Raw genomic sequence first — 108742 nt, forward strand, 5'->3', positions numbered from 1 at the left:
CCAAGACACCTTAGCCAAGACACATTAGCCAAGACACATTAGCCAAGACACCTTAGCCAAGACACCTTAGCCAAGACACCTTAGCCAAGACACATTAGCCGAGACACATTAGCCAAGACACCTTAGCCAAGACACATTAGCCAAGACACCTTAGCCAAGACACATTAGCCAAGACACCTTAGCCAAGACACATTAGCCGAGACACATTAGCCAAGACACCTTAGCCGAGACACATTAGCCAAGACACCTTAGCCAAGACACCTTAGCCAAGACACATTAGCCAAGACACCTTAGCCAAGACACATTAGCCAAGACACCTTAGCCAAGACACCTTAGCCAAGACACATTAGCCGAGACACATTAGCCAAGACACCTTAGCCGAGACACATTAGCCGAGACACATTAGCCAAGACACCTTAGCCAAGACACATTAGCCAAGACACCTTAGCCAAGACACATTAGCCAAGACACCTTAGCCAAGACACCTTAGCCAAGACACCTTAGCCAAGACACCTTAGCCAAGACACATTAGCCGAGACACATTAGCCAAGACACCTTAGCCGAGACACATTAGCCAAGACACATTAGCCAAGACACATTAGCCAAGACACCTTAAACAAGACACATTAGCCAAGACACCTTAGCCAAGACACATTAGCCAAGACACCTTAGCCAAGACACCTTAGCCAAGACACATTAGCCAAGACACCTTAGCCAAGACACCTTAGCCAAGACACATTAGCCGAGACACATTAGCCAATTCACCTTAGCCAAGACACATTAGCCAAGACACCTTAGCCAAGACACCTTAGCCAAGACACATTAGCCAAGACACCTTAGCCAAGACACATTAGCCAAGACACCTTAGCCAAGACACATTAGCCGAGACACATTAGCCAAGACACCTTAGCCGAGACACATTAGCCAAGACACCTTAGCCAAGACACATTAGCCAAGACACATTAGCCAAGACACCTTAGCCAAGACACCTTAGCCAAGACACATTAGCCAAGACACCTTAGCCAAGACACCTTAGCCAAGACACCTTAGCCAAGACACATTAGCCAAGACACCTTAGCCAAGACACCTTAGCCAAGACACATTAGCCAAGACACCTTAGCCAAGACACATTAGCCAAGACACCTTAGCCAAGACACATTAGCCAAGACACCTTAGCCAAGACACATTAGCCAAGACACATTAGCCAAGACACCTTAGCCAAGACACCTTAGCCAAGACACATTAGCCGAGACACATTAGCCAAGACACATTAGCCGAGACACCTTAGCCAAGACACCTTAGCCAAGACACATTAGCCAAGACACCTTAGCCAAGACACATTAGCCAAGACACATTAGCCAAGTCACATTAGCCAAGACACCTTAGCCAAGACACGTTAGCCAAGACACCTTAGCCAAGACACATTAGCCAAGACACATTAGCCAAGACACCTTAGCCAAGACACCTTAGCCAAGACACCTTAGCCAAGACACATTAGCCGAGACACATTAGCCAAGACACCTTAGCCAAGACACATTAGCCAAGACACCTTAGCCAAGACACATTAGCCAAGACACCTTAGCCAAGACACCTTAGCCAAGACACATTAGCCAAGACACCTTAGCCAAGACACGTTAGCCAAGACACCTTAGCCAAGACACCTTAGCCAAGACACATTAGCCGAGACACATTAGCCAAGACACCTTAGCCAAGACACATTAGCCGAGACACATTAGCCAAGACACCTTAGCCAAGACACATTAGCCAAGACACCTTAGCCAAGACACATTAGCCAAGACACCTTAGCCAAGACACCTTAGCCAAGACACATTAGCCGAGACACATTAGCCAAGACACCTTAGCCAAGACACATTAGCCAAGACACCTTAGCCAAGACACCTTAGCCAAGACACCTTAGCCAAGACACATTAGCCAAGACACATTAGCCGAGACACCTTAGCCAAGACACCTTAGCCAAGACACATTAGCCAAGACACCTTAGCCAAGACACCTTAGCCAAGACACATTAGCCAAGACACCTTAGCCAAGATGTTACGGACGCGACAAAATTCACGAGCATACGCGTGAGAAAATTCAAACTATAATAAGAAAGGAAAAAGGTTCACTTTCACCAGGCAGGAGGCATGCAAGATTAATCAATAGCTGGCATTGAAAAATGTCACATAGGGTTTGGATTAGACCAAATTAGATAAGAACATTGGAAAGGTTTGTTCTACGGTAATTAAATCACGCGTTGCGTAGGTCAGGCGAAGGAGGTCTAAAACGGAAAAATAGAATAACCGACTCGAGTGCGTTCAACTCAGGGTAAGGAACGCATGTGCAGCACAATGACCTGCTTTCAATAGCATAAACATTTAATAACTAAAAAGGTTTAGGATAGAGCACCAAAACAGAACCTAGCCATGTGTTTATTTAGGATGAAACCAAAATAGGGAAAGATCAACGCGATCTAACGCCACCGCGTTGCGGTAAGCGAGCAAGTAATAAACACGTGACAAAGGACGGCTTGTTCGAGCCTTGATATTTTAAACAATCAACTACCCGAAATAGTTAGGCATAGGGCATCTCGAAATGCTAATATCAATAAGGTACCGAAACGGGTAAACAGCATCCATCTACGAACGAGAGGAAAACAAATAGCGATAAGCGCAATACGCCCGCAAGCCGTAGCATATGGCAGGCAATAATAAACTTGCACTTGATCCTTAAAACAATTCCATCGGGTAACCGCTTGCATCTGAGTAACGTACGCACAGAAGCGGCAAGGAAACACGCGCCTATGCGCTCGGTGCAATTAACTAAACAAGGCCGAATCGGATCGCATTACAGAATCCTAAACTAACATTAGGAGGTAAACTAGGAATTTACCCTTACGTTCTTGAAACTAACACACACTTACTGCGTGTAGAATAAGAACTAATACCATTACACTTTGTTAGTATACAAGCTGGATAATTTTTAATAAACCTTCACTTGTTATCCGAACTCCGAACCTACGAGTCTTTTCTGTAGGCGATTCGAGCGGCACTCCACATTAGGAATTGATATTGAGTTTTCAATACACAGCCTACTGTCAGAACTGCTCAATCGCCGATCTACGGAAAATAGCCTATCAACGGCAAAAGAAACTTGCGCAAGAAGTTTCCAGTTGACTATCCTTCGCGTAGTCAACTTAATACGGCGGACCGTAGTCCGATTTGTTCCCGTCAGTAACAAATGGTGGCTCCAGAGAGGAGTTTGCAATAGCTTGCGCGAAATTGCATTCTCTGTGATCGAATCACGAAAAAGTAAGGTGTGCTGTCGCCAAAAGAACAGCAATATAGTTCTGTGTATATTAATTGACTAGTGAAGACGGTTAAAAAGTGATTAAGCGTCGCAACAATCTAAGTCAGTACAAGAACAGAACTTTCAGTAATGCTGTTACAAGTGACGTTAAAATTGATGGTGAAAAATTGATAAGAAGTTTTCAATTATTTAGTTACTAAACGAACGAAAGAAATCGTTCATAAACACTATACTTGAACTTCTACTATCGTGAAAAGTGAGCAATATACGGGCAAAGGTGTCAAGTTCAGACTCATCATTCGCGGTTTTATCATTCACCATCACACAACGATTCCAGCCGGTGCATCAAAGGAAGGTAAAAACAATCCGATAAAAGAGGGTAAGTAAAACCATCCTTATTAATAAGCACGGCAAGGAAATCATAGATTCGTCCAAAATGCCTTACAAGTTCACAACAAATACAAACGGCAGGTGCCGACTTTGTAATGAGGTTGATACCTCTGAAGAAACAATGGTCCCATGTTCGGAGTGTGACCGATGGTTTCACATGAAATGTGTCAATTTGACGCAGAAACCATTGCCAGAGGAATGCTGGCTATGTGGCAAGTGCCAACAGATTAAGTATGAGCTTAATCGACAAAAGGGTGAGATCAAAGCTTTCGCAGAAAGCGAAGTAAATAACCCAGAAGGAAGTTTAGGGAATAAACAAAGCTTCGAAGAAATTGTATCACAATTAATAGTTAGCCAACAACAGCAAACGAAGGAGTTCGTTAAGCTACTGGCAACTAACGGTGGTGAATCCACCCAGATAGGGATCCTGATCAAGAGACAGGCCTTGATGCAATTGCCCAAATTCGATGGCAACCCTAAGCAATGGCCTAACTTCAAGAAAACGTTTGACGACACGTCCAAAGAAGGACAATTTTCTAACCTAGAAAACTTGAATCGTCTCAAACAGGTTTTACAAGGAACAGCTTATAAAAGTGTTCAACAATTGATGATGGAGGCCGAAAATGTTCCCGAGATAATAAAACGATTAAATGAGACTTTCGGGAGACCCGATTTAGTATACCTGGAGTTGCTAAACGATCTTCAAAAAATACGAAAGGAATCCAGAAACGTGGTCTCGGAAATGACGAGTGCTTTGGAGAACCTCGTCAAAATTGTACACCTGATGGAAAGACCGACATACCTAAATGACCATAGATTAGTTATGGATTTAACGGCTAAGTTACCGCATCACATTCAAGTGAAAAGAGCGGAACATATGGCGGCGGCATCGTCATCACTAGACGTGCAGAATTTAGAAGAATTATGTCGGTGGCTCAAACCCTACGCCAAGACGGCGGAAATGATGAACACGATCACGGTTCATACTCAAAAGGGGCATGTTAATTTACATGATCAGGGTACTTCGCAGAAACAAGCCTCAATTCAAAGAGGAAAGGTTGCCAAACAGACTAAAAAGATAACTAGAAGTTGTTTGATATGCAGCAAGCCACATAAGACGGTTAAATGCTTCGCACTGCTAAAGCGAATTCCATCACAGCGTGAGAAAATAGCAAATGAAAATCAGTTGTGTTTTGGATGCTTGACATCAAACAAACATACAATCAAGGATTGTAGATTCGCTAAGCCATGTGGAATCGCCGGGTGCAAGGATAAGCATCACAAGATGCTCCATGTAAAACAAGTTGTTCCAATCCAACCGGAACAGATAAATAACCACCACGAGGTGGAAGGAACATGTGAAACTTACTATCAAATATTACCGGTAAGATTGATTAATGGAAATAAATCCATTAATACTTATGCATTTTTGGACCCTGGATCATCATTGACAATGATAGATGCGAATGTCGCTCGACAATTGAATTTAACCGGGCCAAAAACACCGCTTCAGCTCACATGGGCACAAGGCATAGAAACGGTTCATGAAGCTAGCCAACAAGTCCAATTGGTCATCAAAGGTGCAACGAAAAGAGGTTTTCGTTTAAAGGACGTAAGAACAATTAGAGAATTGAAATTGCCAGTCCAATCGCTATGTTACGATGAGATGAGTGAGAAATATCGTCACTTAAAAAGGTTACCAATTGAAAGTTTTGAAAACGTTCGTCCAACAATGTTGATAGGACTGAACAATAATCATTTATTAATGGGGATTAAACATCGATATGGCAAACCTGAAGAACCAATTGGAATGAAAACAAGACTAGGTTGGTTAGTCTATGGAAAACTAGGTAGCAATGAAATGTTACAGCAAGAACATGCTATGATATTCCAAGAAAAAGATAGCATGCGTGAAACGATGCATAAAGACGGACAGATAAGATCCGTTTTTAACAGATAAGAGGTTTTCGTTTAAAGGACGTAAGAACAATTAGAGAATTGAAATTGCCAGTCCAATCGCTATGTTACGATGAGATGAGTGAGAAATATCGTCACTTAAAAAGGTTACCAATTGAAAGTTTTGAAAACGTTCGTCCAACAATGTTGATAGGACTGAACAATAATCATTTATTAATGGGGATTAAACATCGATATGGCAAACCTGAAGAACCAATTGGAATGAAAACAAGACTAGGTTGGTTAGTCTATGGAAAACTAGGTAGCAATGAAATGTTACAGCAAGAACATGCTATGATATTCCAAGAAAAAGATAGCATGCGTGAAACGATGCATAAAGACGGACAGATAAGATCCGTTCAAGTAAAAACTGCAGTAGGTACATACTGCAGACCCGCTACTGGGATAGCATTTTTGGGCGCTTATAACGAAAAAGAAGTTATAAAGCAAGAAGGCAAGGAGTCGAAAAAAGAATCGATTTCATTAGATAAAAATATCAATGGGGTCCATGCAGAAGACATTATCACAGAAAAAAGTGATCAATTGCCAATAAAGCGTAAGGTAAAGAAACGTCAAATAAAACCTTGCGCAAGGAACGCTAAGATCCTAAGGGCTAACACAAAAGATGTCACGGCAGTAAAGGAAGCAAACGAGCGTTTAAAAATATACCAATCGAATACTGCTAATCCTCGTTGGGGAAAATATAATACGTGGAACCTGGTAATAATGATGTTGCTTTTCATTTCAGCAAGAGCCTTCGGGAGTCCGGCAAACGGTCTAATTGCATATGACTGTGCAAACGATAATATCAACATAACGAGTTATTCGCTCACAAAAGTAGCTTCTTGTATGCCTCAATTCAAGAATATAACAACAGTAGAGACCAGAATACAAGTATTACAAAGAAGTCCAAAGACAGTAACTCACGTTCACCAATGTAAGGTAATAATCAAGAGAACGATTAAGCATTGCGGAGCTTGGTCTCACACATCAGAATATGAAAAAGGGTTTGCATATATTATAAAGGAATTCACCCCAGGAGAATGTAAGCATGACCAAACGTTAGGTGAGGTTTCACTCTCTCTCAATCACAAGGTTAGGGAAGTACGACGCAATCAAACTACAAGAGGGCAAACGTTAGTAATCGGAAGTGTCAAGGGCTCAGCGTGCGTCGGAGGACTCTACACGACGCCATCTGATAGATGGGAAACCGCGTTGGTGTATTACGAGTACGAGATCAGCATGTTCGACTATACGGCAACGGTTGACATCGAAGAAGACCAAATAATACTGCGAAATGGCGTTGTATGTCCGTATAGTGTTGGTTGGTGTTTGGATTCCGCGTACGGTTACCTCACCTGGGAGGTGGATCGTCAAAAACTGTGCGAGAGAACTGAGTTCGAAATCATCTACGAGGGTACGGTCAACAAGACGTTCGGCAATGACGGAATCGCTAATACGGATGCTGTGTATACCTTACTGACAAACGAGCAAATGTTTTCCATAAGGGCTCGCGATGTGAAGCAAATCTGCGGCTTTGACAGCTATAAAACGGACCATCCGAGGATATTCATACTTGAGTTAAACGGTTATCAATCGCCGTTTCAACGCAAGGCGGTAAATGGGAGAAACTTGGATCTCTTTACCTACTTCAACTCCAAAATAACTTTAGTGGAAAGTTACCTCGGGCAAAAGCTGAACGACGTCTACACAACGGTGATGACGGAATTGTGCAAAGTCGACACGGCGCTTCTAGAAACAAAACTAACGCTAGCACGTCTGAATCCTAGCGAATTCGTTTCTAATTTGATTAAACGACCTGGACACACGGCGGTAGTTGCCGCAGAAATATTGTACATCATTGAATGCAAACCGGTGTTCGTCACCTATGAGAAAAGAGATGAATGCTATCAGGAAGTTCCGGTAAAATACAACAATCGCTCGATGTTCATAGCGCCAGTAACTAGAATGTTACAACTGAAAGGCACCCAAATAGTTTGCTCGCCAATTCTTCCCGCGAAATTCAACATAGGAGGAAGATGGTATACAACAGATCAAGGGCTACGAGAGACGACGGCACCGCAAGAGTTAACGACAGACATCATAACAAGCTGGTCCTACACCCCACTACCAAGTCTGATGAAAAGTGGTGTATATGACTATGAAAGTCTACAACAAATGAAGGACATGGTGTATGAACAAAGCAATAAGAGGATCGCCTCTTCGGTCATACACAAGATGATATCTGGTCAGCATCCGAATCTTCAAGGCTTCACGTTTGATACTCTAATCCCCGAGAATATCATTCACGGCGTGTTCGATAAATATTGGTCTAAGTTCGTATCATGGTCAACGTGGCTGGGCAACGTCACGTCTACAGCAATTGGCATCTACATGTTCACTCGAGTCGTTAAATTCATCATTGACACCGTAATTCATGGAAGAATCCTGTACGACATCTATGGCATCGGTTGGCAGCTCTCAGCCGCATTTTGGGATTCGTTGACGAATCTGTTATCGCATCGAAACCATATGATGAAAAAGCGATATGAAAACGAACCACCAGAAGTCGTCACAATCAACGAGAACGACGAAGAAGAAACTCAGGTACCACGTCTTCCAAACACCAAAACCAAGCTATACCCCAACATATGCGCCATCGATAGTCCTCAATAGCAGCGTCATCCTACAAGTACGCCGCTCTTCAACTCATCAGCCAAGCATCGACACGCGTCCAATTCAGGTATCGGAGAGAGCTAAGTAGGTAATAATGTCGCGATATTTGGTAAAACTAACAGGTAGTTTTACCAGGGGTGGAATGTTACGGACGCGACAAAATTCACGAGCATACGCGTGAGAAAATTCAAACTATAATAAGAAAGGAAAAAGGTTCACTTTCACCAGGCAGGAGGCATGCAAGATTAATCAATAGCTGGCATTGAAAAATGTCACATAGGGTTTGGATTAGACCAAATTAGATAAGAACATTGGAAAGGTTTGTTCTACGGTAATTAAATCACGCGTTGCGTAGGTCAGGCGAAGGAGGTCTAAAACGGAAAAATAGAATAACCGACTCGAGTGCGTTCAACTCAGGGTAAGGAACGCATGTGCAGCACAATGACCTGCTTTCAATAGCATAAACATTTAATAACTAAAAAGGTTTAGGATAGAGCACCAAAACAGAACCTAGCCATGTGTTTATTTAGGATGAAACCAAAATAGGGAAAGATCAACGCGATCTAACGCCACCGCGTTGCGGTAAGCGAGCAAGTAATAAACACGTGACAAAGGACGGCTTGTTCGAGCCTTGATATTTTAAACAATCAACTACCCGAAATAGTTAGGCATAGGGCATCTCGAAATGCTAATATCAATAAGGTACCGAAACGGGTAAACAGCATCCATCTACGAACGAGAGGAAAACAAATAGCGATAAGCGCAATACGCCCGCAAGCCGTAGCATATGGCAGGCAATAATAAACTTGCACTTGATCCTTAAAACAATTCCATCGGGTAACCGCTTGCATCTGAGTAACGTACGCACAGAAGCGGCAAGGAAACACGCGCCTATGCGCTCGGTGCAATTAACTAAACAAGGCCGAATCGGATCGCATTACAGAATCCTAAACTAACATTAGGAGGTAAACTAGGAATTTACCCTTACGTTCTTGAAACTAACACACACTTACTGCGTGTAGAATAAGAACTAATACCATTACACTTTGTTAGTATACAAGCTGGATAATTTTTAATAAACCTTCACTTGTTATCCGAACTCCGAACCTACGAGTCTTTTCTGTAGGCGATTCGAGCGGCACTCCACATTAGGAATTGATATTGAGTTTTCAATACACAGCCTACTGTCAGAACTGCTCAATCGCCGATCTACGGAAAATAGCCTATCAACGGCAAAAGAAACTTGCGCAAGAAGTTTCCAGTTGACTATCCTTCGCGTAGTCAACTTAATACGGCGGACCGTAGTCCGATTTGTTCCCGTCAGTAACAAATGGTGGCTCCAGAGAGGAGTTTGCAATAGCTTGCGCGAAATTGCATTCTCTGTGATCGAATCACGAAAAAGTAAGGTGTGCTGTCGCCAAAAGAACAGCAATATAGTTCTGTGTATATTAATTGACTAGTGAAGACGGTTAAAAAGTGATTAAGCGTCGCAACAATCTAAGTCAGTACAAGAACAGAACTTTCAGTAATGCTGTTACAAGTGACGTTAAAATTGATGGTGAAAAATTGATAAGAAGTTTTCAATTATTTAGTTACTAAACGAACGAAAGAAATCGTTCATAAACACTATACTTGAACTTCTACTATCGTGAAAAGTGAGCAATATACGGGCAAAGGTGTCAAGTTCAGACTCAGCATTCGCGGTTTATCATTCACCATCACACAACGGTTCCAGCCGGTGCATCAAAGGAAGGTAAAAACAATCCGATAAAAGAGGGTAAGTAAAACCATCCTTATTAATAAGCACGGCAAGGAAATCATAGATTCGTCCAAAATGCCTTACAAGTTCACAACAAATACAAACGGCAGGTGCCGACTTTGTAATGAGGTTGATACCTCTGAAGAAACAATGGTCCCATGTTCGGAGTGTGACCGATGGTTTCACATGAAATGTGTCAATTTGACGCAGAAACCATTGCCAGAGGAATGCTGGCTATGTGGCAAGTGCCAACAGATTAAGTATGAGCTTAATCGACAAAAGGGTGAGATCAAAGCTTTCGCAGAAAGCGAAGTAAATAACCCAGAAGGAAGTTTAGGGAATAAACAAAGCTTCGAAGAAATTGTATCACAATTAATAGTTAGCCAACAACAGCAAACGAAGGAGTTCGTTAAGCTACTGGCAACTAACGGTGGTGAATCCACCCAGATAGGGATCCTGATCAAGAGACAGGCCTTGATGCAATTGCCCAAATTCGATGGCAACCCTAAGCAATGGCCTAACTTCAAGAAAACGTTTGACGACACGTCCAAAGAAGGACAATTTTCTAACCTAGAAAACTTGAATCGTCTCAAACAGGTTTTACAAGGAACAGCTTATAAAAGTGTTCAACAATTGATGATGGAGGCCGAAAATGTTCCCGAGATAATAAAACGATTAAATGAGACTTTCGGGAGACCCGATTTAGTATACCTGGAGTTGCTAAACGATCTTCAAAAAATACGAAAGGAATCCAGAAACGTGGTCTCGGAAATGACGAGTGCTTTGGAGAACCTCGTCAAAATTGTACACCTGATGGAAAGACCGACATACCTAAATGACCATAGATTAGTTATGGATTTAACGGCTAAGTTACCGCATCACATTCAAGTGAAAAGAGCGGAACATATGGCGGCGGCATCGTCATCACTAGACGTGCAGAATTTAGAAGAATTATGTCGGTGGCTCAAACCCTACGCCAAGACGGCGGAAATGATGAACACGATCACGGTTCATACTCAAAAGGGGCATGTTAATTTACATGATCAGGGTACTTCGCAGAAACAAGCCTCAATTCAAAGAGGAAAGGTTGCCAAACAGACTAAAAAGATAACTAGAAGTTGTTTGATATGCAGCAAGCCACATAAGACGGTTAAATGCTTCGCACTGCTAAAGCGAATTCCATCACAGCGTGAGAAAATAGCAAATGAAAATCAGTTGTGTTTTGGATGCTTGACATCAAACAAACATACAATCAAGGATTGTAGATTCGCTAAGCCATGTGGAATCGCCGGGTGCAAGGATAAGCATCACAAGATGCTCCATGTAAAACAAGTTGTTCCAATCCAACCGGAACAGATAAATAACCACCACGAGGTGGAAGGAACATGTGAAACTTACTATCAAATATTACCGGTAAGATTGATTAATGGAAATAAATCCATTAATACTTATGCATTTTTGGACCCTGGATCATCATTGACAATGATAGATGCGAATGTCGCTCGACAATTGAATTTAACCGGGCCAAAAACACCGCTTCAGCTCACATGGGCACAAGGCATAGAAACGGTTCATGAAGCTAGCCAACAAGTCCAATTGGTCATCAAAGGTGCAACGAAAAGAGGTTTTCGTTTAAAGGACGTAAGAACAATTAGAGAATTGAAATTGCCAGTCCAATCGCTATGTTACGATGAGATGAGTGAGAAATATCGTCACTTAAAAAGGTTACCAATTGAAAGTTTTGAAAACGTTCGTCCAACAATGTTGATAGGACTGAACAATAATCATTTATTAATGGGGATTAAACATCGATATGGCAAACCTGAAGAACCAATTGGAATGAAAACAAGACTAGGTTGGTTAGTCTATGGAAAACTAGGTAGCAATGAAATGTTACAGCAAGAACATGCTATGATATTCCAAGAAAAAGATAGCATGCGTGAAACGATGCATAAAGACGGACAGATAAGATCCGTTTTTAACAGATAAGAGGTTTTCGTTTAAAGGACGTAAGAACAATTAGAGAATTGAAATTGCCAGTCCAATCGCTATGTTACGATGAGATGAGTGAGAAATATCGTCACTTAAAAAGGTTACCAATTGAAAGTTTTGAAAACGTTCGTCCAACAATGTTGATAGGACTGAACAATAATCATTTATTAATGGGGATTAAACATCGATATGGCAAACCTGAAGAACCAATTGGAATGAAAACAAGACTAGGTTGGTTAGTCTATGGAAAACTAGGTAGCAATGAAATGTTACAGCAAGAACATGCTATGATATTCCAAGAAAAAGATAGCATGCGTGAAACGATGCATAAAGACGGACAGATAAGATCCGTTCAAGTAAAAACTGCAGTAGGTACATACTGCAGACCCGCTACTGGGATAGCATTTTTGGGCGCTTATAACGAAAAAGAAGTTATAAAGCAAGAAGGCAAGGAGTCGAAAAAAGAATCGATTTCATTAGATAAAAATATCAATGGGGTCCATGCAGAAGACATTATCACAGAAAAAAGTGATCAATTGCCAATAAAGCGTAAGGTAAAGAAACGTCAAATAAAACCTTGCGCAAGGAACGCTAAGATCCTAAGGGCTAACACAAAAGATGTCACGGCAGTAAAGGAAGCAAACGAGCGTTTAAAAATATACCAATCGAATACTGCTAATCCTCGTTGGGGAAAATATAATACGTGGAACCTGGTAATAATGATGTTGCTTTTCATTTCAGCAAGAGCCTTCGGGAGTCCGGCAAACGGTCTAATTGCATATGACTGTGCAAACGATAATATCAACATAACGAGTTATTCGCTCACAAAAGTAGCTTCTTGTATGCCTCAATTCAAGAATATAACAACAGTAGAGACCAGAATACAAGTATTACAAAGAAGTCCAAAGACAGTAACTCACGTTCACCAATGTAAGGTAATAATCAAGAGAACGATTAAGCATTGCGGAGCTTGGTCTCACACATCAGAATATGAAAAAGGGTTTGCATATATTATAAAGGAATTCACCCCAAGAGAATGTAAGCATGACCAAACGTTAGGTGAGGTTTCACTCTCTCTCAATCACAAGGTTAGGGAAGTACGACGCAATCAAACTACAAGAGGGCAAACGTTAGTCATCGGAAGTGTCAAGGGCTCAGCGTGCGTCGGAGGACTCTACACGACGCCATCTGATAGATGGGAAACCGCGTTGGTGTATTACGAGTACGAGATCAGCATGTTCGACTATACGGCAACGGTTGACATCGAAGAAGACCAAATAATACTGCGAAATGGCGTTGTATGTCCGTATAGTGTTGGTTGGTGTTTGGATTCCGCGTACGGTTACCTCACCTGGGAGGTGGATCGTCAAAAACTGTGCGAGAGAACTGAGTTCGAAATCATCTACGAGGGTACGGTCAACAAGACGTTCGGCAATGACGGAATCGCTAATACGGATGCTGTGTATACCTTACTGACAAACGAGCAAATGTTTTCCATAAGGGCTCGCGATGTGAAGCAAATCTGCGGCTTTGACAGCTATAAAACGGACCATCCGAGGATATTCATACTTGAGTTAAACGGTTATCAATCGCCGTTTCAACGCAAGGCGGTAAATGGGAGAAACTTGGATCTCTTTACCTACTTCAACTCCAAAATAACTTTAGTGGAAAGTTACCTCGGGCAAAAGCTGAACGACGTCTACGCAACGGTGATGACGGAATTGTGCAAAGTCGACAAGGCGCTTCTAGAAACAAAACTAACGCTAGCACGTCTGAATCCTAGCGAATTCGTTTCTAATTTGATTAAACGACCTGGACACACGGCGGTAGTTGCCGCAGAAATATTGTACATCATTGAATGCAAACCGGTGTTCGTCACCTATGAGAAAAGAGATGAATGCTATCAGGAAGTTCCGGTAAAATACAACAATCGCTCGATGTTCATAGCGCCAGTAACTAGAATGTTACAACTGAAAGGCACCCAAATAGTTTGCTCGCCAATTCTTCCCGCGAAATTCAACATAGGAGGAAGATGGTATACAACAGATCAAGGGCTACGAGAGACGACGGCACCGCAAGAGTTAACGACAGACATCATAACAAGCTGGTCCTACACCCCACTACCAAGTCTGATGAAAAGTGGTGTATATGACTATGAAAGTCTACAACAAATGAAGGACATGGTGTATGAACAAAGCAATAAGAGGATCGCCTCTTCGGTCATACACAAGATGATATCTGGTCAGCATCCGAATCTTCAAGGCTTCACGTTTGATACTCTAATCCCCGAGAATATCATTCACGGCGTGTTCGATAAATATTGGTCTAAGTTCGTATCATGGTCAACGTGGCTGGGCAACGTCACGTCTACAGCAATTGGCATCTACATGTTCACTCGAGTCGTTAAATTCATCATTGACACCGTAATTCATGGAAGAATCCTGTACGACATCTATGGCATCGGTTGGCAGCTCTCAGCCGCATTTTGGGATTCGTTGACGAATCTGTTATCGCATCGAAACCATATGATGAAAAAGCGATATGAAAACGAACCACCAGAAGTCGTCACAATCAACGAGAACGACGAAGAAGAAACTCAGGTACCACGTCTTCCAAACACCAAAACCAAGCTATACCCCAACATATGCGCCATCGATAGTCCTCAATAGCAGCGTCATCCTACAAGTACGCCGCTCTTCAACTCATCAGCCAAGCATCGACACGCGTCCAATTCAGGTATCGGAGAGAGCTAAGTAGGTAATAATGTCGCGATATTTGGTAAAACTAACAGGTAGTTTTACCAGGGGTGGAATGTTACGGACGCGACAAAATTCACGAGCATACGCGTGAGAAAATTCAAACTATAATAAGAAAGGAAAAAGGTTCACTTTCACCAGGCAGGAGGCATGCAAGATTAATCAATAGCTGGCATTGAAAAATGTCACATAGGGTTTGGATTAGACCAAATTAGATAAGAACATTGGAAAGGTTTGTTCTACGGTAATTAAATCACGCGTTGCGTAGGTCAGGCGAAGGAGGTCTAAAACGGAAAAATAGAATAACCGACTCGAGTGCGTTCAACTCAGGGTAAGGAACGCATGTGCAGCACAATGACCTGCTTTCAATAGCATAAACATTTAATAACTAAAAAGGTTTAGGATAGAGCACCAAAACAGAACCTAGCCATGTGTTTATTTAGGATGAAACCAAAATAGGGAAAGATCAACGCGATCTAACGCCACCGCGTTGCGGTAAGCGAGCAAGTAATAAACACGTGACAAAGGACGGCTTGTTCGAGCCTTGATATTTTAAACAATCAACTACCCGAAATAGTTAGGCATAGGGCATCTCGAAATGCTAATATCAATAAGGTACCGAAACGGGTAAACAGCATCCATCTACGAACGAGAGGAAAACAAATAGCGATAAGCGCAATACGCCCGCAAGCCGTAGCATATGGCAGGCAATAATAAACTTGCACTTGATCCTTAAAACAATTCCATCGGGTAACCGCTTGCATCTGAGTAACGTACGCACAGAAGCGGCAAGGAAACACGCGCCTATGCGCTCGGTGCAATTAACTAAACAAGGCCGAATCGGATCGCATTACAGAATCCTAAACTAACATTAGGAGGTAAACTAGGAATTTACCCTTACGTTCTTGAAACTAACACACACTTACTGCGTGTAGAATAAGAACTAATACCATTACACTTTGTTAGTATACAAGCTGGATAATTTTTAATAAACCTTCACTTGTTATCCGAACTCCGAACCTACGAGTCTTTTCTGTAGGCGATTCGAGCGGCACTCCACATTAGGAATTGATATTGAGTTTTCAATACACAGCCTACTGTCAGAACTGCTCAATCGCCGATCTACGGAAAATAGCATATCAACGGCAAAAGAAACTTGCGCAAGAAGTTTCCAGTTGACTATCCTTCGCGTAGTCAACTTAATACGGCGGACCGTAGTCCGATTTGTTCCCGTCAGTAATACAAGACACGTTAGCCAAGACACCTTAGCCAAGACACCTTAGCCAAGACACATTAGCCGAGACACATTAGCCAAGACACATTAGCCAAGACACCTTAGCCAAGACACCTTAGCCAAGACACCTTAGCCAAGACACCTTAGCCAAGACACATTAGCCGAGACACATTAGCCAAGACACCTTAGCCGAGACACATTAGCCAAGACACATTAGCCAAGACACATTAGCCGAGACACATTAGCCAAGACACATTAGCCAAGACACCTTAGCCAAGACACATTAGCCAAGACACCTTAGCCAAGACACCTTAGCCAAGACACCTTAGCCAAGACACCTTAGCCAAGACACATTAGCCGAGACACATTAGCCAAGACACATTAGCCGAGACACCTTAGCCAAGACACCTTAGCCAAGACACATTAGCCAAGACACCTTAGCCAAGACACATTAGCCAAGACACCTTAGCCAAGACACATTAGCCAAGACACCTTAGCCAAGACACCTTAGCCAAGACACCTTAGCCAAGACACATTAGCCGAGACACATTAGCCAAGACACCTTAGCCAAGACACATTAGCCAAGACACCTTAGCCAAGACACCTTAGCCAAGACACATTAGCCGAGACACATTAGCCAAGACACCTTAGCCAAGACACCTTAGCCAAGACACATTAGCCAAGACACCTTAGCCAAGACACATTAGCCAAGACACCTTAGCCAAGACACATTAGCCAAGACACCTTAGCCAAGACACCTTAGCCAAGACCCTTTAGCCGAGACACATTAGCCAAGACACATTAGCTAAGACACCTTAGCCAAGACACATTAGCCAAGACACCTTAGCCAAGACACATTAGCCAAGACACCTTAGCCAAGACACCTTAGCCAAGACACCTTAGCCAAGACACATTAGCCAAGACACCTTAGCCGAGACACATTAGCCAAGACACCTTAGCCAAGACACATTAGCCAAGACACATTAGCCAAGACACCTTAGCCAAGACACATTAGCCAAGACACCTTAGCCAAGACACCTTAGCCAAGACACCTTAGCCAAGACACCTTAGCCAAGACACATTAGCCAAGACACCTTAGCCAAGACACCTTAGCCAAGACACATTAGCCAAGACACCTTAGCCAAGACACATTAGCCAAGACACCTTAGCCAAGACACATTAGCCAAGACACCTTAGCCAAGACACATTAGCCAAGACACATTAGCCAAGACACCTTAGCCAAGACACCTTAGCCAAGACACCTTAGCCAAGACACCTTAGCCAAGACACCTTAGACAAGACACATTAGCCGAGACACATTAGCCAAGACACCTTAGCCAAGACACCTTAGCCAAGACACCTTAGCCAAGACACATTAGCCGAGACACATTAGCCAAGACACCTTAGCCGAGACACATTAGCCAAGACACATTAGCCAAGACACATTAGCCGAGACACATTAGCCAAGACACATTAGCCAAGACACCTTAGCCAAGACACATTAGCCAAGACACCTTAGCCAAGACACCTTAGCCAAGACACCTTAGCCAAGACACATTAGCCGAGACACATTAGCCAAGACACATTAGCCAAGACACCTTAGCCAAGACACCTTAGTCAAGACACATTAGCCAAGACACCTTAGCCAAGACACATTAGCCAAGACACCTTAGCCAAGACACATTAGCCAAGACACCTTAGCCAAGACACATTAGCCAAGACACATTAGCCAAGACACCTTAGCCAAGACACCTTAGCCAAGACACCTTAGCCAAGACACCTTAGCCAAGACACCTTAGCCAAGACACATTAGCCGAGACACATTAGCCAAGACACCTTAGCCAAGACACCTTAGCCAAGACACCTTAGCCGAGACACATTAGCCAAGACACCTTAGCCAAGACACCTTAGCCAAGACACCTTAGCCAAGACACCTTAGCCAAGACACCTTAGCCAAGACACATTAGCCAAGACACCTTAGCCAAGACACCTTAGCCAAGACACATTAGCCAAGACACCTTAGCCAAGACACATTAGCCAAGACACATTAGCCAAGACACCTTAGCCAAGACACCTTAGCCAAGACACCTTAGCCAAGACACATTAGCCGAGACACATTAGCCAAGACACCTTAGCCAAGACACATTAGCCAAGACACCTTAGCCAAGACACATTAGCCAAGACACCTTAGCCAAGACACATTAGCCAAGACACCTTAGCCAAGACACCTTAGCCAAGACACCTTAGCCAAGACACATTAGCCGAGACACATTAGCCAAGACACCTTAGCCAAGACACATTAGCCAAGACACCTTAGCCAAGACACCTTAGCCAAGACACATTAGCCGAGACACATTAGCCAAGACACATTAGCCAAGACACCTTAGCCAAGACACCTTAGCCAAAACACCTTAGCCAAGACACATTAGCCAAGACACATTAGCCGAGACACCTTAGCCAAGACACCTTAGCCAAGACACATTAGCCAAGACACCTTAGCCAAGACACCTTAGCCAAGACACATTAGCCAAGACACCTTAGCCAAGACACGTTAGCCAAGACACCTTAGCCAAGACACCTTAGCCAAGACACCTTAGCCAAGACACATTAGCCGAGACACATTAGCCAAGACACCTTAGCCGAGACACATTAGCCAAGACACATTAGCCAAGACACATTAGCCGAGACAAATTAGCCAAGACACATTAGCCAAGACACCTTAGCCAAGACACATTAGCTAAGACACCTTAGCCAAGACACCTTAGCCAAGACACCTTAGCCAAGACACATTAGCCAAGACACATTAGCCGAGACACATTAGCCAAGACACATTAGCCAAGACACATTAGCCGAGACACATTAGCCAAGACACATTAGCCAAGACACCTTAGCCAAGACACATTAGCCAAGACACCTTAGCCAAGACACCTTAGCCAAGACACCTTAGCCAAGACACCTTAGCCAAGACACATTAGCCGAGACACCTTAGCCAAGACACATTAGCCGAGACACCTTAGCCAAGACACCTTAGCCAAGACACATTAGCCAAGACACCTTAGCCAAGACACATTAGCCAAGACACCTTAGCCAAGACACATTAGCCAAGACACCTTAGCCAAGACACCTTAGCCAAGACACCTTAGCCAAGACACATTAGCCGAGACACATTAGCCAAGACACCTTAGCCAAGACACATTAGCCAAGACACCTTAGCCAAGACACCTTAGCCAAGACACATTAGCCGAGACACATTAGCCAAGACACATTAGCCAAGACACCTTAGCCAAGACACCTTAGCCAAGACACCTTAGCCAAGACACATTAACCAAGACACATTAGCCGAGACACCTTAGCCAAGACACCTTAGCCAAGACACATTAGCCAAGACACCTTAGCCAAGACACATTAGCCAAGACACCTTAGCCAAGACACCTTAGCCAAGACACCTTAGCCAAGACACATTAGCCGAGACACATTAGCCAAGACACCTTAGCCAAGACACATTAGCCAAGACACCTTAGCCAAGACACCTTAGCCAAGACACATTAGCCGAGACACATTAGCCAAGACACATTAGCCAAGACACCTTAGCCAAGACACCTTAGCCAAGACACCTTAGCCAAGACACATTAGCCAATACACATTAGCCGAGACACCTTAGCCAAGACACCTTAGCCAAGACACATTAGCCAAGACACCTTAGCCAAGACACCTTAGCCAAGACACCTTAGCCAAGACACATTAGCCGAGACACATTAGCCAAGACACATTAGCCGAGACACCTTAGCCAAGACACCTTAGCCAAGACACATTAGCCAAGACACCTTAGCCAAGACACCTTAGCCAAGACACCTTAGCCAAGACACCTTAGCCAAGACACATTAGCCGAGACACATTAGCCAAGACACATTAGCCAAGACACCTTAGCCAAGACACCTTAGCCAAGACACATTAGCCAAGACACATTAGCCAAGACACATTAGCCAAGACACCTTAGCCAAGACACCTTAGCCAAGACACCTTAGCCAAGACACATTAGCCAAGACACATTAGCCAAGACACCTTAGCCAAGACACCTTAGCCAAGACACCTTAGCCAAGACACATTAGCCGAGACACATTAGCCAAGACACCTTAGCCAAGACACCTTAGCCAAGACACCTTAGCCAAGACACATTAGCCGAGACACATTAGCCAAGACACCTTAGCCGAGACACATTAGCCAAGACACATTAGCCAAGACACATTAGCCGAGACACATTAGCCAAGACACATTAGCCAAGACACCTTAGCCAAGACACATTAGCCAAGACACCTTAGCCAAGACACCTTAGCCAAGACACCTTAGCCAAGACACCTTAGCCAAGACACATTAGCCGAGACACATTAGCCAAGACACCTTAGCCAAGACACATTAGCCAAGACACCTTAGCCAAGACACATTAGCCAAGACACCTTAGCCAAGACACATTAGCCAAGACACCTTAGCCAAGACACCTTAGCCAAGACACATTAGCCAAGACACATTAGCCGAGACACATTAGCCAAGACACATAAGCCAAGACACATTAGCCGAGACACATTAGCCAAGACACCTTAGCCGAGACACATTAGCCAAGACACATTAGCCAAGACACATTAGCCAAGACACATTAGCCAAGACACATTAGCCGAGACACATTAGCCAAGACACATTAGCCAAGACACCTTAGCCAAGACACATTAGCCAAGACACCTTAGCCAAGACACCTTAGCCAAGACACCTTAGCCAAGACACCTTAGCCAAGACACCTTAGCCAAGACACCTTAGCCAAGACACATTAGCCAAGACACATTAGCCGAGACACATTAGCCAAGACACCTTAGCCAAGACACATTAGCCAAGACACCTTAGCCAAGACACCTTAGCCAAGACACCTTAGCCAAGACACATTAGCCGAGACACATTAGCCAAGACACATTAGCCAAGACACCTTAGCCAAGACACCTTAGCCAAGACACCTTAGCCAAGACACCTTAGCCAAGACACCTTAGCCAAGACACCTTAGCCAAGACACATTAGCCGAGACACATTAGCCAAGACACCTTAGCCGAGACACATTAGCCAAGACACATTAGCCAAGACACATTAGCCGAGACACATTAGCCAAGACACATTAGCCAAGACACCTTAGCCAAGACACCTTAGCCAAGACACCTTAGCCAAGACACCTTAGCCAAGACACATTAGCCGAGACACATTAGCCAAGACACCTTAGCCAAGACACATTAGCCAAGACACCTTAGCCAAGACACATTAGCCAAGACACCTTAGCCAAGACACATTAGCCAAGACACCTTAGCCAAGACACCTTAGCCAAGACACATTAGCCGAGACACATTAGCCGAGACACATTAGCCAAGACACATAAGCCAAGACACATTAGCCGAGACACATTAGCCAAGACACCTTAGCCGAGACACATTAGCCAAGACACATTAGCCAAGACACATTAGCCAAGACACATTAGCCAAGACACATTAGCCGAGACACATTAGCCAAGACACATTAGCCAAGACACCTTAGCCAAGACACATTAGCCAAGACACCTTAGCCAAGACACCTTAGCCAAGACACCTTAGCCAAGACACCTTAGCCAAGACACCTTAGCCAAGACACCTTAGCCAAGACACATTAGCCAAGACACATTAGCCGAGACACATTAGCCAAGACACCTTAGCCAAGACACATTAGCCAAGACACCTTAGCCAAGACACCTTAGCCAAGACACCTTAGCCAAGACACATTAGCCGAGACACATTAGCCAAGACACATTAGCCAAGACACCTTAGCCAAGACACCTTAGCCAAGACACCTTAGCCAAGACACCTTAGCCAAGACACCTTAGCCAAGACACCTTAGCCAAGACACATTAGCCGAGACACATTAGCCAAGACACCTTAGCCGAGACACATTAGCCAAGACACATTAGCCAAGACACATTAGCCGAGACACATTAGCCAAGACACATTAGCCAAGACACCTTAGCCAAGACACCTTAGCCAAGACACCTTAGCCAAGACACCTTAGCCAAGACACATTAGCCGAGACACATTAGCCAAGACACATTAGCCGAGACACCTTAGCCAAGACACCTTAGCCAAGACACATTAGCCAAGACACCTTAGCCAAGACACATTAGCCAAGACACCTTAGCCAAGACACATTAGCCAAGACACCTTAGCCAAGACACCTTGGCCAAGACACCTTAGCCAAGACACATTAGCCGAGACACATTAGCCAAGACACCTTAGCCAAGACACATTAGCCAAGACACCTTAGCCAAGACACCTTAGCCAAGACACATTAGCCGAGACACATTAGCCAAGACACCTTAACCAAGACACCTTAGCCAAGACACCTTAGCCAAGACACATTAGCCGAGACACATTAGCCAAGACACCTTAGCCGAGACACATTAGCCAAGACACATTAGCCAAGACACATTAGCCGAGACACATTAGCCAAGACACATTAGCCAAGACACCTTAGCCAAGACACCTTAGCCAAGACACCTTAGCCAAGACACCTTAGCCAAGACACCTTAGCCAAGACACATTAGCCGAGACACATTAGCCAAGACACATTAGCCAAGACACCTTAGCCAAGACACCTTAGCCAAGACACATTAGCCAAGACACCTTAGCCAAGACACATTAGCCAAGACACCTTAGCCAAGACACCTTAGCCAAGACACCTTAGCCAAGACACATTAGCCAAGACACATTAGCCAAGACACATTAGCCAAGACACCTTAGCCAAGACACCTTAGCCAAGACACCTTAGCCAAGACACATTAGCCGAGACACATTAGCCAAGACACATTAGCCAAGACACCTTAGCCAAGACACCTTAGCCAAGACACCTTAGCCAAGACACATTAGCCAAGACACATTAGCCGAGACACCTTAGCCAAGACACCTTAGCCAAGACACATTAGCCAAGACACCTTAGCCAAGACACATTAGCCAAGACACCTTAGCCAAGACACATTAGCCAAGACACCTTAGCCAAGACACCTTAGCCAAGACACATTAGCCAAGACACCTTAGCCAAGACACATTAGCCAAGACACCTTAGCCAAGACACCTTAGCCAAGACACCTTAGCCAAGACACATTAGCCAAGACACATTAGCCAAGACACCTTAGCCAAGACACCTTAGCCAAGACACCTTAGCCAAGACACCTTAGCCAAGACACCTTAGCCAAGACACATTAGCCGAGACACATTAGCCAAGACACCTTAGCCAAGACACCTTAGCCAAGACACATTAGCCGAGACACATTAGCCAAGACACCTTAGCCGAGACACATTAGCCAAGACACATTAGCCAAGACACATTAGCCGAGACACATTAGCCAAGACACATTAGCCAAGACACCTTAGCCAAGACACATTAGCCAAGACACCTTAGCCAAGACACCTTAGCCAAGACACCTTAGCCAAGACACCTTAGCCAAGACACATTAGCCGAGACACATTAGCCAAGACACATTAGCCAAGACACCTTAGCCAAGACACCTTAGCCAAGACACCTTAGCCAAGACACATTAGCCAAGACACATTAGCCGAGACACCTTAGCCAAGACACCTTAGCCAAGACACATTAGCCAAGACACCTTAGCCAAGACACATTAGCCAAGACACCTTAGCCAAGACACATTAGCCAAGACACCTTAGCCAAGACACCTTAGCCAAGACACCTTAGCCAAGACACATTAGCCGAGACACATTAGCCAAGACACCTTAGCCAAGACACATTAGCCAAGACACCTTAGCCAAGACACCTTAGCCAAGACACATTAGCCGAGACACATTAGCCAAGACACATTAGCCAAGACACCTTAGCCAAGACACCTTAGCCAAGACACCTTAGCCAAGACACATTAGCCAAGACACCTTAGCCGAGACACCTTAGCCAAGACACCTTAGCCAAGACACATTAGCCAAGACACCTTAGCCAAGACACCTTAGCCAAGACACATTAGCCAAGACACCTTAGCCAAGACACGTTAGCCAAGACACCTTAGCCAAGACACCTTAGCCAAGACACCTTAGCCAAGACACATTAGCCGAGACACATTAGCCAAGACACCTTAGCCGAGACACATTAGCCAAGACACATTAGCCAAGACACATTCGCCGAGACACATTAGCCAAGACACATTAGCCAAGACACCTTAGCCAAGACACATTAGCCAAGACACCTTAGCCAAGACACCTTAGCCAAGACACCTTAGCCAAGACACATTAGCCAAGACACATTAGCCGAGACACCTTATCCAAGACACCTTAGCCAAGACACATTAGCCAAGACACCTTAGCCAAGACACCTTAGCCAAGACACATTAGCCAAGACACCTTAGCCAAGACACATTAGCCAAGACACCTTAGCCAAGACACCTTAGCCAAGACACCTTAGCCAAGACACATTAGCCGAGACACATTAGCCAAGACACCTTAGCCGAGACACATTAGCCAAGACACATTAGCCAAGACACATTAGCCGAGACACATTAGCCAAGACACCTTAGCCAAGACACCTTAGCCAAGACACATTAGCCGAGACACATTAGCCAAGACACCTTAGCCAAGACACCTTAGCCAAGACACCTTAGCCAAGACACATTAGCCGAGACACATTAGCCAAGACACCTTAGCCGAGACACATTAGCCAAGACACATTAGCCAAGACACATTAGCCGAGACACATTAGCCAAGACACATTAGCCAAGACACCTTAGCCAAGACACATTAGCCAAGACACCTTAGCCAAGACACATTAGCCAAGACAACTTAGCCAAGACACCTTAGCCAAGACACATTAGCCGAGACACATTAGCCAAGACACATTAGCCAAGACACCTTAGCCAAGACACCTTAGCCAAGACACATTAGCCAAGACACCTTAGCCAAGACACATTAGCCAAGACACCTTAGCCAAGACACCTTAGCCAAGACACCTTAGCCAAGACACATTAGCCAAGACACATTAGCCAAGACACCTTAGCCAAGACACCTTAGCCAAGACACCTTAGCCAAGACACCTTAGCCAAGACACATTAGCCGAGACACATTAGCCAAGACACCTTAGCCAAGACACCTTAGCCAAGACACCTTAGCCAAGACACATTAGCCGAGACACATTAGCCAAGACACCTTAGCCGAGACACATTAGCCAAGACACATTAGCCAAGACACATTAGCCGAGACACATTAGCCAAGACACATTAGCCAAGACACCTTAGCCAAGACACATTAGCCAAGACACCTTAGCCAAGACACCTTAGCCAAGACACCTTAGCCAAGACACCTTAGCCAAGACACATTAGCCGAGACACATTAGCCAAGACACATTAGCCAAGACACCTTAGCCAAGACACCTTAGCCAAGACACCTTAGCCAAGACACATTAGCCAAGACACATTAGCCGAGACACCTTAGCCAAGACACCTTAGCCAAGACACATTAGCCAAGACACCTTAGCCAAGACACATTAGCCAAGACACCTTAGCCAAGACACATTAGCCAAGACACCTTAGCCAAGACACATTAGCCAAGACACCTTAGCCAAGACACCTTAGCCAAGACACCTTAGCCAAGACACCTTAGCCAAGACACATTAGCCGAGACACATTAGCCAAGACACATTAGCCAAGACACCTTAGCCAAGACACCTTAGCCAAGACACCTTAGCCAAGACACATTAGCCGAGACACATTAGCCAAGACACCTTAGCCAAGACACCTTAGCCAAGACACATTAGCCAAGACACCTTAGCCAAGACACCTTAGCCAAGACACCTTAGCCAAGACACCTTAGCCAAGACACCTTAGCCAAGACACATTAGCCAAGACACATTAGCCAAGACACCTTAGCCAAGACACCTTAGCCAAGACACCTTAGCCAAGACACATTAGCCAAGACACCTTAGCCAAGACACATTAGCCAAGACACCTTAGCCAAGACACATTAGCCAAGACACCTTAGCCAAGACACCTTAGCCAAGACACCTTAGCCAAGACACCTTAGCCAAGACACATTAGCCGAGACACATTAGCCAAGACACATTAGCCAAGACACCTTAGCCAAGACACCTTAGCCAAGACACCTTAGCCAAGACACATTAGCCGAGACACATTAGCCAAGACACATTAGCCAAAACACCTTAGCCAAGACACATTAGCCAAGACACCTTAGCCAAGACACCTTAGCCAAGACACCTTAGCCAAGACACCTTAGCCAAGACACATTAGCCGAGACACATTAGCCAAGACACATTAGCCAAGACACCTTAGCCAAGACACCTTAGCCAAGACACCTTAGCCAAGACACATTAGCCAAGACACATTAGCCGAGACACCTTAGCCAAGACACCTTAGCCAAGACACATTAGCCAAGACACCTTAGCCAAGACACATTAGCCAAGACACATTAGCCAAGACACCTTAGCCAAGACACCTTAGCCAAGACACATTAGCCAAGACACCTTAGCCAAGACACATTAGCCAAGACACATTAGCCAAGACACCTTAGCCAAGACACCTTAGCCAAGACACCTTAGCCAAGACACATTAGCCGAGACACATTAGCCAAGACACATTAGCCAAGACACCTTAGCCAAGACACCTTAGCCAAGACACCTTAGCCAAGACACATTAGCCAAGACACATTAGCCGAGACACCTTAGCCAAGACACCTTAGCCAAGACACATTAGCCAAGACACCTTAGCCAAGACACATTAGCCAAGACACCTTAGCCAAGACACCTTAGCCAAGACACGTTAGCCAAGACACCTTAGCCAAGACACCTTAGCCAAGACACCTTAGCCAAGACACATTAGCCGAGACACATTAGCCAAGACACCTTAGCCGAGACACATTAGCCAAGACACATTAGCCAAGACACTTTAGCCGAGACACCTTAGCCGAGACACATTAGCCAAGACACTTTAGCCGAGACACCTTAGCCAAGACACCTTAGCCAAGACACATTAGCCAAGACACCTTAGCCAAGACACCTTAGCCAAGACACCTTAGCCAAGACACATTAGCCAAGACACCTTAGCCAAGACACCTTAGCCAAGACACCTTAGCCAAGACACATTAGCCGAGACACATTAGCCAAGACACCTTAGCCAAGACACATTAGCCAAGACACCTTAGCCAAGACACCTTAGCCAAGACACATTAGCCGAGACACATTAGCCAAGACACATTAGCCGAGACACCTTAGCCAAGACACCTTAGCCAAGACACATTAGCCAAGACACCTTAGCCAAGACACCTTAGCCAAGACACCTTAGCCAAGACACATTAGCCAAGACACCTTAGCCAAGACACCTTAGCCAAGACACCTTAGCCAAGACACATTAGCCGAGACACATTAGCCAAGACACCTTAGCCAAGACACATTAGCCAAGACACCTTAGCCAAGACACCTTAGCCAAGACACATTAGCCGAGACACATTAGCCAAGACACATTAGCCAAGACACCTTAGCCAAGACACCTTAGCCAAGACACCTTAGCCAAGACACATTAGCCAAGACACATTAGCCGAGACACCTTAGCCAAGACACCTTAGCCAAGACACATTAGCCAAGACACCTTAGCCAAGACACCTTAGCCAAGACACATTAGCCAAGACACCTTAGCCAAGACACGTTAGCCAAGACACCTTAGCCAAGACACCTTAGCCAAGACACCTTAGCCAAGACACATTAGCCGAGACACATTAGCCAAGACACCTTAGCCGAGACACATTAGCCAAGACACATTAGCCAAGACACATTAGCCGAGACACATTAGCCAAGACACATTAGCCAAGACACCTTAGCCAAGACACATTAGCCAAGACACCTTAGCCAAGACACCTTAGCCAAGACACCTTAGCCAAGACACATTAGCCAAGACACATAAGCCGAGACACCTTATCCAAGACACCTTAGCCAAGACACATTAGCCAAGACACCTTAGCCAAGACACCTTAGCCAAGACACATTAGCCAAGACACCTTAGCCAAGACACATTAGCCAAGACACCTTAGCCAAGACACCTTAGCCAAGACACCTTAGCCAAGACACATTAGCCGAGACACATTAGCCAAGACACCTTAGCCGAGACACATTAGCCAAGACACATTAGCCAAGACACATTAGCCGAGACACATTAGCCAAGACACCTTAGCCAAGACACCTTAGCCAAGACACATTAGCCGAGACACATTAGCCAAGACACATTAGCCGAGACACATTAGCCAAGACACCTTAGCCGAGACACATTAGCCAAGACACATTAGCCAAGACACATTAGCCGAGACACATTAGCCAAGACACATTAGCCAAGACACCTTAGCCAAGACACATTAGCCAAGACACCTTAGCCAAGACACCTTAGCCAAGACACCTTAGCCAAGACACCTTAGCCAAGACACATTAGCCGAGACACATTAGCCAAGACACATTAGCCAAGACACCTTAGCCAAGACACCTTAGCCAAGACACATTAGCCAAGACACCTTAGCCAAGACACATTAGCCAAGACACCTTAGCCAAGACACCTTAGCCAAGACACCTTAGCCAAGACACATTAGCCAAGACACATTAGCCAAGACACCTTAGCCAAGACACCTTAGCCAAGACACCTTAGCCAAGACACCTTAGCCAAGACACCTTAGCCAAGACACATTAGCCGAGACACATTAGCCAAGACACCTTAGCCAAGACACCTTAGCCAAGACACCTTAGCCAAGACACATTAGCCGAGACACATTAGCCAAGACACCTTAGCCGAGACACATTAGCCAAGACACATTAGCCAAGACACATTAGCCGAGACACATTAGCCAAGACACATTAGCCAAGACACCTTAGCCAAGACACATTAGCCAAGACACCTTAGCCAAGACACCTTAGCCAAGACACCTTAGCCAAGACACCTTAGCCAAGACACATTAGCCGAGACACATTAGCCAAGACACATTAGCCAAGACACCTTAGCCAAGACACCTTAGCCAAGACACCTTAGCCAAGACACATTAGCCAAGACACATTAGCCGAGACACCTTAGCCAAGACACCTTAGCCAAGACACATTAGCCAAGACACCTTAGCCAAGACACATTAGCCAAGACACCTTAGCCAAGACACATTAGCCAAGACACCTTAGCCAAGACACCTTAGCCAAGACACCTTAGCCAAGACACATTAGCCAAGACACCTTAGCCAAGACACATTAGCCAAGACACCTTAGCCAAGACACCTTAGCCAAGACACCTTAGCCAAGACACATTAGCCAAGACACCTTAGCCAAGACACCTTAGCCAAGACACCTTAGCCAAGACACATTAGCCAAGACACATTAGCCAAGACACATTAGCCAAGACACATTAGCCAAGACACCTTAGCCTAGACACCTTAGCCAAGACACATTAGCCAAGACACCTTAGCCAAGACACCTTAGCCAAGACACATTAGCCAAGACACCTTAGCCAAGACACCTTAGCCAAGACACCTTAGCCAAGACACATTAGCCGAGACACATTAGCCAAGACACCTTAGCCAAGACACATTAGCCAAGACACCTTAGCCAAGACACATTAGCCAAGACACCTTAGCCAAGACACCTTAGCCAAGACACCTTAGCCAAGACACATTAGCCGAGACACATAAGCCAAGACACCTTAGCCGAGACACATTAGCCAAGACACATTAGCCAAGACACATTAGCCGAGACACATTAGCCAAGACACCTTAGCCAAGACACCTTAGCCAAGACACATTAGCCGAGACACATTAGCCAAGACACCTTAGCCAAGACACCTTAGCCAAGACACCTTAGCCAAGACACCTTAGCCAAGACACATTAGCCAAGACACATTAGCCAAGACACCTTAGCCAAGACACCTTAGCCAAGACACCTAAGCCAAGACACCTTAGCCAAGACACCTTAGCCAAGACACATTAGCCGAGACACATTAGCCAAGACACCTTAGCCAAGACACATTAGCCAAGACACCTTAGCCAAGACACCTTAGCCAAGACACATTAGCCGAGACACATTAGCCAAGACACATTAGCCAAGACACCTTAGCCAAGACACCTTAGCCAAGACACCTTAGCCAAGACACATTAGCCAAGACACATTAGCCGAGACACCTTAGCCAAGACACCTTAGCCAAGACACATTAGCCAAGACACCTTAGCCAAGACACCTTAGCCAAGACACATTAGCCAAGACACCTTAGCCAAGACACGTTAGCCAAGACACCTTAGCCAAGACACCTTAGCCAAGACACCTTAGCCAAGACACATTAGCCGAGACACATTAGCCAAGACACCTTAGCCGAGACACATTAGCCAAGACACATTAGCCAAGACACATTAGCCGAGACACCTTAGCCAAGACACCTTAGCCAAGACACATTAGCCAAGACACATTAGCCAAGACACCTTAGCCAAGACACCTTAGCCAAGACACCTTAGCCAAGACACATTAGCCAAGACACCTTAGCCAAGACACCTTAGCCAAGACACCTTAGCCAAGACACATTAGCCGAGACACATTAGCCAAGACACCTTAGCCGAGACACATTAGCCAAGACACATTAGCCAAGACACATTAGCCGAGACACATTAGCCAAGACACATTAGCCAAGACACCTTAGCCAAGACACATTAGCCAAGACACCTTAGCCAAGACACCTTAGCCAAGACACCTTAGCCAAGACACCTTAGCCAAGACACATTAGCCGAGACACATTAGCCAAGACACATTAGCCGAGACACCTTAGCCAAGACACCTTAGCCAAGACACATTAGCCAAGACACCTTAGCCAAGACACATTAGCCAAGACACCTTAGCCAAGACACATTAGCCGAGACACCTTAGCCAAGACACCTTAGCCAAGACACCTTAGCCAAGACACATTAGCCGAGACACATTAGCCAAGACACCTTAGCCAAGACACATTAGCCAAGACACCTTAGCCAAGACACCTTAGCCAAGACACATTAGCCAAGACACATTAGCCGAGACACCTTAGCCAAGACACCTTAGCCAAGACACATTAGCCAAGACACCTTAGCCAAGACACCTTAGCCAAGACACATTAGCCAAGACACCTTAGCCAAGACACGTTAGCCAAGACACCTTAGCCAAGACACCTTAGCCAAGACACATTAGCCGAGACACCTTAGCCAAGACACATTAGCCAAGACACATTAGCCAAGACACCTTAGCCAAGACACCTTAGCCAAGACACCTTAGCCAAGACACATTAGCCGAGACACATTAGCCAAGACACCTTAGCCGAGACACATTAGCCAAGACACATTAGCCAAGACACATTAGCCGAGACACATTAGCCAAGACACATTAGCCAAGACACCTTAGCCAAGACACCTTAGCCAAGACACCTTAGCCAAGACACCTTAGCCAAGACACCTTAGCCAAGACACCTTAGCCAAGACACATTAGCCGAGACACATTAGCCAAGACACATTAGCCGAGACACCTTAGCCAAGACACCTTAGCCAAGACACATTAGCCAAGACACCTTAGCCAAGACACATTAGCCAAGACACCTTAGCCAAAACACATTAGCCAAGACACCTTAGCCAAGACACCTTAGCCAAGACACCTTAGCCAAGACACATTAGCCGAGACACATTAGCCAAGACACCTTAGCCAAGACACATTAGCCAAGACACCTTAGCCAAGACACCTTAGCCAAGACACATTAGCCGAGACACATTAGCCAAGACACATTAGCCAAGACACCTTAGCCAAGACACATTAGCCAAGACACCTTAGCCAAGACACATTAGCCAAGACACCTTAGCCAAGACACATTAGCCAAGACACCTTAGCCAAGACACCTTAGCCAAGACCCTTTAGCCGAGACACATTAGCCAAGACACATTAGCCAAGACACCTTAGCCAAGACACATTAGCCAAGACACCTTAGCCAAGACACATTAGCCAAGACACCTTAGCCAAGACACCTTAGCCAAGACACCTTAGCCAAGACACATTAGCCAAGACACATTAGCCAAGACACCTTAGCCAAGACACCTTAGCCAAGACACCTTAGCCAAGACACATTAGCCGAGACACCTTAGCCAAGACACCTTAGCCAAGACACATTAGCCAAGACACCTTAGCCAAGACACCTTAGCCAAGACACATTAGCCAAGACACCTTAGCCAAGACACATTAGCCAAGACACATTAGCCAAGACACCTTAGCCAAGACACATTAGCCAAGACACCTTAGCCAAGACACCTTAGCCAAGACACATTAGCCAAGACACCTTAGCCAAGACGCCTTAGCCAAGACACATTAGCCAAGACACCTTAGCCAAGACACATTAGCCAAGACACCTAAGCCAAGACACATTAGCCAAGACACCTTAGCCAAGACACATTAGCCAAGACACATTAGCCAAGACACCTTAGCCAAGACACCTTAGCCAAGACACCTTAGCCAAGACACCTTAGCCAAGACACCTTAGCCAAGACACATTAGCCGAGACACATTAGCCAAGACACATTAGCCGAGACACCTTAGCCAAGACACCTTAGCCAAGACACATTAGCCAAGACACCTTAGCCAAGACACATTAGCCAAGACACATTAGCCAAGACACATTAGCCAAGACACCTTAGCCAAGACACATTAGCCAAGACACCTTAGCCAAGACACATTAGCCAAGACACATTAGCCAAGACACCTTAGCCAAGACACCTTAGCCAAGACACCTTAGCCAAGACACATTAGCCGAGACACATTAGCCAAGACACCTTAGCCAAGACACATTAGCCAAGACACCTTAGCCAAGACACATTAGCCAAGACACCTTAGCCAAGACACCTTAGCCAAGACACATTAGCCAAGACACCTTAGCCAAGACACGTTAGCCAAGACACCTTAGCCAAGACACCTTAGCCAAGACACATTAGCCGAGACACATTAGCCAAGACACCTTAGCCAAGACACATTAGCCGAGACACATTAGCCAAGACACCTTAGCCAAGACACATTAGCCAAGACACCTTAGCCAAGACACATTAGCCAAGACACCTTAGCCAAGACACCTTAGCCAAGACACCTTAGCCAAGACACATTAGCCAAGACACATTAGCCAAGACTCCTTAGCCAAGACACATTAGCCAAGACACCTTAGCCAAGACACCTTAGCCAAGACACATTAGCCGAGACACATTAGCCAAGACACATTAGCCAAGACACCTTAGCCAAGACACCTTAGCCAAGACACATTAGCCGAGACACATTAGCCAAGACACCTTAGCCAAGACACCTTAGCCAAGACACATTAGCCAAGACACCTTAGCCAAGACACCTTAGCCAAGACACATTAGCCAAGACACCTTAGCCAAGACACATTAGCCAAGACACATTAGCCAAGACACATTAGCCAAGACACATTAGCCAAGACACCTTAGCCAAGACACCTTAGCCAAGACACATTAGCCAAGACACCTTAGCCAAGACACATTAGCCAAGACACCTTAGCCAAGACACATTAGCCAAGACACATTAGCCGAGAAACCTTAGCCAAGACACCTTAGCCAAGACACATTAGCCAAGACACCTTAGCCAAGACACCTTAGCCAAGACACATTAGCCAAGACACATTAGCCGAGACACATTAGCCAAGACACATTACCCGAGACACATTAGCCAAGACACATTAGCCAAGACACCTTAGCCAAGACACCTTAGCCAAGACACCTTAGCCAAGACACATTAGCCAAGACACCTTAGCCAAGACACCTTAGCCAAGACACCTTAGCCAAGACACATTAGCCAAGACACCTTAGCCAAGACACATTAGCCAAGACACCTTAGCCAAGACACCTTAGCCAAGACACATTAGCCAAGACACATTAGCCAAGACACCTTAGCCAAGACACATTAGCCAAGACACCTTAGCCAAGACACATTAGCCAAGACACCTTAGCCAAGACACATTAGCCAAGACACCTTAGCCAAGACACATTAGCCAAGACACATTAGCCAAGACACCTTAGCCAAGACACCTTAGCCAAGACACCTTAGCCAAGACACATTAGCCGAGACACATTTGCCAAGACACATTAGCCAAGACACCTTAGCCAAGACACCTTAGCCGAGACACATTAGCCAAGACACCTTAGCCAAGACACTTTAGCCAAGACACATTAGCCAAGACACCTTAGCCAAGACACCTTAGCCAAGACACATTAGCCAAGACACCTTAGCCAAGACACATTAGCCAAGACACATTAGCCAAGACACATTAGCCGAGACACATTAGCCAAGACACCTTAGCCAAGACACATTAGCCAAGACACCTTAGCCAAGACACATTAGCCAAGACACCTTAGCCAAGACACCTTAGCCAAGACACATTAGCCAAGACACCTTAGCCAAGACACATTAGCCAAGACACCTTAGCCAAGACACATTAGCCAAGACACCTTAGCCAAGACACATTAGCCAAGACACCTTAGCCAAGACACATTAGCCAAGACACATTAGCCAAGACACCTTAGCCAAGACACCTTAGCCAAGACACCTTAGCCAAGACACCTTAGCCAAGACACCTTAGCCAAGACACATTAGCCGAGACACATTAGCCAAGACACATTAGCCGAGACACCTTAGCCAAGACACCTTAGCCAAGACACATTAGCCAAGACACCTTAGCCAAGACACATTAGCCAAGACACCTTAGCCAAGACACCTTAGCCAAGACACATTAGCCGAGACACATTAGCCAAGACACCTTAGCCAAGACACCTTAGCCAAGACACATTAGCCAAGACACCTTAGCCAAGACACCTTAGCCAAGACACATTAGCCAACACACATTAGCCAAGACACATTAGCCAAGACACATTAGCCGAGACACCTTAGCCAAGACACCTTAGCCAAGACACCTTAGCCAAGACACCTTAGCCAAAACACATTAGCCAAGACACATTAGCCAAGACACCTTAGCCAAGACACATTAGCCAAGACACATTAGCCAAGACACATTAGCCGAGACTCCTTAGCCAAGACACCTTAGCCAAGACACATTATCCAAGACACATTAGCCGAGACACCTTAGCCAAGACACCTTAGCCAAGACACATTAGCCGAGACACATTTGCCAAGACACATTAGCCAAGACACATTAGCCAAGACACCTTAGCCAAGACACATTAGCCAAGACACCTTAGCCAAGACACATTAGCCAAGACACCTTAGCCAAGACACCTTAGCCAAGACACCTTAGCCAAGACACCTTAGCCAAGACACATTAGCCAAGACACCTTAGCCAAGACACATTAGCCAAGACACCTTAGCCAAGACACCTTAGCCAAGACACATTAGCCAAGACACATTAGCCAAGACACCTTAGCCAAGACACATTAGCCAAGACACCTTAGCCAAGACACATTAGCCAAGACACCTTAGCCAAGACACATTAGCCAAGACACCTTAGCCAAGACACATTAGCCAAGACACATTAGCCAAGACACATTAGCCGAGACACCTTAGCCAAGACACCTTAGCCAAGACACATTAGCCGAGACACATTTGCCAAGACACATTAGCCAAGACACCTTAGCCAAGACACCTTAGCCGAGACACATTAGCCAAGACACCTTAGCCAAGACACTTTAGCCAAGACACATTAGCCAAGACACCTTAGCCAAGACACCTTAGCCAAGACACATTAGCCAAGACACCTTAGCCAAGACACATTAGCCAAGACACATTAGCCAAGACACATTAGCCGAGACACATTAGCCAAGACACCTTAGCCAAGACACATTAGCCAAGACACCTTAGCCAAGACACATTAGCCAAGACACCTTAGCCAAGACACCTTAGCCAAGACACATTAGCCAAGACACCTTAGCCAAGACACATTAGCCAAGACACCTTAGCCAAGACACATTAGCCAAGACACATTAGCCAAGACACCTTAGCCAAGACACCTTAGCCAAGACACCTTAGCCAAGACACCTTAGCCAAGACACCTTAGCCAAGACACCTTAGCCAAGACACATTAGCCGAGACACATTAGCCAAGACACATTAGCCGAGACACCTTAGCCAAGACACCTTAGCCAAGACACATTAGCCAAGACACCTTAGCCAAGACACATTAGCCAAGACACCTTAGCCAAGACACCTTAGCCAAGACACATTAGCCGAGACACATTAGCCAAGACACCTTAGCCAAGACACCTTAGCCAAGACACCTTAGCCAAGACACCTTAGCCAAGACACATTAGCCAAGACACCTTAGCCAAGACACCTTAGCCAAGACACCTTAGCCAAGACACCTTAGCCAAGACACATTAGCCAAGACACCTTAGCCAAGACACATTAGCCAAGACACCTTAGCCAAGACACATTAGCCAAGACACCTTAGCCAAGACACATTAGCCAAGACTCACTACCCGAGACACATTAGCCAAGACACATTAGCCGAGACACCTTAGCCAAGACACCTTAGCCAAGACACATTAGCCAAGACACCTTAGCCAAGACACATTAGCCAAGACACCTTAGCCAAGACACCTTAGCCAAGACACATTAGCCGAGACACATTAGCCAAGACACCTTAGCCAAGACACATTAGCCGAGACACATTAGCCAAGACACCTTAGCCAAGGCACATTAGCCAAGACACCTTAGCCAAGACACATTAGCCAAGACACCTTAGCCAAGACACCTTAGCCAAGACACATTAGCCGAGACACATTAGCCAAGACACATTAGCCGAGACACCTTAGCCAAGACACCTTAGCCAAGACACATTAGCCGAGACACATTAGCCAAGACACCTTAGCCAAGACACCTTAGCCAAGACACATTAGCCAAGACACCTTAGCCAAGACACCTTAGCCAAGACACATTAGCCAAGACACCTTAGCCAAGGCACATTAGCCAAGACACCTTAGCCAAGACACATTAGCCAAGACACCTTAGCCAAGACACCTTAGCCAAGACACATTAGCCGAGACACATTAGCCAAGACACACTAGCCGAGACACCTTAGCCAAGACACCTTAGCCAAGACACATTAGCCGAGACACATTAGCCAAGACACCTTAGCCAAGACACCTTAGCCAAGACACATTAGCCAAGACACCTTAGCCAAGACACATTAGCCAAGACACCTTAGCCAAGACACCTTAGCCAAGACACCTTAGCCAAGACACATTAGCCAAGACACATTAGCCAAGACACATTAGCTGAGACACATTAGCCAAGACACCTTAGCCAAGACACATTAGCCAAGACACCTTAGCCAAGACACATTAGCCAAGACACCTTAGCCAAGACACCTTAGCCAAGACACCTTAGCCAAGACACCTTAGCCAAGACACATTAGCCAAGACACCTTAGCCAAGACACATTAGCCAAGACACCTTAGCCAAGACACATTAGCCAAGACACCTTAGCCAAGACACCTTAGCCAAGACACATTAGCCAAGACACCTTAGCCAAGACACCTTAGCCAAGACACCTTAGCCAAGACACCTTAGCCAAGACACATTAGCCAAGACACCTTAGCCAAGACACCTTAGCCAAGACACCTTAGCCAAGACACATTAGCCAAGACACCTTAGCCAAGACACATTAGCCAAGACACATTAGCCAAGACACCTTAGCCAAGACACCTTAGCCAAGACACCTTAGCCAAGACACATTAGCCAAGACACCTTAGCCAAGACACATTAGCCAAGACACATTAGCCAAGACACCTTAGCCGAGACACCTTAGCCAAGACACATTAGCCAAGACACCTTAGCCAAGACACATTAGCCAAGACACCTTAGCCAAGACACATTAGCCAAGACACATTAGCCGAGACACATTAGCCAAGACACCTTAGCCAAGACACATTAGCCAAGACACCTTAGCCAAGACACATTAGCCAAGACACCTTAGCCAAGACACCTTAGCCAAGACACCTTAGCCAAGACACCTTAGCCAAGACACATTAGCCAAGACACCTTAGCCAAGACACATTAGCCAAGACACCTTAGCCAAGACACATTAGCCAAGACACCTTAGCCAAGACACATTAGCCAAGACACATTAGCCAAGACACCTTAGCCAAGACACCTTAGCCAAGACACATTAGCCAAGACACCTTAGCCAAGACACATTAGCCAAGACACCTTAGCCAAGACACCTTAGCCAAGACACATTAGCCAAGACACATTAGCCAAGACACCTTAGCCAAGACACCTTAGCCAAGACACATTAGCCAAGACACATTAGCCAAGACACATTAGCCAAGACACATTAGCCAAGACACCTTAGCCAAGACACCTTAGCCAAGACACCTTAGCCAAGACACATTAGCCAAGACACCTTAGCCGAGACACCTTAGCCAAGACACATTAGCCGAGACACATTAGCCAAGACACATTAGCCAAGACACATTAGCCAAGACACATTAGCCAAGACACATTAGCCAAGACACCTTAGCCAAGACACATTAGCCAAGACACCTTAGCCAAGACACATTAGCCAAGACACATTAGCCAAGACACCTTAGCCAAGACACCTTAGCCAAGACACCTTAGCCAAGACACATTAGCCAAGACACCTTAGCCGAGACACCTTAGCCAAGACACATTAGCCGAGACACATTAGCCAAGACACCTTAGCCGATACACATTAGCCGAGACACATTAGCCAAGACACCTTAGCCAAGACACATTAGCCAAGACACCTTAGCCAAGACACATTAGCCGAGACACATTAGCCAAGACACCTTAGCCAAGACACCTTAGCCAAGACACATTAGCCGAGACACATTAGCCAAGACACCTTAGCCAAGACACCTTAGCCAAGACACATTAGCCAAGACACCTTAGCCAAGACACATTAGCCAAGACACCTTAGCCAAGACACCTTAGCCAAGAGACATTAGCCAAGACACATTAGCCAAGACACATTAGCCAAGACACATTAGCCAAGACACCTTAGCCAAGACACCTTAGCCAAGACACATTAGCCAAGACACCTTAGCCAAGACACATTAGCCAAGACACCTTAGCCAAGACACCTTAGCCAAGACACCTTAGCCAAGACACATTAGCCAAGACACCTTAGCCAAGACACATTAGCCAAGACACCTTAGCCAAGACACCTTAGCCAAGACACCTTAGCCAAGACACCTTAGCCAAGACACATTAGCCAAGACACCTTAGCCAAGACACATTAGCCAAGACACCTTAGCCAAGACACCTTAGCCAAGACACATTAGCCAAGACACATTAGCCAAGACACCTTAGCCAAGACACCTTAGCCAAGACACATTAGCCAAGACACATTAGCCAAGACACATTAGCCAAGACACCTTAGCCAAGACACCTTAGCCAAGACACCTTAGCCAAGACACCTTAGCCAAGACACCTTAGCCAAGACACATTAGCCAAGACACCTTAGCCAAGACACCTTAGCCAAGACACATTAGCCAAGACACCTTAGCCAAGACACATTAGCCAAGACACCTTAGCCAAGACACATTAGCCAAGACACCTTAGCCAAGACACATTAGCCAAGACACATTAGCCAAGACACCTTAGCCAAGACACATTAGCCAAGACACATTAGCCGAGACACATTAGCCAAGACACCTTAGCCAAGACACATTAGCCAAGATACCTTAGCCAAGACACATTAGCCAAGACACCTTAGCCAAGACACCTTAGCCAAGACACCTTAGCCAAGACACCTTAGCCAAGACACATTAGCCAAGACACCTTAGCCAAGACACATTAGCCAAGACACCTTAGCCAAGACACATTAGCCAAGACACCTTAGCCAAGACACCTTAGCCGAGACACATTAGCCAAGACACATTAGCCAAGACACCTTAGCCAAGACACCTTAGCCAAGACACCTTAGCCAAGACACATTAGCCAAGACACCTTAGCCAAGACACATTAGCCAAGACACCTTAGCCAAGACACCTTAGCCAAGACACCTTAGCCAAGACACATTAGCCAAGACACCTTAGCCAAGACACCTTAGCCAAGACACCTTAGCCAAGACACCTTAGCCAAGACACATTAGCCAAGACACCTTAGCCAAGACACATTAGCCAAGACACCTTAGCCAAGACACATTAGCCAAGACACCTTAGCCAAGACACATTAGCCAAGACACATTAGCCAAGACACCTTAGCCAAGACACCTTAGCCAAGACACCTTAGCCAAGACACCTTAGCCAAGACACCTTAGCCAAGACACATTAGCCGATACACATTAGCCAAGACACATTAGCCAAGACACTTTAGCCAAGACACCTTAGCCAAGACACATTAGCCAAGACACCTTAGCCAAGACACATTAGCCAAGACACCTTAGCCAAGATACCTTAGCCAAGACACATTAGCCAAGACACCTTAGCCAAGACACATCAGCCAAGACACATTAGCCAAGACACCTTAGCCGAGACACCTTAGCCAAGACACATTAGCCGAGACACCTTAGCCAAGACACATTAGCCAAGACACATTAGCCAAGACACATTAGCCAAGACACATTAGCCAAGACACATTAGCCAAGACACATTAGCCAAGACACCTTAGCCAAGACACCTTAGCCAAGACACCTTAGCCAAGACACATTAGCCAAGACACCTTAGCCAAGACACATTAGCCAAGACACCTTAGCCAAGACACCTTAGCCAAGACACCTTAGCCAAGACACCTTAGCCAAGACACATTAGCCAAGACACCTTAGCCAAGACACATTAGCCAAGACACCTTAGCCAAGACACCTTAGCCAAGACACATTAGCCAAGACACATTAGCCAAGACACCTTAGCCGAGACACCTTAGCCAAGACACATTAGCCGAGACACATTAGCCAAGACACCTTAGCCGAGACACATTAGCCGATACACATTAGCCAAGACACCTTAGCCAAGACACCTTAGCCAAGACACATTAGCCAAGACACCTTAGCCAAGACACATTAGCCAAGACACCTTAGCCAAGACACATTAGCCAAGACACCTTAGCCAAGACACCTTAGCCAAGACACATTAGCCGAGACACATTAGCCAAGACACCTTAGCCAAGACACCTTAGCCAAGACACATTAGCCAAGACACCTTAGCCAAGACACATTAGCCAAGACACCTTAGCCAAGACACCTTAGCCAAGACACCTTAGCCAAGACACATTAGCCGAGACACATTAGCCAAGACACCTTAGCCAAGACACATTAGCCAAGACACCTTAGCCAAGACACATTAGCCAAGACACCTTAGCCAAGACACATTAGCCAAGACTCATTACCCGAGACACATTAGCCAAGACACATTAGCCGAGACACCTTAGCCAAGACACCTTACCCAAGACACATTAGCCAAGACACATTAGCCAAGACACATTAGCCAAGACACCTTAGCCGAGACACATTAGCCGAGACACCTTAGCCAAGACACATTAGCCGAGACACATTAGCCAAGACACATTAGCCAAGACACATTAGCCAAGACACCTTAGCCAAGACACATTAGCCGAGACACCTTAGCCAAGACACCTTAGCCAAGACACCTTAGCCAAGACACCTTAGCCAAGACACATTAGCCAAGACACCTTAGCCAAGACACATTAGCCAAGACACATTAGCCAAGACACCTTAGCCAAGACACCTTAGCCAAGACACATTAGCCAAGACACATTAGCCAAGACACATTAGCCAAGACACCTTAGCCAAGACACATTAGCCAAGACACCTTAGCCAAGACACCTTAGCCAAGACACATTAGCCAAGACACATTAGCCAAGACACCTTAGCCAAGACACCTTAGCCAAGACACATTAGCCAAGACACCTTAGCCAAGACACATTAGCCAAGACACATTAGCCAAGACACCTTAGCCAAGACACCTTAGCCAAGACACCTTAGCCAAGACACATTAGCCAAGACACCTTAGCCGAGACACCTTAGCCAAGACACATTAGCCGAGACACATTAGCCAAGACACCTTAGCCAAGACACATTAGCCAAGACACCTTAGCCAAGACACCTTAGCCAAGACACCTTAGCCAAGACACCTTAGCCAAGACACATTAGCCAAGACACATTAGCCAAGACACATTAGCCAAGACACATTAGCCAAGACACCTTAGCCAAGACACCTTAGCCAAGACACATTAGCCAAGACACCTTAGCCAAGACACATTAGCCAAGACACCTTAGCCAAGACACCTTAGCCAAGACACCTTAGCCAAGACACATTAGCCAAGACACCTTAGCCAAGACACATTAGCCAAGACACCTTAGCCAAGACACCTTAGCCAAGACACCTTAGCCAAGACACCTTAGCCAAGACACATTAGCCAAGACACCTTAGCCAAGACACATTAGCCAAGACACCTTAGCCAAGACACCTTAGCCAAGACACATTAGCCAAGACACATTAGCCAAGACACCTTAGCCGAGACACCTTAGCCAAGACACATTAGCCGAGACACATTAGCCAAGACACCTTAGCCGAGACACATTAGCCGAGACACATTAGCCAAGACACCTTAGCCAAGACACATTAGCCAAGACACCTTAGCCAAGACACATTAGCCAAGACACATTAGCCAAGACACCTTAGCCAAGACACCTTAGCCAAGACACATTAGCCAAGACACATTAGCCAAGACACATTAGCCAAGACACATTAGCCAAGACACCTTAGCCAAGACACCTTAGCCAAGACACATTAGCCAAGACACATTAGCCGAGACACCTTAGCCAAGACACCTTAGCCAAGACACATTAGCCAAGACACCTTAGCCAAGACACCTTAGCCAAGACACATTAGCCAAGACACCTTAGCCAAGACACGTTAGCCAAGACACCTTAGCCAAGACACCTTAGCCAAGACACATTAGCCGAGACACCTTAGCCAAGACACATTAGCCAAGACACATTAGCCAAGACACCTTAGCCAAGACACCTTAGCCAAGACACCTTAGCCAAGACACATTAGCCGAGACACATTAGCCAAGACACCTTAGCCGAGACACATTAGCCAAGACACATTAGCCAAGACACATTAGCCGAGACACATTAGCCAAGACACATTAGCCAAGACACCTTAGCCAAGACACCTTAGCCAAGACACCTTAGCCAAGACACATTAGCCAAGACACCTTAGCCAAGACACATTAGCCAAGACACCTTAGCCAAGACACCTTAGCCAAGACACCTTAGCCAAGACACATTAGCCGAGACACATTAGCCAAGACACCTTAGCCAAGACACATTAGCCAAGACACCTTAGCCAAGACACCTTAGCCAAGACACATTAGCCGAGACACATTAGCCAAGACACATTAGCCAAGACACCTTAGCCAAGACACATTAGCCAAGACACCTTAGCCAAGACACATTAGCCAAGACACCTTAGCCAAGACACATTAGCCAAGACACCTTAGCCAAGACACCTTAGCCAAGACCCTTTAGCCGAGACACATTAGCCAAGACACATTAGCCAAGACACCTTAGCCAAGACACATTAGCCAAGACACCTTAGCCAAGACACATTAGCCAAGACACCTTAGCCAAGACACGTTAGCCAAGACACCTTAGCCAAGACACCTTAGCCAAGACACATTAGCCGAGACACCTTAGCCAAGACACATTAGCCAAGACACCTTAGCCAAGACACCTTAGCCAAGACACCTTAGCCAAGACACATTAGCCGAGACACCTTAGCCAAGACACCTTAGCCAAGACACATTAGCCAAGACACATTAGCCAAGACACCTTAGCCAAGACACATTAGCCAAGACACCTTAGCCAAGACACCTTAGCCAAGACACATTAGCCAAGACACCTTAGCCAAGACGCCTTAGCCAAGACACATTAGCCAAGACACCTTAGCCAAGACACATTAGCCAAGACACCTAAGCCAAGACACATTAGCCAAGACACCTTAGCCAAGACACATTAGCCAAGACACATTAGCCAAGACACCTTAGCCAAGACACCTTAGCCAAGACACCTTAGCCAAGACACATTAGCCAAGACACCTTAGCCAAGACACCTTAGCCAAGACACCTTAGCCAAGACACCTTAGCCAAGACACCTTAGCCAAGACACCTTAGCCAAGACACCTTAGCCAAGACACATTAGCCAAGACACCTTAGCCAAGACACCTTAGCCAAGACACCTTAGCCAAGACACCTTAGCCAAGACACCTTAGCCAAGACACCTTAGCCAAGACACCTTAGCCAAGACACATTAGCCAAGACACCTTAGCCAAGACACGTTAGCCGAGACACCTTAGCCAAGACACATTAGCCAAGACACATTAGCCAAGACACCTTAGCCAAGACACCTTAGCCAAGACACCTTAGCCAAGACACGTTAGCCAAGACACCTTAGCCAAGACACCTTAGCCAAGACACATTAGCCAAGACACCTTAGCCAAGACACATTAGCCAAGACACATTAGCCGAGACACCTTAGCCAAGACACCTTACCCAAGACACATTAGCCAAGACACATTAGCCAAGACACATTAGCCAAGACACCTTAGCCGAGACACATTAGCCGAGACACCTTAGCCAAGACACATTAGCCGAGACACATTAGCCAAGACACATTAGCCAAGACACATTAGCCAAGACACCTTAGCCAAGACACATTAGCCAAGACACCTTAGCCAAGACACATTAGCCAAGACACCTTAGCCAAGACACCTTAGCCAAGACCCTTTAGCCGAGACACATTAGCCAAGACACATTAGCCAAGACACATTAGCCAAGACACCTTAGCCAAGACACCTTAGCCAAGACACATTAGCCAAGACACCTTAGCCAAGACACGTTAGCCAAGACACCTTAGCCAAGACACCTTAGCCAAGACACATTAGCCGAGACACCTTAGCCAAGACACATTAGCCAAGACACATTAGCCAAGACACCTTAGCCAAGACACCTTAGCCAAGACACCTTAGCCAAGACACATTAGCCAAGACACCTTAGCCAAGACACCTTAGCCAAGACACCTTAGCCAAGACACATTAGCCGAGACACATTAGCCAAGACACATTAGCCGAGACACCTTAGCCAAGACACCTTAGCCAAGACACATTAGCCAAGACACCTTAGCCAAGACACATTAGCCAAGACACCTTAGCCAAGACACATTAGCCAAGACACCTTAGCCAAGACACCTTAGCCAAGACACCTTAGCCAAGACACATTAGCCGAGACACATTAGCCAAGACACCTTAGCCAAGACACATTAGCCAAGACACCTTAGCCAAGACACCTTAGCCAAGACACATTAGCCGAGACACATTAGCCAAGACACATTAGCCAAGACACCTTAGCCAAGACACATTAGCCAAGACACCTTAGCCAAGACACATTAGCCAAGACACCTTAGCCAAGACACATTAGCCAAGACACCTTAGCCAAGACACCTTAGCCAAGACCCTTTAGCCGAGACACATTAGCCAAGACACATTAGCCAAGACACCTTAGCCAAGACACATTAGCCAAGACACCTTAGCCAAGACACATTAGCCAAGACACCTTAGCCAAGACACCTTAGCCAAGACACCTTAGCCAAGACACATTAGCCAAGACACATTAGCCAAGACACCTTAGCCAAGACACCTTAGCCAAGACACCTTAGCCAAGACACATTAGCCGAGACACCTTAGCCAAGACACCTTAGCCAAGACACATTAGCCAAGACACCTTAGCCAAGACACCTTAGCCAAGACACATTAGCCAAGACACCTTAGCCAAGACACATTAGCCAAGACACATTAGCCAAGACACCTTAGCCAAGACACATTAGCCAAGACACCTTAGCCAAGACACCTTAGCCAAGACACATTAGCCAAGACACCTTAGCCAAGACGCCTTAGCCAAGACACATTAGCCAAGACACCTTAGCCAAGACACATTAGCCAAGACACCTAAGCCAAGACACATTAGCCAAGACACCTTAGCCAAGACACATTAGCCAAGACACATTAGCCAAGACACCTTAGCCAAGACACCTTAGCCAAGACACCTTAGCCAAGACACATTAGCCAAGACACCTTAGCCAAGACACCTTAGCCAAGACACCTTAGCCAAGACACCTTAGCCAAGACACCTTAGCCAAGACACCTTAGCCAAGACACCTTAGCCAAGACACATTAGCCAAGACACCTTAGCCAAGACACCTTAGCCAAGACACCTTAGCCAAGACACCTTAGCCAAGACACCTTAGCCAAGACACCTTAGCCAAGACACATTAGCCAAGACACCTTAGCCAAGACACCTTAGCCAAGACACATTAGCCAAGACACTCTAGCCGAGACACATTAGCCAAGACACCTTAGCCAAGACACCTTAGCCAAGACACCTTAGCCAAGACACCTTAGCCAAGACACTTTAGCCGAGACACATTAGCCAAGACACCTTAGCCAAGACACCTTAGCCAAGACACATTAGCCAAGACACATTAGCCAAGACACATTAGCCAAAACACCTTAGCCAAGACACATTAGCCAAGACACATTAGCCAAGACACGTTAGCCAAGACACCTTAGCCAAGACACCTTAGCCAAGACACCTTAGCCAAGACACCTTAGCCAAGACACCTTAGCCAAGACACATTAGCCAAGACACATTAGCCAAGACACCTTAGCCAAGACACCTTAGCCAAGACACTCTAGCCGAGACACATTAGCCAAGACACCTTAGCCAAGACACCTTAGCCAAGACACCTTAGCCAAGACACCTTAGCCAAGACACCTTAGCCAAGACACCTTAGCCAAGACACCTTAGCCAAGACACCTTAGCCAAGACACCTTAGCCAAGACACATTAGCCAAGACACCTTAGCCAAGACACCTTAGCCAAGACACCTTAGCCAAGACACATTAGCCAAGACACCTTAGCCAAGACACCTTAGCCAAGACACATTAGCCAAGACACATTAGCCAAGACACATTAGCCAAGACACCTTAGCCAAGACACATTAGCCAAGACACATTAGCCAAGACACCTTAGCCAAGACACATAAGCCAAGACACATAAGCCGAGACACCTTAGCCAAGACACATTAGCCAAGACACCTTAGCCAAGACACCTTAGAAAAGACACATTAGCCAAGACATATTAGCCAAGACACATTAGCCAAGACACCTTAGCCAAGACACCTTAGCCAAGACACATTAGCCAAGACACATTAGCCAAGACACCTGAGCCAAGACACATTAGCCAAGACACCTTAGCCGAGACACATTAGCCGAGACACATTAGCCAAGACACATTAGCCAAGACACCTTAGCCAAGACACCTTAGCCAAGACACATTAGCCAAGACACCTTAGCCAAGACACATTAGCCAAGACACATTAGCCAAGACACATTAGCCAAGACACATTAGCCAAGACACCTTAGCCAAGACACATTAGCCAAGACACATTAGCCAAGACACCTTAGCCAAGACACCTTAGCCAAGACACATTAGCCAAGACACATTAGCCAAGACACCTTAGCCAAGACACCTTAGCCAAGACACATTAGCCAAGACACCTTAGCCAAGACACATTAGCCAAGACACCTTAGCCAAGACACCTTAGCCAAGACACTTTAGCCGAGACACATTAGCCAAGACACCTTAGCCAAGACACCTTAGCCAAGACACCTTAGCCAAGACACATTAGCCAAGACACATTAGCCAAGACACATTAGCCGAGACACCTTAGCCAAGACACCTTAGCCAAGACACCTTAGCCAAGACACATTAGCCAAGACACATTAGCCGAGATACCTTAGCCAAGACACACTAGCCAAGACACATTAGCCAAGACACGTTAGCCAAGACACCTTAGCCAAGACACATTAGCCAAGACACATAAGCCAAGACACCTTAGCCAAGACACATTAGCCAAGACACATTAGCCAAGACACATTAGCCAAGACACATTAGCCAAGACACATTAGCCAAGACACATTAGCCAAGACACCTTAGCCAAGACACCTTAGCCAAGACACTTTAGCCGAGACACATTAGCCAAGACACCTTAGCCAAGACACCTTAGCCAAGACACATTAGCCAAGACACATTAGCCAAGACACATTAGCCAAGACACCTTAGCCAAGACACATTAGCCAAGACACATTAGCCAAGACACGTTAGCCAAGACACCTTAGCCAAGACACCTTAGCCAAGACACCTTAGCCAAGACACCTTAGCCAAGACACCTTAGCCAAGACACATTAGCCAAGACACATTAGCCAAGACACATTAGCCAAGACACCTTAGCCAAGACACCTTAGCCAAGACACATTAGCCAAGACACCTTAGCCAAGACACATTAGCCAAGACACCTTAGCCAAGACACCTTAGCCAAGACACTTTAGCCGAGACACATTAGCCAAGACACCTTAGCCAAGACACCTTAGCCAAGACACCTTAGCCAAGACACTCTAGCCAAGACACCTTAGCCAAGACACATTAGCCAAGACACCTTAGCCAAGACACATTAGCCAAGACACCTTAGCCAAGACACCTTAGCCAAGACACATTAGCCAAGACACATTAGCCAAGACACCTTAGCCAAGACACCTTAGCCAAGACACATTAGCCAAGATACCTTAGCCAAGACACATTAGCCAAGACACATTAGCCAAGACACATTAGCCAAGACACATTAGCCAAGACACATTAGCCAAGACACATTAGCCAAGACACCTTAGCCAAGACACCTTAGAAAAGACACATTAGCCAAGACACATTAGCCAAGACACATTAGCCAAGACACATTAGCCAAGACACCTTAGCCAAGACACCTTAGCCAAGACACATTAGCCAAGACACATTAGCCAAGACACATTAGCCAAGACACCTTAGCCAAGACACATTAGCCAAGACACATTAGCCAAGACACCTTAGCCAAGACACCTTAGCCAAGACACTCTAGCCGAGACACATGAGCCAAGACACCTTAGCCAAGACACCTTAGCCAAGACACCTTAGCCAAGACACCTTAGCCAAGACACATTAGCCAAGACACATTAGCCAAGACACATTAGCCAAGACACATTAGCCAAGACACACTAGCCAAGACACATTAGCCAAGACACGTTAGCCAAGACACCTTAGCCAAGACACATTAGCCAAGACACATAAGCCAAGACACCTTAGCCAAGACACATTAGCCAAGACACATTAGCCAAGACACATTAGCCAAGACACATTAGCCAAGACACATTAGCCAAGACACATTAGCCAAGACACCTAAGCCAAGACACCTTAGCCAAGACACCTTAGCCGAGACACATTAGCCATGACACCTTAGCCAAGACACCTTAGCCAAGACACATTAGCCAAGACACATTAGCCAAGACACATTAGCCAAGACACCTTAGCCAAGACACATTAGCCAAGACACATTAGCCAAGACACGTTAGCCAAGACACCTTAGCCAAGACACCTTAGCCAAGACACCTTAGCCAAGACACCTTAGCCAAGACACCTTAGCCAAGACACATTAGCCAAGACACATTAGCCAAGACACCTTAGCCAAGACACCTTAGCCAAGACACATTAGTCAAGACACCTTAGCCAAGACACATTAGCCAAGACACCTTAGCCAAGACACCTTAGCCAAGACAATTTAGCCGAGACACATTAGCCAAGACACCTTAGCCAAGACACCTTAGCCAAGACACCTTAGCCAAGACACATTAGCCAAGACACATTAGCCAAGACACATTAGCCAAGACACCTTAGCCAAGACACCTTAGCCAAGACACATTAGCCAAGACACATTAGCCAAGACACATTAGCCAAGACACCTTAGCCAAGACACCTTAGCCAAGACACCTTAGCCAAGACACATTAGCCAAGACACTTTAGCCAAGACACCTTAGCCAAGGCACCTTAGCCAAGACACATTAGCCAAGACACATTAGCCAAGACACCTTAGCCAAGACACCTTAGCCAAGACACATTAGCCGAGACACATTAGCCAAGATACATTAGCCAAGACACCTTAGCCAAGACACCTTAGCCAAGACACATTAGCCAAGACACCTTAGCCAAGACACCTTAGCCAAGACACAATAGCCAAGACACCTTAGCCGAGACACATTAGCCAAGACACCTTAGCCAAGACACTTTAGCCAAGACACTTTAGCCAAGACACATTAGCCAAGACACCTTAGCCAAGACACCTTAGCCAAGACACCTTAGCCAAGACACCTTAGCCAAGACACATTAGCCAAGACACCTTAGCCAAGACACCTTAGCCAAGACACCTTAGCCAAGACACCTTAGCCAAGACACCTTAGCCAAGACACCTTAGCCAAGACACATTAGCCAAGACACCTTAGCCAAGACACCTTAGCCAAGACACCTTAGCCAAGACACCTTAGCCAAGACACCTTAGCCAAGACACCTTAGCCAAGACACCTTAGCCAAGACACATTAGCCAAGACACCTTAGCCAAGACACCTTAGCCAAGACACCTTAGCCAAGACACATTAGCCAAGACACATTAGCCAAGACACATTAGCCAAGACACATTAGCCAAGACACCTTAGCCAAGACACTCTAGCCGAGACACATTAGCCAAGACACCTTAGCCAAGACACCTTAGCCAAGACACCTTAGCCAAGACACCTTAGCCAAGACACATTAGCCAAGACACATTTGCCAAGACACATTAGCCAAGACACCTTAGCCAAGACACATTAGCCAAGACACCTTAGCCAAGACACCTTAGCCAAGACACATTAGCCAAGACACTCTAGCCGAGACACATTAGCCAAGACACCTTAGCCAAGACACCTTAGCCAAGACACCTTAGCCAAGACACCTTAGCCAAGACACTTTAGCCGAGACACATTAGCCAAGACACCTTAGCCAAGACACCTTAGCCAAGACACATTAGCCAAGACACATTAGCCAAGACACATTAGCCAAAACACCTTAGCCAAGACACATTAGCCAAGACACATTAGCCAAGACACGTTAGCCAAGACACCTTAGCCAAGACACCTTAGCCAACACACATTAGCCAAGACACATTAGCCAAGACACCTTAGCCAAGACACCTTAGCCAAGACACATTAGCCGAGACACATTAGCCAAGACACATTAGCCAAGACACCTTAGCCAAAACACATTAGCCAAGACACCTTAGCCAAGACACCTTAGCCAAGACACATTAGCCAAGACACATTAGCCGAGACACATTAGCCAAGACACCTTAGCCAAGACACCTTAGCCAAGACACCTTAGCCAAGACACATTAGCCAAGACACATTAGCCAAGACACATTAGCCAAGACACCTTAGCCAAGACACCTTAGCCAAGACACATTAGCCAAGACACCTTAGCCAAGACACATTAGCCAAGACACCTTAGCCAAGACACCTTAGCCAAGACACTTTAGCCGAGACACATTAGCCAAGACACCTTAGCCAAGACACCTTAGCCAAGACACCTTAGCCAAGACACATTAGCCAAGACACATTAGCCAAGACACATTAGCCAAGACACATTAGCCAAGACACCTAAGCCAAGACACCTTACCCAAGACACCTTAGCCAAGACACATTAGCCAAGACACCTTAGCCAAGACACCTTAGCCAAGACACATTAGCCAAGACACCTTAGCCAAGACACCTTAGCCAAGACACCTTAGCCAAGACACCTTAGCCAAGACACATTAGCCAAGACACCTTAGCCAAGACACCTTAGCCAAGACACCTGAGCCAAGACACATTAGCCAAGACACATTAGCCAAGACACATTAGCCAAGACACATTAGCCAAGACACCTTAGCCAAGACACTCTAGCCGAGACACATTAGCCAAGACACCTTAGCCAAGACACCTTAGCCAAGACACCTTAGCCAAGACACCTTAGCCAAGACACATTAGCCAAGACACATTTGCCAAGACACATTAGCCAAGACACCTTAGCCAAGACACATTAGCCAAGACACCTTAGCCAAGACACCTTAGCCAAGACACATTAGCCAAGACACTCTAGCCGAGACACATTAGCCAAGACACCTTAGCCAAGACACCTTAGCCGAGACACATTAGCCAAGACACCTTAGCCAAGACACATTAGCCAAGACACATTAGCCAAGACACCTTAGCCAAGACACATTAGCCAAGACACTTTAGCCAAGATACCTTAGCCAAGACACCTTAGCCAAGACACATTAGCCAAGACACATTAGCCAAGACACCTTAGCCAAGACACCTTAGCCAAGACACATTAGCCGAGACACATTAGCCAAGATACATTAGCCAAGACACCTTAGCCAAGACACCTTAGCCAAGACACATTAGCCAAGACACCTTAGCCAAGACACCTTAGCCAAGACACAATAGCCAAGACACCTTAGCCGAGACACATTAGCCAAGACACCTTAGCCAAGACACTTTAGCCAAGACACTTTAGCCAAGACACATTAGCCAAGACACCTTAGCCGAGACACAATAGCCAAGACACCTTAGCCAAGACACCTTAGCCAAGACACCTTAGCCAAGACACCTTAGCCAAGACACCTTAGCCAAGACACATTAGCCAAGACACCTTAGCCAAGACACCTTAGCCAAGACACCTTAGCCAAGACACATTAGCCAAGACACATTAGCCAAGACACATTAGCCAAGACACATTAGCCAAGACACATTAGCCAAGACACATTAGCCAAGACACCTTAGCCAAGACACATTAGCCAAGACACCTTAGCCAAGACACATTAGCCAAGACACCTTAGCCAAGACACCTTAGCCAAGACACTTTAGCCGAGACACATTAGCCAAGACACCTTAGCCAAGACACCTTAGCCAAGACACCTTAGCCAAGACACATTAGCCAAGACACATTAGCCAAGACACATTAGCCAAGACACCTTAGCCAAGACACCTTAGCCAAGACACCTTAGCCAAGACACATTAGCCAAGACACTTTAGCCAAGACACCTTAGCCAAGACACCTTAGCCAACACACATTAGCCAAGACACATTAGCCAAGACACCTTAGCCAAGACACCTTAGCCAAGACACATTAGCCGAGACACATTAGCCAAGACACATTAGCCAAGACACCTTAGCCAAAACACATTAGCCAAGACACCTTAGCCAAGACACCTTAGCCAAGACACATTAGCCAAGACACATTAGCCGAGACACATTAGCCAAGACACCTTAGCCAAGACACCTTAGCCAAGACACCTTAGCCAAGACACATTAGCCAAGACACATTAGCCAAGACACATTAGCCAAGACACCTTAGCCAAGACACCTTAGCCAAGACACATTAGCCAAGACACCTTAGCCAAGACACATTAGCCAAGACACCTTAGCCAAGACACCTTAGCCAAGACACTTTAGCCGAGACACATTAGCCAAGACACCTTAGCCAAGACACCTTAGCCAAGACACCTTAGCCAAGACACATTAGCCAAGACACATTAGCCAAGACACATTAGCCAAGACACCTTAGCCAAGACACCTTAGCCAAGACACCTTAGCCAAGACACATTAGCCAAGACACTTTAGCCAAGACACCTTAGCCAAGACACCTTAGCCAAGACACATTAGCCAAGACACATTAGCCAAGACACCTTAGCCAAGACACCTTAGCCAAGACACATTAGCCGAGACACATTAGCCAAGACACATTAGCCAAGACACCTTAGCCAAAACACATTAGCCAAGACACCTTAGCCAAGACACCTTAGCCAAGACACATTAGCCAAGACACATTAGCCGAGACACATTAGCCAAGACACCTTAGCCAAGACACCTTAGCCAAGACACATTAGCCAAGACACATTAGCCGAGACACATTAGCCAAGACACCTTAGCCAAGACACCTTAGCCAAGACACCTTAGCCAAGACACATTAGCCAAGACACATTAGCCAAGACACATTAGCCAAGACACCTTAGCCAAGACACCTTAGCCAAGACACATTAGCCAAGACACCTTAGCCAAGACACATTAGCCAAGACACCTTAGCCAAGACACCTTAGCCAAGACACTTTAGCCGAGACACATTAGCCAAGACACCTTAGCCAAGACACCTTAGCCAAGACACCTTAGCCAAGACACATTAGCCAAGACACATTAGCCAAGACACATTAGCCAAGACACCTTAGCCAAGACACCTTAGCCAAGACACCTTAGCCAAGACACATTAGCCAAGACACTTTAGCCAAGACACCTTAGCCAAGACACCTTAGCCACGACACATTAGCCAAGACACATTAGCCAAGACACCTTAGCCAAGACACCTTAGCCAAGACACATTAGCCGAGACACATTAGCCAAGACACATTAGCCAAGACACCTTAGCCAAAACACATTAGCCAAGACACCTTAGCCAAGACACCTTAGCCAAGACACATTAGCCAAGACACATTAGCCGAGACACATTAGCCAAGACACCTTAGCCAAGACACATTAGCCAAGACACATTAGCCAAGACACCTTAGCCAAGACACATTAGTCAAGACACCTTAGCCAAGACACATTAGCCAAGACACCTTAGCCAAGACACCTTAGCCAAGACACCTTAGCCAAGACACCTTAACCAAGACACCTTAGCCAAGACACTTTAGCCGAGACACATTAGCCAAGACACCTTAGCCGAGACACCTTAGCCAAGACACATTAGCCAAGACACCTTAGCCAAGACACCTTAGCCAAGACACATTAGCCAAGACACCTTAGCCAAGACACCTTAGCCAAGACACATTAGCCGAGACACATTAGCCAAGACACATTAGCCAAGACACCTTAGCCAAAACACATTAGCCAAGACACCTTAGCCAAGACACCTTAGCCAAGACACATTAGCCGAGACACATTAGCCAAGACACCTTAGCCGAGACACATTAGCCAAGACACTTTAGCCAAGACACCTTAGCCGAGACACATTAGCCAAGACACCTTAGCCGAGACACATTAGCCAAGACACTTTAGCCAAGACACATTAGCCAAGACACATTAGCCGAGATACATTAGCCAAGACACCTTAGCCAAGACACCTTAGCCAAGACACAATAGCCAAGACACCTTAGCCGAGACACCTTAGCCAAGACACATTAGTCAAGACACCTTAGCCAAGACACATTAGCCAAGACACCTTAGCCGAGACACATTAGCCAAGACACCTTAGCCAAGACACCTTAGCCAAGACACCTTAGCCAAGACACCTTAGCCAAGACACATTAGCCAAGACACATTAGCCAAGACACCTTAGCCAAGACACCTTAGCCAAGACACATTAGCCAAGACACCTTAGCCAAGACACCTTAGCCGAGACACATTAGCCAAGACACCTTAGCCAAGACACCTTAGCCAAGACACCTTAGCCAAGACACCTTAGCCAAGACACATTAGCCAAGACATATTAGCCAAGACACCTTAGCCAAGACACCTTAGCCAAGACACCTTAGCCAAGACACAATAGCCAAGACACCTTAGCCGAGACACATTAGCCAAGACACCTTAGCCAAGACACATTAGCCGAGACACATTAGCCAAGACACCTTAGCCGAGACACATTAGCCAAGACACTTTAGCCAAGACACCTTAGCCGAGACACATTAGCCAAGACACCTTAGCCAAAACACATTAGCCAAGACACCTTAGCCAAGACACCTTAGCCAAGACACATTAGCCAAGACACATTAGCCGAGACACATTAGCCAAGACACCTTAGCCAAGACACATTAGCCAAGACACATTAGCCAAGACACCTTAGCCAAGACACATTAGTCAAGACACCTTAGCCAAGACACATTAGCCAAGACACCTTAGCCGAGACACATTAGCCAAGACACCTTAGCCAAGACACCTTAGCCAAGACACCTTAGCCAAGACACCTTAGCCAAGACACATTAGCCAAGACACATTAGCCAAGACACCTTAGCCAAGACACCTTAGCCGAGACACATTAGCCAAGACACCTTAGCCAAGACACCTTAGCCAAGACACCTTAGCCAAGACACCTTAGCCAAGACACATTAGCCAAGAAATATTAGCCAAGACACCTTAGCCAAGACACCTTAGCCAAGACACCTTAGCCAAGACACAATAGCCAAGACACCTTAGCCGAGACACATTAGCCAAGACACCTTAGCCAAGACACTTTAGCCAAGACACCTTAGCCAAGACACCTTAGCCAAGACACAATAGCCAAGACACCTTAGCCGAGACACATTAGCCAAGACACCTTAGCCAAGACACTTTAGCCAAGACACTTTAGCCAAGACACATTAGCCAAGACACCTTAGCCGAGACACAATAGCCAAGACACCTTAGCCAAGACACCTTAGCCAAGACACCTTAGCCAAGACACCTTAGCCAAGACACCTTAGCCAAGACACATTAGCCAAGACACATTAGCCAAGACACATTAGCCGAGACACATTAGCCAAGACACCTTAGCCAAGACACCTTAGCCAAGACACCTTAGCCAAGACACCTTAGCCAAGACACATTAGCCAAGACACCTTAGCCGAGACACATTAGCCAAGACACTTTAGCCAAGACACCTTAGCCGAGACACATTAGCCAAGACACCTTAGCCGAGACACATTAGCCAAGACACTTTAGCCAAGACACATTAGCCAAGACACATTAGCCGAGATACATTAGCCAAGACACCTTAGCCAAGACACCTTAGCCAAGACACCTTAGCCAAGACACCTTAGCCAAGACACCTTAGCCAAGACACCTTAGCCAAGACACCTTAGCCAAGACACCTTAGCCAAGACACCTTAGCCAAGACACCTTAGCCAAGACACATTAGCCAAGACACATTAGCCAAGACACATTAGCCAAGACACATTAGCCGAGACACCTTAGCCGAGACACATTAGCCAAGACACCTTAGCCAAGACACCTTAGCCAAGACACCTTAGCCAAGACACCTTAGCCAAGACACAGTAGCCAAGACACATTAGCCGAGACACATTAGCCAAGACACCTTAGCCAAGACACATTAGCCAAGACACATTAGCCGAGACACCTTAGCCAAGACACATTAGCCAAGACACCTTAGCCAAGACACCTTAGCCAAGACACATTAGCCAAGACACATTAGCCGAGACACATAAGCCAAGACACCTTAGCCAAGACACCTTAGCCAAGACACCTTAGCCAAGACACATTAGCCAAGACACATTAGCCAAGACACCTTAGCCAAGACACATTAGCCAAGACACCTTAGCCGAGACACATTAGCCAAGACACCTTAGCCAAGACACCTTAGCCAAGACACCTTAGCCAAGACACCTTAGCCAAGACACCTTAGCCAAGACACATTTGCCAAGACACCTTAGCCAAGACACCTTAGCCAAGACACATTAGCCAAGACACCTTAGCCAAGACACATTAGCCAAGACACATTAGCCAAGACACATTAGCCAAGACACATTAGCCAAGACACATTAGCCAAGACACCTTAGCCAAGACACATTAGCCAAGACACATTAGCCGAGACACCTTAGCCAAGAAACATTAGCCAAGACACCTTAGCCAAGACACCTTAGCCAAGACACATTAGCCAAGACACATTAGCCGAGACACATTAGCCAAGACACCTTAGCCAAGACACCTTAGCCAAGACACATTAGCCAAGACACATTAGCCAAGACACATTAGCCAAGACACATTAGCCAAGACACATTAGCCAAGACACCTTAGCCAAGACACATTAGCCAAGACACCTTAGCCAAGACACATTAGCCAAGACACCTTAGCCAAGACACCTTAGCCAAGACACCTTAGCCAAGACACCTTAGCCAAGACACATTAGCCAAGACACCTTAGCCAAGACACATTAGCCAAGACATATTAGCCAAGACACCTTAGCCAAGACACCTTAGCCAAGACACCTTAGCCAAGACACAATAGCCAAGACACCTTAGCCGAGACACATTAGCCAAGACACCTTAGTCAAGACACTTTAGCCAAGACGCTTTAGCCAAGACACATTAGCCAAGACACCTTAGCCGAGACACAATAGCCAAGACACCTTAGCCAAGACACCTTAGCCAAGACACCTTAGCCAAGACACCTTAGCCAAGACACCTTAGCCAAGACACATTAGCCAAGACACCTTAGGTTGGCCGAGACACATTAGCCAAGACACATTAGCCAAGACACCTTAGCCGAGACACATTAGCCAAGACACCTTAGCCAAGACACCTTAGCCAAGACACCTTAGCCAAGACACCTTAGCCAAGACACCTTAGCCGAGACACATTAGCCAAGACACCTTAGCCAAGACACCTTAGCCAAGACACCTTAGCCAAGACACCTTAACCAAGACACCTTAGCCAAGACACTTTAGCCGAGACACCTTAGCCAAGACACAGTAGCCAAGACACATTAGCCGAGACACATTAGCCAAGACACCTTAGCCAAGACACATTAGCCAAGACACATTAGCCGAGACACCTTAGCCAAGACACATTAGCCAAGACACCTTAGCCAAGACACCTTAGCCAAGACACATTAGCCAAGACACATTAGCCGAGACACATAAGCCAAGACACCTTAGCCAAGACACCTTAGCCAAGACACCTTAGCCAAGACACATTAGCCAAGACACATTAGCCAAGACACCTTAGCCAAGACACATTAGCCAAGACACCTTAGCCGAGACACATTAGCCAAGACACCTTAGCCAAGACACCTTAGCCAAGACACCTTAGCCAAGACACCTTAGCCAAGACACCTTAGCCAAGACACATTTGCCAAGACACCTTAGCCAAGACACCTTAGCCAAGACACATTAGCCAAGACACCTTAGCCAAGACACATTAGCCAAGACACATTAGCCAAGACACATTAGCCAAGACACATTAGCCAAGACACATTAGCCAAGACACCTTAGCCAAGACACATTAGCCAAGACACATAAGCCGAGACACCTTAGCCAAGAAACATTAGCCAAGACACCTTAGCCAAGACACCTTAGCCAAGACACATTAGCCAAGACACATTAGCCGAGACACATTAGCCAAGACACCTTAGCCAAGACACCTTAGCCAAGACACATTAGCCAAGACACATTAGCCAAGACACATTAGCCAAGACACATTAGCCAAGACACATTAGCCAAGACACCTTAGCCAAGACACATTAGCCAAGACACCTTAGCCAAGACACATTAGCCAAGACACCTTAGCCAAGACACCTTAGCCAAGACACCTTAGCCAAGACACATTAGCCAAGACACCTTAGCCAAGACACATTAGCCAAGACATATTAGCCAAGACACCTTAGCCAAGACACCTTAGCCAAGACACCTTAGCCAAGACACAATAGCCAAGACACCTTAGCCGAGACACATTAGCCAAGACACCTTAGTCAAGACACTTTAGCCAAGACGCTTTAGCCAAGACACATTAGCCAAGACACCTTAGCCGAGACACAATAGCCAAGACACCTTAGCCAAGACACCTTAGCCAAGACACCTTAGCCAAGACACCTTAGCCAAGACACCTTAGCCAAGACACATTAGCCAAGACACCTTAGGTTGGCCGAGACACATTAGCCAAGACACATTAGCCAAGACACATTAGCCGAGACACATTAGCCAAGACACCTTAGCCAAGACACCTTAGCCAAGACACCTTAGCCAAGACACCTTAGCCAAGACACATTAGCCAAGACACCTTAGCCAAGACACCTTAGCCAAGACACATTAGCCAAGACACCTTAGCCGAGATACATTAGCCAAGACACCTTAGCCAAGACACCTTAGCCAAGACACCTTAGCCAAGACACCTTAGCCAAGACACCTTAGCCGAGACACATTAGCCAAGACACATTAGCCAAGACACATTAGCCGAGAAACATTAGCCAAGACACCTTAGCCAAGACACCTTAGCCAAGACACCTTAGCCAAGACACCTTAGCCAAGACACATTAGCCAAGACACCTTAGCCAAGACACCTTAGCCAAGACACATTAGCCAAGACACCTTAGCCGAGATACATTAGCCAAGACACCTTAGCCAAGACACCTTAGCCAAGACACCTTAGCCAAGACACCTTAGCCAAGACACCTTAGCCGAGACACATTAGCCAAGACACTTTAGCCAAGACACCTTAGCCGAGACACATTAGCCAAGACACCTTAGCCGAGACACATTAGCCAAGACACTTTAGCCAAGACACCTTAGCCAAGACACATTAGCCAAGACACCTTAGCCAAGACACCTTAGCCAAGACACCTTAGCCAAGACACCTTAGCCAAGACACATTAGCCGAGACACATTAGCCAAGACACCTTAGCCAAGACACCTTAGCCAAGACACATTAGCCGAGACACATTAGCCAAGACACATTAGCCAAGACACCTTAGCCAAAACACATTAGCCAAGACACCTTAGCCAAGACACCTTAGCCAAGACACATTAGCCAAGACACATTAGCCGAGACACATTAGCCAAGACACCTTAGCCAAGACACATTAGCCAAGACACATTAGCCAAGACACCTTAGCCAAGACACATTAGTCAAGACACCTTAGCCAAGACACATTAGCCAAGACACCTTAGCCAAGACACCTTAGCCAAGACACCTTAGCCAAGACACCTTAACCAAGACACCTTAGCCAAGACACTTTAGCCGAGACACATTAGCCAAGACACCTTAGCCGAGACACCTTAGCCAAGACACATTAGCCAAGACACCTTAGCCAAGACACCTTAGCCAAGACACATTAGCCAAGACACCTTAGCCAAGACACCTTAGCCAAGACACATTAGCCGAGACACATTAGCCAAGACACATTAGCCAAGACACCTTAGCCAAAACACATTAGCCAAGACACCTTAGCCAAGACACCTTAGCCAAGACACATTAGCCAAGACACATAAGCCGAGACACATTAGCCAAGACACCTTAGCCAAGACACATTAGCCAAGACACATTAGCCAAGACACCTTAGCCAAGACACATTAGTCAAGACACCTTAGCCAAGACACATTAGCCAAGACACCTTAGCCGAGACACATTAGCCAAGACACCTTAGCCAAGACACCTTAGCCAAGACACCTTAGCCAAGACACCTTAGCCAAGACACATTAGCCAAGACACATTAGCCAAGACACCTTAGCCAAGACACCTTAGCCGAGACACATTAGCCAAGACACCTTAGCCAAGACACCTTAGCCAAGACACCTTAGCCAAGACACCTTAGCCAAGACACATTAGCCAAGACATATTAGCCAAGACACCTTAGCCAAGACACCTTAGCCAAGACACCTTAGCCAAGACACAATAGCCAAGACACCTTAGCCGAGACACATTAGCCAAGACACCTTAGCCAAGACACTTTAGCCAAGACACCTTAGCCAAGACACCTTAGCCAAGACACAATAGCCAAGACACCTTAGCCGAGACACATTAGCCAAGACACCTTAGCCAAGACACTTTAGCCAAGACACTTTAGCCAAGACACATTAGCCAAGACACCTTAGCCGAGAAACAATAGCCAAGACACCTTAGCCAAGACACCTTAGCCAAGACACCTTAGCCAAGACACCTTAGCCAAGACACCTTAGCCAAGACACATTAGCCAAGACACATTAGCCAAGACACATTAGCCGAGACACATTAGCCAAGACACCTTAGCCAAGACACCTTAGCCAAGACACCTTAGCCAAGACACATTAGCCAAGACACATTAGCCAAGACACATTAGCCAAGACACCTTAGCCAAGACACCTTAGCCAAGACACATTAGCCAAGACACCTTAGCCGAGACACATTAGCCAAGACACTTTAGCCAAGACACCTTAGCCGAGACACATTAGCCAAGACACCTTAGCCGAGACACATTAGCCAAGACACTTTAGCCAAGACACATTAGCCAAGACACATTAGCCGAGATACATTAGCCAAGACACCTTAGCCAAGACACCTTAGCCAAGACACCTTAGCCAAGACACCTTAGCCAAGACACCTTAGCCAAGACACCTTAGCCAAGACACCTTAGCCAAGACACCTTAGCCAAGACACCTTAGCCAAGACACATTAGCCAAGACACATTAGCCAAGACACATTAGCCAAGACACATTAGCCGAGACACCTTAGCCGAGACACATTAGCCAAGACACCTTAGCCAAGACACCTTAGCCAAGACACCTTAGCCAAGACACCTTAGCCAAGACACAGTAGCCAAGACACATTAGCCGAGACACATTAGCCAAGACACCTTAGCCAAGACACATTAGCCAAGACACATTAGCCGAGACACCTTAGCCAAGACACATTAGCCAAGACACCTTAGCCAAGACACCTTAGCCAAGACACATTAGCCAAGACACATTAGCCGAGACACATAAGCCAAGACACCTTAGCCAAGACACCTTAGCCAAGACACCTTAGCCAAGACACATTAGCCAAGACACATTAGCCAAGACACCTTAGCCAAGACACATTAGCCAAGACACCTTAGCCGAGACACATTAGCCAAGACACCTTAGCCAAGACACCTTAGCCAAGACACCTTAGCCAAGACACCTTAGCCAAGACACCTTAGCCAAGACACATTTGCCAAGACACCTTAGCCAAGACACCTTAGCCAAGATACATTAGCCAAGACACCTTAGCCAAGACACATTAGCCAAGACACATTAGCCAAGACACATTAGCCAAGACACATTAGCCAAGACACATTAGCCAAGACACCTTAGCCAAGACACATTAGCCAGGACACATTAGCCGAGACACCTTAGCCAAGAAACATTAGCCAAGACACCTTAGCCAAGACACCTTAGCCAAGACACATTAGCCAAGACACATTAGCCGAGACACATTAGCCAAGACACCTTAGCCAAGACACCTTAGCCAAGACACATTAGCCAAGACACATTAGCCAAGACACATTAGCCAAGACACATTAGCCAAGACACATTAGCCAAGACACCTTAGCCAAGACACATTAGCCAAGACACCTTAGCCAAGACACATTAGCCAAGACACCTTAGCCAAGACACCTTAGCCAAGACACCTTAGCCAAGACACCTTAGCCAAGACACATTAGCCAAGACACCTTAGCCAAGACACATTAGCCAAGACATATTAGCCAAGACACCTTAGCCGAGACACATTAGCCAAGACACTTTAGCCAAGACACATTAGTCAAGACACATTAGCCAAGACACCTTAGCCAAGACACATTAGCCAAGACACATTAGCCAAGACACCTTAGCCAAGACACCTTAGCCAAGACACCTTAGCCAAGACACATTAGCCAAGACACCTTAGTCAAGACACTTTAGCCAAGACACTTTAGCCAAGACACATTAGCCAAGACACCTTAGCCGAGACACAATAGCCAAGACACCTTAGCCAAGACACCTTAGCCAAGACACATTAGCCAAGACACCTTAGGTTGGCCGAGACACATTAGCCAAGACACATTAGCCAAGACACCTTAGCCGAGACACATTAGCCAAGACACCTTAGCCAAGACACCTTAGCCAAGACACCTTAGCCAAGACACCTTAGCCAAGACACCTTAGCCGAGACACATTAGCCAAGACACCTTAGCCAAGACACCTTAGCCAAGACACCTTAGCCAAGACACCTTAACCAAGACACCTTAGCCAAGACACTTTAGCCGAGACACATTAGCCAAGACACCTTAGCCGAGACACCTTAGCCAAGACACATTAGCCAAGACACCTTAGCCAAGACACCTTAGCCAAGACACATTAGCCGAGACACATAAGCCAAGACACCTTAGCCAAGACACCTTAGCCAAGACACCTTAGCCAAGACACATTAGCCAAGACACATTAGCCAAGACACATTAGCCGAGACACATTAGCCAAGACACATTAGCCAAGACACCTTAGCCAAGACACCTTAGCCAAGACACCTTAGCCAAGACACCTTAGCCAAGACACATTAGCCAAGACACATTAGCCAAGACACCTTAGCCGAGACACATTAGCCAAGACACCTTAGCCAAGACACCTTAGCCAAGACACCTTAGCCAAGACACCTTAGCCAAGACACCTTAGCCAAGACACATTAAACAAGACACATTAGCCAAGACACCTTAGCCAAGACACATTAGCCAAGACACATTAGCCAAGACACCTTAGCCAAGACACCTTAGCCAAGACACCTTAGCCAAGACACATTAGCCAAGACACATTAGCCAAGACACCTTAGCCAAGACACATTAGCCGAGACACCTTAGCCGAGACACATTAGCCAAGACACCTTAGCCAAGACACCTTAGCCAAGACACCTTAGCCAAGACACCTTAGCCAAGACACATTAGCCAAGACACATTAGCCGAGACACATTAGCCAAGACACATTAGCCAAGACACATTAGCCAAGACACCTTAGCCAAGACACCTTAGCCAAGACACCTTAGCCAAGACACATTAGCCAAGACACCTTAGCCGAGATACATTAGCCAAGACACCTTAGCCAAGACACCTTAGCCAAGACACCTTAGCCAAGACACCTTAGCCAAGACACCTTAGCCAAGACACCTTAGCCGAGACACATTAGCCAAGACACTTTAGCCAAGACACCTTAGCCGAGACACATTAGCCAAGACACCTTAGCCGAGACACATTAGCCAAGACACTTTAGCCAAGACACATTAGTCAAGACACATTAGCCAAGACACCTTAGCCAAGACACATTAGCCAAGACACATTAGCCAAGACACCTTAGCCAAGACACCTTAGCCAAGACACCTTAGCCAAGACACATTAGCCAAGACACATTAGCCAAGACACCTTAGCCAAGACACATTAGCCGAGACACCTAAGCCGAGACACATTAGCCAAGACACCTTAGCCAAGACACCTTAGCCAAGACACCTTAGCCAAGACACCTTAGCCAAGACACCTTAGCCAAGACACATTAGCCGAGACACATTAGCCAAGACACCTTAGCCAAGACACCTTAGCCAAGACACCTTAGCCAAGACACCTTAGCCAAGACACATTAGCCAAGACACCTTAGCCAAGACACCTTAGCCAAGACACATTAGCCAAGACACCTTAGCCGAGATACATTAGCCAAGACACCTTAGCCAAGACACCTTAGCCAAGACACCTTAGCCAAGACACCTTAGCCAAGACACCTTAGCCGAGACACATTAGCCAAGACACATTAGCCGAGACACATTAGCCAAGACACCTTAGCCAAGACACCTTAGCCAAGACACCTTAGCCAAGACACCTTAGCCAAGACACATTAGCCAAGACACCTTAGCCAAGACACCTTAGCCAAGACACATTAGCCAAGACACCTTAGCCGAGATACATTAGCCAAGACACCTTAGCCAAGACACCTTAGCCAAGACACCTTAGCCAAGACACCTTAGCCAAGACACCTTAGCCGAGACACATTAGCCAAGACACTTTAGCCAAGACACCTTAGCCGAGACACATTAGCCAAGACACCTTAGCCGAGACACATTAGCCAAGACACTTTAGCCAAGACACCTTAGCCAAGACACATTAGCCAAGACACCTTAGCCAAGACACCTTAGCCAAGACACCTTAGCCAAGACACCTTAGCCAAGACACATTAGCCGAGACACATTAGCCAAGACACCTTAGCCAAGACACATTAGCCAAGACACCTTAGCCAAGACACATTAGCCAAGACACATTAGCCGAGACACCTTAGCCAAGACACATTAGCCAAGACACCTTAGCCAAGACACCTTAGCCAAGACACATTAGCCAAGACACATTAGCCGAGACACATAAGCCAAGACACCTTAGCCAAGACACCTTAGCCAAGACACCTTAGCCAAGACACATTAGCCAAGACACATTAGCCAAGACACCTTAGCCAAGACACATTAGCCAAGACACCTTAGCCGAGACACATTAGCCAAGACACCTTAGCCAAGACACCTTAGCCAAGACACCTTAGCCAAGACACCTTAGCCAAGACACCTTAGCCAAGACACATTAGCCAAGACACCTTAGCCAAGACACATTAGCCAAGACACCTTAGCCAAGACACATTAGCCAAGACACATTAGCCGAGACACCTTAGCCAAGACACATTAGCCAAGACACCTTAGCCAAGACACCTTAGCCAAGACACATTAGCCAAGACACATTAGCCGAGACACATTAGCCAAGACACCTTAGCCAAGACACCTTAGCCAAGACACATTAGCCAAGACACATTAGCCAAGACACATTAGCCAAGACACCTTAGCCAAGACACCTTAGCCAAGACACCTTAGCCAAGACACCTTAGCCAAGACACATTAGCCAAGACACATTAGCCAAGACACATTAGCCAAGACACCTTAGCCAAGACACCTTAGCCAAGACACCTTAGCCAAGACACCTTAGCCAAGACACCTTAGCCAAGACACCTTAGCCAAGACACATTAGCCAAGACACATTAGCCAAGACACATTAGCCAAGACACCTTAGCCAAGACACCTTAGCCAAGACACCTTAGCCAAGACACCTTAGCCAAGACACATTAGCCAAGACACCTTAGCCAAGACACATTAGCCAAGACAACTTAGCCGAGACACATTAGCCAAGACACCTTAGCCAAGACACCTTAGCCAAGACACATTAGCCAAGACACCTTAGCCGAGACACATTAGCCAAGACACCTTAGCCAAGACACCTTAGCCAAGACACCTTAGCCAAGACACCTTAGCCAAGACACCTTAGCCAAGACACTTTAGCCGAGACACATTAGCCAAGACACCTTAGCCAAGACACCTTAGCCAAGACACCTTAGCCAAGACACCTTAGCCAAGACACATTAGCCAAGACACATTAGCCAAGACACCTTAGCCAAGACACCTTAGCCAAGACACCTTAGCCAAGACACCTTAGCCAAGACACAATAGCCAAGACAGCTTAGCCAAGACACTTTAGCCAAGACACTTTAGCCAAGACACATTAGCCAAGACACCTTAGCCGAGACACATTAGCCAAGACACCTTAGCCAAGACACCTTAGCCAAGACACATAAGCCAAGACACATTAGCCAAGACACCTTAGCCAAGACACATTAGCCAAGACACCTTAGCCGAGACACATTAGCCAAGACACATTAGCCAAGACACATTAGCAAAGACACATTTGCCAAGACACCTTAGCCAAGACACCTTAGCCAAGACACCTTAGCCAAGACACCTTAGCCAAGACACCTTAGCCGAGACACATTAGCCAAGACACATTAGCCAAGACACATTAGCCAAGACACCTTAGCCTAGACACCTTAGCCAAGACACCTTAGCCAAGACACCTTAGCCAAGACACCTTAGCCAAGACACATTAGCCAAGACACCTTAGCCAAGACACCTTAGCCAAGACACCTTAGCCAAGACACATTAGCCAAGACACCTTAGCCAAGACACATTAGCCAAGACACCTTAGCCAAGACACATTAGCCAAGACAACTTAGCCGAGACACATTAGCCAAGACACCTTAGCCAAGACACCTTAGCCAAGACACCTTAGCCAAGACACATTAGCCAAGACACCTTAGCCAAGACACCTTAGCCAAGACACCTTAGCCAAGACACATTAGCCAAGACACCTTAGCCAAGACACCTTAGCCAAGACACCTTAGCCAAGACACCTTAGCCAAGACACCTTAGCCAAGACACATTAGCCGAGACACATTAGCCAAGACACCTTAGCCGAGACACATTAGCCAAGACACCTTAGCCAAGACACCTTAGCCAAGACACAATAGCCAAGACACCTTAGCCAAGACACTTTAGCCAAGACACTTTAGCCAAGACACATTAGCCAAGACACCTTAGCCAAGACACATTAGCCAAGACACCTTAGCCAAGACACATTAGCCAAGACACCTTAGCCAAGACACCTTAGCCAAGACACCTTAGCCAAGACACCTTAGCCAAGACACCTTAGCCAAGACACATTAGCCAAGACACATTAGCCAAGACACCTTAGCCAAGACACCTTAGCCAAGACACCTTAGCCAAGACACCTTAGCCAAGACACAATAGCCAAGACACCTTAGCCAAGACACTTTAGCCAAGACACTTTAGCCAAGACACATTAGCCAAGACACCTTAGCCAAGACACCTTAGCCAAGACACCTTAGCCGAGACACATTAGCCAAGACACCTTAGCCAAGACACCTTAGCCAAGACACCTTAGCCAAGACACATTAGCCAAGACACCTTAGCCAAGACACCTTAGCCAAGACACCTTAGCCAAGACACATTAGCCAAGACAACTTTGCCGAGACACATTAGCCAAGACACCTTAGCCAAGACACCTTAGCCAAGACACCTTAGCCAAGACACATTAGCCAAGACACCTTAGCCAAGACACCTTAGCCAAGACACATTAGCCAAGACACCTTAGCCAAGACACCTTAGCCAAGACACCTTAGCCAAGACACCTTAGCCAAGACACCTTAGCCAAGACACATTAGCCGAGACACATTAGCCAAGACACCTTAGCCGAGACACATTAGCCAAGACACTTTAGCCAAGACACCTTAGCCGAGACACATTAGCCAAGACACCTTAGCCAAGACACCAAAGCCAAGACACCTTAGCCAAGACACCTTAGCCAAGACACTTTTGCCGAGACACCTTAGCCAAGACACCTTAGCCAAGACACCTTAGCCAAGACACATTAGCCAAGACACCTTAGCCAAGACACCTTAGCCGAGACTCATTAGCCAAGACACCTTAGCCAAGACACCTTAGCCAAGACACATTAGCCAAGACACCTTAGCCAAGACACCTTAGCCAAGACACCTTAGCCAAGACACATTAGCCAAGACACCTTAGCCAAGACACCTTAGCCAAGACACCTTAACCGAGACACATTAGCCAAGACACCTTAGCCAAGACACATTAGCCAAGACACCTTAGCCAAGACACCTTAGCCAAGACACCTTAGCCAAGACACATTAGCCAAGACACCTTAGCCAAGACACCTTAGCCAAGACACATTAGCCAAGACACCTTAGCCAAGACACATTAGCCAAGACACCTTAGCCGAGACACATTAGCCAAGACACCTTAGCCAAGACACCTTAGCCAAGACACCTTAACCGAGACACATTAGCCAAGACACCTTAGCCAAGACACATTAGCCAAGACACCTTAGCCAAGACACCTTAGCCACGACACCTTAGCCAAGACACCTTAGCCAAGACACCTTAGCCGAGACACATTAGCCAAGACACCTTAGCCAAGACACCTTAGCCAAGACACCTTAGCCAAGACACATTAGCCAAGACACCTTAGCCAAGACACCTTAGCCAAGACACCTTAGCCAAGACACATTAGCCAAGACAACTTAGCCGAGACACATTAGCCAAGACACCTTAGCCAAGACACCTTAGCCAAGACACCTTAGCCAAGACACCTTAGCCAAGACACATTAGCCAAGACACCTTAGCCAAGACACCTTAGCCAAGACACATTAGCCAAGACACCTTAGCCAAGACACCTTAGCCAAGACACCTTAGCCAAGACACATTAGCCAAGACACATTAGCCAAGACACCTTAGCCGAGACACATTAGCCAAGACACATTAGCCAAGACACCTTAGCCAAGACACCTTAGCCAAGACACATTAGCCAAGACACCTTAGCCAAGACACCTTAGCCAAGACACATTAGCCAAGACAACTTAGCCGAGACACATTAGCCAAGACACCTTAGCCAAGACACCTTAGCCAAGACACCTTAGCCAAGACACATTAGCCAAGACACCTTAGCCAAGACACCTTAGCCAAGACACATTAGCCAAGACACCTTAGCCAAGACACCTTAGCCAAGACACATTAGCCAAGACACCTTAGCCAAGACACCTTAGCCAAGACACATTAGCCGAGACACATTAGCCAAGACACCTTAGCCGAGACACATTAGCCAAGACACATTAGCCAAGACACCTTAGCCGAGACACATTAGCCAAGACACCTTAGCCAAGACACCTTAGCCAAGACACCTTAGCCAAGACACCTTAGCCAAGACACCTTAGCCAAGACACCTTAGCCAAGACACATTAGCCAAGACACCTTAGCCAAGACACATTAGCCAAGACACCTTAGCCAAGACACCTTAGCCAAGACACCTTAGCCAAGACACATTAGCCAAGACACATTAGCCAAGACACCTTAGCCAAGACACATTAGCCAAGACAACTTAGCCGAGACACATTAGCCAAGACACCTTAGCCAAGACACCTTAGCCAAGACACCTTAGCCAAGACACATTAGCCAAGACACCTTAGCCAAGACACCTTAGCCAAGACACATTAGCCAAGACACCTTAGCCAAGACACCTTAGCCAAGACACCTTAGCCAAGACACCTTAGCCAAGACACCTTAGCCAAGACACATTAGCCGAGACACATTAGCCAAGACACCTTAGCCGAGACACATTAGCCAAGACACTTTAGCCAAGACACCTTAGCCGAGACACATTAGCCAAGACACCTTAGCCAAGACACCTTAGCCAAGACACCTTAGCCAAGACACCTTAGCCAAGACACCTTAGCCAAGACACTTTTGCCGAGACACATTAGCCAAGACACCTTAGCCAAGACACCTTAGCCAAGACACATTAGCCAAGACACCTTAGCCAAGACACATTAGCCAAGACACTTTAGCCAAGACACATTAGCCAAGACACATTAGCCAAGACACATTAGCCAAGGCACATTAGCCAAGACACCTTAGCCAAGACACATTAGCCAAGACACTTTAGCCAAGACACATTAGCCAAGACACCTTAGCCAAGACACTTTAGCCAAGACACATTAGCCAAGACACCTTAGCCAAGACACATTAGCCAAGACACATTAGCCAAGACACCTTAGCCAAGACACATTAGCCAAGACACATTAGCCAAGACACCTTAGCCAAGACACCTTAGCCACGACACATTAGCCAAGACACATTAGCCAAGACACATTAGCCAAGACACCTTAGCCAAGACACCTTAGCCAAGACACCTTAGCCAAGACACCTTAGCCGAGACACATTAGCCAAGACACTTTAGCCAAGACACCTTAGCCAAGACACATTAGCCAAGACACATTAGTCAGGATACATTAGTCAAGACACATAAGCCAAGACACATTAGCCAAGACACCTTAGCCAAGACACATTAGCCAAGACACCTTAGCCAAGACACCTTAGCCAAGACACCTTAGCCAAGACACCTTAGCCAAGACACATTAGCCAAGACACCTTAGCCAAGACACCTTAGCCAAGACACATTAGCAAAGACACATTTGCCAAGACACCTTAGCCGAGACACATTAGCCAAGACAACTAAGCCAAGACACCTTAGCCAAGACACATTAGCCAAGACACATTAGCCAAGACACATTAGCAAAGACACATTTGCCAAGACACCTTAGCCGAGACACATTAGCCAAGACAACTAAGCCAAGACACCTTAGCCAAGACACATTAGCCAAGACACCTTAGCCAAGACACCTTAGCCAAGACACCTTAGCCAAGACACATTAGCCAAGACACCTTAGCCAAGACACCTTAGCCAAGACACCTTAACCGAGACACATTAGCCAAGACACCTTAGCCAAGACACCTTAGCCAAGACACATTAGCCAAGACACCTTAGCCAAGACACCTTAGCCAAGACACCTTAGCCAAGACACATTAGCCAAGACACATTAGCCAAGACACCTTAGCCAAGACACCTTAGCCAAGACACATTAGCCAAGACACCTTAGCCGAGACACATTAGCCAAGACATTTTAGCCAAGACACCTTAGCCGAGGCACCTTAGCCAAGACACCTTAGCCAAGACACTTTAGCCGAGACACATTAGCCAAGACACCTTAGATAAGATACCTTAGCCAAGACACATTAGCCAAGACACCTTAGCCAAGACACATTAGCCGAGACACTTTAGCCAAGACACATTAGCCGAGACACATTAGCCAAGACACATTAGCCAAGACACCTTAGCCAAGACACATTAGCCAAGACACCTTAGCCAAGACACCTTAGCCAAGACACATTAGCCAAGACACCTTAGCCAAGACACCTTAGCCGCGACACATTAGCCAAGACACCTTAGCCAAGACACCTTAGCCAAGACACCTTAGCCAAGACACTTTAGCCGAGACACATTAGCCAAGACACCTTAGCCAAGACACCTTAGCCAAGACACTTTAGAGAAGACACATTAGCCAAGACACATTAGCCAAGACACCTTAGCCAAGACACCTTAGCCAAGACACATTAGCCAAGACACCTTAGCCAAGACACATTAGCCAAGACACCTTAGCCGAGACACATTAGCCAAGACATTTTAGCCAAGACACCTTAGCCGAGACACCTTAGCCAAGACACCTTAGCCAAGACACCTTAGCCGAGACACATTAGCCAAGACACCTTAGCCAAGATACCTTAGCCAAGACACATTAGCCAAGACACCTTAGCCAAGACACATTAGCCGAGACACTTTAGCCAAGACACATTAGCCGAGACACATTAGCCAAGACACATTAGCCAAGACACCTTAGCCAAGACACATTAGCCAAGACACCTTAGCCAAGACACCTTAGCCAAGACACATTAGCCAAGACACCTTAGCCAAGACACCTTAGCCGCGACACATTAGCCAAGACACCTTAGCCAAGACACCTTAGCCAAGACACTTTAGCCGAGACACATTAGCCAAGACACCTTAGCCAAGACACCTTAGCCAAGACACCTTAGCCAAGACACCTTAGCCAAGACACATTAGCCAAGACACCTTAGCCAAGACACCTTAGCCAAGACACATTAGCCAAGACACCTTAGCCAAGACACCTTAGCCAAGACACCTTAGCCAAGACACATTAGCCAAGACACCTTAGCCAAGACACATTAGCCAAGACACCTTAGCCAAGACACATTAGCCAAGACAACTTAGCCGAGACACATTAGCCAAGACACCTTAGCCAAGACACCTTAGCCAAGACACCTTAGCCAAGACACATTAGCCAAGACACCTTAGCCAAGACACCTTAGCCAAGACACATTAGCCAAGACACCTTAGCCAAGACACCTTAGCCAAGACACCTTAGCCAAGACACATTAGCCAAGACACCTTAGCCAAGACACATTAGCCAAGACACCTTAGCCAAGACACATTAGCCAAGACAACTTAGCCGAGACACATTAGCCAAGACACCTTAGCCAAGACACCTTAGCCAAGACACCTTAGCCAAGACACATTAGCCAAGACACCTTAGCCAAGACACCTTAGCCAAGACACATTAGCCAAGACACCTTAGCCAAGACACCTTAGCCAAGACACCTTAGCCAAGACACCTTAGCCAAGACACCTTAGCCAAGACACATTAGCCGAGACACATTAGCCAAGACACCTTAGCCGAGACACCTTAGCCAAGACACATTAGCCAAGACAACTTAGCCAAGACACCTTAGCCAAGACACATTAGCCAAGACACCTTAGCCAAGACACCTTAGCCAAGACACCTTAGCCAAGACACATTAGCCAAGACACCTTAGCCAAGACACCTTAGCCAAGACACATTAGCCAAGACACCTTAGCCAAGACACCTTAGCCAAGACACCTTAGCCAAGACACATTAGCCAAGACACCTTAGCCAAGACACATTAGCCAAGACACCTTAGCCAAGACACATTAGCCAAGACAACTTAGCCGAGACACATTAGCCAAGACACCTTAGCCAAGACACCTTAGCCAAGACACCTTAGCCAAGACACATTAGCCAAGACACCTTAGCCAAGACACCTTAGCCAAGACACATTAGCCAAGACACCTTAGCCAAGACACCTTAGCCAAGACACCTTAGCCAAGACACCTTAGCCAAGACACCTTAGCCAAGACACATTAGCCGAGACACATTAGCCAAGACACCTTAGCCGAGACACATTAGCCAAGACACTTTAGCCAAGACACCTTAGCCGAGACACATTAGCCAAGACACCTTAGCCAAGACACCTTAGCCAAGACACCTTAACCAAGACACCTTAGCCAAGACACCTTAGCCAAGACACTTTTGCCGAGACACATTAGCCAAGACACCTTAGCCAAGACACCTTAGCCAAGACACATTAGCCAAGACACCTTAGCCAAGACACATTAGCCAAGACACTTTAGCCAAGACACATTAGCCAAGACACATTAGCCAAGACACATTAGCCAAGGCACATTAGCCAAGACACCTTAGCCAAGACACATTAGCCAAGACACTTTAGCCAAGACACATTAGCCAAGACACCTTAGCCAAGACACTTTAGCCAAGACACATTAGCCAAGACACCTTAGCCAAGACACATTAGCCAAGACACATTAGCCAAGACACCTTAGCCAAGACACATTAGCCAAGACACATTAGCCAAGACACCTTAGCCAAGACACCTAAGCCAAGACACATTAGCCAAGACACCTTAGCCAAGACACATTAGCCAAGACACCTTAGCCAAGACACCTTAGCCAAGACACCTTAGCCAAGACACCTTAGCCGAGACACATTAGCCAAGACACTTTAGCCAAGACACCTTAGCCAAGACACATTAGCCAAGACACATTAGTCAGGATACATTAGTCAAGACACATAAGCCAAGACACATTAGCCAAGACACCTTAGCCAAGACACATTAGCCAAGACACCTTAGCCAAGACACCTTAGCCAAGACACCTTAGCCAAGACACCTTAGCCAAGACACATTAGCCAAGACACCTTAGCCAAGACACCTTAGCCAAGACACATTAGCAAAGACACATTTGCCAAGACACCTTAGCCGAGACACATTAGCCAAGACAACTAAGCCAAGACACCTTAGCCAAGACACATTAGCCAAGACACATTAGCCAAGACACATTAGCAAAGACACATTTGCCAAGACACCTTAGCCGAGACACATTAGCCAAGACAACTAAGCCAAGACACCTTAGCCAAGACACATTAGCCAAGACACATTAGCCAAGACACCTTAGCCAAGACACCTTAGCCAAGACACATTAGCCAAGACACCTTAGCCAAGACACCTTAGCCAAGACACCTTAACCGAGACACATTAGCCAAGACACCTTAGCCAAGACACCTTAGCCAAGACACATTAGCCAAGACACCTTAGCCAAGACACCTTAGCCAAGACACCTTAGCCAAGACACATTAGCCAAGACACATTAGCCAAGACACCTTAGCCAAGACACCTTAGCCAAGACACCTTAGCCGAGACACATTAGCCAAGACATTTTAGCCAAGACACCTTAGCCGAGGCACCTTAGCCAAGACACCTTAGCCAAGACACTTTAGCCGAGACACATTAGCCAAGACACCTTAGATAAGATACCTTAGCCAAGACACATTAGCCAAGACACCTTAGCCAAGACACATTAGCCGAGACACTTTAGCCAAGACACATTAGCCGAGACACATTAGCCAAGACACATTAGCCAAGACACCTTAGCCAAGACACATTAGCCAAGACACCTTAGCCAAGACACCTTAGCCAAGACACATTAGCCAAGACACCTTAGCCAAGACACCTTAGCCGCGACACATTAGCCAAGACACCTTAGCCAAGACACCTTAGCCAAGACACCTTAGCCAAGACACTTTAGCCGAGACACATTAGCCAAGACACCTTAGCCAAGACACCTTAGCCAAGACACTTTAGAGAAGACACATTAGCCAAGACACATTAGCCAAGACACCTTAGCCAAGACACCTTAGCCAAGACACATTAGCCAAGACACCTTAGCCAAGACACATTAGCCAAGACACCTTAGCCGAGACACATTAGCCAAGACATTTTAGCCAAGACACCTTAGCCGAGACACCTTAGCCAAGACACCTTAGCCAAGACACCTTAGCCGAGACACATTAGCCAAGACACCTTAGCCAAGATACCTTAGCCAAGACACATTAGCCAAGACACCTTAGCCAAGACACATTAGCCGAGACACTTTAGCCAAGACACATTAGCCGAGACACATTAGCCAAGACACATTAGCCAAGACACCTTAGCCAAGACACATTAGCCAAGACACCTTAGCCAAGACACCTTAGCCAAGACACATTAGCCAAGACACCTTAGCCAAGACACCTTAGCCGCGACACATTAGCCAAGACACCTTAGCCAAGACACCTTAGCCAAGACACTTTAGCCGAGACACATTAGCCAAGACACCTTAGCCAAGACACCTTAGCCAAGACACCTTAGCCAAGACACATTAGCCAAGACACTTTAGCCAAGACACATTAGCCAAGACACATTAGCCAAGACACCTTAGCCAAGACACCTTAGCCAAGACACATTAGCCAAGACACCTTAGCCAAGACACATTAGCCAAGACACCTTAGCCGAGACACATTAGCCGAGACACATTAGCCAAGACACCTTAGCCAAGACACCTTAGCCAAGACACCTTAGCCAAGACACATTAGCCAAGACACTTTAGCCAAGACACATTAGCCGAGACACATTAGCCAAGACACATTAGCCAAGACACCTTAGCCAAGACACCTAAGCCAAGACACATTAGCCAAGACACCTTAGCCAAGACACATTAGCCAAGACACATTAGCCAAGACACCTTAGCCAAGACACTTTAGCCAAGACACCTTAGCCAAGACACCTTAGCCAAGACGCATTAGCCAAGACACATTAGCCAAGACACATTAGCCAAGACACCTTAGCCAAGACACATTAGCCAAGACACCTTAGCCAAGACACATTAGCCAAGACACATTAGCCAAGACACCTTAGCCAAGACACCTTAGCCAAGACACATTAGCCAAGACACCTTAGCCAAGACACTTTAGCCGAGACACATTAGCCAAGACACCTTAGCCAAGACACCTTAGCCAAGACACATAAGCCAAGACACCTTAGCCAAGACACATTAGCCAAGACACCTAAGCCGAGACACATTAGCCAAGACACTTTAGCCAAGACACCTTTGCCGAGACACCTTAGCCAAGACACCTTAGCCAAGACACCTTAGCCAAGACACCTTAGCCAAGACACCTTAGCCAGGACACATTAGCCAAGACACCTTAGCCAAGACACCTTAGCCAAGACACATTAGCCAAGACACCTTAGCCAAGACACCTTAGCCAAGACACATTAGCCAAGACACCTTAGCCAAGACACCTTAGCCAAGACACATTAGCCAAGACACATAAGCCAAGACACATAAACCAAGACACCTTAGCCGAGACACATTAGCCAAGACACCTTAGCCAAGACACCTTAGCCAAGACACCTTAGCCAAGACACCTTAGCCAAGACACATTAGCCGAGACACATTAGCCAAGACACCTTAGCCAAGACACATTAGCCAAGACACTTTAGCCAAGACACATTAGCCAAGACACATAATCCAAGACACATTAGCCAAGACACCTTAGCCAAGACGCTTTAGCCAAGACACCTTAGCCAAGACACATTAGCCAAGACACCTTAGCCAAGACGCATTAGCCAAGACACATTAGCCAAGACACATTAGCCAAGACACCTTAGCCAAGACACCTTAGCCAAGACACATTAGCCAAGACACCTTAGCCAAGACACCTTAGCCAGGACACCTTAGCCAAGACACCTTAGCCAAGACACCTTAGCCAAGACACATTAGCCAAGACACCTTAGCCAAGACACATAAGCCAAGACACCTTAGCCGAGACACATTAGCCAAGACACCTTAGCCAAGACACCTTAGCCAAGACACCTTAGCCAAGACACCTTAGCCAAGACACTTTAGCCGAGACACATTAGCCAAGACACCTTAGCCAAGACACCTTAGCCAAGACACCTTAGCCAAGACACATTAGCCAAGACACTTTAGCCAAGACACATTAGCCAAGACACATTAGCCAAGACACATTAGCCAAGACACCTAAGCCAAGACACCTTAGCCAAGACACCTTAGCCAAGACACATTAGCCAAGACACATTAGCCAAGACACCTTAGCCAAGACACATTAGCCAAGACACCTTAGCCAAGACACCTTAGCGAAGACACCTTAGCCAAGACACATTAGCCAAGACACATTAGCTAAGAAACCTTAGCCAAGACACATTAGCCAAGACACCTTAGCCGAGACACATTAGCCAAGACACCTTAGCCAAGACACCTTAGCCAGGACACCTTAGCCAAGACACATTAGCCAAGACACCTTAGCCAAGACACATTAGCCAAGACACCTTAGCCAAGACACCTTAGCCAAGACACCTTAGCCAAGACACATTAGCCAAGACACATTAGCCAAGACACCTTAGCCAAGACACATTAGCCAAGACACCTTAGCCAAGACACCTTAGCCAAGACACATTAGCCAAGACACCTTAGCCAAGACACATAAGCCAAGACACCTTAGCCGAGACACATTAGCCAAGACACCTTAGCCAAGACACCTTAGCCAAGACACCTTAGCCAAGACACCTTAGCCAAGACACTTTAGCCGAGACACATTAGCCAAGACACCTTAGCCAAGACACCTTAGCCAAGACACCTTAGCCAAGACACATTAGCCAAGACACTTTAGCCAAGACAAATTAGCCAAGACACATTAGCCAAGACACCTTAGCCAAGACACCTTAGCCAAGACACTTTAGCCAAGACACCTTTGCCAAGACACATTAGCCAAGACACCTTAGCCAAGACGCATTAGCCAAGACACATTAGCCAAGACACATTAGCCAAGACACCTTAGCCAAGACACCTTAGCCGAGACACCTTAGCCGAGACACATTAGCCAAGACACCTAAGCCAAGACACCTTAGCCAAGACACATTAGCCAAGACACATTAGCCAAGACACCTTAGCCAAGACACATTAGCCAAGACACCTTAGCCAAGACACCTTAGCCAAGACACATTAGCCAAGGCACATTAGCCGAGACACATTAGCCAAGACATTTTAGCCAAGACACCTTAGCCGAGACACATTAGCCAAGACACCTTAGCCAAGACACCTTAGCCAAGACACTTTAGACGAGACACATTAGCCAAGACACCTTAGCCAAGATACCTTAGCCAAGACACATTAGCCAAGACACCTTAGCCAAGACACATTAGCCAAGACACCTTAGCCAAGACACATTAGCCGAGACACATTAGCCAAGACACATTAGCCAAGACACCTTAGCCAAGACACTTTAGCCAAGACACCTTAGCCAAGACACATTAGCCAAGACACCTTAGCCAAGACGCATTAGCCAAGACACATTAGCCAAGACACATTAGCCAAGACACCTTAGCCAAGACACCTTAGCCAAGACACCTTAGCCGAGACACATTAGCCAAGACACCTAAGCCAAGACACATAAGCCAAGACACCTTAGCCAAGACACATTAGCCAAGACACATTAGCCAAGACACCTTAGCCAAGACACATTAGCCAAGACACCTTAGCCAAGACACCTTAGCCAAGACACATTAGTCAAGACACATTAGCCAAGAAACCTTAGCCAAGACACATTAGAAAAGACACCTTAGCCGAGACACATTAGCCAAGACACCTTAGCCAAGACACCTTAGCCAAAACACCTTAGCCAAGACACATTAGCCAAGACACCTTAGCCAAGACACATTAGCCAAGACACCTTAGCCAAGACACCTTAGCCAAGACACCTTAGCCAAGACACATTAGCCAAGACACATTAGCCAAGACGCATTAGCCAAGACACATTAGCCAAGACACATTAGCCAAGACACCTTAGCCAAGACACATTAGCCAAGACACCTTAGCCAAGACACCTTAGCCAAGACACCTTAGCCAAGACACATTAGCCAAGACACATTAGCCAAGACACCTTAGCCAAGACACCTTAGCCAAGACACATTAGCCAAGACACCTTAGCCAAGACACATAAGCCAAGACACCTTAGCCGAGACACATTAGCCAAGACACCTTAGCCAAGACACCTTAGCCAAGACACCTTAGCCAAGACACCTTAGCCAAGACACTTTAGCCGAGACACATTAGCCAAGACATCTTAGCCAAGACACCTTAGCCAAGACACCTTAGCCAAGACACATTAGCCAAGACACTTTAGCCAAGACACATTAGCCAAGACACCTTAGCCAAGACACATTAGCCAAGACACCTTAGCCAAGACACTTTAGCCAAGACACCTTAGCCAAGACACATTAGCCAAGACACCTTAGCCAAGACGCATTAGCCAAGACACATTAGCCAAGACACATTAGCCAAGACACCTTAGCCAAGACACCTTAGCCAAGACACCTTAGCCGAGACACATTAGCCAAGACACCTAAGCCAAGACACATAAGCCAAGACACCTTAGCCAAGACACATTAGCCAAGACACCTTAGCCAAGACACATTAGCCAAGACACCTTAGCCAAGACACCTTAGCCAAGACACATTAGCCAAGACACATTAGCCAAGAAACCTTAGCCAAGACACATTAGCAAAGACACCTTAGCCGAGACACATTAGCCAAGACACCTTAGCCAAGACACCTTAGCCAAAACACCTTAGCCAAGACACATTAGCCAAGACACCTTAGCCAAGACACATTAGCCAAGACACCTTAGCCAAGACACCTTAGCCAAGACACCTTAGCCAAGACACATTAGCCAAGACACATTAGCCAAGACACCTTAGCCAAGACACATTAGCCAAGACACCTTAGCCGAGACACATTAGCCAAGACACCTTAGCCAAGACACCTTAGCCAAGACACCTTAGCCAAGACACCTTAGCCAAGACACCTTAGCCGAGACACATTAGCCAAGACACTTTAGCCAAGACACCTAAGCCGAGACACATTAGCCAAGACACATAAGAAAAGACACCTTAGCCAAGACACATTAGACAAGACACCTAAGCCGAGACACATTAGCCAAGACACCTTAGCCAAGACACCTTAGCGAAGACACCTTAGCCAAGACACATTAGCCAAGACACATTAGCCAAGAAACCTTAGCCAAGACACATAAGCCAAGACACCTTAGCCGAGACACATTAGCCAAGACACCTTAGCCAAGACACCTTAGCCAAGACACCTTAGCCAAGACACCTTAGCCAAGACACTTTAGCCGAGACACATTAGCCAAGACACCTTAGCCAAGACACCTTAGCCAAGACACCTTAGCCAAGACACATTAGCCAAGACACTTTAGCCAAGACACATTAGCCAAGACACATTAGCCATGACACATTAGCCAAGACACCTAAGCCAAGACACCTTAGCCAAGACACCTTAGCCAAGACACATTAGCCAAGACACATTAGCCAAGACACCTTAGCCAAGACACATTAGCCAAGACACCTTAGCCAAGACACCTTAGCGAAGACACCTTAGCCAAGACACATTAGCCAAGACACATTAGCCAAGAAACCTTAGCCAAGACACATTAGCCAAGACACCTTAGCCGAGACACATTAGCCAAGACACCTTAGCCAAGACACCTTAGCCAGGACACCTTAGCCAAGACACATTAGCCAAGACACCTTAGCCAAGACACATTAGCCAAGACACATTAGCCAAGACACCTTAGCCAAGACACCTTAGCCAAGACACATTAGCCAAGACACCTTAGCCAAGACACATAAGCCAAGACACCTTAGCCGAGACACATTAGCCAAGACACCTTAGCCAAGACACCTTAGCGAAGACACCTTAGCCAAGACACATTAGCCAAGACACATTAGCCAAGAAACCTTAGCCAAGACACATTAGCCAAGACACCATAGCCAAGACACATTAGCCAAGACACCTTAGCCAAGACACATTAGCCAAGACACATTAGCCGAGACACATTAGCCAAGACACATTAGCCAAGACACCTTAGCCAAGACACATTAGCCAAGACACCTTAGCCAAGACACCTTAGCCAAGACACATTAGCCAAGACACCTTAGCCAAGACACATAAGCCAAGACACCTTAGCCGAGACACATTAGCCAAGACACCTTAGCCAAGACACCTTAGCCAAGACACCTTAGCCAAGACACCTTAGCCAAGACACCTTAGCCAAGACACTTTAGCCGAGACACATTAGCCAAGACACCTTAGCCAAGACACCTTAGCCAAGACACCTTAGCCAAGACACATTAGCCAAGACACTTTAGCCAAGACAAATTAGCCAAGACACATTAGCCAAGACACATTAGCCAAGACACCTTAGCCAAGACACTTTAGCCAAGACACCTTTGCCAAGACACATTAGCCAAGACACCTTAGCCAAGACGCATTAGCCAAGACACATTAGCCAAGACACATTAGCCAAGACACCTTAGCCAAGACACCTTAGCCGAGACACCTTAGCCGAGACACATTAGCCAAGACACCTAAGCCAAGACACCTTAGCCAAGACACATTAGCTAAGACACATTAGCCAAGACACCTTAGCCAAGACACCTTAGCCAAGACACCTTAGCCAAGACACCTTAGCCAAGACACATTAGCCAAGGCACATTAGCCGAGACACATTAGCCAAGACATTTTAGCCAAGATACCTTAGCCGAGACACATTAGCCAAGACACCTTAGCCAAGACACCTTAGCCAAGACACTTTAGACGAGACACATTAGCCAAGACACCTTAGCCAAGATACCTTAGCCAAGACACATTAGCCAAGACACCTTAGCCAAGACACATTAGCCAAGACACCTTAGCCAAGACACATTAGCCGAGACACATTAGCCAAGACACATTAGCCAAGACACCTTAGCCAAGACACATTAGCCAAGACACCTTAGCCAAGACACATTAGCCAAGACACATTAGCCAAGACACCTTAGCCAAGACACATAAGCCAAGACACCTTAGCCGAGACACATTAGCCAAGACACCTTAGCCAAGACACCTTAGCCAAGACACCTTAGCCAAGACACCTTAGCCAAGACACTTTAGCCGAGACACATTAGCCAAGACACCTTAGCCAAGACACCTTAGCCAAGACACCTTAGCCAAGACACATTAGCCAAGACACTTTAGCCAAGACACATTAGCCAAGACACCTTAGCCAAGACACATTAGCCAAGACACCTTAGCCAAGACACTTTAGCCAAGACACCTTAGCCAAGACACATTAGCCAAGACACCTTAGCCAAGACGCATTAGCCAAGACACATTAGCCAAGACACATTAGCCAAGACACCTTAGCCAAGACACCTTAGCCAAGACACCTTAGCCGAGACACATTAGCCAAGACACCTAAGCCAAGACACCTTAGCCAAGACACCTTAGCCAAGACACATTAGCCAAGACACATTAGCCAAGACACCTTAGCCAAGACACATTAGCCAAGACACCTTAGCCAAGACACCTTAGCCAAGACACATTAGCCAAGACACATTAGCCAAGAAACCTTAGCCAAGACACATTAGCAAAGACACCTTAGCCGAGACACATTAGCCAAGACACCTTAGCCAAGACACCTTAGCCAAGACACCTTAGCCAAGACACATTAGCCAAGACACCTTAGCCAAGACACATTAGCCAAGACACCTTAGCCAAGACACCTTAGCCAAGACACCTTAGCCAAGACACATTAGCCAAGACACATTAGCCAAGACACCTTAGCCAAGACACATTAGCCAAGACACCTTAGCCGAGACACATTAGCCAAGACACCTTAGCCAAGACACCTTAGCCAAGACACATTAGCCAAGACACCTTAGCCGAGACACATTAGCCAAGACACTTTAGCCAAGACACCTAAGCCGAGACACATTAGCCAAGACACATAAGAAAAGACACCTTAGCCAAGACACATTAGCCAAGACACCTAAGCCGAGACACATTAGCCAAGACACTTTAGCCAAGACACCTTTGCCGAGACACATTAGCCAAGACACCTTAGCCAAGACACCTTAGCCAAGACACCTTAGCCAAGACACCTTAGCCAGGACACATTAGCCGAGACACATTAGCCAAGACACCTTAGCCAAGACACATTAGCCAAGACACCTTAGCCAAGACACCTTAGCCAAGACACTTTAGCCAAGACACATTAGCCAAGACACATTAGCCAAGACACATTAGCCAAGACACCTTAGCCAAGACACATTAGCCAAGACACCTTAGCCAAGACACGTTAGCCAAGACACATTAGCCAAGACACCTTAGCCAAGACACATTAGCCAAGACACATTAGCCGAGACACCTTAGCCAAGACACATTAGCCAAGACACATTAGCCAAGACACCTTAGCCAAGACACATTAGCCAAGACACATTAGCCAAGACACCTTAGCCAAGACACATTAGCCAAGACACATTAGCCAAGACACCTTAGCCAAGACACCTTAGCCACGACACATTAGCCAAGACACCTTAGCCAAGACACCTTAGCCAAGACACATTAGCCAAGACACATTAGTCAGGATACATTAGCCAAGACACATAAGCCAAGACACATTAGCCAAGACACCTTAGCCAAGACACATTAGCCAAGACACCTTAGCCGAGACACATTAGCCAAGACACATTAGCCAGGACACATTAGCCAAGACACCTTAGCCAAGACACCTTAGCCAAGACACCTTAGCCAAGACACATTAGCCAAGACACCTTAGCCAAGACACCTTAGCCAAGACACATTAGCCAAGACACCTAAGCCAAGACACCTTAGCCAAGACACCTTAGCCGAGACACATTAGCCAAGACACCTTAGCCAAGACACCTTAGCCAAGACACCTTAGTCAAGACACATTAGCCAAGACACCTTAGCCAAGACACCTTAGCCAAGACACATTAGCCAAGACACTTTAGCCAAGACATATTAGCCAAGACACTTTAGCCAAGACACCTTAGCCGAGACACATTAGCCAAGACACCTTAGCCAAGACACCTTAGCCAAGACACCTTAGAAAAGACACCTTAGCCAAGACACTTTAGCCGAGACACATTAGCCAAGACACCTTAGCCAAGACACCTTAGCCAAGACACATTAGCCAAGACACCTTAGCCAAGACACATTAGCCAAGACACTTTAGCCAAGACACATTAGCCGAGACACATTAGCCAAGACACATTAGCCAAGACACCTTAGCCAAGACACATTAGCCAAGACACCTTAGCCAAGACACCTTAGCCAAGACACATTAGCCAAGACACCTTAGCCAAGACACATTAGCCAAGACACCTTAGCCGAGACACATTAGCCAAGACACCTTAGCCAAGACACCTTAGCCAAGACACCTTAGCCAAGACACCTTAGCCAAGACACTTTAGCCGAGACACATTAGCCAAGACACCTTAGCCAAGACACCTTAGCCAAGACACATTAGCCAAGACACTTTAGCCAAGACACATTAGCCAAGACACATTAGCCAAGACACCTTAGCCAAGACACCTTAGCCAAGACACATTAGCCAAAACACCTTAGCCGAGACACATTAGCCAAGACACCTTAGCCAAGACACCTTAGCCAAGACACCTTAGCCAAGACACCTTAGCCAAGACACATTAGCCAAGACACCTTAGCCGAGACACATTAGCCAAGACACCTTAGCCAAGACACATTAGCCAAGACACCTTAGCCAAGACACCTTAGCCAAGACACATTAGCCAAGACACCTTAGCCAAGACACATTAGCCAAGACACATTAGCCGAGACACCTTAGCCAAGACACATTAGCCAAGACACATTAGCCAAGACACCTTAGCCAAGACACATTAGCCAAGACACATTAGCCAAGACACCTTAGCCAAGACACATTAGCCAAGACACATTAGCCAAGACACCTTAGCCAAGACACCTTAGCCACGACACATTAGCCAAGACACCTTAGCCAAGACACCTTAGCCAAGACACATTAGCCAAGACACATTAGTCAGGATACATTAGCCAAGACACATAAGCCAAGACACATTAGCCAAGACACCTTAGCCAAGACACATTAGCCAAGACACCTTAGCCAAGACACATTAGCCAAGACACATTAGCCAGGACACATTAGCCAAGACACCTTAGCCAAGACACCTTAGCCAAGACACCTTAGCCAAGACACATTAGCCAAGACACCTTAGCCAAGACACCTTAGCCAAGACACATTAGCCAAGACACCTAAGCCAAGACACCTTAGCCAAGACACCTTAGCCGAGACACATTAGCCAAGACACCTTAGCCAAGACACCTTAGCCAAGACACCTTAGCCAAGACACCTTAGCCAAGACACATTAGCCAAGACACCTTAGCCAAGACACCTTAGCCAAGACACATTAGCCAAGACACTTTAGCCAAGACATATTAGCCAAGACACTTTAGCCAAGACACCTTAGCCGAGACACATTAGCCAAGACACCTTAGCCAAGACACCTTAGCCAAGACACCTTAGCCAAGACACCTTAGCCAAGACACTTTAGCCGAGACACATTAGCCAAGACACCTTAGCCAAGACACCTTAGCCAAGACACATTAGCCAAGACACCTTAGCCAAGACACATTAGCCAAGACACTTTAGCCAAGACACATTAGCCGAGACACATTAGCCAAGACACATTAGCCAAGACACCTTAGCCAAGACACATTAGCCAAGACACCTTAGCCAAGACACCTTAGCCAAGACACATTAGCCAAGACACCTTAGCCAAGACACATTAGCCAAGACACCTTAGCCGAGACACATTAGCCAAGACACCTTAGCCAAGACACCTTAGCCAAGACACCTTAGCCAAGACACCTTAGCCAAGACACTTTAGCCGAGACACATTAGCCAAGACACCTTAGCCAAGACACCTTAGCCAAGACACATTAGCCAAGACACTTTAGCCAAGACACATTAGCCAAGACACATTAGCCAAGACACCTTAGCCAAGACACCTTAGCCAAGACACATTAGCCAAGACACCTTAGCCGAGACACATTAGCCAAGACACCTTAGCCAAGACACCTTAGCCAAGACACCTTAGCCAAGACACTTTAGCCGAGACACATTAGCCAAGACACCTTAGCCAAGACACCTTAGCCAAGACACATTAGCCAAGACACATTAGCCAAGACACTTTAGCCAAGACACATTAGCCGAGACACATTAGCCAAGACACATTAGCCAAGACACCTTAGCCAAGACACATTAGCCAAGACACCTTAGCCAAGACACCTTAGCCAAGACACATTAGCCAAGGCACATTAGCCGAGACACATTAGCCAAGACATTTTAGCCAAGACACCTTAGCCGAGACACATTAGCCGAGACACCTTAGCCAAGACACCTTAGCCAAGACACCTTAGCCAAGACACCTTAGCCAAGACACTTTAGACGAGACACATTAGCCAAGACACCTTAGCCAAGACACCTTAGCCAAGACACTTTAGACGAGACACATTAGCCAAGACACCTTAGCCAAGACACCTTAGCCAAGACACCTTAGCCAAGACACATTAGCCAAGACACCTTAGCCAAGACACATTAGCCAAGACACCTTTGCCGAGACACATTAGCCAAGACACCTTAGCCAAGACACCTTAGCCAAGACACCTTAGCCAAGACACCTTAGCCAGGACACATTAGCCGAGACACATTAGCCAAGACACCTTAGCCAAGACACATTAGCCAAGACACCTTAGCCAAGACACCTTAGCCAAGACACTTTAGCCAAGACACATTAGCCAAGACACATTAGCCAAGACACATTAGCCAAGACACCTTAGCCAAGACACATTAGCCAAGACACCTTAGCCAAGACACCTTAGCCAAGACACATTAGCCAAGACACCTTAGCCAAGACACATTAGCCAAGACACATTAGCCGATACACCTTAGCCAAGACACATTAGCCAAGACACATTAGCCAAGACACCTTAGCCAAGACACATTAGCCAAGACACATTAGCCAAGACACCTTAGCCAAGACACATTAGCCAAGACACCTTTGCCGAGACACATTAGCCAAGACACCTTAGCCAAGACACCTTAGCCAAGACACCTTAGCCAAGACACCTTAGCCAGGACACATTAGCCAAGACACCTTAGCCAAGACACATTAGCCAAGACACCTTAGCCAAGACACATTAGCCAAGACACCTTTGCCGAGACACATTAGCCAAGACATCTTAGCCAAGACACCTTAGCCAAGACACCTTAGCCAAGACACCTTAGCCAGGACACATTAGCCGAGACACATTAGCCAAGACACCTTAGCCAAGACACATTAGCCAAGGCACATTAGCCGAGACACATTAGCCAAGACATTTTAGCCAAGACACCTTAGCCGAGACACATTAGCCGAGACACCTTAGCCAAGACACCTTAGCCAAGACACCTTAGCCAAGACACCTTAGCCAAGACACTTTAGACGAGACACATTAGCCAAGACACCTTAGCCAAGACACCTTAGCCAAGACACTTTAGACGAGACACATTAGCCAAGACACCTTAGCCAAGACACCTTAGCCAAGACACCTTAGCCAAGACACCTTAGCCAAGACACATTAGCCAAGACACCTTAGCCAAGACACATTAGCCAAGACACCTTTGCCGAGACACATTAGCCAAGACACCTTAGCCAAGACACCTTAGCCAAGACACCTTAGCCAAGACACCTTAGCCAGGACACATTAGCCGAGACACATTAGCCAAGACACCTTAGCCAAGACACATTAGCCAAGACACCTTAGCCAAGACACCTTAGCCAAGACACTTTAGCCAAGACACATTAGCCAAGACACATTAGCCAAGACACATTAGCCAAGACACCTTAGCCAAGACACATTAGCCAAGACACCTTAGCCAAGACACCTTAGCCAAGACACATTAGCCAAGACACCTTAGCCAAGACACATTAGCCAAGACACATTAGCCGATACACCTTAGCCAAGACACATTAGCCAAGACACATTAGCCAAGACACCTTAGCCAAGACACATTAGCCGAGACACATTAGCCAAGACACCTTAGCCAAGACACATTAGCCAAGACACATTAGCCAAGACACCTTAGCCAAGACACCTTAGCCACGACACATTAGCCAAGACACCTTAGCCAAGACACCTTAGCCAAGACACATTAGCCAAGACACATTAGTCAGGATACATTAGCCAAGACACATAAGCCAAGACACATTAGCCAAGACACCTTAGCCAAGACACATTAGCCAAGACACCTTAGCCGAGACACATTAGCCAAGACACATTAGCCAGGACACATTAGCCAAGACACCTTAGCCAAGACACCTTAGCCAAGACACATTAGCCAAGACACCTTAGCCAAGACACCTTAGCCACGACACATTAGCCAAGACACCTTAGCCAAGACACATTAGCCAAGACACATTAGCCAAGACACCTTAGCCAAGACACATTAGCCAAGACACATTAGCCAAGACACCTTAGCCAAGACACCTTAGCCACGACACATTAGCCAAGACACCTTAGCCGAGACACATTAGCCAAGACACCTTAGCCAAGACACCTTAGCCAAGACACCTTAGCCAAGACACCTTAGCCAAGACACATTAGCCAAGACACTTTAGCCAAGACACATTAGCCGAGACACATTAGCCAAGACACATTAGCCAAGACACCTTAGCCAAGACACATTAGCCAAGACACCATAGCCAAGACACCTTAGCCAAGACACTTTAGCCAAGACACATTAGCCAAGACACATTAGCCAAGACACATTAGCCAAGACACCTTAGCCAAGACACCTTAGCCACGACACATTAGCCAAGACACCTTAGCCAAGACACCTTAGCCAAGACACATTAGCCAAGACACATTAGTCAGGATACATTAGCCAAGACACATAAGCCAAGACACATTAGCCAAGACACCTTAGCCAAGACACATTAGCCAAGACACCTTAGCCAAGACACATTAGCCAAGACACATTAGCCAAGACACCTTAGCCAAGACACCTTAGCCGAGACACATTAGCCAAGACACATTAGCCAAGACACCTTAGCCAAGACACATTAGCCAAGACACTTTAGCCAAGACACATTAGCCGAGACACATTAGCCAAGACACATTAGCCAAGACACCTTAGCCAAGACACATTAGCCAAGACACCTTAGCCAAGACACCTTAGCCAAGACACATTAGCCAAGACACCTTAGCCAAGACACATTAGCCAAGACACATTAGCCAAGACACCTTAGCCAAGACACATTAGCCAAGACACATTAGCCAAGACACCTTAGCCAAGACACATTAGCCAAGACACATTAGCCGAGACACCTTAGCCAAGACACATTAGCCAAGACACATTAGCCAAGACACCTTAGCCAAGACACATTAGCCAAGACACATTAGCCAAGACACCTTAGCCAAGACACATTAGCCAAGACACATTAGCCAAGACACCTTAGCCAAGACACCTTAGCCACGACACATTAGCCAAGACACCTTAGCCAAGACACCTTAGCCAAGACACATTAGCCAAGACACATTAGTCAGGATACATTAGCCAAGACACATAAGCCAAGACACATTAGCCAAGACACCTTAGCCAAGACACATTAGCCAAGACACCTTAGCCGAGACACATTAGCCAAGACACATTAGCCAGGACACATTAGCCAAGACACCTTAGCCAAGACACCTTAGCCAAGACACCTTAGCCAAGACACATTAGCCAAGACACCTTAGCCAAGACACCTTAGCCAAGACACATTAGCCAAGACACCTTAGCCAAGACACCTTAGCCAAGACACCTTAGCCGAGACACATTAGCCAAGACACCTTAGCCAAGACACCTTAGCCAAGACACCTTAGCCAAGACACCTTAGTCAAGACACATTAGCCAAGACACATTAGCCAAGACACCTTAGCCAAGACACATTAGCCAAGACACTTTAGCCAAGACATATTAGCCAAGACACTTTAGCCAAGACACCTTAGCCGAGACACATTAGCCAAGACACCTTAGCCAAGACACCTTAGCCAAGACACCTTAGCCAAGACACCTTAGCCAAGACACTTTAGCCGAGACACATTAGCCAAGACACCTTAGCCAAGACACCTTAGCCAAGACACATTAGCCAAGACACCTTAGCCAAGACACATTAGCCAAGACACTTTAGCCAAGACACATTAGCCGAGACACATTAGCCAAGACACATTAGCCAAGACACCTTAGCCAAGACACATTAGCCAAGACACCTTAGCCAAGACACCTTAGCCAAGACACATTACACATTAGCCAAGACACCTTAGCCAAGACACATTAGCCAAGACACCTTAGCCGAGACACATTAGCCAAGACACCTTAGCCAAGACACCTTAGCCAAGACACCTTAGCCAAGACACCTTAGCCAAGACACTTTAGCCGAGACACATTAGCCAAGACACCTTAGCCAAGACACCTTAGCCAAGACACATTAGCCAAGACACTTTAGCCAAGACACATTAGCCAAGACACATTAGCCAAGACACCTTAGCCAAGACACCTTAGCCAAGACACATTAGCCAAGACACCTTAGCCGAGACACATTAGCCAAGACACCTTAGCCAAGACACCTTAGCCAAGACACCTTAGCCAAGACACCTTAGCCAAGACACCTTAGCCAAGACACATTAGCCAAGACACCTTAGCCGAGACACCTTAGCCAAGACACATTAGCCAAGACACCTTAGCCAAGACACATTAGCCAAGACACATTAGCCAAGACACCTTAGCCAAGACACCTTAGCCGAGACACATTAGCCAAGACACCTTAGCCAAGACACCTTAGCCAAGACACCTTAGCCAAGACACCTTAGCCAAGACACTTTAGCCGAGACACATTAGCCAAGACACCTTAGCCAAGACACCTTAGCCAAGACACATTAGCCAAGACACCTTAGCCAAGACACATTAGCCAAGACACTTTAGCCAAGACACATTAGCCGAGACACATTAGCCAAGACACATTAGCCAAGACACCTTAGCCAAGACACATTAGCCAAGACACCTTAGCCAAGACACCTTAGCCAAGACACATTAGCCAAGACACCTTAGCCAAGACACATTAGCCAAGACACCTTAGCCAAGACACATTAGCCAAGACACCTTAGCCAAGACACATTAGCCAAGACACTTTAGCCAAGACACATTAGCCGAGACACATTAGCCAAGACACATTAGCCAAGACACCTTAGCCAAGACACATTAGCCAAGACACCTTAGCCAAGACACCTTAGCCAAGACACATTAGCCAAGACACCTTAGCCAAGACACATTAGCCAAGACACCTTAGCCGAGACACATTAGCCAAGACACCTTAGCCAAGACACCTTAGCCAAGACACCTTAGCCAAGACACCTTAGCCAAGACACTTTAGCCGAGACACATTAGCCAAGACACCTTAGCCAAGACACCTTAGCCAAGACACATTAGCCAAGACACTTTAGCCAAGACACATTAGCCAAGACACATTAGCCAAGACACCTTAGCCAAGACACCTTAGCCAAGACACATTAGCCAAGACACCTTAGCCGAGACACATTAGCCAAGACACCTTAGCCAAGACACCTTAGCCAAGACACCTTAGCCAAGACACCTTAGCCAAGACACCTTAGCCAAGACACCTTAGCCAAGACACCTTAGCCAAGACACCTTAGCCAAGACACTTTAGCCGAGACACATTAGCCAAGACACCTTAGCCAAGACACCTTAGCCAAGACACATTAGCCAAGACACCTTAGCCAAGACACATTAGCCAAGACACTTTAGCCAAGACACATTAGCCGAGACACATTAGCCAAGACACATTAGCCAAGACACCTTAGCCAAGACACATTAGCCAAGACACCTTAGCCAAGACACCTTAGCCAAGACACCTTAGCCAAGACACATTAGCCAAGACACCTTAGCCGAGACACATTAGCCAAGACACCTTAGCCAAGACACCTTAGCCAAGACACCTTAGCCAAGACACCTTAGCCAAGACACATTAGCCAAGACACCTTAGCCGAGACACCTTAGCCAAGACACATTAGCCAAGACACCTTAGCCAAGACACATTAGCCAAGACACATTAGCCAAGACACTTTAGCCAAGACACCTTAGCCGAGACACATTAGCCAAGACACCTTAGCCAAGACACCTTAGCCAAGACACCTTAGCCAAGACACCTTAGCCAAGACACTTTAGCCGAGACACATTAGCCAAGACACCTTAGCCAAGACACCTTAGCCAAGACACATTAGCCAAGACACCTTAGCCAAGACACATTAGCCAAGACACTTTAGCCAAGACACATTAGCCGAGACACATTAGCCAAGACACATTAGCCAAGACACCTTAGCCAAGACACATTAGCCAAGACACCTTAGCCAAGACACCTTAGCCAAGACACATTAGCCAAGACACCTTAGCCAAGACACATTAGCCAAGACACCTTAGCCGAGACACATTAGCCAAGACACCTTAGCCAAGACACCTTAGCCAAGACACCTTAGCCAAGACACCTTAGCCAAGACACTTTAGCCGAGACACATTAGCCAAGACACCTTAGCCAAGACACCTTAGCCAAGACACATTAGCCAAGACACTTTAGCCAAGACACATTAGCCAAGACACATTAGCCAAGACACCTTAGCCAAGACACCTTAGCCAAGACACATTAGCCAAGACACCTTAGCCGAGACACATTAGCCAAGACACCTTAGCCAAGACACCTTAGCCAAGACACCTTAGCCAAGACACATTAGCCAAGACACCTTAGCCAAGACACCTTAGCCAAGACACCTTAGCCAAGACACCTTAGCCAAGACACATTAGCCAAGACACCTTAGCCAAGACACCTTAGCCAAGACACATTAGCCAAGACACCTTAGCCAAGACACATTAGCCAAGACACATTAGCCAAGACACCTTAGCCAAGACACATTAGCCAAGACACATTAGCCAAGACACCTTAGCCAAGACACATTAGCCAAGACACATTAGCCAAGACACCTTAGCCAAGACACATTAGCCAAGACACATTAGCCAAGACACCTTAGCCAAGACACATTAGCCAAGACACCTTAGCCGAGACACATTAGCCAAGACACCTTAGCCAAGACACCTTAGCCAAGACACCTTAGCCAAGACACTTTAGCCGAGACACATTAGCCAAGACACTTTAGCCGAGACACATTAGCCAAGACACATTAGCCAAGACACATTAGCCAAGACACATTAGCCAAGACACATTAGCCAAGACACCTTAGCCAAGACACATTAGCCAAGACACATTAGCCAAGACACCTTAGCCAAGACACCTTAGCCAAGACACCTTAGCCAAGACACATTAGCCAAGACACATTAGCCAAGACACCTTAGCCAAGACACATTAGCCAAGACACCTTAGCCAAGACACATTAGCCAAGACACCTTAGCCAAGACACATTAGCCAAGACACATTAGCCAAGACACCTTAGCCAAGACACCTTAGCCACGACACATTAGCCAAGACACCTTAGCCAAGACACCTTAGCCAAGACACCTTAGCCAAGACACCTTAGCCAAGACACTTTAGCCGAGACACATTAGCCAAGACACCTTAGCCAAGACACCTTAGCCAAGACACATTAGCCAAGACACCTTAGCCAAGACACATTAGCCAAGACACTTTAGCCAAGACACATTAGCCGAGACACATTAGCCAAGACACATTAGCCAAGACACCTTAGCCAAGACACATTAGCCAAGACACCTTAGCCAAGACACCTTAGCCAAGACACATTAGCCAAGACACCTTAGCCAAGACACATTAGCCAAGACACCTTAGCCGAGACACATTAGCCAAGACACCTTAGCCAAGACACCTTAGCCAAGACACCTTAGCCAAGACACTTTAGCCGAGACACATTAGCCAAGACACCTTAGCCAAGACACATTAGCCAAGACACATTAGCCAAGACACCTTAGCCAAGACACATTAGCCAAGACACCTTAGCCGAGACACATTAGCCAAGACACCTTAGCCAAGACACCTTAGCCAAGACACCTTAGCCAAGACACTTTAGCCGAGACACATTAGCCAAGACACCTTAGCCAAGACACATTAGCCAAGACACATTAGCCAAGACACCTTAGCCAAGACACATTAGCCAAGTCACATTAGCCAAGACACCTTAGCCAAGACACATTAGCCAAGACACTTTAGCCAAGACACATTAGCCGAGACACATTAGCCAAGACACATTAGCCAAGACACCTTAGCCAAGACACATTAGCCAAGACACCTTAGCCAAGACACCTTAGCCAAGACACATTAGCCAAGACACCTTAGCCAAGACACATTAGCCAAGACACCTTAGCCAAGACACATTAGCCAAGACACCTTAGCCAAGACACATTAGCCAAGACACTTTAGCCAAGACACATTAGCCGAGACACATTAGCCAAGACACATTAGCCAAGACACATTAGCCAAGACACCTTAGCCAAGACACCTTAGCCAAGACACTTTAGACGAGACACATTAGCCAAGACACCTTAGCCAAGACACCTTAGCCAAGACACCTTAGCCAAGACACCTTAGCCAAGACACATTAGCCAAGACACCTTAGCCAAGACACATTAGCCAAGACACCTTTGCCGAGACACATTAGCCAAGACACCTTAGCCAAGACACCTTAGCCAAGACACCTTAGCCAAGACACCTTAGCCAGGACACATTAGCCGAGACACATTAGCCAAGACACCTTAGCCAAGACACATTAGCCAAGACACCTTAGCCAAGACACCTTAGCCAAGACACTTTAGCCAAGACACATTAGCCAAGACACATTAGCCAAGACACATTAGCCAAGACACCTTAGCCAAGACACATTAGCCAAGACACCTTAGCCAAGACACCTTAGCCAAGACACATTAGCCAAGACACCTTAGCCAAGACACATTAGCCAAGACACATTAGCCGATACACCTTAGCCAAGACACATTAGCCAAGACACATTAGCCAAGACACCTTAGCCAAGACACATTAGCCGAGACACATTAGCCAAGACACCTTAGCCAAGACACATTAGCCAAGACACATTAGCCAAGACACCTTAGCCAAGACACCTTAGCCACGACACATTAGCCAAGACACCTTAGCCAAGACACCTTAGCCAAGACACATTAGCCAAGACACATTAGTCAGGATACATTAGCCAAGACACATAAGCCAAGACACATTAGCCAAGACACCTTAGCCAAGACACATTAGCCAAGACACCTTAGCCGAGACACATTAGCCAAGACACATTAGCCAGGACACATTAGCCAAGACACCTTAGCCAAGACACCTTAGCCAAGACACATTAGCCAAGACACCTTAGCCAAGACACCTTAGCCACGACACATTAGCCAAGACACCTTAGCCAAGACACATTAGCCAAGACACATTAGCCAAGACACCTTAGCCAAGACACATTAGCCAAGACACATTAGCCAAGACACCTTAGCCAAGACACCTTAGCCACGACACATTAGCCAAGACACCTTAGCCGAGACACATTAGCCAAGACACCTTAGCCAAGACACCTTAGCCAAGACACCTTAGCCAAGACACCTTAGCCAAGACACATTAGCCAAGACACTTTAGCCAAGACACATTAGCCGAGACACATTAGCCAAGACACATTAGCCAAGACACCTTAGCCAAGACACATTAGCCAAGACACCATAGCCAAGACACCTTAGCCAAGACACTTTAGCCAAGACACATTAGCCAAGACACATTAGCCAAGACACATTAGCCAAGACACCTTAGCCAAGACACCTTAGCCACGACACATTAGCCAAGACACCTTAGCCAAGACACCTTAGCCAAGACACATTAGCCAAGACACATTAGTCAGGATACATTAGCCAAGACACATAAGCCAAGACACATTAGCCAAGACACCTTAGCCAAGACACATTAGCCAAGACACCTTAGCCAAGACACATTAGCCAAGACACATTAGCCAAGACACCTTAGCCAAGACACCTTAGCCGAGACACATTAGCCAAGACACATTAGCCAAGACACCTTAGCCAAGACACATTAGCCAAGACACTTTAGCCAAGACACATTAGCCGAGACACATTAGCCAAGACACATTAGCCAAGACACCTTAGCCAAGACACATTAGCCAAGACACCTTAGCCAAGACACCTTAGCCAAGACACATTAGCCAAGACACCTTAGCCAAGACACATTAGCCAAGACACATTAGCCAAGACACCTTAGCCAAGACACATTAGCCAAGACACATTAGCCAAGACACCTTAGCCAAGACACATTAGCCAAGACACATTAGCCGAGACACCTTAGCCAAGACACATTAGCCAAGACACATTAGCCAAGACACCTTAGCCAAGACACATTAGCCAAGACACATTAGCCAAGACACCTTAGCCAAGACACATTAGCCAAGACACATTAGCCAAGACACCTTAGCCAAGACACCTTAGCCACGACACATTAGCCAAGACACCTTAGCCAAGACACCTTAGCCAAGACACATTAGCCAAGACACATTAGTCAGGATACATTAGCCAAGACACATAAGCCAAGACACATTAGCCAAGACACCTTAGCCAAGACACATTAGCCAAGACACCTTAGCCGAGACACATTAGCCAAGACACATTAGCCAGGACACATTAGCCAAGACACCTTAGCCAAGACACCTTAGCCAAGACACCTTAGCCAAGACACATTAGCCAAGACACCTTAGCCAAGACACCTTAGCCAAGACACATTAGCCAAGACACCTTAGCCAAGACACCTTAGCCAAGACACCTTAGCCGAGACACATTAGCCAAGACACCTTAGCCAAGACACCTTAGCCAAGACACCTTAGCCAAGACACCTTAGTCAAGACACATTAGCCAAGACACATTAGCCAAGACACCTTAGCCAAGACACATTAGCCAAGACACTTTAGCCAAGACATATTAGCCAAGACACTTTAGCCAAGACACCTTAGCCGAGACACATTAGCCAAGACACCTTAGCCAAGACACCTTAGCCAAGACACCTTAGCCAAGACACCTTAGCCAAGACACTTTAGCCGAGACACATTAGCCAAGACACCTTAGCCAAGACACCTTAGCCAAGACACATTAGCCAAGACACCTTAGCCAAGACACATTAGCCAAGACACTTTAGCCAAGACACATTAGCCGAGACACATTAGCCAAGACACATTAGCCAAGACACCTTAGCCAAGACACATTAGCCAAGACACCTTAGCCAAGACACCTTAGCCAAGACACATTAGCCAAGACACCTTAGCCAAGACACATTAGCCAAGACACCTTAGCCGAGACACATTAGCCAAGACACCTTAGCCAAGACACCTTAGCCAAGACACCTTAGCCAAGACACCTTAGCCAAGACACTTTAGCCGAGACACATTAGCCAAGACACCTTAGCCAAGACACCTTAGCCAAGACACATTAGCCAAGACACTTTAGCCAAGACACATTAGCCAAGACACATTAGCCAAGACACCTTAGCCAAGACACCTTAGCCAAGACACATTAGCCAAGACACCTTAGCCGAGACACATTAGCCAAGACACCTTAGCCAAGACACCTTAGCCAAGACACCTTAGCCAAGACACCTTAGCCAAGACACCTTAGCCAAGACACATTAGCCAAGACACCTTAGCCGAGACACCTTAGCCAAGACACATTAGCCAAGACACCTTAGCCAAGACACATTAGCCAAGACACATTAGCCAAGACACCTTAGCCAAGACACCTTAGCCGAGACACATTAGCCAAGACACCTTAGCCAAGACACCTTAGCCAAGACACCTTAGCCAAGACACCTTAGCCAAGACACTTTAGCCGAGACACATTAGCCAAGGACACCTTAGCCAAGACACCTTAGCCAAGACACATTAGCCAAGACACCTTAGCCAAGACACATTAGCCAAGACACTTTAGCCAAGACACATTAGCCGAGACACATTAGCCAAGACACATTAGCCAAGACACCTTAGCCAAGACACATTAGCCAAGACACCTTAGCCAAGACACCTTAGCCAAGACACATTAGCCAAGACACCTTAGCCAAGACACATTAGCCAAGACACCTTAGCCAAGACACATTAGCCAAGACACCTTAGCCAAGACACATTAGCCAAGACACTTTAGCCAAGACACATTAGCCGAGACACATTAGCCAAGACACATTAGCCAAGACACCTTAGCCAAGACACATTAGCCAAGACACCTTAGCCAAGACACCTTAGCCAAGACACATTAGCCAAGACACCTTAGCCAAGACACATTAGCCAAGACACCTTAGCCGAGACACATTAGCCAAGACACCTTAGCCAAGACACCTTAGCCAAGACACCTTAGCCAAGACACCTTAGCCAAGACACTTTAGCCGAGACACATTAGCCAAGACACCTTAGCCAAGACACCTTAGCCAAGACACATTAGCCAAGACACTTTAGCCAAGACACATTAGCCAAGACACATTAGCCAAGACACCTTAGCCAAGACACCTTAGCCAAGACACATTAGCCAAGACACCTTAGCCGAGACACATTAGCCAAGACACCTTAGCCAAGACACCTTAGCCAAGACACCTTAGCCAAGACACCTTAGCCAAGACACCTTAGCCAAGACACCTTAGCCAAGACACCTTAGCCAAGACACCTTAGCCAAGACACTTTAGCCGAGACACATTAGCCAAGACACCTTAGCCAAGACACCTTAGCCAAGACACATTAGCCAAGACACCTTAGCCAAGACACATTAGCCAAGACACTTTAGCCAAGACACATTAGCCGAGACACATTAGCCAAGACACATTAGCCAAGACACCTTAGCCAAGACACATTAGCCAAGACACCTTAGCCAAGACACCTTAGCCAAGACACCTTAGCCAAGACACATTAGCCAAGACACCTTAGCCGAGACACATTAGCCAAGACACCTTAGCCAAGACACCTTAGCCAAGACACCTTAGCCAAGACACCTTAGCCAAGACACATTAGCCAAGACACCTTAGCCGAGACACCTTAGCCAAGACACATTAGCCAAGACACCTTAGCCAAGACACATAAGCCAAGACACATTAGCCAAGACACTTTAGCCAAGACACCTTAGCCGAGACACATTAGCCAAGACACCTTAGCCAAGACACCTTAGCCAAGACACCTTAGCCAAGACACCTTAGCCAAGACACTTTAGCCGAGACACATTAGCCAAGACACCTTAGCCAAGACACCTTAGCCAAGACACATTAGCCAAGACACCTTAGCCAAGACACATTAGCCAAGACACTTTAGCCAAGACACATTAGCCGAGACACATTAGCCAAGACACATTAGCCAAGACACCTTAGCCAAGACACATTAGCCAAGACACCTTAGCCAAGACACCTTAGCCAAGACACATTAGCCAAGACACCTTAGCCAAGACACATTAGCCAAGACACCTTAGCCGAGACACATTAGCCAAGACACCTTAGCCAAGACACCTTAGCCAAGACACCTTAGCCAAGACACCTTAGCCAAGACACTTTAGCCGAGACACATTAGCCAAGACACCTTAGCCAAGACACCTTAGCCAAGACACATTAGCCAAGACACTTTAGCCAAGACACATTAGCCAAGACACATTAGCCAAGACACCTTAGCCAAGACACATTAGCCAAGACACCTTAGCCGAGACACATTAGCCAAGACACCTTAGCCAAGACACCTTAGCCAAGACACCTTAGCCAAGACACATTAGCCAAGACACCTTAGCCAAGACACCTTAGCCAAGACACCTTAGCCAAGACACCTTAGCCAAGACACATTAGCCAAGACACCTTAGCCAAGACACCTTAGCCAAGACACATTAGCCAAGACACCTTAGCCAAGACACATTAGCCAAGACACATTAGCCAAGACACCTTAGCCAAGACACATTAGCCAAGACACATTAGCCAAGACACCTTAGCCAAGACACATTAGCCAAGACACATTAGCCAAGACACCTTAGCCAAGACACATTAGCCAAGACACATTAGCCAAGACACCTTAGCCAAGACACATTAGCCAAGACACCTTAGCCGAGACACATTAGCCAAGACACCTTAGCCAAGACACCTTAGCCAAGACACCTTAGCCAAGACACTTTAGCCGAGACACATTAGCCAAGACACTTTAGCCGAGACACATTAGCCAAGACACATTAGCCAAGACACATTAGCCAAGACACATTAGCCAAGACACATTAGCCAAGACACCTTAGCCAAGACACATTAGCCAAGACACATTAGCCAAGACACCTTAGCCAAGACACCTTAGCCAAGACACCTTAGCCAAGACACATTAGCCAAGACACATTAGCCAAGACACCTTAGCCAAGACACATTAGCCAAGACACCTTAGCCGAGACACCTTAGCCAAGACACATTAGCCAAGACACCTTAGCCAAGACACATTAGCCAAGACACATTAGCCAAGACACCTTAGCCAAGACACCTTAGCCACGACACATTAGCCAAGACACCTTAGCCAAGACACCTTAGCCAAGACACCTTAGCCAAGACACCTTAGCCAAGACACTTTAGCCGAGACACATTAGCCAAGACACCTTAGCCAAGACACCTTAGCCAAGACACATTAGCCAAGACACCTTAGCCAAGACACATTAGCCAAGACACTTTAGCCAAGACACATTAGCCGAGACACATTAGCCAAGACACATTAGCCAAGACACCTTAGCCAAGACACATTAGCCAAGACACCTTAGCCAAGACACCTTAGCCAAGACACATTAGCCAAGACACCTTAGCCAAGACACATTAGCCAAGACACCTTAGCCGAGACACATTAGCCAAGACACCTTAGCCAAGACACCTTAGCCAAGACACCTTAGCCAAGACACTTTAGCCGAGACACATTAGCCAAGACACCTTAGCCAAGACACATTAGCCAAGACACATTAGCCAAGACACCTTAGCCAAGACACATTAGCCAAGTCACATTAGCCAAGACACCTTAGCCAAGACACATTAGCCAAGACACTTTAGCCAAGACACATTAGCCGAGACACATTAGCCAAGACACATTAGCCAAGACACCTTAGCCAAGACACATTAGCCAAGACACCTTAGCCAAGACACCTTAGCCAAGACACATTAGCCAAGACACCTTAGCCAAGACACATTAGCCAAGACACCTTAGCCAAGACACATTAGCCAAGACACCTTAGCCAAGACACATTAGCCAAGACACTTTAGCCAAGACACATTAGCCGAGACACATTAGCCAAGACACATTAGCCAAGACACCTTAGCCAAGACACATTAGCCAAGACACCTTAGCCAAGACACCTTAGCCAAGACACATTAGCCAAGACACCTTAGCCAAGACACATTAGCCAAGACACCTTAGCCGAGACACATTAGCCAAGACACCTTAGCCAAGACACCTTAGCCAAGACACCTTAGCCAAGACACCTTAGCCAAGACACTTTAGCCGAGACACATTAGCCAAGACACCTTAGCCAAGACACCTTAGCCAAGACACATTAGCCAAGACACTTTAGCCAAGACACATTAGCCAAGACACATTAGCCAAGACACCTTAGCCAAGACACCTTAGCCAAGACACATTAGCCAAGACACCTTAGCCGAGACACATTAGCCAAGACACCTTAGCCAAGACACCTTAGCCAAGACACCTTAGCCAAGACACCTTAGCCAAGACACCTTAGCCAAGACACCTTAGCCAAGACACCTTAGCCAAGACACCTTAGCCAAGACACCTTAGCCAAGACACTTTAGCCGAGACACATTAGCCAAGACACCTTAGCCAAGACACCTTAGCCAAGACACATTAGCCAAGACACCTTAGCCAAGACACATTAGCCAAGACACTTTAGCCAAGACACATTAGCCGAGACACATTAGCCAAGACACATTAGCCAAGACACCTTAGCCAAGACACATTAGCCAAGACACCTTAGCCAAGACACCTTAGCCAAGACACCTTAGCCAAGACACATTAGCCAAGACACCTTAGCCGAGACACATTAGCCAAGACACCTTAGCCAAGACACCTTAGCCAAGACACCTTAGCCAAGACACCTTAGCCAAGACACATTAGCCAAGACACCTTAGCCGAGACACCTTAGCCAAGACACATTAGCCAAGACACCTTAGCCAAGACACATTAGCCAAGACACATTAGCCAAGACACTTTAGCCAAGACACCTTAGCCGAGACACATTAGCCAAGACACCTTAGCCAAGACACCTTAGCCAAGACACCTTAGCCAAGACACCTTAGCCAAGACACTTTAGCCGAGACACATTAGCCAAGACACCTTAGCCAAGACACCTTAGCCAAGACACATTAGCCAAGACACCTTAGCCAAGACACATTAGCCAAGACACTTTAGCCAAGACACATTAGCCGAGACACATTAGCCAAGACACATTAGCCAAGACACCTTAGCCAAGACACATTAGCCAAGACACCTTAGCCAAGACACCTTAGCCAAGACACATTAGCCAAGACACCTTAGCCAAGACACATTAGCCAAGACACCTTAGCCGAGACACATTAGCCAAGACACCTTAGCCAAGACACCTTAGCCAAGACACCTTAGCCAAGACACCTTAGCCAAGACACTTTAGCCGAGACACATTAGCCAAGACACCTTAGCCAAGACACCTTAGCCAAGACACATTAGCCAAGACACTTTAGCCAAGACACATTAGCCAAGACACATTAGCCAAGACACCTTAGCCAAGACACCTTAGCCAAGACACATTAGCCAAGACACCTTAGCCGAGACACATTAGCCAAGACACCTTAGCCAAGACACCTTAGCCAAGACACCTTAGCCAAGACACATTAGCCAAGACACCTTAGCCAAGACACCTTAGCCAAGACACCTTAGCCAAGACACCTTAGCCAAGACACATTAGCCAAGACACCTTAGCCAAGACACCTTAGCCAAGACACATTAGCCAAGACACCTTAGCCAAGACACATTAGCCAAGACACATTAGCCAAGACACCTTAGCCAAGACACATTAGCCAAGACACATTAGCCAAGACACCTTAGCCAAGACACATTAGCCAAGACACATTAGCCAAGACACCTTAGCCAAGACACATTAGCCAAGACACATTAGCCAAGACACCTTAGCCAAGACACCTTAGCCACGACACATTAGCCAAGACACCTTAGCCAAGACACCTTAGCCAAGACACATTAGCCAAGACACATTAGTCAGGATACATTAGCCAAGACACATAAGCCAAGACACATTAGCCAAGACACCTTAGCCAAGACACATTAGCCAAGACACCTTAGCCGAGACACATTAGCCAAGACACATTAGCCAGGACACATTAGCCAAGACACCTTAGCCAAGACACCTTAGCCAAGACACCTTAGCCAAGACACATTAGCCAAGACACCTTAGCCAAGACACCTTAGCCAAGACACATTAGCCAAGACACCTAAGCCAAGACACCTTAGCCAAGACACCTTAGCCGAGACACATTAGCCAAGACACCTTAGCCAAGACACCTTAGCCAAGACACCTTAGCCAAGACACCTTAGTCAAGACACATTAGCCAAGACACCTTAGCCAAGACACCTTAGCCAAGACGCATTAGCCAAGACACTTTAGCCAAGACATATTAGCCAAGACACTTTAGCCAAGACACCTTAGCCGAGACACATTAGCCAAGACACCTTAGCCAAGACACCTTAGCCAAGACACCTTAGCCAAGACACCTTAGCCAAGACACTTTAGCCGAGACACATTAGCCAAGACACCTTAGCCAAGACACCTTAGCCAAGACACATTAGCCAAGACACCTTAGCCAAGACACATTAGCCAAGACACTTTAGCCAAGACACATTAGCCGAGACACATTAGCCAAGACACATTAGCCAAGACACCTTAGCCAAGACACATTAGCCAAGACACCTTAGCCAAGACACCTTAGCCAAGACACATTAGCCAAGACACCTTAGCCAAGACACATTAGCCAAGACACCTTAGCCGAGACACATTAGCCAAGACACCTTAGCCAAGACACCTTAGCCAAGACACCTTAGCCAAGACACCTTAGCCAAGACACTTTAGCCGAGACACATTAGCCAAGACACCTTAGCCAAGACACCTTAGCCAAGACACATTAGCCAAGACACTTTAGCCAAGACACATTAGCCAAGACACATTAGCCAAGACACCTTAGCCAAGACACCTTAGCCAAGACACATTAGCCAAGACACCTTAGCCGAGACACATTAGCCAAGACACCTTAGCCAAGACACCTTAGCCAAGACACCTAAGCCAAGACACATTAGCCAAGACACTTTAGCCAAGACACATTAGCCGAGACACATTAGCCAAGACACATTAGCCAAGACACCTTAGCCAAGACACATTAGCCAAGACACCATAGCCAAGACACCTTAGCCAAGACACCTTAGCCAAGACACCTTAGCCGAGACACATTAGCCAAGACACCTTAGCCAAGACACCTTAGCCAAGACACCTTAGCCAAGACACATTAGCCAAGACACTTTAGCCAAGACACATTAGCCGAGACACATTAGCCAAGACACATTAGCCAAGACACCTTAGCCAAGACACATTAGCCAAGACACATTAGCCAAGACACCTTAGCCAAGACACCTTAGCCACGACACATTAGCCAAGACACCTTAGCCAAGACACCTTAGCCACGACACATTAGCCAAGACACCTTAGCCAAGACACATTAGCCAAGACACCTTAGCCAAGACACCTTAGCCAAGACACATTAGCCAAGACACCTTAGCCAAGACACCTTAGCCAAGACACATTAGCCAAGACACCTAAGCCAAGACACCTTAGCCAAGACACCTTAGCCGAGACACATTAGCCAAGACACCTTAGCCAAGACACCTTAGCCAAGACACCTTAGCCAAGACACCTTAGTCAAGACACATTAGCCAAGACACCTTAGCCAAGACACCTTAGCCAAGACACATTAGCCAAGACACTTTAGCCAAGACATATTAGCCAAGACACTTTAGCCAAGACACCTTAGCCGAGACACATTAGCCAAGACACCTTAGCCAAGACACCTTAGCCAAGACACCTTAGCCAAGACACCTTAGCCAAGACACTTTAGCCGAGACACATTAGCCAAGACACCTTAGCCAAGACACCTTAGCCAAGACACATTAGCCAAGACACCTTAGCCAAGACACATTAGCCAAGACACTTTAGCCAAGACACATTAGCCGAGACACATTAGCCAAGACACATTAGCCAAGACACCTTAGCCAAGACACATTAGCCAAGACACCTTAGCCAAGACACCTTAGCCAAGACACATTAGCCAAGACACCTTAGCCAAGACACATTAGCCAAGACACCTTAGCCGAGACACATTAGCCAAGACACCTTAGCCAAGACACCTTAGCCAAGACACCTTAGCCAAGACACCTTAGCCAAGACACTTTAGCCGAGACACATTAGCCAAGACACCTTAGCCAAGACACCTTAGCCAAGACACATTAGCCAAGACACTTTAGCCAAGACACATTAGCCAAGACACATTAGCCAAGACACCTTAGCCAAGACACCTTAGCCAAGACACATTAGCCAAGACACCTTAGCCGAGACACATTAGCCAAGACACCTTAGCCAAGACACCTTAGCCAAGACACCTTAGCCAAGACACATTAGCCAAGACACTTTAGCCAAGACACATTAGCCGAGACACATTAGCCAAGACACATTAGCCAAGACACCTTAGCCAAGACACATTAGCCAAGACACCATAGCCAAGACACCTTAGCCAAGACACCTTAGCCAAGACACCTTAGCCGAGACACATTAGCCAAGACACCTTAGCCAAGACACCTTAGCCAAGACACCTTAGCCAAGACACATTAGCCAAGACACTTTAGCCAAGACACATTAGCCGAGACACATTAGCCAAGACACATTAGCCAAGACACCTTAGCCAAGACACATTAGCCAAGACACATTAGCCAAGACACCTTAGCCAAGACACCTTAGCCAAGACACATTAGCCAAGACACCTTAGCCAAGACACTTTAGCCGAGACACATTAGCCAAGACACCTTAGCCAAGACACCTTAGCCAAGACACATAAGCCAAGACACCTTAGCCAAGACACATTAGCCAAGACACCTAAGCCGAGACACATTAGCCAAGACACTTTAGCCAAGACACCTTTGCCGAGACACCTTAGCCAAGACACCTTAGCCAAGACACCTTAGCCAAGACACCTTAGCCAAGACACATTAGCCAAGACACATTAGCCGAGACACCTTAGCCAAGACACATTAGCCAAGACACATTAGCCAAGACACCTTAGCCAAGACACATTAGCCAAGACACATTAGCCAAGACACCTTAGCCAAGACACATTAGCCAAGACACATTAGCCAAGACACCTTAGCCAAGACACATTAGCCAAGACACCTTAGCCAAGACACTTTAGCCGAGACACATTAGCCAAGACACCTTAGCCAAGACACATTAGCCAAGACACATAAGCCAAGACACCTTAGCCAAGACACATTAGCCAAGACACCTAAGCCGAGACACATTAGCCAAGACACTTTAGCCAAGACACATTAGCCAAGACACCTTAGCCAAGACACCTTAGCCAAGACACATTAGCCAAGACACCTTAGCCAAGACACATTAGCCAAGACACATTAGCCGAGACACCTTAGCCAAGACACATTAGCCAAGACACATTAGCCAAGACACCTTAGCCAAGACACATTAGCCAAGACACATTAGCCAAGACACCTTAGCCAAGACACCTTAGCCAAGACACATTAGCCAAGACACCTTAGCCAAGACACCTTAGCCACGACACATTAGCCAAGACACCTTAGCCAAGACACCTTAGCCAAGACACATTAGCCAAGACACATAAGTCAGGATACATTAGCCAAGACACATAAGCCAAGACACATTAGCCAAGACACCTTAGCCAAGACACATTAGCCAAGACACCTTAGCCGAGACACATTAGCCAAGACACATTAGCCAAGACACATTAGCAAAGACACATTTGCCAAGACACCTTAGCCAAGACACATTAGCCAAGACACCTTAGCCAAGACACCTTAGCCAAGACACCTTAGCCAAGACACATTAGCCAAGACACCTTAGCCAAGACACCTTAGCCAAGACACATTAGCCAAGACACCTTAGCCAAGACACCTTAGCCAAGACACCTTAGCCGAGACACATTAGCCAAGACACCTTAGCCAAGACACCTTAGCCAAGACACATTAGCCAAGACACCTTAGCCAAGACACCTTAGCCAAGACACCTTAGCCAAGACACCTTAGTCAAGACACATTAGCCAAGACACCTTAGCCAAGACACATTAGCCAAGACACCTTAGCCGAGACACATTAGCCAAGACACCTTAGCCAAGACACCTTAGCCAAGACACCTTAGCCAAGACACCTTAGCCGAGACACATTAGCCAAGACACCTTAGCCAAGACACCTTAGCCAAGACACATTAGCCAAGACACTTTAGCCAAGACACATTAGCCAAGACACATTAGCCAAGACACCTTAGCCAAGACACCTTAGCCAAGACACATTAGCCAAGACACCTTAGCCGAGACACATTAGCCAAGACACCTTAGCCAAGACACCTTAGCCAAGACACCTAAGCCAAG

General features: G+C 46.5%; 1 protein-coding gene and 1 long non-coding RNA gene across 2 annotated transcripts; one reads left to right on the forward strand and one right to left on the reverse strand.

The window, feature by feature from the left end:
• The first annotated feature begins 6874 nt into the window (after nucleotides 1-6874).
• LOC125774494 (uncharacterized) lies at nucleotides 6875-18333 on the forward strand. Its single transcript, XM_049444668.1, has 2 exons — nucleotides 6875-8609; nucleotides 15029-18333. Exon 1 carries the CDS (start codon nucleotides 6895-6897, stop codon nucleotides 8326-8328), a length of 1434 nt encoding a protein of 477 aa, XP_049300625.1. The 5' UTR covers nucleotides 6875-6894; the 3' UTR covers nucleotides 8329-8609; nucleotides 15029-18333.
• Nucleotides 18334-41509: 23176 nt separating this feature from the next.
• On the reverse strand, nucleotides 41510-97144 carry LOC125774499 (uncharacterized). Its single transcript, XR_007420977.1, has 3 exons — nucleotides 96328-97144; nucleotides 86031-86100; nucleotides 41510-47389 (listed from the first exon to the last, which is right to left on the reverse strand). It is a non-coding gene; the product is annotated as an uncharacterized LOC125774499 (long non-coding RNA).
• Nucleotides 97145-108742: the final 11598 nt, after the last annotated feature.

This window comes from Anopheles funestus, unplaced genomic scaffold, assembly GCF_943734845.2.
Source record: "Anopheles funestus unplaced genomic scaffold, idAnoFuneDA-416_04 scaffold_13_ctg1, whole genome shotgun sequence".
Taxonomy (NCBI): domain Eukaryota; kingdom Metazoa; phylum Arthropoda; class Insecta; order Diptera; family Culicidae; genus Anopheles; species Anopheles funestus.

Excerpts from the sequence above, each read along its gene's own strand:
- LOC125774494 (XM_049444668.1), top strand. The coding sequence starts at position 6,895 with ATGTTCGACTATACGGCAACGGTTGACATCGAAGAAGACCAAATAATA.